This window comes from Callorhinchus milii, unplaced genomic scaffold (genome assembly GCF_018977255.1).
Source record: "Callorhinchus milii isolate IMCB2004 unplaced genomic scaffold, IMCB_Cmil_1.0 Scaffold1, whole genome shotgun sequence".
Lineage (NCBI taxonomy): Eukaryota > Metazoa > Chordata > Chondrichthyes > Chimaeriformes > Callorhinchidae > Callorhinchus > Callorhinchus milii.
In genome coordinates this window covers 64702811-64846989 of record NW_024704742.1, presented here as the reverse complement: position 1 = coordinate 64846989, position 144179 = coordinate 64702811, and the positions used below count along the sequence as shown (strand labels likewise).

The 144179-nt window shown below is 42.9% G+C and overlaps 4 protein-coding genes across 6 annotated transcripts; 2 read left to right on the top strand and 2 right to left on the bottom strand.

Moving 5' to 3' along the window:
- Nucleotides 1-2284: 2284 nt before the first annotated feature.
- mfsd10 (major facilitator superfamily domain containing 10) lies at nucleotides 2285-26266 on the bottom strand. 2 transcript variants are annotated; one of them, XM_007905257.2, is made up of 13 exons: nucleotides 26028-26266; nucleotides 23787-24045; nucleotides 21472-21568; nucleotides 20068-20171; nucleotides 17836-17994; nucleotides 16798-16986; nucleotides 14972-15083; nucleotides 13262-13373; nucleotides 12125-12233; nucleotides 10508-10598; nucleotides 7611-7658; nucleotides 5907-5996; nucleotides 2285-3698 (listed from the first exon to the last, which is right to left on the bottom strand). In XM_007905257.2, exons 2-13 carry the CDS (start codon nucleotides 23973-23975, stop codon nucleotides 3595-3597), a joined length of 1404 nt encoding a protein of 467 aa, XP_007903448.1. In that variant the 5' UTR covers nucleotides 23976-24045; nucleotides 26028-26266; the 3' UTR covers nucleotides 2285-3594. The 2 variants fall into 2 exon arrangements, with proteins under 2 accessions (XP_007903448.1, XP_007903451.1); XM_007905260.2 differs by lacking the exon at nucleotides 26028-26266 and adding an exon at nucleotides 25419-25457.
- A 5736-nt stretch (nucleotides 26267-32002) lies between these two features.
- nop14 (NOP14 nucleolar protein homolog (yeast)) lies at nucleotides 32003-54228 on the top strand. The gene is made up of 19 exons (XM_007905261.2): nucleotides 32003-32024; nucleotides 32394-32611; nucleotides 33564-33698; nucleotides 35811-35946; nucleotides 36693-36835; nucleotides 37199-37336; nucleotides 38223-38345; nucleotides 38665-38796; nucleotides 40146-40473; nucleotides 40724-40854; nucleotides 41907-41992; nucleotides 44014-44149; nucleotides 45322-45423; nucleotides 45803-45959; nucleotides 46561-46720; nucleotides 50221-50368; nucleotides 51262-51380; nucleotides 52370-52525; nucleotides 53890-54228. Exons 2-19 carry the CDS (start codon nucleotides 32441-32443, stop codon nucleotides 53987-53989), a joined length of 2601 nt encoding a protein of 866 aa, XP_007903452.2. The 5' UTR covers nucleotides 32003-32024; nucleotides 32394-32440; the 3' UTR covers nucleotides 53990-54228.
- A 3526-nt stretch (nucleotides 54229-57754) lies between these two features.
- Nucleotides 57755-63013, bottom strand: LOC103186320 (vimentin). The gene is made up of 3 exons (XM_007905262.2): nucleotides 62445-63013; nucleotides 61178-61846; nucleotides 57755-58097 (listed from the first exon to the last, which is right to left on the bottom strand). The coding sequence occupies exons 1-3, from the start codon at nucleotides 62896-62898 to the stop codon at nucleotides 58012-58014; spliced, it is 1209 nt and encodes a 402-aa protein (XP_007903453.1). The 5' UTR covers nucleotides 62899-63013; the 3' UTR covers nucleotides 57755-58011.
- Nucleotides 63014-83047: 20034 nt separating this feature from the next.
- Nucleotides 83048-143749, top strand: LOC103186330 (G protein-coupled receptor kinase 5). 2 transcript variants are annotated; one of them, XM_042342912.1, is made up of 16 exons: nucleotides 83048-83137; nucleotides 99471-99566; nucleotides 118586-118698; nucleotides 120312-120389; nucleotides 121995-122095; nucleotides 124766-124858; nucleotides 125874-125937; nucleotides 128480-128620; nucleotides 130250-130440; nucleotides 133635-133672; nucleotides 134891-134980; nucleotides 136091-136299; nucleotides 136574-136711; nucleotides 139308-139445; nucleotides 141180-141311; nucleotides 142541-143749. In XM_042342912.1, exons 1-16 carry the CDS (start codon nucleotides 83086-83088, stop codon nucleotides 142592-142594), a joined length of 1728 nt encoding a protein of 575 aa, XP_042198846.1. In that variant the 5' UTR covers nucleotides 83048-83085; the 3' UTR covers nucleotides 142595-143749. The 2 variants fall into 2 exon arrangements, with proteins under 2 accessions (XP_042198846.1, XP_042198850.1); XM_042342916.1 differs by lacking the exons at nucleotides 83048-83137; nucleotides 99471-99566; nucleotides 118586-118698; nucleotides 120312-120389 and adding an exon at nucleotides 121172-121218.
- Nucleotides 143750-144179: the final 430 nt, after the last annotated feature.

Below are 144179 nucleotides of genomic sequence, written 5' to 3'. Positions count from 1 at the left end.
GGGGGGGGAACTTATCTCCTTGATACTTTGATGGGCAAACAGTGAGATGGGTATTCTAGAATTTCTATAGTGTTATCCAATAGAAATTGCTGACAACAGCCACAGGTGTGTTGAGAGTGACACCATTTTAGCCACAAGTAAAGCAAAGATATACAATAAAACATGTTGCAAAGATACAGTGGATGATCACCATCTCACATTTCAATCCCTGGTCTGTATTAAATCAAGATTACAGTGAGCACAAAAAATTGGTCTCCAATGGGATAGGGAGGGTGGAGAAAAGGTTATTTCTCATTGCCACCAATAGAAATCTGAACCGGTATAGAAGTCAATTTCAGCCAATTTGTATTAATCCCTATATTTGCTCATCCAATGAATAATAATAATAATCCTTACATTTGATTTACTGCCTTATACGTCAATGAGACATCTCAAAGCACTTCACAGGATATACTGTAAAGTGGATTGACTATTTTGTGATGCTATCTTAATCCAAATTTACGTGACTGCATCAGTTTGGCTGAGTTAGCAGTCTTGCCTCAGTCAGATTCATAGTCTTATGTTGGGACTTTTAACTAGGCTGACATTCCAACGTAGTGAGGGGTGTGTGCTGTCCATCAGATTAAAATGTTCATCCAAGGCTGTGTCTTTTTTAATTCAATCACTAATTTTAAAAAAGTACAATTTTATAGGGAGTTCAAGGAGCAGAGAGACCTGAGGGTTCACATACACAGGTCTATGAAGGTAGCAGGTACAGGTTGATAGAGCTGTTAAAAAAGCAAATGGGATCCTTGGCTTTATAAATAGAGACATAGAGTACAAAAGCAAGGAAGTTCTGCTAAACCTTTATAAGTCATTGTGGAGTTGGGAGTATTGTGTCCAGCTCTGGGCACCACACTTTGGGAATGCAGTGGAGATTTACCAGAATGGTACCGGGGATGAGGGATTTTAGTTACGTGAAGAGACTAGCAAAGCTGAGATTGTTCTTAGAGCAAAAGGTTAAGGGAGATTTAATAGAGGTGTTCAAAATTATGAGGGATTTTGATGGAATAGATGGGGAGAAACTGTTTCCACTGGCAGGTGGGTTGGTTACCAGGGGACATAGATCTAAGATAATTGGCAAAATAACTGGAGGGGAGATGAGAATTTGTTTTACAGAGAGATGTTACACTCTTGAATGCACTGTCTGAAAGGCTGGTGGAAATAGATTCAATAACAACTTTCAAAAGGGAATCGGATAGGTACTCAAAGGAAAAATTTGCAAGGTTATGGGGAAAGAGCGGAGGAGTGGGACTGATTGGGTGGCACAGGCACGATGGTCTCCTTTGCTGTAATATTCTTTGATTCAATGAATTCTCCTGGTGTTCTGGTCAACAATCCCTCAAATTAGTCATTCACTTAATGGCTGTTTGTGGGACATAGCTGTGTACAAATTGGTTGCTGCACTTGTCTAAAAATAGTCACTGCACTTTACATTAAATTCTGTGAAGCCTTTGCAATGTTGTCCTGATGTGAAAGGCGCTATATCAAATGTAAGGATTGTTATTCAGTGCCTTTTCTCTATACCCTCTGATATTGTGCCAAAAAGTTTATTTTTAAATGCCACTACTGACTCAACTGCAACAGCCACCTCTGGCAATTCATTCCATACTCGCAATCCTCCAGCACTTTTCCCTCTACCCCTTTCATGCTCCACATTGTAATCTTAAATGCATACACTTGTCCTTAAATCACTCGCAGAAATAGTTATTTATTATAAGTCTTCATTATCTTGAATATCTTCAGTAACTCTTGATAGTTAGCTTACATGTAGGAATATTTCAGCCAGAGCCCAAGCCTCCCAGGAATCCCCCATCAGCTAACCCTGACATCTTACACAAGGAATGACTACAGTTAGTTATTTAAATAGCAATGAGTGTGGGGAGAATATAGATACAATGAATACATTAACCATGTCAATACAGTGCTGCTAAACTAACATTTTATTCATCATGGATGAGCTTTCAGCCATTCTGCATTCTGCCCCCCCACCCCCCCCTTGAAACTCCATCCTGGAGTCCCTCTCACTCACTTACTCTCCTCATTCATCGCCTGCCTCAAGCCATACCTCTTTGTGCTTTCAGTCATTTTTCCCGTCCCTACTTTCTCTGGCTGCCATCCCCAGCTTGGGTGCTCAACCAGTAGGGTTAAACCTTTGCAAATGCCCCCCACCCCACCTGTGAAAAGTCCTGTAATGTAAATTGTACTGTACAACTAAAGGCATTTTTGTAATAAAATAGTAACATAGAAAAAATGGTAAATCTTTATTTGAAAATGTATATAAAACAATGCATCTGTGGTGCCAAAATACAGTATATAGAATAGCTGCACAAAAGATGATATCCACATTCAATTACAGTACCTGCAAAATGTTCAGTTTGAAAGAAGGAGACAAAGGTGACTGATTGTTCAATTGCTCTAACCTTTATAACCTTTAACCTAGTCTGTTATTTGGTATCTAAGTAAATCACCCATTTCATAACAAACAGCCATAAAGAGCAATATGCTTCTGGTGTATTCCATATTGACAGCATCAGGAGTAAAGTTTTCTTCACACATTTGGGTTTGGCTGCAGACTCAAAATATAAAGTAAGAAATTCCTTGTGCTGGTATGTCTGATGACTGCTGATGTGTGCTTATAGTGGGATTCTCCCAAGAATTTACAGAGACAACATATCCTATATTGATTAAAATGTACAGTACACCATTAGAAAGACAGATTTACCAAGTCCACTAAGGACAGCTGAAAGAATGTGGAGCAGATTATAATATAAAATACTTTCTTGGGTGGTCAGAATAAGGTTTCAGGTAACAAAAAATAATGAAAATTACAATTCTAGTGACTAAATACTCAAAGGCACGGCTGGTGCATGGAGAGACGGCAGCAGGAAGGTGGTGGTCAAGGCTAAACAAAAATGAAGCAACACCTTAACCTCAACAGACGAGAGAATTAGTTAATAAATCAGAGACACAGAGAGAGAGATGCAACCTATACCAACCTCACACATTTTATTGGTTTGAGTGACATAGGAAGAGCCTGAAAATAGTTTGCATCCCTGCACTCCCAGTCAGGCCAGAGATACATGGCAGAGCTGAGACTCTTACAAAACAGACCAGGGGTGAGAGAAGGAAAAACATAGTGAAGCTGTAAAATAATCCTTTGCATACATTTTAAACCATTAATTTCTCTTCCCACCATCCGAATACCACACCAACAAACAAACATATTGCTATTTAAAATGTGTGTTTTTCCTGATATTCATTTACTTCATATAGTTGACAAGCAGAATGCAGTGGCTACAGTTGGGGAGTTGACTCAGCTTTCTCTGCTCAGTTACTCCAGTCCAGGAGTGAATGCATTGTGTTGCTTGTTTTTGGAGTAACAATAACAATAACAACAAAATAAAGTATATAAGTAAATTACCCATTTCATAACAAACAGCATAAGGAGCAATATGTTTCTGGTTTATTCCATATTGACAATAAGGTTGATAACAGTGGTTTCCCACTGTTGGTTCACTTAGTTTGGTCCTGGACTTTTCGCTTCTAACTTGGTTACTCCATTTTCTTTGCAATTGGAACTGTAAGGAGGCCGATTGGAATGAGAAAGAAGGCGCTGGTTGCAGTGAAGCAGACTTCCGCTCCTGCGAGCCAATAAACTGAAACACAACGTGTGCAATTCAACCTCATGCTTGCAGTACACAAACATAGCTTATCACTACTACACCACATAGAAATCAGCAGCACTCAGCGAAGGGGAAAAAAGTCTGTTAATAATTGCCAGGTTTACAGGTCGCACCTTCTAAATGAGTTAGTGATCAGGACATACACTGCAATGAAACGTGCTGATTTACTAAAACTAACAATTTCTCTGCTACTCTTATCTTTTGGATGAAACGTTAAGATTAAGTCCCTCTGCCTGTCCAGGTAGATGTTAAAGAAAAGGGAGTCTCTTTCAGTGTCCTGGCCAACAATCCCCCAAATAAAATTGGTCACTCACTCCATGGCTGTTTGTGGGACATTGCTGTGCACAAATAGCTGACGTGTACTCCCACAAAATAACTCATGACTACACATATGAAATCTGACTGGAGTAAGCTTGCTAAAAGCCAGAAGTCAGAGGGTAATCAATCACAACTCACAGAATCTTCCAGTGGTAAACAGAGAGTTTGTGTCTTATGTCTCATTCTCGTTTCCCCTGGGTGATAGAAATTCTGTTTGAAAGTGAGCTGAATGTACGCATTTTGAAGACGCTACTCAAAAACTGCACTACTGAGCACGTACACACATCATTTAGTTCAGTTGAATCACAAATCACCATTGGTGACATAGTATGCTTCTATATACATAGCATATTGTGCATTCTTTTTATATTAGTAATCTGATAGACAATGTAGGAGTTGTCACAGTAATACATAGGCTATGTAACCGCAGTATATCCAATCATATTTTATGAAATGTCTTCTTTTCTGGGTCCAGAAATAATTTGTATTTTTATAAGACATCAAAGATACATCAGCTTTTGAAGACAAAAAGCCAGTTTTCAATCATTAGAACAACAAAAAGGAAGTCTGTGTGAAAGTCTCAGGGAGGTTGATGAATATCTGAGTAAACTGCTGCATAAAACCAGTGTTAACGGAGAGCAGGAATGCACCACTACTGAGTAAGGATTGCATTAAAAGGACATGAGGGGCGCTATATAAATGCAAATTGTTGTTGTTTATTGACAATGTGGAATTGCTATGAGATGATGAGTCACTGGAGCAGAAAAGCCATGCTCAACTCACAGAGAGAAGTTTTCATTTGAAACATGAACTTGCCTTGCACCAACTGTGGATTGTGCTGGACATATAAAGTTATAATGGTAGAAGTTATCACAGTCGAGAATACCTCCCATACCTTTATCCCTGGTTGGATTGCCTGTTTGCTGGATGATGTGAAAAGCCACAGATTCTAATAATAAATCTTGCATTTGATGTGCCACCTTATCACGTCTTCGAGATGTCTCAAAGCGCTTCACAGAATATATTGAAAGTGCTTCACAGAAACTGACTGTTCTGTAGTACAGAGCCACTGTGCTGCTCATTAATTTTATAGTTGAGTAATTGATTAGAGAACAGAAGCAAACATTGGCTTAAGGACAGACTATCTACATCACCCACTACTTGCACCAGTTTTTTTCCATTTTTTTNCATTTTTTCCATTTCCCACATGTGGCCTCTCAGATTGAAATGATTCATTAGTACCAAATTAAGAGCAATTTGTGTTTGGAGACCACACCCACTAAAAACTGGGTTAAGATTGTCCAAAGTGGTTTCCTTGTATCATGCCTTACAGTCAGCACACAGAGCAGGCTGTCATCCCAGCAGTTTTGTCTGGGTTCGAACGCAGATCCCAGAAATGAAAGGTCAGTGACTAACTCCAAACAATACAATATTCTTGAGAAATCAAATACAACAACAAATTACATTTGTATAGCGTCTTTCACGTTGGGATCTCAAAATAAAAAAAATCTAAAGCATCTCAATATTATCTCTTAAAAAATAGTTATTTTGAGTTTGTGAACTCTCATAAGGTAAGAACTCTAAATAACATCACAATTTATCTTTAATAATAAAGCCTGCTTTACTTTTTAATAATAATAATCCTTGCATTTGACATAGCGTCTCAAAGTTCTTCACAGGATGTACTGTAAAGTATAGTGACTGTATTTTCCGGGCGATATGCAGCAACAAATAGCCATGGAGTGAATGACCAATTTTAAAAACCTCTGCATACAACAACCTGCATTTATACAGCGCCGTCACATGGGGTACTGGCTCAGAGCACTGATTTCAGCACAGACTTTTCCTTAACTTCATGCTTACCAGTCGCTGCGACAATTGGTCCTAGAGCTCGTGCCAGAGCTCCCAAACTGCGAAGAATTCCCATTGTGGTTCCTTTCTGATCGGCTCCACCTGAATAAAGAGCAGCCTCATGAAGTATAGCAACAACAACAAAAACATGTCATCACGTAGCTCCTTTCCTTCTGGATGAATGTCTTGAAGCAATGTGGCTTACCAAGGAGAAAGATGGGGAGAACTGACCAAAGCCAAGGTCAAAACTTTTAAAAAGTTTTTAAAAGTGTTTTGAAGGCAGGGAGAGGAGTTACAAGACAATGGGAAACTGGGAGAGAATTCCTAACAGCAGGAGCATAGTACAGTGACTGTGTATTTTGTAGACCAATGGTTTACTCCTGCTTACTACATTAATCCGCAACATTTTCAAGAACATTCAGACAGTAATCCTGTGTTGTAGGTGAATGTGTAGCACACTCCCTCATGTGAGTTTCTATGGCTATGCCAATTGGCATTTCAGAGGCAGGTGCTTTAATGCACAAACCCCTGGTTTGGTAATTATGTTTCCACCCTCCCCAACAATGCAAGTTAAATGTCAAGCTGAATGTTCATTGAACATGTACATTTTATACCATGTCAAATTACGCTGAATAAAATGAAGAAACTTTTTTTGAAAAGATCATATTGTTGACTGCGGGGTAGTACGATCACGTTTTTGGAGGGAGGATTTATACGTTTTCTCCTATTTATCTTTTAAGGTCTCCTAAGCCTTTTTCCACAGCCTTGTCTGCAGAACGAGCAGACAATCTGCTTCGGGGTTTGTGTCAATGTTGCCTGTGAAAGCATCAGAGGCTCCACCATCCTCATTAAAGAGGAAGTGCCCACCCACATTCAATAACTACCATTGACAGCGTGGTGGTGGTGATGTCATGGCCAGGGAACCTGCAAATTCATTTGAATGAAGACCGTTAGTATGTTGTCTTTGTGTTTGCAAGGTATTGTTTGAGTCATTTACACCCCACAGGTAGCAGGAAATGTTAAAGGATGTTACTGTCTGAAGGAGGCCTATTTTACACGAAAACTCATTGTCCGTAAGAATGTGTATTGTGTGAGTGTGAGAGTACCAGCTCACTCCTCTGCTCAAACCATAAGTGACAGTATTTTATGTATGACGACTCCGACTTAAGTTAAGGCTTGGGGGTGTCATCAACATATATCTGTGTGTCCATTAAATGTTTTAAAGTTATTTCGAGAAGTGCATATTTTAAATTTGTTAATATAAACAGGATACTGGTTTTGTCCTCCTGACTCGAGAAGCCCCAACTCTAATCACTGAAGCATTGTATATAAACTACCAAGCTCTGTGACAACAGCACAGTCGAGCCAGGAAAGTCAGTCCACAAGGTCTCAAATGGCAGTCACTGCTGAAGCACCACCCTGAGTCAGTGCTGAACAGTAAATACACTGAAATCATATCTCGCTCCAATCAATGCAGAGGCTCATTTACTGAGAGAATCCAACACATTATCAATCGTTAATTTTAAAGTCAGAGCAGAGGAAGAGATCTCCCAGTTTGTACTTCTCTGCAGTGGATACGAGTAGCAGGGAAGCAGGTACATCCTCGGCTGTTTACAGTTCAAACATATCTGGCAATTCTACAACATTTAGAATACAAATCAAGTGAAAATTGTACATTTTCACCTGTCAAAAGTATCCAGACATTATCAGACTTACCGAACGCTGACACGAGTGTGGACAGGCACGGGACAACTACAGCAGCAGCTACAACAAATAAAGCAGCATGTCAATACTATATATACAAAAAAAAGCTGTCAGCACGTCCCTTGATAATAATAATCCTTGCATTTGATATAGCGCCTTATCATGTCTTTGAGACGTCTCAAAGCGCTTCACAGGATATACTGTGAAGTGAATTGACTGTATATTCTGGGATGTTAATGCTGGGATGAAAGGCCTCCTGTATTGACGATGTCTGCTTCTATGAAGGCTTAATAGGCAGCAGTGGCCTTGGGACATTTCCTCCAGAAAAACGATGGATATCATGTCAATCCACGAGCCCTCAGATCTGATGGGTTAACGTACCCTCAGTCCAGGGTTCAATCCCAGATCCTTGTGGCTCCCAGAAATGAGCCTACTTACATTTGGAACTTTTTTTAAGATCGTGGATGGCTGATTCCATGCCCCCCAAACAATAAATGGAAAAAAAAAGAGGAATATTTAATAATGAACAGCTCCACTTGTCCAAATTTTAATAAATTTAAGTTTGGGTCAACTGCCTCTGGGTCAAAAGGTATTAATAATAATAATAATAATCCTTGCATTTGATATAGCGCTTTTCACGTCGGGAGGACGTCCCAAAGCGCTTCACAGAACACACTGTAAAGTGAATTGACTGTATATTTGTGGGCGAACGCGGCAGCCAATTGCGCACAGCAATGTCCCACAAACAGTCGTAGATTGAAAATGACCAATTTATTATTGTTTTTAGTTTTGGAGGGATTATTATTAGGCTCTGTGTGGAGTAAGGAAACTTGCCCAAGGTTTCGCCCTCTGCCTGGAATTGAACTCAGGTCTCTCACTTGCAAAGCGAGTGCTCTAACCACTGAGCTACAGGACTCCACATTGCGTTAGTGTTCTATACCAGAGTCCAAGCTCATCATGGTGGGTGACGAGGTGGTGCAGAGTTGAAGGCAGACTACACTGCCATCCTTGAAAATCTGTCGTGAAATCACATTTCCATCTGCTTTTTCTAGTGGATGTTAAAGGTGTATCGCATTGTTTTGATGAAGAGCAGGGAGTTCCCCAGTGTCCTAACCTCCCTCATCCAATCATCTTATTCACTGACAGACAGGGCTGTTCCTGGCTCACGCTAATGCATTTCACTAACACTTCACATCAAAGCAGTTTGAGACGTTTCAACTTGATAATGACCTACATCAAATACAAGTATTACTAACTGACTAAATTGCCCCAATATAAATCCAGAACCATTTCAGTGACTAAATTACAGATACTGTAATTGTCTAGCTATTTTCATATAAAAAAATAAAACAAATCCATGTTTTATTTGCTATTCCTCTGCACCTTTATACTAGTATTTACCCAAGGCACAGTCAGATAAGTAACAATAAATGGAGCACAATAGTAGGCTATTCAGCACACAGTTCAATATTGTGTTTCACTGGTTTCATTGTTTATAGTCTAGTTTAGGAGATAGATTATTCATTAACACAAGAGCAAACAAGACACAAGTGCTCCTACACAACACCATGTAGAGACAGGGTTCTGCTGTTGAAGCTGATTATAATCTGAGATGTCACGGGGAATGAGGAAAATGAAAACCAAGGTGAGAGGGGTTTCCATTGAGGAAGGGAATGGATTTAAGTTAAAGGACAGTATTTCTATGTTTCTGTACAAAACGTATTACTTTAAAAACACACAGGTAGATGGAGTGGGGGGGGCATAGGAGGAAAATAGCTGAGAAAAAAGATTCAGAGGTAAATGTTTCTCTGAGGAACAAAACCTGGGTTACAGCCAGGTACAACATGCGCACCAATCACTGGGTCAAGCTTGCTCACTTTAATGCCTGTTATATTACTTTGCAGTCAAGGTAAAAGCCAAGGGCTGAAGTTTTACAATGAATAAATAGAGGCAATGAGAGGCAGAGTTGAGGCGGCAGGTGGGGAAAACGGATCCAAACCTTGCCACAAAAGATTTATTGTCCCAGGTCAGTGTAAAAGATAGAGCAGTTAGGCAATGAAACAATAATAAGAATAATCCTTGCATTTGATATAGTGCCTCATCACTTTGTTGAGGCGTATCAAAGAATGGTGAAATTGATACAACAACAACATGCATTTATATAACACCCTTCATGCGGAGTAGCATCCTGGGGCGCTTCACAGTGGCGGAGTCTGACAAAGAGCCAAGGGAAGAGTCAGTGGTGGGGAATTGACAGTAAACACAATCAAAAAGGTCTTTAGGGGATATTTGAAAATGGGGTGAGAGGGAACAAGGCAAAGGAATCAAGGGGGTGGAGTTCCAGAATTTCGGAGTGTAGTAGCTGAGAGCACAGCCACCAACGGTGGAAAGGAGGGCATGAGGGACAAACAGGAGGCCGCAGCCAGCCGAGCGGAGGCAGTGGGTGGTGGAGTGGGGGGTAAGCAGTTCAGAGAGGTAGGGAGGTGCGAGGGAATGAAGTGATTTGAAAATGAGTGAGAGGATCTTGAAGTCGATCCGTTGGGTGATTGGGAGCCAGTGGAGCCTGGCATGGACTGGTGTGATGTGGGTATGGAGTTTCGTGCCGGTGACTATCCGGAGTTTTGAATTAATTGAATTTTGTGTATGATGGAGCTGGGGAGACCAGCCAGAGGGGATTGGAATAGTCCAGTCGGGACGAAGGCGTGGACAAGGATTTGAGCTGCATCGGTTGTGAGGTACCAATGGAGGCGTGCAATGTGGCGGAGGTGGAAATAAGCAGGAGACTGGTCAGGGAACGGAATGTGTGGTAGAAAGGATAGCTGGGGATCGAACCTGACAACTTAGTTAGATAAGAATCAATTTGTGTACAGTTTTACCAGAAAACACAGGATGTCTGAAAAATAACTTACCAAAGGAATAGAGGAATAGTCCGATGTAGAGGACGATCACTCTTTTGGCCCAACCAATCAGAATAAAAGCTGGAATTAGCAGGAAAAATGCCTGAGAAGAAAAGGCCACAAAATAATCAGGTCTCCTCACTGCTGCTTCACAGATTCTACAGGTCTGGATGACTTTATCAATGAGGAGTAATGGCATTCATATAAATGAACTCAAATTGAGACTCAAGTTGAATGGTTGGTGGATAAAAGCATGATCCAGGGGATATGCCTTTGCCTTATCCGGGCTGAAGCTGAGAATAAGTGCCTTAAAGGATCTTAAAGAAAGGTCTGGGTTCAAGCTCCACGACAGACTTTGAGCTCATAGCCTAGGCTAACACGTCAATGCAGTGCTCGGTGAGCACATTGTTGAAGATGCCACCCTTTGGGTGAGACATTAAAACAAGGTCTCGTCTATTTGCTTCCCTAGAAAATACACAGTTATTACTCTTTCACTACGCAGAAAAACGTAGAAGCAGAGCTGCTTCTATCAAATCCATGGATTATTATTAATATTTATTGAGAAGGGAGTGAAAAGTCAGCCACGGATCCCACTGTTATTAGCTATCTAGTGACCTCTGCTGGAAAGGAAGTGTAGGTTGATTTTGGGTGAGAGCAGGAGCAAGGTTGGGTGCTATGGTCTCTTATGGTCCAATAGTTTGCCAACACTCATTGTTTGAGCTCAGTTATGAAGAGTGCCTACAATCACCACACTTTACAGCTAATCCTCTGAAGCGCTTCGAGCTTATTTTTAATGGGGACTTGGGTGAAGTACTGGAGAATTGGAGGTCATGGAACCATAACTCAGCAAAACATCAATGCCTTCAGGAGAAAAGAGGGGAGCAAAAACTGGCAAAAGAACAAAGCGTTCAAGTAATGAAAAGTTACCCAACAATCAAAAGCTACCGGAAACATTCTGCCAGGTATTTTAATTACAGAATCCTCAAAGAAGATACACGTGTTCCACTGTGACATTAGCACAGGCTCCACAGCCAGTTGCACACCAGACATTTGAAGGAGTGGGCACTTGGGGACCATCTATTATAACAGGCTATAGAAAGGAAGGGTTGAGATATGATGCCAAATGGACTGACCCAATGGTTGAACCAGAAAAACAAGCAGTTGTGTAAAAGGAGGGATAACTTTTTCCTTTCTCAAAGTATAACATCAATGAAACAGCTTTTGATGCTGTTATGGCAAGATGGTAGGACTGGTATTGTGGAAGAGGAAATAATAATAATAATCCTTGCATTTGATAGTCTCCCGTATCACTGCACAGAATATATTGTAAAGTGGGTATATTTTGTTGTCGAAATTAAATATAAACAAAAATATGATCAAATGGGTTGAAGGGCCTTCTTCATCCAAATCTCTCTTATGAACGGTTTTAGTTTATATTCAGGAGGCAGGTGAAGTTGAAGCTCTTAATTTCCACAGGATCTTCTCTTTCAGCCCATGCAATACATCAAGATTTATCCTATTGTTTAAACCAAAACCATTGTTTTGGTTTATTTGGCTCACAGATGCACTCAATAAGAAAAATCCTTGGCGTTGTTGGTCTATGCACAGCTTTTTGAATCCTTTACTTACCCTCTTCACAACCTTAATTTCATCTCCGGGTTTGATTCTTCGAGCATATCCTCCTTGAATCATTGCCATTGTGATCCCAACAAAGAAAAACATTTTGCCCTGCTGCATGCTGTGCAAATATAAATGGTGATAAGTCTCAAAAAAGTATGTTGCACAAGGTGTTGCCTAGACAACAACAACTTACATTTATATAGCGCCCTTCACACGGCGTAGCTTCTCGGCACACTTAACAGTGGTGGAGCCTGACTCCTAAGTGAAAGGGAGGGAGGAGGTGACAGTTGAAGAGGAAGGTCTTCAGTTGTGATATAAAAGAGAGGAGTGGGCAAGGCGGAGGGATTGAAGGAGAGAGCTCCAAAGCGTCAGGCCATAATGGCTGAAAGCATGGTAGCCGATGGTGGAGCAAAGGGGACGAGGGTCAAGCAGGAGGCCAGACCAGCCGAGTGGAGGCAGCGGGTAGTGGAGTAGAGAAAAAGCAGGTTGAAAAGGTAGGAAGGTGCCAGGGCATGAAGGGATTTGTAGACGAGTGAGAGAATCTTGAAATCGATCCGTTCAATGATAGGGAGCCTGTGGAGCCTGGTTAGGTGATGGGAGTGCGGAGTTTAGTGTGGGTCAGTATACAACACAAATGTGAATAACTGAAGACTTTAGGCAATAATAATAATAATAATAATGATCCTTTCATTTGATATAGCGCTTTTCACGTCAGGAGGACGTCCCAAAGCGCTTCACAGAACACCCTGTAAAGTGAATTGACTGTATATTTGTGGGCGAACGCAGCAGCTAATTGCGCACAGCAATGTCCCACAAACAGTCGTAGATTGAAAATGACCGATTTATTATTGTTTTGGGTTTTGGAGGGATTATTATTAGGCGTGTGGAGTAAGGAAACTTGCCCAAGGTTTCGCCCTGTCTGGAATTGAACTCAGGTCTCTCACTTGCAAAGCAAGTGCTCTAACCACTGAGCTACAGGACTCCACGCAAGTTAAAAAAAATTAATGTTTTCTATTATTAAGCAATATTCTCAATGGATTTCGGTTTTACCTGTGTGTGTGTTTTTTAAACTTACTCTTTACTAAAACAATTATTCTCTGGTGACTTAAAATATCTCAATAACAGAGACCAATAGGTAGCACTTACCTGTTAAAATGAAATCGCTGATGAGTGAGAAAGCCGAGTGTGTACTCCAGGCCAGAGAAGAGAAACAGGTAAAGGAAATACACCAGTCCCAGAACTTTAAGGTTCTTTACACCTGTATGAATCCAAAAACAAGCCACAAGTGCATAAGTGCATTCAATATTTCATTGACATTATGTAATTATTACAGACAATGAACCTTTTGCAATTTTTCTTTTTAAAAAGGCGCGAACTTAATGTTTCGGGAATAAAATAGAACTTTGTGCAAGGCACTGAATATTGCTGACCCATACACAAAAGCAGCCCTTGCTAAGCAATGGAAATATAATAATGATAATTCTTGAATTTGGTTTAGAGCCTTATCACATGCTGTGAAATAGACTGTGTATTTGTAGGCAAACCCGGCAGCACAATTGCACATAGCAATGTCCCACAAACAGGTATGAAACGAGTGACCAATTTTATTTGGGGGATTGTTGGCCAAGACACTGAGAGAAACGGTCTTCTCTTTTCAAATAGTGTCATGGGATCTTTAGCATACACCTAACGTCTCATCCGAACAACGGCACCACACCCCCAGTGCTACCCTGGAGTTTCAACTTAGACTATGTGAGTTTCAGTCCCAACGTGGGATGCAAATCTACGACTTTCTGACTCAGAGGTGATAGTGAGCCAAGCTGACACATATAAATAGTTAGAGACAATGTTATGCTCAGATCAGCGTTGTACAACCAGGTATTGCAAGAACTTTATATAACTTGAGGGAATATGAAAATTGCAACCTGCATCTTAGTTCTATCTTTATCTAGAGTAAGCCACAATACTTAATAATAACATGGGTTATTTTTAAACAAGTCTTTTAAAACGGTATACACAGGAAAGGGCAAAACTGCGAGAGGTGATCTTTATTGGTGACAGCTGTATTAAGGACAGATGCATTAACAATTTGCTTTTATAGAGTCTTTCATATAAGATAATGTCTGGGAGCGCTTGACAATGGTGGTGTTGGATGTCTAGCAAGCGTGAAGAGGGAGGTGACCCTCTCAGTCAAAGAAGTAGGTTTTAAGGTGGGATTTAAAAAGAGATAGAGGGGGGCAAGGCAGAGGTATAGAGGCAGAGATGTCTGAGGTGAGGAGCATAGTAACTTGGTGACCTAAAGGGGCGGGCAGAGGAGTGAGATAGGAGCAGATCAGTGGCAATTTTCATTTGCCTTTGCATTCATTTGATTGATCAAACAGAAGTGCTCTGCAGAGCAGCTATCTTACAAGCAACAGACTCCCACCCAGTTACTATCTGCCCTGATAGTGATGTGATACTGATAACTGTCCAATCAATCAATTAATTGATTAATTAATTCCTGTCAACTGAAAGTGCTAACTTCTCATATCCTACCATGAAGGAGGGTTCTTCAATTCCACCAGCAGAATGTAAGTTGTAATCGAATTAGACAATTCTCATAATATTCTACTGCAATGGGGTGTTGACTGTTGAGCACAATAGTGACAGATCTTAAGCAAAGTTAGTACAGTATTTGGCAAGCAGTCAGTTCTTTGGATGAGTTCAAGATCGTGCGTTACTCAAGTGTCATGGAGTCAAACTTCAAACCAGATAGTGTACTGTATTATTGCTTTAAATACATCCTCAAGAAACATGGCGGAATAAAAAAAAGGCTTAAAATAGATCTTGCAGGAGAGACGCTGGATATTTACACACCTTCTAAAGAGCGAGAGTCTTTCTGTCGTCGTTGGACAGCGGAGAATTGAAAGAGTGCTACTGGACTTAGGAGGTCTATGGCTTCCTGAAATCTGGACAAGACTGAGGAGACCTGTGCAAGACATTGAAAGAGACAACAAACAACTCACATTTATATAGTGCCCTCCACGTAGGGTAGCGTCTTGGAGCACTTAACAGTGGTGGAGGTTATCACTAAGCCCACTGGAAAGACACATTTCAGACACAAATACTGAAGCTTCTTATCACAACAGTAATTCTTTGCAAACCTTCATGTTTGCTTCTTGAATCTTTAAAGAGACAGTGCCTTTGATCCAAAATATTTATGTGCACAGAATTACATAGAATGTACAGTATCGAAACAGGCCATTCAACCCAACCTAGTCTATGCCGATATTTATATTCCACATGAGCTTCAACCTTACCTATCCCCATCCCTAGCCTTCCCCCATACCTCTCTATTTGGTTCTTTCTCATGTATGCATTGGGTTTCCTTTTAAATGCATGAATGCTTTTCTGCTTCAACCATTGCTTCTGGCAGTGATTTCCATATTCCCACCACCCTCTGTGTAAAGACATTCCTCTCTTTTTGATCTGCTACTGGTTATTTTATACTTATGCCCCCTTGTTAAAGTTTTGCAAGCAAACAAATGGAAACCGTTTACCTGATTGAATCTCTTCATAATTTTCAACACTTCTATCAAGTCTTCTCTCGATCATCTCATCTCGAAAGAAAAAGCCCTAATCTTTCCTGAGAGCGTGGTCTTGCATTCCTGTAAACATCCTAGTAAACCCACACTGTATTTTCTCCATTGCTACAATATTCTTGCAAATTTTTTTGCTGTGTCCTCCAAAGTTTGAGAAGTGGAACCCTGTTATAATGCAGGAGTTGTAGTCTATAAAATCCCAACCAAGGTTATAAAGGGACACAATGACCAGTCAGCAATTCAGAATTTCCACATTATAATACTACTCAAACTTTGGAGGACACGGCAAAGGATTTACAAGGATATTGTAGCAATGGAGAACATTCAGTGTGCATGTGTATTACAAAGTGTTGGTTCTATTAGCGCTTCAACACACCAACTAGTGTGTGGGGAGCCAAAACAACCAGCTTCCAAATCATCAGGTAGCCACCAATGTCACTTCCTGTATGCTGTACAGGACAACCCAATGACCTGATAATGGGCCATTTTGGCTTCCAATGTACGGGTTGGAGTTCTGAAGCACAGGTGGAACCAGCAAACACATGTTTGAATTTTTCAGGTAAGTAAATGTCAAGAGTCCACACCCCAATAAGTGAACCTGCGTCACAACAAAGTGCATTATAAAGTGGTTCTACTGAAGTTTGAATCAGACACCAGAAGCAAGTCTGTCCAAAGAACTTATTGTGAGAGCTCTCCGTTGGTTCCTCTGTTTTTCTTCGTCTTAATTCAGTTGCTGACTCTTATGGTTTATCAAGAGAACAGAACGGTCTGGGTGACTTTTACAGTCCAAGCTCCTAGAGAGTGAGTTGGTAGCATAAAGTCTCCTCTCTGAGGAAATGAATGTTAAAGTGATTCTTTCATTGTCAACTATGTAACCCATTTGCCTGAACAACTACCCATTGACACCAACTACAATTTATACTACAATAAGTATCCTTATACTGTTAAGATGTGCTCCAGTCCTGTAATTTGCTATATTCTCCAGTTTTCACCATTAGATTCATCTATGTTAATTATTTTATTAATTTTCTCCCTACACATTACCCTGTTGGCTGCTGCTACAAAAAAGCATCTCAGTGGAACATGTCACTTGTTTCTTACCCGTTTGTGTTTGGGGAGTGTCTCAGGGAGGAAGAAGAAGATGAAGAGCAAGTCGGACACTGCAAACATCAATGCCAACTGTGCCGGCTGCAGGAAGAATGCCTCATCTTTCCCAGCGTTTGAAGCAAAGTAGGCCCCCATCATGGGCCCAATGGTGAAGCCGAGAGAGAAAGCAACGCCAATCATTGCCTGTGGGATGGCAAAACGTATGAAACATTTTGTGGTTGCCTATAAAAGCCATGTCTTGTTATACATAGAAATAAAATTGAGCATTCACTTCATGGCTGTTTGTGGGACACTGTAATGTGCAATTCGGCAGCTGTATTCGCCAATACAAAACTGCACTTTACAGTATATCCTATGAAGCGCTTTTGGATGTCTTTCGAAAGGCACTGTATAAAATGTAGAACAACAACTTCAAAGATGCTTTGTACACATCTGTGAAGCCTGGGGATTTTCTTTTAGCCAACTTCCCCCACACCGGGCTCCCTCTCAGACTTTGCAAAGTAGTTGAGACATTGTCCCAATGTGAAAGGCACTATAGAAGTGTAAATTGTCATTGTAGATCAAGAGCTCAGTTTTGGAAACTGCAGGACAGAACAACAACTTGCATTTATGTGCCCCTCACACAGGGTAGCATCTCAGAGCACTTGGCAGTTGCGGAGCATGATGCCGAGCCGGGGGAGGTGACCATAAGCACAGTCGAAACAAGTCAGCTCCCATCATGAAGGGACACAGTTTACATACTCTTAATGCATTATAAACTGTTCAATGTCTCCTAGTAAGTTCCCTCCCTCTGTAACCTCTTCCAGTTGATTCCTTCAAGTAGAAAATTCACCACAAGGTTAGAAACCACACAAGCAGCAGCTGGGAACAAGTTGATAATGTATTTCCATTGCGTTGATTAAAGTTGGAGACATTGGCCATAACCTACATGTTTCCATTTGGCACTGTTTTCAGTCATAAGTATTGCACTATGTAATTGCTAGACTGATGGACATCAATACTCTCAGGTTCAGGTTTAAGTTGGATTTTTACCATTCCTTTACTACGAGCCTGTGGTGATGGCAGGTCTGCAATGATGGCTGTGGACAGGCTGACGTTCCCTTTGCTCATTCCCCCGACAACTCGAGAGAGAAGGAAAAGGCCAAAGTTCCTGGAAATAGCCCACAGTGCATAAGAAGCAATCAATCCAGCCTAGGAGAGGATTCAACAAAGAAACAAGCACTTTACAAACAGATTCTGAAGTTCAATTTATTTTGTCACTATGGACAATTCCACAGAAAGTATTAAATTAACTCTTGTCATTAAAAATGGACATTGAACTTGCAAAGAGAACAAGTATGAAGCCCAAAGAGAAAGTCATATGACTCTTAGATTATTATGAATAAATTATATATACTGAATAACTAATAGAAACAAGGCAGAATTTTATACGTTAGTTTAATGCTGTAGCTAATGGCACCATAATATATAATTTTTACCTGTAGTTTTTAAATGCATTAATTTTAAGCAAGATCTTATAAGAGCTAATTTAACTTTTATAAATCCAATTGCAACTAGAAATATTCTTACGCACAACTAAATTGTATTATGCAGTATTGTGTCTACAATAACAACTTGTATTGATATAGTGTCCGTCACAGCAATTATATGAGATTTCGTCAAACCCACAATTTAACTGTAGGACTAGATTCATTTTACCTAAATGAGACTATATGAGTACAAATAGTAGTTGTTATTCCTTAGAGACAGAAGAGATTGAAGCAGTTATTAAGGCACATGGGACTAAGTTCATATTTCTTAACAACCACTGAAATAATTTTCCCTCAATATCCTGCAAAATCCGTTGACAATGTAAACACAAGGTGACAATGTTAAGACAAGGTGACAGTTAAGGAGTGGCCCAGTGGCCCTCCTAAATGGGTAGCCAAATTGCTTGTTGCCATGCATAATACATACAGATTGAAATGGAAGTAAACCACAGACTTATTTTTGTGTTATACAGCACTCTTCGAGGCCCATCTATATTAGATTGCTGTCTGAGTGCATTTGTTATTACACATTAATGTGAGTAGCTCGTTACAGTGTTTGCAGTTCACCATGAACTAGGATTCATTAGCAGCAACAACTAAATGTATCCCTCTCATCTTTGCCAGATTCTTCTTTGACACCTTGAACTGTACTCTGAAGTAATTCAACCATTACAATGAATGGTAATTGCATGGTAATTTGTACAGAGATCAGCCATCCAGCACAATACCCTCCTCAGCACACGTAACCTCTGAATATGAATTCTGTATCAAGAATAACTCTCCTTGGTCTATAAAGTGAAATGAACTCTTGTTCCACAATTAGCCCAGGTCACTATGTGGTGCCTCGCTGCTTCACACATAATGAGTCATTTCGCTACCGTCTATTTAGCAGTCACTTGCTTATCAGCCAAGTACAAGTTATTTATTGTTAAGGTTCTCATGGTGTCTTATCCCGATTGCACCACCTTTTGTTGGGTACTGATTTCAAAATAATCCTGCCTCTTGCATGCCTGATATTTTCTGCACTGGGAACCTAACCAATAAGAATTCCAGAATGCACTCCTGAGCGGTGCAAGTAAAAATCAATAGCATAGCTAAGCACTCTTCTGAGAATTCTTCTGAGAAATCTGTATTCAGTCTAATTTGCTTGGTTTGATGCCCAACTGAAACACATTTAGATCATTGGGTTCCTAAAATATTTAGCTTCCTTCAACAACAACTTGCATTTATGCAGCGCTCGCCAAGCAGGGTAACGTTTTGGAGTGCTCAGCAGTGGTGTAGCTTGATGCTGAGCTGGGGAGAGGAGGGAGATGACCGTAGGCACAGTCAGAGGAAGATCTTCAGGTGTGATATAAGGTTCCACTAAGGTAGATAAGGGAGAAGTGGTGGAGCAGGATGACATGATCAACTTGATCAAAGACAAGGGAGAGGTCCAGGAGGCAGAGGGAGCCCTGGTCAGAGAGAGAGAGACTTCATTCCTAACCAAAACTAAATCTAATATTATGAAGGATTGATTCCTGGGTCCAATTTGCGCTATTTCTTAGTAGGATTCCTTAATAAGGAATCCTGAGGATAACCAGAATTAAGTCATACCACCGAATGCTACTGCAACTCAAGCTACTTCCCAAAAATACTGAAAATTACATTTGAATGTTAACTTTTAATTTGGATTCCCCCCCCACCCCCCACCCCACACACACACACAGCAATAAGTTTGAACTTCGGACAAACCTACTGTAGTCAGCATCATTAACAGTCTCCGGCCAAAATAATCCGAAGCAGCACCAGTCACCGGGGACAAGAGGAACTGCAACAAGGAGAAAATGGTTCCGATCAGCCCTGGAGAGGGTATAAAAGAAAATGGAAAACAATCATGTACCATTGAATCAACAATAACAAATTACAGTTATATACTGCCTTTCACATCAGTGGGACGTCCCAAGGCACTTGACAGTTAAGGGTTTGCACCCGAGCTGGGGGATGGAGTCAAGAGAATTTCAGGGTAGGCGAAGTGGGAATGGGAGTGTGGTCAAAGAGTAAAATCTTGAGACAGACCTTGAAGGAGGCGAAGGGGAGGGATTCAGGAATGGAGTCCAGACAGAGGGGGCAGAAAAGCTGAAGACCTGCCCGCCAATGGTGAGGTGGGCAGAGCGGGGGGTCATGGAGGAGGCCAGTGCCCGCCGAATCAGTCAATCTCCTTCAACTTCCCACATCAACATACCCTCAAACCTGGAACAAGTTGCTATATCAATTTAGCAGCTTCTGCTTTCTAGCGCTGGGTCTACTTATAGAAGCCTGAAATATTTCATCATCGTAGGCTTAAAATCATGGTCTTAAAATTTAAGATTGTGCAGAAACTTTAGAAAATTCTTAAATTAGGCCTTGATGCATAAACTGGTCTTCCCCACAGAAATAGGGTTTCAAAATTAAGACTAAATGTCGCAATATAGCAAAATTCTGCACAATCTTAAAATTTTAACATAAAAGTTAAAAATCTACTGAACGGTCCTACAAATGCATGATACATATAACTTCATCTGCGGAATGAAAAATCGATGCTGTGGACTGTTCAGCTATCTATTAATGCCTTGCTTCACATGACTCAGGAAATCTCCACATTTCCAAGTCTCACTGAACCGAAGAGAATTGGTCAATATCTACAACCACTTGTGATTTCTTCTAAGCGCGTCTCTTCAATTAATTCAACCCCAGGGAAACTCCACTTCCTCCCTCCTCCAAACTGCAGATCAGTATTAATTTTTGATATGGTATTCATGTTAACCATGAAAGGAAAGGCGCTGACAGAATCAATCTGTATGGTCTTTCTTGAGGGGCCAGGGTGAAACTTAAGTTCTTCCAACTGCCTCCCAACTGTCCTTTAAAACCACTATCCGTACTCTGACTTGCTCATCTTTCTCCAATCCTGAAACATTCCCGCCTCCACCACTACCTTTTCCCTTGAGCTGCTGAGACTTTCATCCATGCATTCATCACTTTCTGTTTTGACTAGGCTAACTGTTTGCTGGACTCCCCATCTTTTCCCTACACAAGATGTATACTATCCAAAACATTATTATTTAATTTAATGCGGCAATGCAATCTTATTTAACAATTTTCTTATAAACAACGTGATACTTACCGCCAAAAAGGACACTGTTATACTTTCTTTCAGACGGAACCCCAATCACGTCAGCAAACCAGTCCACGGAGTGCTGCATAGACTGGTAAAGGCCTCCCTATTAATAAGAAAGGACATCAAGTTGAGCAAGGCTTGGGTGAGGAAGAATCACGATTAGTAACAGCAAACCGTCACTTCATTTGCAGACCATTATTAATCTGTCATTCTTCCAAAATACTACTAGCAGCGACTTGGTTGCTAGCTCCAACTTGCACAACTTGTCACTGTAATCCATTTGGTGACAATGAGGCCTGAATGTAAAATAATAAACAATAATAATAATCCTTGCATTTATTATAGCGCCTTATCACGTAATTGAGATGTCTCAAAGCGCATCGCAGAATATATTGTAAAGTGTATTTTGTGGGTGAAACGCAGCAGCCAATTGCGCACAGCAGTGCCCCACAAACAGTCACGGACTGAGTGACCAAATTATTATTATTTTTTGGGAAGGATTATTACCCTGGAAAGTGATCCACCAATCGACTAACAACTGGGTTCCTACTTACTACTAGGAAACAGAGGCGTGCGGAGTAAGAAATTTGCCTAACGTTTCGCCCCGTCTGGGAATCGAAATGTGCGTAGAAAGGACAAAAAAAAATCATTAAGGGAGGGAAAGAATCTCATGTTTCTGAGTGCAATTTGGTAAATGAACAATTCCTCTGGCATTGCTCCCAGAACTGTTTTTTTTCTGCGGTGATCGAGATTGCACCCTCTCGTCTCTTGTGCTGAATTAGCCTAATGGATGTGAGAGTGTGAGTTGCCTCAAAGGTAATCAGTGTCAAGGAATCCATGCTTCCAAATACCCAAATCTGGGTCTCAAACTTCCAAAAGGCTGGGAGACCCATTATCCACTATTCATGAATTCATGATCAATGATCAATCAACCGGATCAGCTTCTCTGATCAGGGCCCAATTTCTGATCTTAACCCAATGGCTGAGAAATTAGATCTGTATTAATCTGGTAAAAAATGTAGGGAGTCTATGATTGCTGCTGAGACTTCACGATCAGGATGCTGCAGGAGGATGGAGAAATGTTACACTTAGATTCAAGTGCAAACCTCTGCTACTCATCTTCTGCCATTTAGGAACATAAAAAATTGGGAGAAGTCCATTTAGCCCAACAACCCATTTCAAAAACTTCCAGACAGCGGACACATACAACCAAACCTTTTATCACAGGATTTCTTCCAGACATCCAATAGATTTGCACGTTCGGCTTATTTTGCAACAAGCAGCAGGAAAGCTTGCCAAACATCTATTTCAATGGCAAGCTATCCGGTTTTAGCTGGTTGGATTCCAGCAGTACCCAAATGGACACTCCGGGGTCTCCAAGCCTTGGTTTTTGCCAACCTGCGCCTAACACTTTCCGGAATTAGGTAAGCAGGATACGTCCCTCCAGGGAGAGAGTGCGCATTCCATTCCAACAGTTTATTGTATCGCTGTTTTGTAACGGGTGTAAGAGGACTTTGTGGACAACCTGTACAATGTGGAGCAAGCTGCACAGCTTATTAATTATACAGTCTTGCAAGATCGCTTTTGTCATCTCAAGAGCCCATTTCCACCCCCGTTCATTGCAAGTGTGACTCAACTCTGTTTCCAGTCAGATATTTCACAACTCAGATGCATTGATGAGTTCACCGTAGATGTCAAAACAGACCTAGTTTGGGCCTAATAGAAACAAATTCAAGTTTAATTGCCTTGCAAATGCAGATTCCTTACAGATGTGGACATGAGTGGATGCAGTTTAATTAATGTTGCCTGAAAGATTGGGTTATTGGGGGGCATATGTTATACTTCATACATACATCAGATTAATAGTTCGCTCAACAGAGTTGCAAATTTTCAATAGTTGTAATTCTACAATAGTTGCACAATTGCAATGAAATGGGGCAGCTAAACAGCAAATTTTTTTTCTCTTGTCCTCCCATTGCTTTACATTCAAATGCAAGTCTGGGAGAGGGAGGAGATGACCGTAGGCACGTTCGAAGAGGAAGATACAGATACGATCTGAAGACAGAGAAGGAGGAGGCAAGGCAGAGGGATTGAGGCACAGAGTTCCATAGTTTCGGGGCGTAGTGGGTGAAAGCACGGCCACGGATGGTCTCACACTCACTAGGAACCAGAGAGCTATTGGAGCCCGCAAAAATGGACTTTAGCAACGTCACTACCTTCAGTAGAGGAAGGAAGGAAATTAAACAACAGAAACATCAAAAAGAGGAAGAATCATACATTTGAACATTAAGATATACAGTACATTTCCTGTGTCTACTTACACGGTCAGTCTTGCCATAGTAATCCAGCATGGAGGGAAAGAGTGGCAGAATAAGAGTAAATCCAAGCAGGTCAATGAGAAGTGCCAAAAAGACAATAGTAATGACACGCGAGGAATCCTGGTTGGCCTTTGATCTGCTCTCGAGTTGGCTGCTCTCTTCAGTGTGGCTCTGCTCCTCGTTTCTCTCCATGTTTATGCAGAGAATTTACAAGGAAATAAGATTCAAGACTTTTTTTTTCCCAGCTTCACATTCTTTGAGGCTGAGGAGAGAGAAAAGACACGTATGCAATCTGCTGACTCATGTTTACTTCCTTTATCAGAATCCAGTAAGATTTTGACAGCAGTCATCACTCATTCTTCTGTGCAAAGATTTACAAGTTACAATAATCTTGGAATTGAATGAAGTGATTTCTGTGTACCACAGAAACCATACCTTTGGGACGTCCTCCCGACGTGAAAGGCGCTACACAAATGTAATCTTGTTTTTGTTGTTTAACCTATATAGTACAATAATTATCCTTGCATTTCATACAGCAGCTTATAACATCTCAAAGCGCTTCACAGGATTATTATTTTTTGGTCAGCTGAGTGTCTGACACATGTATCCAAACCAAACTGAGTTTCCATGATCCCACCTACGCATGGAAATCCCAGAGATAGATTGTTGGAATGAAATGAACACTTTCCCCCTGGAGGGACACATCCTGTTTACTTAATTCCAGGAAAGTATTAGGCGTAGGTTGGCAAGAGCCAAGGCTGGGGACCCCAGAGTGTGTGATGGGGTACTGCTGGAGTCTAACCAGCTAAATCTACGTAGCTTGTTGTTGATATTGGTGTCTGGCACGCTTTCCTTGCGCTTTCCCTTATACTGCGCATGCGTAATTCAATGCAGTGATGGGTCAAGACTCCGTTCCCATGATTCAACTTGTCATGACCCACTGCCACATGTGCACTTACCGACATGTGCACCAGGATGTAGAAGCAAAGTGTAGAACCCCCATTACACCCCCACTCGAGATGAACTAACTCAGCGCTGACCTGGGTCAAATCCTGAACCAGATTGAATAAACTCACTTATCACTGCTGTTTAGAATTTATTCCCACCTCAAACAAATCAGTGAGCTATCCCCGAACTGGAGAGCCTGGCAGCAATGTATCAGGTTCTCTAAAACAGATGAGAAGACATGTTCATGCATGTCCTCCTGAATGTTCAGTGGAGCAAAAGCCACAGGGTCCTTCTGTGCTGAAACATCAGGTTATCTGGTAGACAGTGCAATGCAATTTACAATGATATAGGATGTGAGGATGTCCCAAATGCTTGATAAAGCTGGAGGACACTGAGCTGAGGGTGGGGGGTGAGGGGAGTGGAAATACAATCAAACAGGAACATTTTGAGATGTACCTTAAACAAGGGGAGTGAGTCACCGGGACTCCGGATAGAGTACCAGAGAACAGGGGCATTTTAAAAGGGGTCTGGAGTTAAGAAGCGAATCTCTTAGCTCATGTTCATGTGAGTTTCGCCCACAAAATATACAGTCAATTCATTTTACAACATATTCTGCGAGGCACTTTGCAACGTTTCAATGATGTGATAAGGCGCTATATGAAATGCAAGGATTATTATTATCATCACCCCAGGAACCCAAAGCCCAGCCTTCAGGCTGACTTCAAGTCGGTGTCTGCACTTAGTCAAGAAGTCTACAGGCCACAATCCAGCAGTGCTGAGTCACAGGAGAGCTGCTTTCTGAGTTCTTGTCTGTGTTGCTGCTGTTTTCATCTCAGTTGCCCCTCAAGCTGGTTGCAAATAAACGGTAGCATGGCTGAAAGAGTTTGTGCAAGTGTGGTTAGTTGTCTGTACAATTTGATACTTTTTGCGGAGTGGAAAATATTAACATTGAGTTTGGGAGATCAGCCTGTTTTTCTTCTCTGCCTTTATTACTGCAGCACTAGTTTATCAGGTTAAACCGCATCTATTAGCATATCATTGATACTGTGCTTTTTTTTCCTTAAACAGAAAGTGTTATTATTACAGTTGTAGCGTTGCTTTAAATAATATTTTGCATGTAAAAATACCGCACTCCCCATGCTTTCAGCAGATTGACCCTTACTTTTTCCAATTAAAACTCGCTTCAGACAACACAGGTTTGTTTAGCTGCGTTTGAAACCAATCAGTTTGCTTGTCAATCAGCAGCGACACGGAATCAGTGGCGAGCAATGAATGGCTTTGGAAGAGGATTGGTACCTTTTTACGATCAGGACAGAGGAGGGCGAAGTCCCTGTTTTCGCACTGAAGGAGTGAACTGTTTGACTCGATTCCTGCTGCTTTGTTTGCTCCCGATTCCTGGCTGAATCGCTTCTCCGGTCTCCCTTTTCTCCTCTGAAACCAGAGAATCAGGAAGCAGTGTCACATTTCATCAAAAACAGCAGCGCATGCGTTTGAATGCAGGAGCAGCAGCAGCAGCCCTGGGAGCCCTGGGACTGAACCCAATAGGTCTTTTAACTGGATTTCCAGTAAATACATAAATCGCTTTGTGAAGGTGGGGGGTGGGGGGGCAAGTGATAAATTTGGTGCATATTTAACCGCAATTGACAGCAGCCGGAAGGAAAGATGCCTCCGATAGCATCTGACTGCAGTTTATACATTGCGCAGGCTGAGTTGTCACATTGCTCTAAACATGTATAATAAAGTAACTGGTTAAAGCAACACGGTGGAATCTCAATTTCGTCTGATGTTGTTGCGCGATTCTTTTTTCTCTGAAAAAAACCCTGAATTAATAGTAATAATCTTTGCATTTGATATAGCGCTTCATCCTGTCCTTGAGACGGCTCAAAGCGCTTCACAGAATATACTGTAAAGTGGATTGACTGTGTATTTTGTGGGTGAATCACAACAACAACATTACATTTATAGAGCGCCTTTCACGTTGGGAGGACGTCCCAAGGCGCTGACAATTGACAATCACAGCAGCCAATTGCACACAAGAGTGCCCCACAAACTTTGTATTGCACTGAAGGGGAATGAATGAGTTTAGCTCAGCGGCTTTGATTCAAAATGATGTAAAGAAATTTAAACCGGGCAGCAAAATTATCAGTTGTAATCCAAACTTTTGGAGTGTGCCTATGCAGGTTTCTTAAAAAAAAACGGGCCATAAAGTGCTTTTTAAAAATCAGGTTTAAAATTGCCAATATTCCTAAACATTGTTTGGTTTCATACTGGAGCATCCTTAAAATGTGCTTTTAAATAACACGCGCTTTGTGGATCATGGGAATGCCCGAACACACCAGAAAACCCTTTACAATGACCCTATAGGAATTCTGCAATATTGATTTTTTTGGGTGCCAGCCGGGTGCAGGAACCCATCTCCGTGCATCCCACTTACACATGGAAATCCCAGAGATAGATTTTGGAATGGAATGTGACTCTCTCCCTGGAGGGACAGATCCTGTGTACCCAGTTCTGGAAAGTATTGGTGCAGGATGGCGAGAGCCAAGGCTTTGGGACCCCAGATTATGTGTTGGGGTAACTGCTGTCGTGTAACCAGCTAAAACCGCATAGCTTGCCATTGATACTGCTGTCTGGCAAGCTTTCCCGCTGCTTGTCCAACTGTTGACCCCTGTGTATTTTTATTGTACATATTTTATGACCACACGGGGGCACTTTGACTGCTGCGGGCACTCAGCAGAGGTTGGATGCTCAGATGCAGTGCCACAGGCCTCCGGTCTCAGCTCGTGTCCTCTCTCCCTGCACCGGGCTCCGCGACCCCATCACCCCCACCCTCGCTCGGCTCCACTGGCTCCCCATCCCTCAGAGGATCGAGGTCAAAATCCACATCCTCGCCTTCAAGGCCCTCCATGTCCTTGCCCCCCCCTACATCTCTGACCTGCTGCCTCCATATCAACCCGGCCACCCCCTCTGTTCAGCAGGCTATTGCCTGCTCCACCAGCGGCGGTCAAGCCTTCAGCCCCTCTGCCCCAACCCTTTGGAACTCCATTCCCACATTCCCTTCGCCTCACTCCCTCCCTTGCCTCCTTCAAGGCACGTCTCAAGACCCTCCTCTTCAACCGCCCCTTCGGCCACCCTCCTACTCTCCCTGCCATCCACCCTCCGTTATCCTAAACCTCTGACAATCCCAGACTGTCCAGTGCCTTGGGACGTCCTCCCGACACGAAAGGAATTGTACAAATGTAATTTTGTAATTTGTAACAGATTTGTTTTTCAATATTCTTTTCTCCTGCTGTTAATTCCATGATCACAGTCAATCTCAGAGATTTCTCCCTACCCCTTTTTGATCCAATGATGCATTCACCATCGCCAGTGCTGCACTTGAGTTGTCTCTTCGGGGGTTATATAAGCCAGGGTGACTCGTGTATTTTCTTTTATCAAGTGATATGACACAATTTGGTTCATCTTCATTCACTGCTTGTACTCTTATGATACTGCCTGAAAGTCTCATGACTTCAGTCAGTGTGTTATCCACACTGATGATATTGAAGGCTTGTGAAGGCTTTACGAAGGCTTAAATAAAGCCTCAGGCCGTAACTTATTTAACCCTTTCTCTGCTGTTTGTTTAGCACTTCAGTTGTTGAGTAGCTGTTGCAATGCTTTACACATTGGTATTTGTGTGTCTAAATATACGTTTCTTCTTCAGGACAAAATCTTCAGTTGTTCAAGTCCAATATTTTGTAATGATGCTGCCTTCAATTGTGAGTTTTGTTAAATCTCTGTTATGGCCATTATATGCAACAAGTTATGTGAATGGAGGGCACTGAGGGGAACGAAGGATCTGTCTTGTGCAACTGCACTCCCTACTCGTCCATTGAAAGACAGTACTGGCAGTGACTGTAGAGATGTCCACACCCTCAGATGATTGCCCTCTGTTGGCTGAGGGAAAGAATGTGGAAATAGGTGGTGAAAATAAGATCTACATCAGGGAGATAGCCAGGAATTTCAGTACTAAAGTTACCAGAGGCTCAGAGCAGCAGCAAGTGAGTCTTTGATTCTGGCCAGAGGATTAAGTTCACTCATCATTCACTCATCACTCATCATAACCAAATAGTGTGAGGCAAACAGGATGCTGGGCTCCATCGTCAAGTCAGTTGAGTATAAATCCCCAGAGGTCATGCTCAAGCTGTATAGTTACACCTGGAATACTATGTACAGTACTATGTACAGTGCCCCCTTGTGCCTGAGGGGCGCTAGGTAAATGCAAGTTGTTTTGTTGTAAACAGCCCTTGTGAAGAGACTGTATAGCATTTTACAGATTGTAAGGAGCTATTTGGCCTATGCTGCCTGTGCCAGCTCTCTGAAAAAGATATTCATTTAGTCCCACTTTACTCACCTTTTTCTGCAACTTTTCATATTTTTCTCTTTCAAAATATTTACAAAATTTAAAATAATAATCTTAGTGGAAAAACAAAATGCATTCTAGTCTGGGTTCATATGAGGTTTTCTTTTTAAAGCTATTCCTGTAAAATGATGCAATTTACAACAACAACATGCACTTATACAGCACCCTCCATGCAGGATAGCATGGCGGAGCGTGACTCTGAGCCGGGGGAGGGGGGGGGGGGAGAGAGGTGGTGAGGTTGACCGTAAGCACAGACGAAAGGAAAAAAGTTAGATGGGACTTGAAAAAGGGGAGAAAGGCAAAAGGCGGAGGGATTGAGGGAGAGTGTTCCAGAGTTTTGGGGCATAGTGGCTGAATGCGCGACCTCCGATGGTGGGGCGGAGGGCGCGAGGGGTGAGCAGGAGGCCGGTGCCAGTTGAGTGGAGGTGCCGGGTGGTGGATTGGGGAGTGAGGAGGATGGAGAGGTAGGGAGGTGCCAGGAAGTGAATGGATTTGAACAGGAGTCTGAGGATCTTGAAGTTGATTTGCTTGGTGATGTGGAGCCAGTGAAGCCTGGCCAGAACTGGTGAGATGTGGGTACGGAGTTTGGTCCATCCGGGTCAGTATGGGGCAGCAGAGTTCTGAATGAGCTGGATCTTTTGAAAAGTGGAGCTGGGGAGACCAGCGAGGAGTACGTTTGAGTAATCCAGGAGGGAGGTGACAAATGCATGCACAAGGGTTTCAGCTGCAGTTGCGGTAAGGCACGGTCGGAGGCGGGCAATGTGGCTGAGGTGGAGGAAGGCATTCCTGGTCAGGGACTGGATGTATGAAAAGGACAGCTGGGGGTCGAACCGGACGCCTAGATTGCGCACTGGTTGAGTGAGTTAGTTAGATTACTGTTAGATTACTTTTGATTACATTGTGTGGAAAATCTAAAGGAATAATCAATTATTATATCCAAATCCAAAGTGACATTTGAAAGAAAAATAATCATTGCATTTGATACGGCGCCTTATCCCATCATCAAACCATCCCAAAGTGTTTCACAGAATTTTACTGTGAAGGATAGTTACTATATTTTGTCGATGAACCCACTAATCTGCACACAGCCATGTCACCCATGAAGTGAATGACGAATTTTATCTGGGAGATTATTGGGCAGGACAAGAATCCTTGGCCGCAGCAGCATCTCAACAGGTAAAGTGCTTAATTTTAAAAAGACAAAGAAAATATAAACGGTGCAATTTTTTTTGATCAGCATGGTTTACATCTTCCCTGTCAGACAACAGCCATTTGTAATTCTAATAATAATAATCCTTGCATTTGATATAGCGCTTTTCACGTCTTCATTGTAAGTAGTATTTTGTTGCCCATTCTGAAGAAAAATTGCTAAAATGAAAGGGCAGTCACTGGGGACAGGGAATCATCCCCACTCAGCTCTTGTTAACCCTGCAAGCCAAAGCCCTAACAGGTAGGGTGGTCCTAGCTGGACAAGCAGTGGAAAAGATTGCCAGACAGCAATATCAATGGCAAGCTATGCGGTTTAAGCTGGTTAGACTACAGCAGTTACCCCAATGCACACTCTGAGGTCCCCAAGCCTTGGCTCTTGCCATCCTGCACCTAACACTTTCCGGAATTAGGTAAACAGGATGTGTCCCTCCAGGGAGAGAGTCGTATTCCATTCCAACAATTATCTCTGGGATTTCCATGTGTAGGTGGGAGGCCTGGAAATCTGAGTTTGGTTTGTTTGTTGGTTTATAATCTTAAGCGTGGTCATGGGTTTCCTTCTGTGTCAGACACCTGGCTGACCAAAACAAATCTATACAAATCTCATGTGCCTCCTGCTGGCCGGTTACTCAACAGCGTGAGCTGGAGACTCCTGACCGCTGCACTAGGGAAATATATAAAATATAAAATAAATATACAAAAATAATATACCCTCATATCTTCCCTCTCCCTCTGCTCTGAACGCCTACTCATCCTTGGCAACTTCAACCTTCACTTCACCCCTCTTGCTCTACTTCTGTTGACTTCTCCCTAATCTACTCCCTCAATCTCTTCCTCTACATCCACTCTGCCACCCACATCTGCGGTCACCCTCTTGACCTGGTGATCACTCGGGGCCTCATCGTCTTGGACCTCACCATCATCGACAAAGCAATCTCGGACCATCACTTCATCTCCCTTAACTCCTCAAACCCTCTCCCTTCCCCTCTCTCCCCCCTCCCTCTCCCCTCTCTCCCTCTCCCCCCTCCCCTCTCCCCCCCCCCTCCCCCCCCCTCTCCCCCCTCCCTCTCTCCCTCTCCCCTCCTCTCTCCCCCTCCCTCTCTCCCTCTCCCCCCTCCCTCTCCCCCCTCTCTCTCTCCCTTCCCCTCTCTCCCCCTCCCTCTCTCCCTCTCCCCCTCCCTCTCCCCCTCCCTCTCTCCCTTCCTCTCTCCCCCCTCCCTCTTTCCTTCTCCCCCTCCTCCCTTTTTCCCCCCCCCCTCTCTCCCCGCCTCACCCCTTCCTTCCCCATCTTCACATCACACCTGAAGACCTCCCTGTTTGACTGTCCCAATGGTCCCCTCCCCCCCCGGCTCGGTGTCAGGCTGTCTGGGACGCTGCCCTGGCCGCGCGGCCGTGCAGCCCTCCTCCTCATGGAGATCCCCATGTCTGCCAGGAATGCACACTCGCCCCCAGGAGGGATGCAGTCTTTCAGCGTATCTGCCCCTGCTCTCTGGAGCTTCATCCTGGAGCCCCTACGATTTGCCCCATCCCTCGCCTCAAGACGTTCCTCCTTGAGCTCACCTTTGGTCATCTTTCCCAAACCCACTCCCCCACCCCACCTTGACTCCAACCCCCAACTCGGTTGCAAACCCTGGAGTGTCTCGCGCTGTCGGACATCCTACCGATGGGAAAGGCGCTTCATAAATGTAAATTTGTCGTTGCTTTTCCTCATTCCAAAGAGTATCAGGTGCAGGTTGGCATGAGCCCAGAGAGTGTTTTGGTGTAACTGTTGGAGTTTAATCAGCTACTCATTTGATGTTTAATTGCATTACTTGTTAAAGCTTTGGCTTGACCAAATTAACAGGAACTGAGTGGAAAGACTCCCTGCTCCCAGTGACCAAACAAGTCAACAGGAGCCACTTCAGCTCCAAGGGGACCACCTACCTCCCCTTACACTGATCCTGTGTGTGAGAAGGGTTGGTGAGTCCGAGAGAAGGAGGGAGGCGGCAGGAGACAGTGTGCTCAATTACAGGTGCCAGATTCTGAAAATAAAATTATTTTTTTCCTCCTTTCAGTGTATAGCAATTTCATGTAAAAGTATTTTTTGGAAGTATTCTGAACAATGGGGAAAAAGAAAACCTCTGATACGGTACGGAAAACAAAAGGCACACGAGACATTAAAACCAACCCGTTTGAATTAAAGATAAACAAACAGAAATTTCAGATTCTTGGACGAAAAACAAAACATGACCGTGGTTTGCCTGGAGTATCCCGATCCAAATCTATCAAAAAGGTAAAAGATTGGTACTTTTCAGTATTTATTCTCAGTTTTTTAATTGCTGTCTGTTTTTTTGCTGAGATGTGTCGGTGTCAGGTGAGGGGGGAAGTGATCAGGTTGTGCTGTGATGTTCTCCTGGGATTTTGACAAGTTGCTTACTTCCTGTCCAACCTCATGCTTAAAGAATGACCACTTGGATAAGGTACCAGACAGAGGTTGTCCATTGCTTCAGGGAACTGCAAGCCAGCATGAGCCTTCAGCAGATGGGTGGACAGGAAGACTTTGTAAACATTGCTGCACAATGTGTCCTAATTCATTCGGTCATTTAATTTTTTTTAATCAGAACAATTCCACCCTGCTAAATTAAACAAATGCATCTTAGAAAGATGCTAATATACTGTTTGCACTTAATAGACAAGTGTTTTTGAATTAAAAATGAGAACTGTACATATCATACATTCCAGTCACAGTACAGGGTATCTACAAAGTCCTTGTTACCCCCGTTACAAAACAGTGACATGAGAATCCGGAGGAGCTGAAACAAGCTGTTAAGATGGATTTCGCCTCATCAGTCCATCCATTTTCCAGAAGATGTCGCACTGAAAATGGCGACGGATAATTAACTGCCATGAAAATGATGGGCTCACACACACCGATCCTCTGGACGTCTAAATACAGTTAAACACTTGTACGGAATACAATTAAGTACTTCTTCCAAATGTTTCAGTTGTTGGTCAGTGTTGCTGTGTGTAAAAAAAAAAACAACCACAACAACAAATTGGAATAACGGACCTTTGTGAACACCCATATACTCAGTTAACTGTGACAATGAATTTTTGATAGTCATCTGTCTGATGCAAACAAATAGCCAAAATATTTGCAACTTTTGTTTTTCAAGGGCAGTGGTTTCAGCGATGCTCCATATCTTGTAGAAAAAATGAATGCACTTTATTCATTTGTCTTCTAGCGAACTGAGACCTTGCTGAAGGAGTACAGGGAGAAGGACAAAGCCAATACCTTCATTGACAAACGATTTGGTGAATATGATACTAAGTTAACTCCAGAAGAAAAGATGATGAAGAGATTCTCTTTGGAGAGACAGGTAATGGCTTACTGTGTAATACAAAACAACATTATTTAGTGCTTTTGTTGGCCAATTTCTGAGTTTGTTTTTAATTTAGAAACTCTTTTTCCTCAGTAATTAATGAGAACCTCAGAAAATCAAGATTTTTTCAAGGATCTACATGATCTTAAATTTTAAGATCGTGGTCTTTTCTACCGTGAGGAAATTGGAGCCATTGATATTCTTGTTTAGTTGGATGGTGGCATTGAATATTGTCAATTCACGGGTATTTGACAAATTAGTTAGATGCAGCACAGCCTGCAGACAAAACCTATTTGCTTGTAAAATCCACAGTCACTGCACTTTACAATATATCTTATGGAGCCCTGTAGTGATTAGAGCACTGGCTTCACAAGCGAGAGACCTGGGTTCTATTCCCGGCAGAGCAACACTTTGGGCAAGTTTCCTTACTCCATATGCCTGATAATAATCCCTCAAGAAAAAAACAAAAATAATTTGGTCACTCAATCCATGTCTGTTTGTGGGACACTGCTGTGCGCAATTGGTGCAAAAATATACAGTCAAATTCACTTTATAGTATATTCTGTGAAGCGCTTTGAGATGTCTCGAAGACGTGAAAAGCGCTATATCAAATGCAAGGATTATTATTATAAAGAGCTTTCAGACGGACAACATGAAAGGCGGCATATCAAATGTAATGATGATTATTCTCATTTTTATTCATTACTCATTACATTTGGTACAACGTCTTTCATGTCAGGAGGACATCTCAAAGCACTTCACAGGATTTACTGTAAAGGACAGTGACTGCATTTTCTAGGTGAAATTCAGCAGCTAATTTGCACACAGTAGTGTTCCACAAACAGGGCATGAAGTGAATGATTTATTTTTTTATGTAAGTGCTGTACGGAGTTTTATATAGTGTAGTGGTTAGTGCTCTCACCTCACAAGCGAGAGGACCTGGGTTTGATTCCCTTAGGCAAGTTCCCTTACTCCACAAGCTTCTGTTTACCTACCAATAAGTAGGAACCCCGTTGTTAGTCGAATAGCAGATTGCTTACTGGGGATAATAATTCCACTTTTTTAAAAAAAATTGGCCACTCAATCCATGACTGTTAGTGGAACACCTGCTGTGCTCAGTTGGCTGCCACGTTTCACCCACAAAATATACAATTAATTCAATTTACAAAATATTCTGTGAAGCGCTTTGAGACGTCTCAATGATGTGATAACAACAACAAGAACTTGCACTTATATAGTGCCCTCCACGTCGGGAGGCGTCTCAGAGTGTTTAACAATGGTGGAGCCCAAGGCTGAGCCAGGGGGAGGGGGGGAGGTGACCATAGATGCGGTCGAAAAGGAAGGTCCTCAGGCGCAACCTGAAGATGGGGAAGGAGGGGGAGAGGCGAAGGGGTTGAGGGAGAGAGTTTCAAAGTTCCGGGGGGTTATGGCTGAAGGCACGGCCGCCGATGGTGGAGTGGAGGATTCGGGGGACGCGGAGGAGGCCGGACCCAGTAGAGCGGAGGCAGTGGGTACTGCTGTGGGGAGAGAGGAGGTTAGAGAGATAGGGGGCTGCCAAGGAATGGAGGGATTTAAACACGAGAGTGAGGATCTTGAAATCGATCCGCTCTGTGACAGGGAGTCAGTGGAGTTTGGCAAGGCCTGGGGTAATCGGGGCATGAAGTCTGGTGTGGGTGAGAATGCGAGCGGCGGAGTTTTAAATGCGCTGAATTTTGTGAATAGTGGAGAAGGAGAGACCAACAAGGAGGGCTTTAGAGTAGTTCAGCCGACAGGTGACAAAGGCATGGACAAGGGTTTCGGCAGCTTTTGGGGTGAGGTATTGTCAGATCCGGGCAATGTGGTGGAGGTGGAAGAAATACAGCAGCTACATTGCGCACAGTAGTGTTCCACAAACAGGGCATGAAGTGAATGACCTATTTTCTATGCAAGTGCTGTATGGAGTCTTATATAGTGTAGTGGTTAGTGCTCTCACCTTGCAATCGAGAGGACCTGGGTTTGATTCCCTTAGGCAAGTTTCCTTACTCCACAAGCTTCTGTTAAGGCACTATTATCAAACGGAAGGATTGTTATTATTCTATGTTTGCCTAATTGTTCTGTGGCCTGTTCCAGCGCCTCCATACAAAGAAGAACGTGTACAATCTGAATGAAGATGAAGAGCTCACTCACTATGGACAGTCCCTGGCAGACATTGAGAAGCTGAATGATATGCCAGACAGTGACAGTGATACAGAGGGTAAACTTTCTGGTGAGTGATTTGACTAGTTCACGTGGAGGTCATATTTTGCCTGTACACTTTTCCAGTTGCCTTTATCCTTCCTCTGGTGATGTGACATGACTGCAGAATTTTCATTTGTACGTTGCATTCTCTTTCCCCTCTCCCCTTAGGAAATATATTTATTTTTTAAAAAGTTTACCAGCAAAAAATTATATCTCTGGCTCCAGCAATAGAGTGATGTGGAGAGGGCCACCTGATTTTAAGTATCGTATCTCATGGCATAGATTATTGAAACTAATACCCGATTTTGTGACCGCAGCTGAGCATGTGCTCGGTAGAGGTGGTAGCTTTTAACTGTATCTTGAACAACATTTAAAACTCATTCATTTGATGATTCCTTAGCAGTCCGCTCCGTACTTGAGAGCTTTGAAGTGAGAATTGGGGAGCAGAGCTTGTATACCACAGCAGTGTTACCCATCTTGTGAAAATAGTAATAATTTGTCGCTATTTTGTAGTGTAAACCCAGCGTTGAATTCCTTAATTAAATTAATAAGAATTGTTATTTTTTACTCGAGTCAAAGATGCAAGATTTTCATTAAAACAGGGTGTTTCTTAGAATTGATAGACCCTTAGAATTCCAGTAAGGTTTCTTTCTCTCCCACCCCCTCCCCTGCAAAATTATTTCATATCTGCTTTCATCTTAAGATTTGAGTAAATACCGTTGATCACTATATTAATCTATGAGCCAGCTAAGTACCCCCCTCTCTCTTTTGCAGCTGAATTTACCGCAGCTGCACATTTTGGGGGTGGAGGGTTGCTACGGAAAAAGACTTCATCTGAACAAGAGGAGGAGGAACACAAGCCGAAATCCCGGAAGGAGTTGATTGAGGATCTTATTGCAAAATCCAAGAAGGAGAAGGTATACTGTGCCCAAAGTCTTTGTTTTGGGGGTATTTATACCATAGGGACAGAAAGACTTTGGTAGCCAAGGGAAATGATAGTGCGTCAATCAACAGCACAGCTGGCAAAATAAGAGCGTAAGAATTGCTATACGAAAGACCAAGGTCCATCCAGTTCGACTTCCACCATCCTGGCAGTCACTTGCACATGTCCTGCACCAAACTTTATATTGTATCCAGATATAACGATAAGAACATAAAAGAATCGTTCACTGTATTTGAATTTTCAATTATTTTGCTTTTGTATCCAGTCTTAAGATGCAAAGCGCATTTGGTCCTAAAGCTTGTTTTTGATAATGGATTTGTTTTGATGTGGTCAACAGCACGAGCGTCAGACGCAGAGGGAGGAGGCACTGGTGCTCACTCAGAAACTGGACAAAGAGTGGAAAGAAGTACATTCTCTCCTGGCTTGCAAAACTCCCAACGCCGGACCTAAGAAAGCAGAGCCACAGCAGCCCAAGGTGAGAGATTGCAGGGATGTTGGCTTGACAGACTGATCTGTCACAATATTCTGAAACAAAATGGATCCAGTTTTGGGATTGTATGTGATGGCCATTTTCTGCTGGGACTGATCCAGATGCAAACTAAATCTTTCTGTGAGTAGTCCAGTGCAAATAATTTGAAATATATTCAACCCAACAACTCTGGAAACCTATGCCAGGTGCTTAGTTGTTTTGTTTCAAAAGATCTATTACTGAAGATTCAAGTTTTTGCCCACAAAATATACAGTCAATTCACTTTAGAGTGTATTCCGTGAAGCGCTTTGAGACATTTCAATAAGGTGATATAAGGTGCTATATCAAATGCAAGGATTATTATTATTTATTATTATAAAATGGGATGGAGCAGGGAACAGTGGGGTGGGTGTTGTGGAAGGATGAGATCGGAAGGGCCAAAGAACCTTCTACATCCAGACCAATCTTGAGATCTTGTGAACTATAATGACAATAATGCTAATTTAAGAATTATTTATCAATACTGTTAAGGTGAGGGTAAAGTGCTGTTTGTTTGGAGAGAGGGGAAATGTGGAAGTTTTTTACAGGATGTAGATGTTGCATTGGTTTGGAATTGTAGATTATTCCTTAGGTGTAAGGATGTACTACTATAGTAGTACATTTTCAATTGCAATGCAATTTGCAGTTATATAGGGCCTTTCATGTTGAACTCACAACTTTCTGACTCAGAGGAGTAAGAGCTACCAATTGAGACAGGCTGACAGGATGTGTATGTTTAGGTGCTTTTAGAAGTTGTGTTAGAGAGTGAAGTGAAATTGAAAACAAATCAATCAACAGTAAAATTGTGCTTTTCACAAACATTTTCTTGAATAAAAAAAATCTTGTCCTTTAGGTTGACGATTATGATATTCTGGTCCGAGAACTGGGCTTTGAGATGAAGGCACAGGCCTCCGATCGACTGAAGTCTACAGAAGAGCTGGCAAAGGAGGAGAGTGAGCGTCTGGAGAAACTTGAGGTACAGAATCTCACTGAATTCCTCTGGTTGTGAGTAAGAATAATTGCAGTCTTCACAATTGCCATTCGACTGAGTCTATTTGCAACAGCAGGTGTCAGACGCCATCCGTTACATTTCATTGTTGGCCTTTCGGTCACTGCCACTGATTTATGGTTGTTTCGAAGCATTACTGAAGTAAGTTCAATAAGTGTGTGTGTGTGTGTGTATATATATATATATATACACACACACACACACACACAGCAGTGGGAACTCTGAAACATGGGGATATGATTTGTCCATTAGTGGGCATTTATGATATTTTGACTTTGAATTTCAGGCAGAAAGATTGCGCCGAATGCGGGGAGAGTTTGAAAATCGGGGCAAGAAAAGGCCGAAGCACATGTCTGCGGATGATTTGCACGATGGCTTCATTCTGGACAAAGATGACAAGCTTCATCTTACTTACAAGGTATGGGTTAATGGCTGTTAAATCTGGACTATCTTCTCCAGTAGGTAAAGTGGAGACTGAGACTTTAGTACAAAAGGGTTTATATATTATTATTATATACTCTACCTGTGTTGCTTGATTATCATAAAATAAATACCTATTCCTCTCCTGATGGCCTAGTGCATAAAGGCATTACCTGCTTTGGCACGAGGACATACTGACTAGATTGTTGGAGGTTCAAATCCCAGTCTGTGTTCATATTAGCCAGGGCAACATTAAGGACATTAGTCCAGTGCCTCTGAGTTAGGGAGGGGATAATCAGACTGGCCTTCTACTTCTCATCACCATCCAGACCTCTACTGTAGTTTGCATGGATTTTGGGTGATTTAAAAGGATACAGCAATGAACTTGAACCTCTAATGCATTTTTCACTCATTCCTGTTTCAGAATCTATGTAAATAAAATGTATTTCAACGATGCCACTGTGGGCTGTAACTGCTGGGTTGCACTAGATGTGGGTGATCTCATGCTTGATACTGTACTACAATAACCTTCATAGCGCCCTTCACATGTGGCAGCGCCTTGGAGCACTTAACTATAGTGTAGGGGGGAGGTTTTTCCTACTGGCTATTGATATCGCCCGACTCCACTGGCTCCCTATCCTTCAGAGGATCCAGTTCAAGATCCTGGTCCTCGCATACAAAGCCCTCCATGGCCTCGCCCCACCCTACCTCTGTGACCTCCTAACTCTCTACCAACCCGCCCGTTCCCTCTGCTCAGCCGGCTCCGGCCTACTCCACGTCCCCCGACCCACCCGCACCACCATTGGCGGGAGAGCCTTCAGCCACTCTGCCCCCAACATCTGGAATTCCATCCCCCAGTCACTCCGCCTCGCCCCCTCCTTAGCCTCCTTCAAGTCCCGCCTCAAGACCCTCCTCTTCGACCAAGCCATCAGCCACCCCCCTTATCCTCCCTTACCCTCCCTGACCCCAGCTCAGGTCTGAAAGGCTGTACACTGTCCAGCACCTTGGGACGTCCTCCCGACATTAAAGGCGCTATACAAGTGTAATCTTGTTGTTTTTGTTGATTATACGGAGGAATCGATTAGCAGCTGAGCAATGAGAGGATGCCCTTTTTGCTGCATTGCAACACATTTCCTACTACATGTTCATAATCTGTTTTTTTCTCCAGAGATTTGTTGCAAACTGTATTGATTCAAATCTTAAAAAAAATTGTGGTAGAACCTGATGTCTTGATTATGTGATTAAATGAAAATGGATTTGTGGTTGTTACAATGGGACATTGTGTGGCCAATATTACATTTGAGCCGGTGGAAGAAGTTTTGACTTGTGCTTTTGCTTTGTTAACAGGATGAGGAAGAAGAGGAAGGGGGAGAGGAAGATGGGGAGGAGGAAGAAAGTAACAATGCGATGGATAGTGAAAATGAAGAGGAAGATGAAGATGAAGATAGTGGTGACGAAGAGGAGGAAGAGGACAGTCATTCAGATCTGGAGTCTGATAATGAAAAGGAAGAAGATGATGGGGATGATGATGATGGCGATGATGATAATGAGGGTGATTCAAATGATAAAAAGAGACCTGCTAAACCTATATCAACTAAAGAAAAAGTACAGGTTGAAGAAGAAAAGCAAGCGATGATAACAGCGGCCAAATCTGAGCTCCCTTTCACTTTTCCTGGTAAGTCGTTGACTCCTGAGGGGAGGCCAGCGTGATCTCATGCTTGATACTCTAGCCCTGGGGTCTGATAGACAAATCAAGAACCTTTTCTCATTGCGAGTGTCATTAAGTGGAAGTGCAGCTATAATACTGGTTTCAGGAAAATAGAAACGGAACACAAAGAATCCTAAGCCAATATTAAAAATTGTAATTTTATTGGCTACGTATTTAAGATGTGCCCTTTGATTTGTAACACTTTTGTTTTTTGCAGTCCCTGAATCCTTATCCCAACTGAAATCTTTGCTAACGGGGAAGGAAACAGAAAATCAGTGTTTGATAGTGGAGCGCATTCAGAAATGCAACCACCCAAGCCTTGCTGAAGGAAACAAACTCAAATTAGAGGTAAGCTTGACTTTAGGGATCTTATGTGCTTATAAAGTTGGGTGTTAATCCCAGTTTGTATACTTCTGTATTTTGGACACCCCGTGGCAAAATTGATCACCAATTCATTATAAAATATATTTTTTAAAAAGTGGCGTTTTTTTNACAGGTATGGGTATTGAAAATAAGAGCAATGAGTTAAGATTGTACAATATTTAAGACTGTGTTTTCAGTCCTAGATTTGTGAACTACAATATAGTTCGGACATCACAGCTATGTGGGGTTAGTGGTTATTACACTGCCTCGCAAACGAGAGGATCTGGGTTCGATTCCCGGATGGAGTGAAACCATAGACAAATTTCCTTACTCCATATGCCTCTGTTTACTTAACAGTAAGTAGGAACCCGATTGTTAGTTGATTGGTGGATTACTTTCTGGGGATAATAATCCCTCCAAAAAAAAAAAATAATAATAATAAAACAAATGTAATTGTAATTTGGTCACTCAATTCATGACTGTTTGTGGGACACTGTTAGCTGCCACATTCTGCCCACAAAATATACAGTCAATTCACTTTACAGTATATTCTGTGCAGGACTTTGAGACCTCTTAAAGACTTTGACATTCTGTTGCTAAAGATGTCACCTTGGAGCCAGCTCAGCTCCAAGGAGACCACACTTACCCTCCCACCATGACAACAGGGGGATAATGGACATAACACTGTAAAGACGCAGGCGTGGCAGACCAATTACCTCCTTTAAGACAAACATTTTTTGATGAGATATCTACTTCTTCAGATTATCCTCCCATTCAAAAAAAAAAGCACTTTTTAATCACCCGTGTTTCTACTTTATTATTAAGTTTGTGTGAAATGTAAACTTCCGATGATCATGGAAACGTGGTCAAATTGCCAGAATCCAGCTTTCAATGTGTAAAATTGAAAATAATAATAATCCTTGCATATAGCGTCTTATCACGTCGTCTGAAGACGTCTAAAAGCAAGAAACTAAGGCTTGAATACAAGTGAAAGATTTTCACAAAATGTTCAGTATCCTCATGTCATCTGTTATCAGAAACTCTTTGGGTTCCTGTGGGAATATGTTGGGGAGCTGGCAACCAGGAGGCCACCAGATTTGAAGACTATTGACAAGATGGTACCGTGAGTATCACAAAAACTTCAGACTCTTAATAGAAATAAGAAGGAAAAATAATATGGTAAATATTCCTTGCATTTGATTTAGCGCCTTATCATGTCGTCGAGACTTCTCGAAGTGCTTCACATGATATACCTCAAAGTGGAATGACTGTTTAGTTGTGGACGAAACGTGGCAACCAGTTGCATACAGCAATGTCCCACAAACAGCTATGGAGTGAGTGACCAATTTGGGGAATTTGTTGGGTCAGGACACTGGGAGAAACTCCCTTCTCTTTTCGACTAGTGTCATGGGATCATTAACCTGAGCACCTGAGCAGGCAACTCCGACAAAGAAACACCCCAACAATGCATTGGAATATCATCTTAGACGATGCGATTCCAAGTCCCAACTTGGGACTTGAACCCACAACCTTCTGATTCATAGGCAAGAGTGCTACCGTCGTACCTATACCATAGATTATTCCCACTGCTTGGTAAATTGGTAACGCAACAGCATCTTGCATTTATATCGCTCCCTTCATGTAGGATAATGTCTCTGAGTGCTTCACAGTGACGTGGTCAGACACTGAGCGGGGTGAGGGTGGAAGTGACAAAAGGCACAGGATAGTTATATAAAATTGAAAATACTGTAAGCCTTGTGCTTGATGTTTGTGTCAAATTCATCCACAAAATACACTCGGTCAAACTACTTTATAACACATCCTGTGAAGCGCTTTGAGACACCGCGACGAAATGAAAAGACACTATCAAACGCGAGGATGTTTTATTAAAATTGAAAAGAGTTTATCGCTCGTGAAGGATTTCCATAAATGTCCAATATCCTCAATATGTCATCTGCTGTCAAACATTTTGGCTTCTTGTAGGAATAAGTGGCTTTTTGAGACAGAGACTGTAACAACATTGAACAAGGAATTGGATAGAAATTTGAAGAGGACTAGTCAAAAAGGAAATAGAGAATTTGAGTAGTTCTAGTGGAAGAGCTATCATCAGTTTAAGCTCGATGGGTCAAAAGGTTCCCTTTTCTGCTGTAATTTATGCTGTAATCGCTGGGAGACCTTGACCCGCTTGAAGGATGCTATATAAATGCTAGTTTTTGTAATTCAGTTGATTGGAAAATATATTAAATACTGAACTTTTTTGTTTTTTCAATGAATGAATTTATTGGTTTACTTAAAAATTATTAGTTTTTTAGCAGTTCATCCACAGTAACGTTTTGTAACTTTGCACATCGCATACCTTTGGTGTCTGAAGTAATCAGAGCTGTTAAATGACAGGTCATTGTCTGCCAAATAATAAGCTCAGAATCTAAACTGATATTTCAGGACTGACCTGACCCCACCCCCCTCCCCACTCACACACAAGTATACAAATTTTAGGCAAGTTTCCTTACTCCACACGTCTTTGTTTTTCTAGCAGGAAGTAGGAACCCAAACCCGGTTGTTAGCCGATTGGCGGATCACTTTTCGGTGGTAATAATCCAAAAAATCAAACTCAATTCACGACTGTTTGTGTGGACACTGCTGTGCGCAATTGGCTGCTGAGTTTCACCTACAAAGTACAGTCAATCTGTGTTACAGTATATTCTGTGAAGTGTTTTGAGATATCTCAATGGTGTGATAAAGCGCTATATCAAATGCAGGGATTATTATTATTGAAGTTAAGTAATAGTTCAGAAATGTTGTTTTCAAAATGGTACAGATGTGACTATAATGGTAAAATGCAGCACAAGTGGTCAAGTTGCTAAAGGAGCAATTATGATTGTCTCAATTTAATAATCCTTGCATTTGATAAAGCGCCATATATCGTTATACATCTCAAAGTGCTTCACAGAATATATTGTAAAGTGGATTGACTTAAAGTATTAAAATAAAAAATAGAGTCAAAAGTTACATCTGAGTTTGCTTGACACGTGGGCTTGGGAAGAAGAGTTACCCATGAACTGATGTACTAGTAAAATTATTGAGGAGAACAATCCGTAGTGTACATTTAGTATGGTTTTGTTCCTGCCTTTTTGTTTTCCACAGACAGTTGTATGAATTGTCCCAGATGTTTCCTGAAGTTGCATGTGGTTGCGTACAATCAAGTCTTCAGCAAAGTATGCAGGAATTGGACAGTCAGCTGGAGGCCAACGGTCGTGCTCCTTTTCCTGGACTAGACAAGGTAAATCATCCATTAATCAGCAAAAGGAGGTTAGGTTTCCACAAAGGAACTGAAAGAGTTGAGTGCGGGAGTTTATCAGACAGTGTTGGTGTCGTGAGGCTGGTGTACCCAGGCTGGCTCTCACAAGACCAAATGTGCTGTCACTAGGCTATTGGCAATATAAAAAGAGAAGGATCAGAAGTGACCGATGGGCAGACTGGTAGGAAAGTGTAAATGGGGAAAGTAAGGACAGTGCCCGTGTGGAAGAGTAACAAATTAACTTTGCTGTGAGCAATTGGCTGTCGTGTTTTGCACGCAAAATACACAATCGATTCACTTTACAGTATATCCTGTGAAGCATTTTGAGACATCTCAACACATGATAAGGTGCTATATCACATGCAAAGATTATTATTACTACTAACTTGAACTGAACATTTGTGGACTTCTAGATAAAAGCTGCAGAAAACTTCATTAATGTGCTCAGCACTCATATTAATATCATTAATATTTTAGTAGTTAATTTCTCATTTGTGTGCAATAATAGATACTGGAGAGCAAAGAGATCATTTTTATGTTTTCTCTGTCCCCACCACCCAAATCCTATTTCCTAACTCAGGTCTCTGACAACAATAACTTGCATTTATATAGCGCCCCTCACGCACGGTCACGTCTCAGGGAGCTTTAACTGACAATGCTGTTTCCCACAAAAATAAAATTGAATGGCCATGATCCTCTGGTCTGCACATTGATTCAGTAATAATAATAAAATAATCATAATCCATCCTTAAAGACATGCTGTAGTATCTTTCACTTCGGGAGGATGTCTCAAAGTGCTTCACAGGATTTACTGTAAACAGTAGTGACTAATTTGTAGGTGAATGCAGCAGCCAATTTGCACACGCCAGTGTCACACTAACAGCCATGAAGTGTATGACCAACTTTATTTGGGGGATTGTTGCCCAGGAAACAGGGAGAAACTCCCTTCACTATTTGAATAGTGCCGTGGGATCTTTATTGTCCACCTGAACATGCAGGTGGGACCTCGATTTAATGTCTTATCCAAGATGACACCTCCAACAATGCATCGCTCCCCCAGCACTGACCTGGAGGAGAAGGAAGATTCTCTGCCTTGGAAATCCAGGTCTTCACTGTGACTATATTAATAATATAGAATTTGTTTCCTTTTTCAGCTAATCTACTTGAAAATTGCATCATCTTTGTTTCCGACCTCTGATTTCCGACATTCAGTGGTTACTCCAGCAATGGTCTACATGAGTCATATGGTTATCCGGGTAAGTGAAGATAGAGTTGGTATTTTTGCAGTTCCTCATTTTGGTATAAGTGCTGTTAGACCTTTGGGTGATTGCACTAAACCCACATACTGTAGCTTATATGTTGTCTTAATATCTTAATGTTTACCTTGTGAAACCACCCGGCTTACATTACACTAGGGGCAATTTGATGCCCAGAAATAATAGTTAAAAATAATAATCCTTGCATTTGATATAGCGTTTTTCACGTCAGGAGGACGTCCCAAAGCGCTTCACAGAACACACTGTAAAGTGAATTGACTGTATATTTGTGGGCGAAATTGTGTAGTTGTGTCTTTATTGGAGACCATATTAAAGCATTTATTAAAACTTGTGGGTTTTTCCCCCTCTCGGAAATCAGTGCTCTGTTACCTCGCTACGAGACATTGCTGCTGGACTGTTCACCTGCTGCGTCTTCCTCGAGTACGTTTCTCTCTCGAAACGTTTTATTCCTGAAGTCGTGAATTTCCTGCTGGGAATTCTCCACATGGCCGTTCCTAACAAAGGCGAAATTCTGGGTACGTTTTTTGCTTTCTATGAGCGGAGAGTTAACACAAAAAAGCTTGGAGTAATTTAGTTGAATCTGAATTTGCTGAATTATAATAATAATAATAATGATCCTTGTATTTTGTGTAAAGTTGGTCTCAAAGTGTTAGACACGGAATTGCTGTCGAGTATAATATGATCTTAATTTTGAATTCCACAGTTTCTGTGTAGCATGGAGAATTGGGTATATTATTGGAGTTGTATAGATGGAGAGTTACAGGTGCCTACAGTTATGTGATAAACAGCAGCTGAAAAGTCTCACTCTTGGAGGTTCCAAATTTGCAAGATCGGCTTTGATTTTTTTAAATGCTATTTTTTTTTAAAAGTACTCTCCGTTCAAACTTGAATAGCATTTAAAGAATATTGTGCAGCTTTGCCTATCACTCCTTTTAACAGAGGTTTTTATTGATACAATTCATCTCTTATTGAAAATGCCACAATGTTCGAATATATCCCTGTACACGAGGTGGCACTTTTGTATGTGCCTGTGTTTGCTTCATTGTCCCTCTGGTTGGATTTTGATAAAACACTCAAGGTCAACTATGCTCATCTGGTTAATGTGTATTTCTGTAGGATACACACTGGTACCTCCTTTTAAACCTGGTGGGAAATTCTCTGACTTACTTGTGGTGAAAGATAAAAAGGCTGCAGAATCGTGGGAAAGGAAGCCGCTGCCGATATCTATGATTCAGGGTGTGGAACTGAAAGACGAGCCACAAGTGACACATTTCAGGTCAGTAGGAAATGATCAATGCCGTGCTTACCATCGGATGGATCTGTAGAGTTTAATGGAGCTTATCTGGCAAGTTTCCACAGTCATGCAGAGGAGCAGCTGTCCTATCTCACAGAATTATGAATGGCTAGAGAAAATGATGAGAGTTCATGTCCAAATATAACATTTTGATTGTGTCGCTGCAACATAATGATAATAATAATCCTTGCATTTGATAGAGCGCTTTTTCGTGTCTTCTCGACGTCTCAAAGTGCTTCACAGAATAGACTGTAAAGTGAATTGACCGTATATTTGTGAGCGAACGCGGCAGCCAATTGCGCACAGCAATGTCCCACAAACAGTCGTGGATTGAAAGTGACCAATTTATTATTTTTGTGTTGGAGGGATTATTATTAGGCGTGTGGAGTAAGGAAACTTGCCCAAGGTTTCGCCCTGCCTGGAATTGAACCCAGGTGTTTTGCTTGCAAGGCGAGTGCTCTAACCACTGAGCTACAGGACTCTATAATCCTTGCATTTGATGTAGTGCCTTATCACGTCGTTGAGACGTCTCAAAGTGCTTCACAGAATACACTGCAAACTGAATTGACTATTTTGTGGGCAAAACAGTAGAAGAGCTAAGTCGTTTATAGCTGAACCTTGGGAATAAATTATAACCTTGTATGCAATCTAATTCGTTTTAAAAAAAAAAGTGAGATTTTCATTTAAAGACTTGTTAGGAAGCAGCACAGAAGGATTGGCTGTAGTGCTGTAATAGCAGAATATTTCAGCGCCATAGGATGTGTGTGAGCGTGTGTGGTATGTGTGACAATCTTGTGTGACAATGACCCAATCTTGGGTATAGTCTTCTTTATGATTCTGAGTCTAGAGTTCTGAGCTTTGTGTCCACCAATTCCACTGGCAGCAAGTGGCACAGATAAAGAAATGCATATTAAAATGTTTGTCTTTGATAAACACCTTCGATAAATACAATAATCCTTACATTCGATATAACGCCTTTCTCTTTGGGACAATGTCTCATTTCGCAGTATTTCACAGGATATATTAAATGGTGGTGACTGTGGACCTTCTGGACATTTTAATAAAAATTACCTTATAATAAATAGCACACAGAAGTGTTGGAATTCAGTAACCATCACACTGAAATAACCACACCATGCGGATTCTTTTTCAGTAGACGCTGATCTCTTGCTCGGTTTCATGAAGCTTATATTCTAGCTTTGCTGTTGTGGTTTGTAGAGTTATCCAAACTCTTGAATCCGTTCCAGCCTTTAAACAGACAAATGCATCTGTTCTTTATGTAACAGGGAAGTGAACAGTTTTGTCCGTTCCATCCAACTTCCTGTAAGTTACAATGCGGTTTAACCCCCAAGGGCTGCATATTTTTACACTGCCATAAAGAAATGATTTGTCATTTCTTCACTTCTTCTGGTTCACATTATTGTGCGGGCAGTGACCCGGGCTGTTGTGTTTATTTGTGAAACCAGTGTTGTGTTAGTTTGGGATTTGCGAAAGTTCTGAAACATTTCCAGACTGGTACAGTCAAAACTGAGCTTTAAGGTTGAGAATACTCAGAGGTCACAACTATTTGATTTCAGCCAATTTGCCCCCACTCTCTGGAATTCCATCCCGAGTCCCTCCGACTCACTCCCTCCATTTCTTTCAAGGTCCATCTCAAGACCTTTGTCTTTAACTGCATCTTCATTCACCTTTTCTTTCCCCAACTCCCTTGGCTCCCACCCCCAGCTCAGGTGCCAAGCCTGGACTGTCAAACACTCTAGGACGTCCTCCTGATATCAAAGGCACTATATAAATTAAAATTTGTATTGTATTATCCTGTGCCATTAATTTTCAGTCAGCAATAATGGTTGCGACTTTCTGGGTCTCAAGTAATATAAGTTGATGTGAGCAGTGAGTCATTGAGTTAATATGGCTTTTAATTTCCACAACTGATTATAAATACCGAACTGATAGATGCTGAAATTCACATGCTGTCACTAGATGAAAATAAAATCTGTTCTTGCGAGACTGTGGATTGATTGCAGGTGGGGGTCTGAGCCCACATTACAGTTCTCCACTATCATCAGAAATGACACCAGGCAGAGACCGATTTGACTCCCTACAATACGACGTTCCCAGGGCTGCATCCTGAAATATAATAGCTCAGCTAGCCTTGACTCTGTCTCTTTTCCACATACACACACATAATTGTGTGCGCAAATACACACACGCAATGCCCAGTTCCTCCATAACACAGTAAAGGCTAAATTCATATACTGTACCAGCTACCTCAGTTGGTTTGTAAAATAAGTTAAATATCCCTTGAGGGGATAGTCTTTTACAGATTAATCTTTTGGGAATTAAAGCCATACACTTTCTCCTGAAGTATCCCTTAGAACTGGTCCAGGGCTAGTACAAAGCAAATCATTTTTATAGTATTTTGGAACATTGAAATATCTGTTCCTCTTTAACAAAAAAAATAAACTAGTGGAAACTCCAGTAAAACTAAGAGTGTAACGCTAATCAAACTAGAGATATTTAAAATTGGTGACAACTAATTCAGCCCAAACGGAATAGCGTTGCATTTAAGGATGAGCTGTTCTGACAACCTTAACTTTTAACTTCTCCCAACCCCATGATCTCTGTATGAAACCGTGAAAGAGCCCTTCAAAGGGTTGAGCTCTGTTGCTTTAACCCTTTGAATGCCAAAGCATAATACAACAGCTTTCCATCATGTAACAGTATCTGAAAACACTTTCTGTGAATTTCTACACTGATTAAATGGGAGGAATTTCCAGAACTATATCACAACCTTGTCTCATCCCTACCTCTGTGACATCCTATTGCCCTACCAACCTGGCCACTCCCCTCGCTCAGTGATCACCAGGCTGCTTTATGTCCCCCACCCGATCCACCCCACATCAATGTGGGAACTTTCAGCCATCACCCTCTGAAACTCCATTCCTGAATCCCTCCAAGTCAGCCCCTCTTGTCCCACTTCTTTGATCCATCCTACCCCGCCCACACGCCTCTTCAGCTCCTCTTGGCTCAGTTGCCCAGCCAGCTGTGTAAAGCTCTTTGAGATGTCCTCCTGATGTGAAAGGTGCCAAATTAATGTAAATTTTACTGTATTTGATACTTCATTTGTGGTAAAGTAAACGTCGCATAAGTCATATCAGTTCTGACCATACATTTAATATGACTTATGCAAAGTATGAGTTATATCAAACTTGCATACATTATAAACTCTTGTTTGGCATTTGGGCAGATGTACAGCTTTATACAGATTTATACAGATCAGACTTATGTGAGTTTTATTGTATAAAGCAAACTTCAAAGTGAAAGAAATTGCCACTTGTTACAGTGATTCATTATTACAATCTCTCACTTCTTGCCTGCGGTCCACTGTCAAGCGCATTGAGATGTTATTTTGAAGAGAATGGTGCTGTCCTAACGAAAAGTAAGTTATTCTAACTGGTGATTTTCTTTGAATCCTGCCACAGGTTGTCCTTCGTAGCACAATGTTTGGATTTGTGTAAACGGTGCGCCTCCTTGTACAAATCACTGTCTACCTTCCACCAAATAATTCACCCGGTCAAAACTCTTCTGACTAAATATCTTTGTGTCAACGATTACCCAACACAGCTTCAGGTAGGAAGCTACGGCACTTTCCTTTCATTCCTCAGTGAGCTTTGCTGCCTAGGTTTCTCAAGGTTATTTGAAAAAACTATAGTTAGTTTTCTTTTTGCTCAGCCAGGTGTCTCGACACAAATGAAAACCCATCACCACGCTTAACAGTATCCAAACCAGGCTAAGTTTCACATATGCCACCTACAACTTGGAAAGTTCCCTGTGTCTGGAATGGAATGTGCACTCCCTGGAGGGATGTACCCTGCTTACCTAGATCCTGAGAGTCTTAGACCCGAGCTTGGGAAGAGTTAAGACTTTGGGACCTCAGTGTGCGTTAGGAGTACTGCTGAAGCTTGCTATTGAGAGCATTGTCTGGCCAGCTTCCCACAGCCCGTTAAGGGCTTTGGCTTGTGGGGCCCCTCCAATTCCTGCCGATTAGCCAGGCTGGCTGATCTGTCATCAGCAGTGCCCTGGAACCACCTGGTTTATGAACTGGACTACCGAGACTTCTTAAGAGAATTGACTCAATTACCAACCAAGCAATTCACTATCGAGCCAACTCAAACCCTGCTTACTTCTTGTTCCCCTCCCCAGTAGGAAAGAGTACAGTGAACTTGTTGTATTCAATGTTGATAAGATGCTTTATGAGATGATTACTATTGTGATGGGTAGCTGAGAAATTCTGACCCAAGCTGAATAATTTCTTCCCTTCATTTCATCTCTTAGTGTGAATTAACTTGGCTGGTCTGGCCCTCACTTTAGACTGTAAGGGTGGTGTGGTGGGATGATGCTTCATTTGACAAAGACCTTCAAGGATGAACAAATTCTTGATTTCTTTCCAGATGAATGAAATACTGTGCTGGGGTGCTAACACAGGCTATTAAAATCTCCTCATTTCTGATTTTTTNCTTTAGGACCTGTACCATGAAGTCCTGAAGGAAATAGAAAGTCAACCAAAATCCTATCAGCCCCTTGAGTTTGAAAGGAAGAAACTAGTGCCATTAAAACTTTTCACACCGAAAATAGTGGAAGTGTAAGTAGAGCACACTCAACGCATCACTTAATGGGTAGTCACAGGAGAATCGCACAAAAAGATCATTAAAGAATTACCCTTGTGAATAGGTAGCACTAATTGTGCACTCTGAACAGGAATGCTTAAGGTAACCAGGGATTGAAACTAAGTATTTTCTTCAGCATACGGTATTGCAATGATTCTTGTATCTAATTATGACTATCTGCAAGCATTTTGTGCTGGGGGAAAAAAAAGTAAGCTTTTTTTTACAGTTTCAACTCCCTTGTGTATACAATAAAACTCACATAAGTCATATCATTCAGGACCATAACATTGAATATGACTTGCATGGAGTCCGAGTTGCAGGCAAACTGCATAAATCATGTTAAATATGATTTAATCAATAATCTAGACTGCATGTGTAATTCAAGACTAAATTTCCTGCGATTCAATGTGTCTTGACCCGTTGTCGGATGTGTACTTACCTGAAAGTATTGGAATCGCATTGAATTTTGGGAAATGCAGTTCTTTGCATGCGGCGATGGATCAAGACAACATTTCCCACGATTTAATACAGCTGGTAAGTGTGGGAGTAATGGAGGAGAGGGAAGCAGCATCCTGAGTTAGGAGGTAATTAACACGAGTTGTGCAAAGAAATCTAAATGGTTTTAATAGGAAACTGAAAGGGACTCGGGTGAATGTACAACTTGGGCGATTATATGATTTTTGAAGGTAAGACTTGTGAGAGTTTCACTGTAGTTCCATTGTATCCATCACCTCTCCAGTACCTCAACCACATAGCCATTCTTAATGTGTGAGCTGAGGTGGTGAGAGTCAGCAGGGTGTGTGACAGAGGGGAAGGAGCTAGGAGGCTTGGAATAGATAAGAAAAATGTCTTGATGCCTCAACTGGAAAGCCTAATAAGTTGTAATGCTAACGTGGGCATTAGGAGGATGAGAAACAATTGAGAGCCTTCAAATTTCAGGTGTAATCAAAACCTGTGCTTCCAGGACAGACTATGGGCGGAAACAAGGTGGCTCCAAACTAGAGCGAGAGCGAATGAAGCTTATCCATAAACACAAGCGAGAATTCAAAGGAGCTGTTCGAGAAATCCGCAAAGACTCACAATTCCTGGCCAGACATCAACTTTCCGACATCATGGAAAGGTAAGCAGTCAGTGATGTATATGACAACACAATGTGCATACATTGAGGGTAATTAACTGATTGAACCCTTTGGGTAAAAGGTCACTTCTTCCTTCCAACCCCATTCTCCATTTAGATTCATTATTAACATTACTGTAGTTGACTGGATTTGCCTCCCATTGCAAGATGCATTACGTTATTACTATTTAAGGACTTGTTTTAAAACAAAGTTACTACTAATAATAATAATCCTGGCATTTGATGTAGCGCCTTATCATGTCTTTGAGACGTCTCAAAGAGCTTCACAGAATATACTGTAAAGTGGATTGACTGAATACTTTGTGAGTGAAACGCGGCAGCCAATTGCGCACAGGAGTATCCCACAAACAGTTGTAGATTGAAGTGACCAATTTTTTTTTGAGGGATTATTATCCCCGGAGTGTGATCTACCAATCGACTTAATAACCTGTTGCTTATGTCTCATTGTTTGTGAGATTGCATTTTACTTCCTGATCTGAACAGGATTTAGATTATATTGTAGCATAAAATTCCTGAATACCAATTGAACTACAGAATTTTTTTTAACTCAGTGCTCAGAGAATGCTATCCTGTGTTAAGGGCCCTATATAAATGCAAGTTGTTGTAATGTTGAAACAGTGATCAAACCTGTCTCACAGGATTGGAGTGTACTAAGATTTATTCGCTGGCAGGAGGATCTAAATTGCAACATAATGCTGTATGTAATTGTAACGCGAAAGATACTGGGAAGTGATTTCAAAACTAATCTAATTTTCACATGTGCTTGATGGTCTTAAATCATTTGTAATGTGTACTCAGTTGGTTTCAGATTTAATCAGAACCCTTTTTTTTAGATCATTCATTTGCAATCCCGCCTGGATATTTGTTATCCCCATTTTAATAGAAGTGACAAAGATCTGTTTTTGTGGACAACCTGATAAGTCACTCTAGAGCTCTAGACTGCCAAAATTTGAAGGCCTAAATTAATCTGAGACTTGACTCAACCATTCACACACATACAAAGACTTCCTTTAAGAGAATAAGTACATTAGTTTCACTTAACTGAGATGCAAGAGGGAAGAAATATCTAGTCGAACAATCTCTTCCCACATTTCCCAGCTGAATTTCCTTTCAGATAATTCCAGCAATACCATTGTCTCAAAGTTCATCACGCTCTCTTTACACTGTCCACCTAAAGGTTTAAGACCGCTTTGTGGCAGCTATGTTTTTAACCCTATCTCCTAATTATGGCTATGGTGCAGCTCGCCATTTTAATGAAACATTTAGCACATCAACGGTAGAGTCAAGTGGTGACTAAATGCTTTTACTGCCCTGTTTGGTCACATTCTTGGTTTACTTTGTTTCAGGGATGCGGAGAGGAAGAGGAAGGTGAAATCCTTGTTCCAAAATCTGGCCACGCAGGAGGGTGAATGGAAGGCCATGAAGAGACAGAAGCGGAAAACTTAATAACTTTGTCTTTTGATCAAAGAGAGTGGAGAAGTGCTGTCTGAGCGGGGGCCAGGGAAGCTTTTGGAAGGAGAACGCAGGACTCGAATTTTGAGCAGTGATGATGCTTTCCTGAAGTGTCTTTCCAAAGAATTGAGGAAGATTAACTTGTGGGATACATTTTCCTTATACAACTTTCTGTAATGGAATATTGTAAATGGACTCAGAAAAAGTGTTAAGTAAACAGTTTTTTAAACTACGCTGGTCCTTTCCAACCCTGATCTTAATTGGAACTTCGTTATGACAGGTTAGGTTCTAATGTTTCAGCAAATGTTGAATAGGATTCCAGTTGTTATTAGTCTTTACTCTTGACTAGTGCATAATGATGTTCTGGTAGCTATGAACCGTCCAGTATATCGCTGAGCCATAGAAATTAGAAAGTCATGGGTTGAATTCGCAAGCGAGAAACCTGAGTTCAATTCCCAACAGGGCAAAACCATGGGCAAATTTCCTTACTCTGCACACCTGATGACAATCCCTCTAGAAAGGAAAATAATAATAAATTGGTTACTTCAATCCACAACTGTTTGTGGGACACTGCTGTGTGCAATTGGCTGCCGCATTTCGCTCACAAATATACAGTAAATTCACTTTACTGTATATTGTGTGAAGCACTTTGAGACATCTAGAAGACGTGAAAAGCACTATATCAAATGCAAGGATTATTATTATTATTGAATTCCAGGTCTGTGCTAAATTAGTTGATCTTAGACATAAAGAATATTGTCCTTTGTGCCCCTAGGTTATGAAGGGTGAAAATCATAGAGCAGTGTGACTGTGGATGTCAGATGAGAACTGGGTAGTAAAGACCAGAAAGTTGCAGTTTCAAGTCTCAATCCATACTGAGTCAGCTAATGTCAACGGGGCTGGAGTTGGGAGACTATATTTGTCCCTAGGTTAAGGAGGCGAAATAGTCCATGGTTCTCAGTCTTGCTTGCTATCTGGAGATGGATTATTGCTTGAAGACCACGTGTCGACATAATATCATTTCGTTCGTCCTCACAGTACTCCTTTCGTATTGGTTGAGTGATCTCTGCCTCTGAGAGGGCAATGTGATACCGGTTGGAAACAGATGGGGGCAATTTGGCTTGGGAGGCTGTATCTGAATCTTCCCATGTAGCCCACCAGGATTGATTTGTCCATTGAGTAATGCCAATCCCCAATACTTGAGTTTATTTCCTTAAAGAGCATCTGCTAAATTTGGGATGTGGCCGTCCCAAAGTCTTTTAACTCCCACCCTCCCACCCTCGCTCGCCTCCACTGGCTCCCCATCCCCCAGAGGATTGATTTCAAGATCCTCATCCTCACCTACAAGGCCATTCACGGCCTTGCTCCCTCCTACCTCTCCAACCTACTATCCCCTACCTACCTGCCCGTACCCTCCGTTCCTCTGGCTCCGGTCTGCTCCACGTCCCCCGCCCCAACCACCCTACCATCGGTGGTCGGGCCTTCAGCCTCTCAGCCCCCAGGCTCTGGAACTCCATCCCCCAGTGCCTTCGCTTTGCTTCCTCCCTTTCCTCCTTCAAGGCCGGTCTCAAAACCTTTCTCTTTGACCGAGCCTTCAGCTCCCCTCTCGACTCTCTTCCCCCTCCTCGCTCCCTCCCTTCCCTCCCCTCACCCTGACCATTTCCCCCTCCTCGCTCCCTCCCTTCCCTCCCCTCACCCTGACCATTTCCCCCCTGCTCGGGTCATGACCCAACTGTGCAGCGCCTTGGGACGTCCTCCTGACGTGAAAGGCGCTTTATAAATGGAATCTTGTTGTTGTTGTTGTTAACTGCTTTGCTGGTCAACAGTGATGTATGCTTTAGTTGAACAGCATCTGGATTTTGCTGTGGGGCTTGAAATCCAAACCTAAAGTAAGTGGGGCCTCCCCAAGGTTTAACTGAAAAGGAAGCCACTCAGGTCTTCAGTAATTCAAGGCATTTTTGTTGGGTCTAGTTTGTCAATGAGACTATCATATATAAGTAACTTTTACACCACTGTACTAAATTTCCTGGCTGCTATTTGCATCATTATGACATATCATTGGGCATCCGTGGCTATCTTCAGTGAATACAACATTAATGTGCAATCTAATTAGCACTTTTGACTTATCACAGGGAAGAGGTTTTAAAGACCATGCAAAGTGGGTTGAAGTTTTTCCATTTAACCTCAGCATCCGATGACACTGATTGCAACCATATTGGTCTGGCTTTTTTATCAACTGCTGCATAAGTGACTTCTATCTACTGCACTGCAATGACCTCTTAGCTTCAGGCATTTCTCTCGCGTGTGCTGCTTTGAACAGCTCAGCTCTCGAGATTTGGATGTTTGTCTGAAACTGACTGATTCATTAATATTACTGTATAGAGTAGAGATACCCTGATTAGTTTACAATATTAGAATAAGAATATGTGAGTGCATGTGAAATCTAAGAAGATTTAAAATTGACAGAGAGGAGGGAAATAACTGGTGGAAGCATGGTTTACACATTAGTTTTTCCCCTTAGGGACTTGGCTTCAAATTTAGCCCAGACTGACTGGATGAAAATATCCTCAGTCTGTTGGGTTGTAATGCAAACTGGGTAGTCGGTCTCAATTCAGTTACTGTGGCTCTTCATCTTGAAAACTGATCCTGAATTAGCAATCTCATTTGAGAGAAGTAAGAAGGGCTGGGACGAAGCAATGGGAGTTTTAATTCTTCAGTCATGTGTGATAGACCTGGGTGGAGTGAGAATACTGTTGTCTGTTATTGGCTGCCCCAAATGGGAAATGTTCACTAATAATAATCCTTGCATTTGATTCAACGCCTTATAACATAATTGAAACAACTCAAAGTGCTTCACAGAATATACTGTAAAGTCGATTGACTGTATTTTGTGGGTGAAGCGTGGCAGCCAATTGAGTACAACAGGATCCCACAGACAGTCTTGGATTGAGTGACCATTTTTTTTTGAGGGATCTGTGTCTCACTTTGATGAGCCTAAAATGGAACACAGGTGGACAAAGATGACTTTTTCTATTATAATTGATCTTGGAATTAATAACCACTTGTTCTGTAGCTTGCACTGGATGTTTTATATACAAAAAAACCCACTAAAATTGTGTAATAGAAACTTCCATAATCTTATTTGCTGTTACCAAAAACAATAATAAATTGGTCATTTTCAATCTACGACTGTTTGTGGGACATTGCTGTGCGCTATTAGCTGCCCCGTTCACCCACAAATATACAGTCAATTCACTTTACAGTGTGTTCTGTGAAGCGCTTTGGGACGTCCTCCCGACGTGAAAAGCGCTATATCAAATGCAAGGATTATTATTATTATATTATTATTACCCTTTGTCCAGCTGTTATTGCTACACTCCAGCTTTAGGCAAAATGGCAGTGTGTTTTAGAGCCACCTCATAACTCAGGCATTTGAACTACTTATGGGACAATGAAAAGTGTGCCCCACTTCATAGCAAACTGTCAGGATTATGAGGAATTCATTTTCATCATTTATCTAAAATTGAAGTTATTATTTCAATCAATTTATGTTTTGTGAAGTTTTTAAAAATGTGTAGTTTTCAAAGGCTCCTTGGATGGGATATGTTGGGCTTCATACCTAAATAGTTTGCTGTTAAGAGTTGGGACTGTACCCAGTTGAGTCATGTGGTGATATCTGGTGGTCTGATTTATTTGTGGAAAAATAGATTTGCAGCGCTGCAAATTCCCAAAATAACATTACAAATGACCACTGTGCAATTGTGCTGTCATGTTAAGCTTTATTAATTCAGCCACCAGTACTCCTTACTTACTGCTGTTGCGTTCATTTTTCTGATGCTCAGGCTGATACATTTTAGAACCAGACCACAGAATTTAGCACTTGTTTGTTTACTCACTGTTAAAATGTAACTTATCTAATCAAGATCACTTCAGCTCAAGTGACAGTTAATCACTGGATGGGCTATTGCTTCATTTGACGTGTGTTCTGTGATTGATTTCCTAGTTCCTGAAACTCCTCACGCAGTCACGCTGCGAGATGTGTGGGTTTCCACTTTACGTTTGACCGATTGAGTTTTCTCTCTTGTAACAGAAGAGCCATGTTCTGAAAAATAAAAGGTACCAGTCAGTCAGGGTATCTGGGGATAATAATTGTTTGTGGGACACTACTGTGTGCAATTGACCTCCACGTTTCGCCCACAAAATATACAGTCAATTCACTTTACAGTATATTCTGTGCAGTTCTTTGAGCCGTTTCAATGACGTGATAAGGCACTATATCAAATGCAAGGATTATTATATTATCAACACCAGTGGCAGATGTACAATGGTTTGAGATAGGGCTGTAATTACAGAAATGTACTTTGTTACAAGGTTTGACCTGTAACGAAACCTATGGTATAGTGCAAGAGGATGTTTCAAAGAGCTTCATAGGGGTCAACTGTAAAGTGTAATGTCTGACTTTGAGGGTGAAAGTTCCAGTTAATTTTGAGCACAGTAATGTGCCACAGAGCATGAAATGAAAGCCAATTTTATTTGGTGGACTGTTGGCCAGGACACTTTTCGAATAGTGGTATGGGATGTTTAACATCCACTTGAACAGGTAGGCGGGACCTTGGTTAAATTTTTCGATAGCTCCAACAGCAGCACACCCCAGTACTGGGATGATTGACAGCCTAGATTTTGAGTTCTAAATCCCAACATGGGGCTTGAACCTACAACCTTCTGTCTCAGAAGCGAGAGAGCTACCAACTGAGCCAGGCTGGCAACTCCTGTGTGTATAGTTTGATGCTGTTTGTTGTTGTTTAGTTTGGAGTTCCATGAGCTGCATATGGCAATGCAAACCTATAAAATTGAAGGTATTTCTGAAAGACTAGCCTTTTTCTCATCCCTCTACACAACTGTGCCAACTGTGTTCCCTCACTTTCTCTTCTGCTTGCCTCATTCCCCATGCCTCCTGAGCCCACTTTGCTAGCCTCTCCTATCACCACAGAGCCAGCAAGTTCATGCTCTCAACTATTCCAAACTATTGAAAGGAGCACTCATTTCTCTGGTTGGCCCAAGGTGAAATAATCCATTAATCACCTGAAACACAGAGGAGGAAAGTTAGTAGCTCTATTACCAAAAGAACAGACTCAGTCCCAATGGCAAGATATTGGACACCAGAAACAGATCCTCCCTAAAACCCAAAGGTAATCAATCAAAAACATTCCCAAATCCTCATCCATCTTCATTAAACTATTGAACTCCGGCCTCCTTGCCTTCATTGAGCACATTCCCTTTCCAGCATGGAATTTGTTACTTTCTCAGTTAATTCTTTGCATTCAGTGCTTTCTTCAGCAGTAATCTCTTTCAGAAATTAGTTTTCCTTTAGATAGATTGAATGTACCAGGTACTTCCATATGTTTTATATGAAAAGGGCTGCTCAATGTCCCACAGTTAGCAAGTGGAGGAAAATTAAACTGATTGAGTCTCATTCACTGTTGCCCTCCCAACCCCCCCCTCCAGATGGGTGAAATAACAATAACTTGCATTTATATAGACAATGAACAAGGGAGGAAGGGAGGTGACTATAGCCGCAACCAAAGCGTTTTCAGATGAGATTCAAAGTTAGATAAAGAGGGTGGATGAAAATCATTAGACTTTACAGTCACCGTAATAAACAGCATTTTGTAGCCCAGAGGTGTTTTTTAGGTGGGAGAAGTCAAACTAGTATTTCATACTCTGTGTCAAAGCTTTACCCCATTATATTGCTCTATCAAAGTGAAAACCCATAACTTCATTCATACATGGTTCCAATTCACCACCAAAGGTAACAAAGAACATATACAGCACATCTATAATAATCCATGCATTTTGTATAGTAGCTTATCAAATTGCCAAGACTTCTCAAATAATAATAATAATCCTAGCATTTGATATAGTGCCTTAACATGTCTTTGAGACGCTTCAAAGCACTTCATAGAATATACTGTGAAGTGAATTGACTGAATATTTTGTGGGCAAAACCCGGCAGCCAATTGTGTACGGGGCGTCCCACAAACAGTCGTGGATTGAGGTGACTAATTTATTATTATTTCAAGGAATTATTATCCCCAGAAAATAATAATCTTTGCATTTGATATAACGTCTTTGAAATGTCTCAAAGGGCTTTACAGGATTTTACTGTAAAGTGTAGTGACTGTATTTATAGGCAAACACGGCAGCCAATTTGCGCATAGCCATGTTCCACAAACAGCCAAAAAAAGGATAATCAATTTTATTCACTTCTATTATTTTTGAATATTTTGTTAAGTGCTGGTATCATCCATTAGGTGTTGTTAAATACATGGAGCTGTGTTTCAAAGAAATGTGCATCAAAGTGGATTACATTTTAAATGATCTCCAACTAGTCCCCAAGACTTGCGTGGTCCAGATTAACTGATGAAATCTACGTAGGGGACACCTTTCTTGGGAAGTCAAACGCAAGAATTAACTGAGTAATGCACTATTCCAGGCCACTACTGATGACAGCACAGCCAGCCTGGCACATCGGCAGGGCTTGGAAGGGCAGACCAGTCACTGGGGATGGAATCATCCCACTCAGCTCCTGTTAATCCTGCAAGTCAAAGCCCTAATGGGTAGGGTGCTCCAAGCTGGAAAGCAGCAGGAAAGTTTGCAAGACAGCGATAATCAATGGCAAGCTATACTCTTTTAGCTGGTTAGATTTCAGCAGTACCCCAACACACACTCTGAGGTCCCCAAGCCTTGGCTCTTGCCAACCTGCGCCTTATACAATCTGGAATTAGGTAAACAGGATGTCTCTCTCCAGGGAGAGAGTGCGATTCCATTCCAACAATCTATCTCTGGAATCTCCACGTGTAGGTGGGATGCTTGGAAATCTCAGCTTGGTTTGGATACTCTTAAGCATGGTGATGGGTTGACCAAAAAAAATTAACTGAAATATTAATGAATTCCATGTTGTTGGGACAATGAATGTGCTCAATGAAGGGAAGGAGGCCAGGTGCAATAGTGTAACGAAGGTGGATGATGATTTCAGAATTTTTTTGATTGATTACCTTCGAGGTTCAGGGAGGATCTGTTTCTGGTGTTCAATATCTACCATGGGGATTGTGAATCCTCTGGAGAATGAGGAGCAAGTATAACCAGAAACATGTGCCTGCAAAGGGAAGACTGTGAACCTACCTGTAGTTGTCTCTGAAGACAGCCCCAGCCTCATCTCTTCTGCCTCCAGTAGCTTCCTATAGGTAGCGATCTCAGCGTCCAGCTTCAGTTTGACATTGAGCAGATCCTGATAATCCTGCAAGTACCGCAACATCTCGGCTTTGGTTTCTCGGAGTTGGCACTCCAGCTGGGTGATGATGCCCTGAAGGTTTGCCACCGCCTCCAGATGATTGCCCTCCATCTCCTCCAGTTTGTTCTCCAGGTACAGGTTACTATTCCTCAAGCGCTCAATTTCATCCTGCAGGGTTTGGATCTCCTGGATTTGGGTGTTGATGTCCTCCTTCAGGTCAACAATCTGGTTGTCATACTTGACGGCGTTGTGCTTCATGGCATCGTATTTGTTCTTGTACCACACCTCGGCGTCCTTGAGGTTCTTGGCGGAGATCTCTTCCATCTGCTGCCGGACGGAACGCAGGGCAGCGGCGAGGTCTGGGCGTTCCGAGGCCATCTCCACAGAGACCTTAGACTCTTTGATCTGCCTAAGCAGTTCAGCCACTTCCTCGTCATGCACTTTCTTCAGGAAGGCGATCTCCGCCAGCAGCTGCTCAATCTTTCTCTCCAGTTCGACTTTCTGCAGGGTGGCGTCGTCCACATCCTTCCGGAATTCCCTCAGGATCCTCTCGGCTTCATCTTTAAGGGTGAAAGAGAACGCTTTATTTCTTATTTTTGTACAATGTAGGATAATACCACCCTAGTCTAAATTTTACTTCTAATAATAACGCTTGTATTTGATATAGCGCCTTATTACGTTGTCGAGACTTCTCAAAGCGCTTCACAGAATATTCTGTAAAGTGAATTGACTGTATATTTTGATTTAGTATCTTATCATGGAGTCCTGTAGCGTATTGATTAGAGCATTTGTCTCGCGAGAGAGAGAACCCGGGTAGAGTGAAACCTTAGGCAAGTTTCCTTACTCCACACGCCTTTGTTTAACTAGCAGTAACTAAGGACCTGGTTGATTAGTCGATTGGCAGATTACTTTCCGGTGGTAAAAATCGCTTTAACAAAACATTCACTCAATCCACGACTGCTTGTGGTAATTGGCTGTGCGCAATTGACTGCCTTGCTTTGCCCACAAAATACACAGTCAATCCACTTTACAGTATATCCTGTGAAGCGCTTTAAGATGTCTCAACGTGATGAGGCACCATATCAAATGCAGGGATTACCATTAATAAGTACACACACACACACACTCTTTCTTCCCAATAAAAAGCCAACCCTTTACCTTTGAGCTCCAGCTCTTCCTGCCATTTCTGAGTCCAGAGTTCAACCTCCTCCTGGATGTTGCCCTTCTCTATCTCGGCCACTCCTTTCTCGTGGGTCAGGCGCTCGATCAGATCCTTCAGCTCTTTGAAGCGGGGTTGGAACTCATCCTCCAGATCTTGCACGCCCATGGCCTTGCCCTGTAGGGACTCCAGCTGCAGCCTCAACATCGAGTTCCGCTGCTCCAGGCTCCTCACCTTCTCAATGTAGCCGGCGAAGAAGCTGTTGAGCTGCTGCATCTCTTGCTTCTCGTTGGGTCGGGTTTGCAGGGGGCCGCTAGAGATCGCTGGCCCCTGGTAGCCAGCCCGCCCACGGGTATCCATGGAACGGGAGGGTGAGTGGCTATGCAGCCTCAGCCCACTCCTGCAAGCCGAGCTGGTGGACATGGTCTGCTTGGAGTAAGAGGTGCTCCTCATCTTTACTGTAGCTTCCTGCACAGCCTGATTCTGCCTTCAGATCTCTCTGTCATCCTTTTGCTTTTATGGAAATCTGGAGGAATGTGACAACATTTTTTTTCCCCTAACCCTCCCACCCCACAAAAACATCTTTCCAAATAGGAGGCATGACATCCCTTTGAGTTCACGAGTGCAGCCCAAGTGTGAAGGTTTTGACGATTTTTATTTTTGGGCTTCTCAACGATGTGTTAAATTTCTGAGCGGACACGAGACCTGCTAATTCTCTCACTTTTTCTCCATCACCTCCTCCCCTCCCTCCTCCCGGTCCACTCCCCCCACCCCCAACAACAAGCCTGACCAGTGGTTGGGAGACGCAATAAGGAAGCCTCGTCTGGAATGTGGCAACTCCCTTTGTGTGGGAATTATCATTCTGTGGTTGTTTGTGGCATATTGCTGTTGACAATTTGTCCACCAAATACACAGTCAATCCACTTTGAGACGTCACAATGACGTGATAACGTGCTATATCAAATGCAAGGTATTATTAGCTATTATTATCTGATGGAAATACTGATCCTTGCAAACTGATAACGCCTATAAAGCCTGGCAGGTGCAGTGTAAAATGTAGTGACTGTATTTATAGATCAACGCGACACAGCAAGGTCCCACACACATAGCCATGAAGTGAATGACCCAAGTTATCTGGAGGATTGTTGGCCGGCAAACCAGGTCAAACTTGGTTCTCTTCTATTAACGCCTTGGGATCTTTTACATTCAACTGTATAAAAAGACTGGACCTCGATTTAATAGTTCATTCAAAAAATAAAATGCTCGATTTCTGTATGTGTGTGTTTCACGTTTTCAGAACTTGAGCTTGCCAGGCTACAACTGAGTGCAGTTCTGGGAGATTGTTACTTTGTCATAGGTGGCAACCTTCTCGATGAGATGTTAAACCAAAGTCTCGCCTGCCTGTCAATGTGGATATTAAACAACTCATGAGATTATTAAAAANGAGAAGGGAGTTTCTCCCTGTATCCTGGCCAACAATCCAGATAACTTAATCATTCAATTCACTGCTGTTTATGGGGCTCCACTGGGCATAAATCAGGCACCACATTTGCCTACAAACCCTCAACTGTCCAACGCCTTGGGACATCCTCCCAAAATGAAAAGGGCTATATAAATGCAATGTGTTGTAGTATTATCAGCACTGACTGGAGACAAACTGGATGAAAATCTGAAAAGTTTTACATGAAAAAAAGGATTTAACCCTTAAGGAGCCACAGATGACCACACATCTGTGTGCAGTCAGATCAAATAGTAGGCAGCTCGGCTAGCAGATTGGACAACTTTTTGTACATCTGCAACTGGAGTCCTGTAGCTCAGTGGTTAGAGCACTCGCTTTGCAAGTGAGAGATGTGAGTTCAATTCCAGGCAGCACGAAACCTTGGGCAAGTTTCCTTACTCCACACGCCTAATAATAATCCCTCCAAAACCAAAAACAATAATAAATTGGTCATTTTCAATCTACGACTGTTTGTGGGACATTGCTGTGCGCAATTGGCTGCCGCGTTCGCCCACAAATATACAGTCAATTCACTTTACAGTGTGTTCTGTGAAGCGCTTTGGGACGTCCTCCCGATGTAAAAAGTGCTATATCAAATGCAAGTATTATTATTATTAACTGTGTCAATCATTAAAGTCTAGACTTTCAATTAGCTGGGATTCAGAGCCTGTCTTCAGCTAAAGAAACCATTTATTCCAAACCTTGCCCTTGTCTCCAAAACAGAAAGTGACAGGTGGTGGGAAGAGAAAGAAATACATACAAATCACAACAACGGACAAAATAGTCAGGGACAGGAAAAGGAAGCCTCAAATTAAATAAAATAGGACACAGGGAATAGGTAAGACAGGAGAATCGAAGGCAGAAGGGAAATAACAGGTCAAATATAAGGAAACTGTTTTACAATTTTTATTCTAAAAAATGTGACTAACATTTTTTGTTTTTTTTACAGTTACAATTGCGGTAATGGTGTTTGGGTACTTTATTACTGTAAGAGTAACTCTGTCAGCATCAGAGTGAATGGAAAGTATAGCAATCTGGTCAGACCAGGGAGGCAGGATCACATACTTTGCACTGTATATGTTGCCCACTTTAGGTGACAACAATCCTTTACATCTGATATAGCAACTTCTCACATTGTCAAGCCATCAAAAGCGCTTCATATGATTTTACCATGAAGTCTAGAGAGGGCAAGTGTAGCGACAATTTGCACAGCAAACATACCACAAACAGCCATGAGGTGAATCATCATTTTTTATCTAGGAGAATGTTTAGGTGGGAAACTTTTTGAATACTGCAATGAGATCCTTAACGTCCACCTGAACAGGCAGATGGAATCTTGATAATATGTCTTTTCCGAAGAACAGCACCTCCATGAAATCACATTGTGGACACATCTCAAAGCACTACATAGTGCTTTGTCAATCCTACTACAGTAGAGATGATTGACTATGTGTTTTGTGGGTGAATGTGGCAGCAGGTGGTACAAACAGCCATGGAGTGAGTGAGCAATTTTATTTGGGAGATTGTTGGCCAGGACACTGGGAGAAACTCACTTCTCTTTTCGAATCATATCATGGGATATTTAACATCTACCTGAACTGGCAGACAGGACTTTGGTTTAATGTCTCATCTGAAGGACAGGACCTTATAGCATGGAATCAGGCATTTTGGGACCTTTTGTGTATATATATTACATATTTTATGTTATTGTACAGATATATTTGTAAATATGTGGCTTGGCATTAAGCTCTGTCACTGTTAAATGCTCCGAGACTCTATCCATGTGAAGGGCGCTATATAAACATTAGCTATTGTTGTTATCCATTTAGTCCCATTCTCCTACATTTCCACCCAAGACATTTTACATTTTTCATTTTGAAAAATACATATAATTTGGGTTTAAAAGTAATCATGGATTCTACTTCAAGCAAAATAGAGCATTCCATCCAAATAACCATCTGTGTGGAAAATTGGTACTGGTATTAAATGATGCCCTTTAGTTATCTGCTCAGTGATCCATGAAAATTGTTTTTCCCCAATTTACCTTATCAAAACCCCTCCTCATTTTGAACACGTCTATCAGGTGTTTAAACGTTCAACCTTCTCAAACCTCAACTGCACAGAAAGGGTTGTTACAATCTGGTGACAACATGGTCACTGTGCAAGAACAAATAGAAAATCCACACACATTGAAATCCGCTTTGACTGGTGCATCAGGGCTGGGAGTTTTGTCCGATTTACCTGGCGTCCGGTAACCAAAATTCTTTCCTTTCTCTTCTATTCCTGCCATCTTCTCCACTGAGCACCTCTTTCCTCCCATTGCCATTCCCACTGGATGGGAAGAGGACCAATTAGAGGTGGGTCCAGGATGTGTCAATCACCTCGCAGTCGCCGTTAACTGGTCACCTCCCCATCCACCGGATGCAGTCACTGCCCTCTCCACCCCCTCCCCCACCACCCCACTCCCCCAGAGCCGCTTGTGAATGGTTGGAGTCCGCTGTCAATCAATCATGAATTAACTCTTCCCATCACCAGCACGGAGTCGCTCGAGTGCTGAGCGGAGCTGCTCAAGACACAGAGTGAGCAGACGCAGATTAACCGGATTTTCATCCAAGTTAACAGGCATATCTAGAACAATAAATATGTAGGAATGCAAGTAAGAATACAAATGAATCGGGGTCGGGCGTTTCATTCGACTTATCTGGCATCCGGGGTTAACCAGCATCCGGCAAAAGCAGCTTCCACTGCACTTTGTGTAGAGTGTGTTGGTCAACAAGAAATAGGCAGAGACTCGTGTGGGGTATAAACACCGGCATAGACTGGTTGGGCCAACTGTTTCTGTGCTGCATCGTCTATGTAAATCTACATTTATTTCATTTTTCTTTTGATTAACTGCCTTTCTTACCATCCGTTTTCAACTTCCTTTTACCCCCATGCCCCCCTCTCCCCGTCCACCCCCTCCTCCCCCCAAGCCTCCTAGCTTCCGCTTGTTCCACAGTCCATTCCCTAGTGCAGCGGTCAGGAGTCTCCAGCTCACGCTGTTGAGTAACCGGCCAGCAGGAGGCACATGAGATTTGTATAGATTTGTTTTGGTCAGCCAGGTGTCTGACACAGAAGGAAACCCATGACCACGCTTAAGATTATAAACCAACAAACAAACCAAACTCAGATTTCCAGGCCTCCCACCTACACATGGAAATCCCAGAGATAGATTGTTGGAATGGAATACGACTCTCTCCCTGGAGGGACACATCCTGTTTACCTAATTCCGGAAAGTGTTAGGTGCAGGATGGCGAGAGCCAAGGCTTGGGGACCTCAGAGTGTGCATTGGGGTAACTGCTGAAAAGTTATATAAATTTACATTGTACAGCGTGGAAACAGGCCATTGTGGCCAGCTAGTCTGTGCCAGAGTTTATACTTTATACTTTACATGAGTTTCCACCCACTCCTCCCACTCCTTCCTCCTATACCTTTCTGTTCAAAAAATCTTCCACAAAATCTAGTTAAATGGATCTATACATGGTCTGATTCAACCACTGCTTCGGCAGCGAGTTCAACAATCTCACTGCCCTCTGCCTGAAGTAATTCCTCCTAATCTTTTTAACCCCACTAGTCGCCATCTTATATTTCTGTCCCTTATCTTGGTTACAAGTAGGAACAGCCCAATTTTGCTAACCTTATCAAACCCTTTTATTTTGAACTCATTTATTATTATGATTCAATCCATGACTGTTTGTGGGACACTGCTGTGAACAATTGACTGTTTTGCCCACAAAAAATACACATTCAATCCACTTTAATAATAATAATCCTTGCATTTGAGCTTGTGTCTTCTAGATGTCTCAAAGTGCTTCACAGAATAGACTGTAAAGTGAATTGACTGTATATTTGTGGGTGAAACACGGCAGCCAATTGCGCACAGCAGTGTCCCACAAACAGTCGTGGTTTGAAGTGACCAATTTATTATTGTTTTTTTTTCTTGAGGGATTATTATTAGGCGTGTAGAGTAAGGAAACTTGCCCAAGGTTTCACCCTGCCATGAATTGAACTCAGATCTCTCACTTTACAGTATACTCTGTGAAGCGCTTTGAGACGTCTCAATGACATCATAAGGTGCTATATCAAATGCAAGGATTATTATCATTAGGTCCTTCCCTAAATATCCCTACTGGAGCGAAAAAAGGCCTAACCTATGCAGTCTATGAACAACAACAAATTGCATTTTTACAGCCCCTTTCACGTCTGGAGGATGTCCTAAGGCTCTGGACAGTCAACGGTTTATAACTGAGCTCGGGGTTGGAATCAGGAGCGTTGGAGCTTCAGGGGGTATGGGGGAAAGATGGCCGAAGTCTTGATCAAAGAGGAACGTCTTGAACATAAGAACATAAGTATTTGCTGGGGGAAACAAGACCAAGGTCCATCCAGTTTACCTTTCACCATCTTAGCAGTCACTAACAGAAATTATCTAATTTTTTCTTGGAAGTATCAACACTTTCTGCTTCCACCATCTCCCTAGGGAGCCTATTTACTATTCATATTTATATTTATATACAATTTATCGTTTATAGTTATATTTCATATTTCTTTAGATATATTTGAGATAGACCTTGAAGAAGGCGAGGGAATGGGCAAGGTTAAAAGCTCGACTGCCAATGGTGGGGAGAGCAGGGCAGGAGATGTGAGGCAGGTTAGTGCCTGCCAAGTGGAGGGAGCGAACGGGCTGGGACGATGAGAGAGGGGTGGTTACTGTAGGTATGGTTCAAGAGAAAGGTCTTCAGGTGTGATCTGAAGACGGACAAGGAGGAAGGAAGGCAGAAAGGTTGAGGCGGAGGGTTCCAGAGATTCGGGGCGTAATGGCTGAAAGCACGGCCGCTGAAGGTGGAGTGGAGGGGACGAGGGATGTGCAGGACACCAGAACCAGCTGAGCAAAGCAACCGGGTAGAGCAGATGGGACGCATTTATTATTTCTAATAAATATAAAATGAGGGAGAAAGCAAGCAACAATTGTGTGACTTATCAAATTAGTGCTTGATTTAGTCATTTTCCCGGGTGCATATAGAACTTATTTAAAAATAACAAGAACAGCAACTTGCATTTATATAGCACACTTCCCGCTGGGCGGTGTCTCGGAGCACAAAGTGGGACAAACGACTCAATAATAGGGCCTTAAAGATGTTCAAAAGATCTAATTAATTTTTACTTATTCACATCACATCTGGGCTGAGAAGAGAACAACTGTACACCAAGGAAGTCGAGGGCAGAAATTGCAAGTCAGTCAGTAATTTATAAAAGAGAAGTCCTATTACTGTCTCAGGTCTGGCAGTTCCACTCTGTGACAATAGGTGGCGATTCATTGCATCATGTAGCACCAGACACACACCAAATGAATGTTCCAACAACAACGAATGACATTTGTATTGTGCCTTTCATGTCAGGAGGACGTTTCAAAGCGTTTCATCATAATGATAGACAGCAGGAGGTCGGTAGGCCCTTCGTGTCTGTCGTGGTGCTAAATCTCCCAAAGGAGAAGTCTACTCTAATCCCATTCCTCTGCTCTTCCACCGTGCCCTTTAGTTCCCCTACACAGACACACAGTCAGTCCACTTCACAGTAAGTCCTGTGAAGCGCTTTGGGACGTCCTCCTGAAAGGCGCTGTACCAAATGCAAGGATTACTTGTTTTCAGGTATTTATTCAATTCCCTTTCGAATACTGTAGAGGGACTTGACTGCAACAGCCATTTGTGTTAAAACCTTCCTTATTTTACTATGTTTTGTTCCTTATTCTATGTTTTATAAATCCTTCTAAACTCCTCGTTTTTCTGCTGGTGATAAATCTCGATTTTCACTGGGCAGCAATGAATTAAAGCAGCGCACAGTGGAACTTGATACCAACTACTGAAAGTATGTCTAACCCCATTGGTACTCTGCTACAAAACTGAACTTGTTAATAATAATTCTTGCATTTAATATAGTGCGTAATCATGTCATTTTGACATCTCAAAGTGTTTCACAGAATATACTGTAAAATTAAATCACTGTTTTTCATTTTTGTGGGGGAAACTCGGTGAGGCAAGTGCGCTAACCACTACACTACTGGACTCCACGACCTATTGTTGTTGTTGTGAGCAGAATTTCATTTTAATTACCCACATACATGAGCCCTTACTGCATACACAATACAATATACCTGAGCAGGACTGTGAACCAGTACCACAAGGCAGAGGGATTTGATCCAATGAATGCAGGATTTGAGGCAGACACACACAAAGCCAGAGACAGACACACACACAAAATTATTTTTGGTCAGCCATCTGTCAGACTCAATACGTTAAGATCCTGGAGTCCCCATAGTGTATAGAGCAATGCCATTGACTGCACTGTCTGGTAAGCTTCCCGCTGCCTATTAGCTGGAAACTATCAGGAATTTGGCTCACAGGATTAACAGGAACTGAGAGGGAAGAATCTCTGCTCTGAATGACCAGTCTGCCGATGAGCCAGGCTGGCTGTGCTGTCATCAGCAGTGTCCGGGAACACAGCAGACCCGGCCTGGCTCAGGAACCAGACTACCAAGACAGCCACAGAAGTCTGACTCAGTTCCAGCATTCTGTTGGCAAGCACATTACTTTAGAGTAAGTTCAGCCTTTAGGAGACCCGGTTTACCTACTCCCGAAGGAGGATAATAAGCGCACACACAAACACACAGAGAACTCATATCCACAATGGGGCTGGTCCCAAATAGTGCAGATATCAGGTTCTCCACTTTAATAGCGTTATGAATGTGATTGTGGTTAGTAGTACTAATGCAATGCTCTTTGGAAATGGACAAGCTGGTTTAAAATAACTCAGAATTAATTAATTCACCAATAATACTGGATTTGTAATCCTTGAAACAGAAAGCTGGTTGATAATGACTTCAACTAGTTAACATGCTATTTAACAAAAAACTTACTTTTCAATACACCTTGACATAACACACGCACACGCACCTTAAAACACGCTGCAAACATGCAGTATATAGTATCTGCAAAACATTGACATTATGTTTCCCTTTGAATAACAGTGGCAATTCCCCTTTCCATTCTCTTAAAAGTTGAACTTGAAGCTGCTCACAAAGCAGATTTATTGAGGCATTGGGGCGGGCATGTTAAGAAGTGTGAGGATCATAATCGAACAAGGACAACTGGTCTGCCTGGCGTAGAGAATTACAATGCACCCAGCTCCCCCATCCGTCTATAAAAGAGTTCTTCCAAGGTTAGAAATTACCGCACTCTAATTCCATCCTCAATAATATGGTTGCATGTTTTTTTGGGACTGTGACTTTATTAGGACAGTATTGATGGGGTCAAAAAAGCAGTGGTTTATAACAGGATTTACTGCAACTCAGTTTCTAACTGGGAACCTCGCTGGTGACTGGGAGTGAGTCTGTCCCTAGCACCAGAAATAGATCCTGAGTTCCCATAAGCCAACCTTCACCCATTGCCTGTTATCCACAGAATTCCCTATTGGTGATCTAAACAAGTGTTTAACTGTATTTAGACATCCAGACGATCGGTGAATGCCATCACTTTCATGGCAGATAATGATCCGTCGCCATGTTCCGTAACATGATGGAATGATGAGGAGAAATGTAGCTCTGACGTTTGTTTCAGCTCCTCTGGAGTCTCATATCATTGTTTTGTAACAGGGGATATCAGGACTTTGTGGACACCCTGCAGAGTATTAATATTAATAATACGAAGATATAAGCCCCAACATTACACCCTTTCATCTTAAAATTTAAGATTCTGCAGAACTGTGAAAAATTATTAAACTCAGTCTTTGTAATTTGTAACAAAAACAGAAGTCACTGGGAACACTTTGTAAGTTGATTCCTTTGGAAAACCGGCCTCTAAATTGTGACTGAATTCTACAAGTTCTGTGCAATTAAATCTTGAGGCCAAATGGTTTTTACAGGCTAACACTGGGTGGAATTTCAAGCCTGTAGTTTTTTTCTTTTCAAGCACCAGATCTGATTTTCCTACAAAAAGCCATTTGTTTTAAAAACAGCTGCTAATGAGGATTAGGGATGAAGTACTTCTTTAAAATGTTTCTTTGTAAATAGCTGACACTTTGCAATACATTCGGGAGAAGGGAATGGAACGGTAGGGAGGAATGTTAGAGGGAGGGATTAGGTCAGTCGGAGGCGCATGTAGAATATAAACACTGGCATGAATGAGTTGGGCCGAATGGCCTGTTTGGATGTTATCGACCAGTGTTGTTAAACTCAGATTTGTGTGTGGTTCATGATTCATGATTGATAAACGGAAGAAATTCTGCGATTTGTTTCATTCTATATTTGAGGTGGCTCACACTATTTTTCATGAAACAACCCCCTTTATCTGGTGTATAAATTTATCCCCAAATAAATAAATATTTTTTTTAAGAAGATAATAATTGTAATTTAAAATAACAATGGTCACTCAATCAACGACTGTTTGTGGGATATTGCTGTGTGCAATTGGCTTCACCTTTTTGCCCACAAAATGTAGTCAATTCGCTTTACGATATGTTTTGTGAAACGCTTTGAGACGTCTCAACAATGTGATAAGGCACTTTATCAAAATGTAAGGATTATTATTAGGGTGTGGGTAGACCATATAAAGATTATAATGCCTAGTTTCGTAACGTATGTGCCAAAAACATTGTGGCTAAAATCGATCTTATCTTACACATGATGTACCTTCAATATGCATGGAAAACGGTGAGTGAGCCAACAGCAAAAAATAATCCCTAGTCTGCAGATGTTTTTATGCTTCTTTTAACTGTTACACCAGAGACGCATGTGTGAGTATCCAAGCACACCTTGAATCTATATCACTCCCTTCACAAAGTAACATCTTTGAGTGCTTCACAATGACAGGATTGGATAATGAGCAAAGGAGAAGCGGCAGATTGTGTCACCAAAACAACTTGCATTTATATAGTGCTCCTCATGCAGGGTAGTGTCCCAGAGCACCAGACGGTGTCAGAGCACGAGGCCGAGCCAAGGGAGAGGGGAGGTGACCGTAAGCACAGTCGAAGAGGAAGGTCTTCAGATGTGATCTGAAGATGGGGAAGGAAGGGGCAAGTAGGAACGATAGAGGAAGACTGTTCCAGAGTTTTAGGCGTAGTGGCTGCCAATGGTGGAACGGAGGACACGAGGGACATGTGGAGTTTTGGATCAGTATTTGAACGAGTGTTTTGGCTGCATATGGGATGATGTACAGTCGGAGGCGGGCAATGTGGCGGAGGTGGAGGAAGGTGGTCCTGATCAAGAACCGGATGTGGGGAAGGAAGGAAAGCTAGGAGTTGAACTGGATGGCTAGGTTATGCACCGATTCGGTGAGTCTGAAGGAGGTTGAGGATCACAGCCGCAGGACAGAAATCGTTGATGGGAGCCAAGGAATATGGCTCTTGTCTTGGTTGACTTTTGGTTGCAAGAAGTTTGCGCTCATCCAGGCCTTGATGTCTACCAGACAAGCCAACAGAACATCAGCGGACCTTGAGTGGCAACTGGAGGTCTGGAACGTGTTGTCCCCCTTCTCACTTGCTTACTATCTGGAAAGAGATAAAGAGCAAGGGAGAAGGGGGAGAATGTGTCAACCTGGCTTTGTGGTACTGCTATCACCTCTGAGTCAGAAGGTTGTGGTTTCAAGCCCCACGACGGGACATAGTCTAAGTTGAAACTTTAACATAGTGCTGAGGATGTGTTACTTTGTCAGAGATGCCATACTTTGGATGAGATGTGAAACCGAGATCCCATCTGCCTGTTCAGGTGGATGGTAAAGATTCCATGACACTATTCGAAAAGAGAAGGGAGTTTCTCCCGGTGTCTTGGCCAACAATCCCCCAAACAAAATTGGTTATTCACTCCATGACTGTTTATCAGACATTTCTGTGCACAACTGGCTGCTGTATTTCCTGTGAAGCGCTTTGAGATGTTTCAACAACGTGATAAGATGCTATATCAAGGCAAGGATTATTACTATAATATTATAATTAGAAATAGGTTATTATTATTGTTATTATTGAGGCTGATGGCAGCACTCCATCTGCTGCCCCTGTGGAGATCAGCTAACTCAATAAAAGTCTGAGATTCGAACCTTTGGGTCAGTATGGCCTTGTGCCTTACTGGCAAGAATCTTTATTAATAACAACAAAAACAATAATAATAAGCCTTACATTTGCTATAACTCCTTTCACATGGAGAGTATGTCCCAAAGCTGTAATCCCATACTGTAATATACCGTAGAGGGCAATGAGTGGGTATTTTGTGGGTAAATGCGGCAGCCAATTAGTGCACAGCAATGTCCCACAAACAGCTGTGAAGTGAATGACCATATTTATTTGTGGGATTGTTTATCCAGCAGTGGAGCTATCCCATTTTTAGGAGTCCTATAGTGGTTAGTGTGCTCGCCTTGCAATTAGAGGACCTGGGTTCAAGTCCCAGGTAGGGCGAAACCTTCCGGGTTCTGACTTTCCGAGGGTAATAATCCCACCGTCCCCAACACAAAAAAATTTGATAACTGGACCGACGACTGTTTGTGGGACACTGTTATGCGCAATTGGCTGCCACATTTCGCCCACAAAATACACAGTCAATACACCTTGCAGTATATTCTGTGAAGCAGTTTGAGACGTCTCAAGGACATAATAAGGAGCTATATCAAATGCAAGGATTATTATTATTTTGTAAATTATAAAAACAGAACCCAAAAATGAAAATCCCAAATGAAACAGTTGAACGCTCTGTTAACCTAATGGCACAGCGGGTTGATGGCCTGGTGAGGAATGAGGCTGTGCCTGTCACTCCTCACACACCGTTGATCTTGCCCACGTCATCAGTGCAAGAAGCCAAGTAGAGGTCAGCATGAGGCCAGAGAGGGGAAGTCAGTACATGAGTCACCTTGGACTGCCCGAGTGTACCTCTGGTGCTTCACTGTGGGAGAGGCATTTAGAAGCAGAAGCCTTCACTGAGTGTAACAGCCTTCACTGAATGGTTCAACGATCGACCGCCGAGATGCGAGAAAGATCACTGTTTTTTAACAACAGTGTCTGCGAATTTAATTAAATAATATAATGGAATATTCTGTCAAATTATTTAGCCTCAACTATCAAGGATTATTATTATTATTATCAAGCGATTTAATTAGTCTCCAAAGGAGGGTGACATAGGATAGAGGTTTTTACTTAGCTCTTGTTCACCCTCAAAACACACAGTCACCCCACTTCACAGTGAATCCTGCAAGCGCATTGAGATGCCCTCCTAATGTGGAAGAAATTATATCAAATGTAAGGATTATTATTATTATTGGAAAATTAAGGGCACTATTGTCTGCCTTGCAGGATATAATAATAATATAATAATCTTTGCATTTGATATAGCTCCTTATCACGTCTTCAAGACGTCTCAAAGACCTTTACAGAATATCATTAATAACATTAATAACACAATTGGGTAGAAATTCCACCTGGGTTTAGATTTACTCTATAAACATACCAATTAGATGGTACAGAATTTGTCAATTTTTAAAAAAATACAGTGTTTAATTTTGAAGCTGTTTTTCTTGTAAAGTTTTTTAAAAACTACAGAAAATGGGATTCAAAGATAAAACTGTCCAGCTAGGACCACCTTACCCATTAGGGCTTTGGCTTGCAGGGCTAACAAGAACTGTGTGGGAAGCATCTGTGTCCCAGGTGACTGGTCTGCCTTTCCAAGTCCTATTTCCAAGTCATCGATGAGCCAGGCTGTCTGTGCTGTCATCCAGCAGTGCTCTGGAATACTGTGGACCTGTCTGGCTCAGGAACTGGACTACCGAGACCACCACAGAGGGCTGCCTCGATTCCAACAATTCATTGCCAGGCATGTCACCTTGGAGTTAGTTCAGCTCCAAGGAGACCCCACTTACTTCCCCCAAGTGAAGTTTGGGATGATAGATAGCCATTCGGTACAATATTACTTCCACAATGGGATGTTAAAAATGTTTGTGATTTTGTTCCATTCCGTGAGTCGCACAAAATCACAAACCAGCTTTATAATCATTCATTGCATTGCACAATCCCGCATACAACAACAATTTGCATTCAAATAGTGCCCTTCTTATAAAATAACATCTCAGAGTGCTTCACAATGGAGGCTCGGACACCAAGTAGTGGGGAGGGTAGAGGGGGTAGAAGGTGACCATTGGCAGATCCAAACTCAAGGGATGGAGTTCCAGAGGTTAAGCACATAGAATTGGAAACTTTGGCTACTGATGGTGGATGGGTAGGGTGGGGATGTGCAGCAAGCCCAATTTAGCTGATCAGAAGGAGAGATTATAGGAATGGGGTAGGAGGAGATCTGGGAGATAGCAAATTGCTAGAATGCATAGGTAAGGGTAAGGATCTTGAAATTGATCTACTGATTGATCTCCTTCAGGTGAGATGTTAAACCTAGGTCCCGTTTGCCTGTTCAGGAGAATGTTAAAGATCCCATGGTACTGTTTGAAAACAGAAGTGAGTTTCTCCTGGTGTTCTGGCCAACAATCCCCAAAATAAAATCGGCCACTCAATCCATGGGTGTTTGTGGGATGCTTGTTGTGCGCAATTATGTTGCTGCATTTGCCTCAAGTACAGTCAATCCACTTTACAGTAAATCCTGTGAAGCACTTTGAGCTGTCCTTTTGACCTGATCAGGCGCAATACCAAATGCAAGGATTATTATTACTGAGAGACAGGGAGCCAGTGGATCTTGGTGATGGTTGGGGTGATGCACATATGGAGTTTGGTGCGAGTGAGGATGAGGACTGTAGAGTTTTGGATGAGTTGAAATTCTGGCTGTGGAGTTAGGGAGAACGGCGAGGAGCTTATTAGAAAAATACAACCAGGAAGTGGCGAAGGCGTGGACAAGGGTCTGTTTCACACCTTGAGGATACACTCCAGGTCCTGAACAACTATTTGAAGAAGAAATTGATTGAGGGGAACAAAAAGCTGAACATGGGTTGCAGAGACCAGATGAACCACAATAGTCTTCTCCAGTCCCTGTACATTCTTATCTTCTTATGCCTATATTTCTTAAAAGGCCGAACAAGAAATTAATCATTGCAAGCTCAAATACCTACTTTTTGGGGATAAAAAACACTTTATCAAATGCCTGATGCTGTATTGAATGCCTTGTGTATTCATTACTTTTTTTATATTTCTATAATCTGCTTTGCAGACATGACAGTGAGACATCCTGTATACAATATCCTGTTGGGAAACAGTCAATACCTTAGGTTGTGCCAAACATAAATTAATGAAAAGTGCGCAATTTGTATGAGCTATGTCCATAATGTATTTAACAACAACAACAAAATTACACTTGTAAAGTGCCTTTCATGTTGGGAGGGAATCCCAAGGCGCTGAACAGTCTGGGATCAGGACTGTGGGTTCCCTGATTTAAATCTGCTGGGTGCAATTGGCTGCCGCGTTTTGCTCACAAAATATACAGTCTAATCACTTTACAGTATATTCTGTGAAGCGCTTTGGGACGTCTCAATAACGTGATAAGCCGCTATATCAAATTCAAGGACTATTATTAATAAATTGTTGTTTCTGCTGGAATCATCATCACCTTCCAATTCTTTGCTCATTTTCCACCTTGGCCTCAAACTACCTTCAATACAAATAACATGGAGACAATATGTACAGTGGGTCTACAAATATATTCAACTGGTATAAATTGAAAGCAAAGATAAGAGGTGCTTCTCCTGAGATTATATAGAGGATAACAAATAGCTGACTGTGTTACAATCAACCAGTTCATGTTATGCCATAGAGCATGAGTATGAATCCTTAAGGGGAAGTAAATATTGGCAGAACCCCAAGATTCAATTATAGCCTCAAAAAGTCCACCAGTTTTCAACTTTTTATTCCATTAAGCAAAAGCCATGATGGATATTGAAACTGGCCATAGCACACAACCCAAGGCTGTTTGGAATCATAAGAACATAAGAACGTTTAAGGACAAAAGCACATTAAAGCCTAACAAACGTGTCACCTTCTCACCATAACCCTCAATTCCTTTTCTCAACAGAAATACATGGCGATGTTGCCTGCTAGGTGCATTTATAATGCGTGCTTCAGCAGCCAAAAGATTGGATTACCGTCTAAACTGTTAGTTTATTCCGGAAATCTATTACGCTTTGGGTAAAAATATGCTACTTGGTGGGATTGGGTTCTGCAAAGGGTTAGTAACTGGCCTTTCACCTCCATTATGGATTCATTATCCAGCCTAAACTGATGGGATATAAGTCTCCTCTGTCTGTTGGTGCAGTGAGTTTGGACAGTTCCTAGTGAGGACAAAGCTGCCTTTAACTCAATTCTATATTGACAATCTCACTCAGAGGAGGTTAACTTAAGCTGATCGCTAAAAATAGCGATGTTTTTGCTATGCCTTTATTTTTAGTGATCGGCATAAAATAGACCCCAGAGAGGCCACAGGATGGCAGGTGTGGGAAATGGAAAATGTGTACACTGGTGCAGGAGGGAGTGTGCGTGTGATGTTTAAGTCTGAGGCACATTGTTGGAGCAGAGTAGAAAGAGCGTTGCTTTGCATGTCACTATCATATATTTCTGACTGTGGAATGCTTGATGCTCAAACGGGTTGCCTATAAATATGAAAGCATTCCACTTTTCAGCCCTAATCTCCTTCTCCTTGCTTGATAAGGAAAAATAAGGTTTCCTCTTGACTTTCATACTTGCTTCTAATATCCTTGGGGAGTAATTGTTAAATTCAGTCTTAACTTTAGTGAAGGTTTTCTTAAGAATTAACACTGATGTTGGTTAATTGTGAGACATTGCAACATTCAGGGTGCTCTGAATGTTATATCAATAGAGTAAATCTAGAACTAGGTGGAATTTGATAAAGCACCTTATCAAATTATCAAAGCACTTCACAGGATTTTATTGTAGTAATGACTTTTCACAGCGATGTCTTACAAACAGCCATGAAGTGAATGATCAAATTTTACCTTGAGGATTTTTGGCAAGGATGCTGGGAGAAAGACCTTTCTCTTTTCAAATAGTAACAAGGGAACTTTAATGTACATCAGAACAGGCAGACAGGACCTCGGTTTAATGTCTCATCTGAAGAATAACACTTGTCTCAACGCAGCTCTCTGATTCCCCCACCTCCCACTCCTCACCCCCCCGGAGTATCAGCATAGACTATATGGGTACCAAGTCCCAACTCGTGGCTTGCACCCACAACCTTGTGACTCAGAGGAGAGTGTTATCAACTGAGCCAAGCTGACATATTTATTGTTGGAAAGTAGCACAGTACATAAAGGAGTGTGGTCACTGTACTAGGAAATATTAGGCAGGCTAGATTTCCGAAAGGGAGTTTTTATAAACGCCATTCAAATGTTGCTATGTTGGTTACTGCAGTGTGTTTACGTTGCTGTGAAAACACACAGAATTTCCCCCCCCCAGAACATCATTTGGAATGCACCATGACAACAGAACAAGAGAACACAGGTTTAAGGATGCAAGGGCAATTTCAGGATAGACATCAGGAAGTATTTCTTTATCCAGAGGATAATTAATCAATGGTTATTAAGACAGATTATTAGGAAGGCTGGTTGAGGCCAGGACAAGAGATTCATCTAACAAAAAAGCTTGATGCAGTGATGGGAGGATATGAAGGGTGATATGAGAGGAAAATGGACTAAATAGCTTCTTGGTTGAACTTCTCGTATAATTCTCATGTCCTTACAACCAGTCTGGACTAGATCAATTAAACCACAATGTCGGGGTGGAACCTAACACTTTCCTGTGCAGGGCAGTAACCAACACTCAATGGGGTTACTTAAACTCATGTCAGGTTTTTTTTTCAGTTTTCAAACAAACCAAAAGCAACACTTCTATTTCAAAATAAATAAAGAGGCAAACATGACACGTGATATACTGATGTCTTTGCGGAACGGAAACTAAAAGAGGAAGAGACGAGGGAGAGAAAAAGCGTAAAAAGCTAATGCAAATGGGCCATAATCCTTCATTATTGGGTGTTTCAATGAGTGCGGTTGCTGATGGAGTTTTTTTGTAGCATTTTCTGAATGTAACAACAACAAATTACATTTGTGTCTTTAGTGTCTTTCACATCGGGAGGACAAGGATAAATAAACGGGCAGGAAGCCACAAGACAACACAGGAGAGAGTGTTACTGTCATGGCGGTTTGGAATAAAACAAATTATTGGGCCAATAAGCAATATACTTAAAGCAACACTCCACCAGATAACGCTGATAAAGTTAGTTTGGAGCTTTTTTTGTGAATGCAGGACAGAAAGCCACGGGTGCCCTGTTATCGGTGGTGGTGGTGGGGTGGGTGGTATGAAAAATAAACAAAATACATTTGACTGATGAGTTCACTCACACACACACCTCCCAGGAAAAATATGATACAGTCTGTTTATTTGTTTCAGGAGAGTTTGTAACTATTTTGTGAATACAGTGAAACGAGGAAAGGGGAACCGCAAAATAACACAGTGGTAAAATACAAATTAGTGTCTCGGTGGAGATGCAAAATAAAGCAAATTGATGGTTCCCCTTATACAGTCAATCTGTTAAAGTAACAACCTCTTCTCAGCAATTACCTGCTGTCAACTACAGTCCAGACTGATTTTAACATAATAAACCACCTCTATTCAGCAACTACCTGTCCATCGCAAACTGTGGCCACGTTTCTTTAGTCCTGTCACTAGACTGATACTCTTTTTAACAGCCAGATATGGTCCTCAGGCCAGTGTTGGTGTACGCTAGGAGTCTAGCCGGAGTCTACACATGGGCCCGAGGAAATGTTTGACTCAGTGACAATTTGTATTTTGTAATTGATTTTTTACTTTATTAAAATTAGTGTGATTTATGGGTTCATATGCACACTGTATTTTTCTAATTTTTCTTTACACTTAGAAATTCTACACACACTGACAAACCCTATATAAAGGCCACTTTGGTCCAGTCCCCTGAGTGGTTGCTGAAAACAGGTTTGACTGTACAACAACTCTTAAACAATCCCAGTGTTTTGTGAACGTCACAATGAATAAAATCGGGTTGGGAGCCACAATGTAACCTAGAGAGAGAGCAGGCCAGGGCTGAGCTGCAGGTTATTATCATAACAGGGGATGTAAAATTAAAACAAATCAATGGGTCAAAATGCAAAGCATTGTGATCTCTTCTCCCCCCCACAAAATAAATCTCTTTAAAGACATCTTATTGTGTGTGAATATAACCCAAAATGAAACCAGACTGAGAGCCACAGTGTAAACCAGTGTTGAGCTGAGCTGCATGTTGAGGTCACAGCGAGAATATGCAAACTGTTGTAAACCCCCCACCCCACCAAAAAAAGGAAACTATTTAAGAAGTTTTAGAGTTTTCTCCCTTGCCTGCTTCAAGGCCCACGGAGCTAGACTCCAAGCGATCTTAACAAACCCTAAACTGTCCAGCACCTTGGAATGTCCTTCCGACGTGAAAGGCGCGATATAAATGTAATTCTGTTGTTCTTGTTTTGTGGATAAATAAAGCAAATAAGAAACACAATGTAACCCAGAGAGCTACATAAAGCAAAATGCAAAGTATTGTAAACCCCCGCCAAAAAAAATTTAAGAAGTGTTTTGTTTCAGATTTCCAGCATCTGCAGTATTTTGCATTTTGTTTACGAAGTCTTGATGTTTTGTAAATATAACTTTAAATGAAGCTGAGAGCCCATTGTGACCTGAAGAGGAGCTGAACTACACGTTATTATCTGGGTGATGAAGAAGTCTTTTAAAGTTTTCCGAATTTACAATCAATCCAATTTACAATATATCCCATGAAGCGCTTTTGAGACATCTTGAGGCAGCTCCTCCGCTCTCCGGGTTGGGTTTGGGGGGAGGGAGCAGTAACACGGTTAAAATGAAGTAAATGTAGAAAACCCTCCCTGTAACCCCAGCCGCAGCAGCTCCAGCACTATATCAAATGCAAGGATTATTATTATTGTTATTATTATTAGAATATAACCTTAAATTAAACTAGACTGGGAGCTCAGTGTGTCCCTGGGGAGAGCTGAGCTGCAGGTTATTGCCAAAACAGAGTGGAAAGTATTGTACTCCTCAAAAGAATGATTTGAAGGAGTCTTTATTACGCAGCCAAAATGTGACCTGGACAGAGCTGTGACACAAAATAAAACTAAATGCAAAGTACAGGAGTGCAAACCCTCCCTCTCAGATTTCTTTTAATAAAAAGGAGCCTTAACATAGCATAGCCCCAGAGAGAGAGAGAGAGAAAGAGAGAGACAGAGAAGTGAGTTGCAGGTTATTGTCAGGGAGAAGGACAAAGTGAAGCAAAGCTTCCCAGAGGGGAGGAGAGAGGAGGGAGGGAGGGAGAGAGAGGAGGAGGAGGGAGAGAGGAGGGAGGGAGAGAGAGAAGAGGAGGAGGGAGAGAGGAAGGAGGGGAGAGAGAAGAGGAGAGAGAGAGGAGGGAGGGGGAGAGAGAGAGAGAGAGGAAGAGGGGAGAGAGAAGAGGGAGAGAGAGAGAGAGGAGGAGGGAGAGGGAGAGAGAAGGAGGAGAGAGAAGAGGGAGGGGGAGACAGAGAGAGGAGGGAGAGAGAGAAGAGGGAGAGAGAGAGAGAGGAGGAGGGAGGGGGAGAGAGAGAGGGAGGGGGAGAGAGAGAGGGAGAGAGAAGAGGGAGGGGGAGACAGAGAGAGGAGGGAGAGAGAGAAGAGGGAGAGAGAGAGAGAGGGAGGAGGAGGGAGAGAGGAAGGAGGGGGAGAGAGAGAGAGGGAGGAGGAGGGAGGGAGAGAGAGAGAGAGAGGGAGGGAGGGAGGGAGGAGGCTGCTGTGGCCACCAATGAGGGGAGATACTGATTGCAGAGCACTTCCCAGCTGGAGCTGTGAGCACAGCCCATCCCAGGCCAACACACCGAGCCCGGGTCACACACAGCCCCGAGCCCGGGTCAGACCCAGCGCCGAGCCCGGGTCAGACCCAGCCCCGAGCCCGGGTCAGACCCAGCGCCGAGCCCGGGTCAGACCCAGCGCCGAGCCCGGGTCAGACCCAGCGCCGAGCCCGGGTCAGACCCAGCGCCGAGCCCGGGTCAGACCCACTCCGGGTCCCACACAGCGCCGATAGGATGGAGCTGGAAAACATCGTCGCCAACACAGTGCTACTGAAAGCCAGAGAGGGTAAGGCGGGCAGCGGGGGGGCAACTCACACACAGGGCACACAGGGCAGCGGGGGGGCAACTCACACACAGGGCACACAGGGCAGCGGGGGGGCAACTCACACACAGGGCACACAGGGCAGGCGGGGGCAACTCACACACAGGGCACACAGGGCACACAGGGCAGCGGGGGGGCAACTCACACACAGGGCACACAGGGCAGCGGGGGGGCAACTCACACACAGGGCACACAGGGCACACAGGGCAGCGGGGGGGCAACTCACACACAGGGCACACAGGGAGCAACACTCCCTGTAACCCCGGCACCAGCCCCCACCTCCCCTCTCCCCCCACCCCTTCCTCTCCTCCCTCTCCCACTTCTACCCCCACTCCCCTCCCCTCTCCCCCCCCCCCGGCAGCCGGAGCCCGGGGCAGTGGTGTGGGTTGTGGAGGGCAGTGGTGCGGTGCAGTGCTGTTTGTGGGGCCTCACAGTGGAGGGGCACTGATACATGTGCACATACACACACAGTGTGTGACTGTAGGTACAATAGCACTTACAGGCTGTGGGGGGGCTGTGTGCGGGGGGGGGCTGTGTGGGGAGGGGGGGGGCTGTGTGCGGGGGGGGGGGGGCTGTGTGCGGGGTGGGGGGGCTGTGTGCGGGGGGGGGGCTGTGTGCGGGGTGGGGGGGGCTGTGCGGGGTGGGAGGGGCTGTGTGCGGGGGGGGGCTGTGCGCGGGGGGGGGGGGGGCTGTGCGCGGGGGGGGGGGGGGCTGTGCGCGGGGTGGGGGGGCTGTGTGCGGGGGGGGGGCTGTGTGCGGGGTGGGGGGGCTGTGTGCGGGGTGGGGGGGCTGTGTGCGGGGTGGGGGGGCTGTGTGCGGGGTGGGGCTGTGTGCGGGGTGGGGGGGGCTGTGTGCGGGGTGGGGGGGCTGAGTGCGGGGGGGGGCTGTGTGCGGGGGGGGCTGTGTGCGGGGGGTGGGGCTGTGTGCGGGGTGGGGGGCTGTGTGCGGGGTGGGGGGGGCTGTGTGCGGGGTGGGGGGGGCTGTGTGCGGGGTGGGGGGGCTGTGTGCGGGGGGGGGGGCTGAGTGCGGGGGGGGGCTGTGTGCGGGGGGGGGCTGTGTGCGGGGGGGGGGGCTGTGGCGGGGGGGCTGTGCGCACATGTGCGGGCTGTACGCGCATGTGCCGGGGGGGCTGTGCGTGCGTGTGTGTGGGGGGGCTTTGTGTGGGGGGGCTGTGTGTGGGGGGGCTGTGGGCGTGGGGGGGGGCTGTGCGGGGGGCGTGGGGCTGTGCGCGGGGGGGCTGTGTGCGGGGGGGCTGTGTGCGGGCTGTGCGCGCGTGTGCGGGCTGTGCGCGCATGTGCAGGGGGGGCTGTGCGTGCGTGTGCGGGGGGCTGTGCGGGTGCGTGGGGGCGCTGTGTGTGTGTGGGGGGGGGGGGCTATAACCAAGGTCGTGCTGATTTTCCTCTCTCTGTATCTGAGCTCTCAGGGGAAGCCATGTGGTTCCAGCTCAGTCGTACCCCCCTCCCTCACTCTCCCCCCTCCCCCTTTTAGCGGGTGCTCTCCCTTCTCTTTGGCCGAGTGCCCCCCCCCCTTGGCGAGTGCCCCCCCCCCTTGGCCGAGTGCCCCCACCCCTTGGCCGAGTGCCCCCACCCCTTGGCCGAGTGCCCCCACCCCTTGGCCGAGTGCCCCCACCCCTTGGCCGAGTGCCCCCACCCCTTGGCCGAGTGCTTACCCAGAAACACAAACCTCTCCCATTAGCAGAGCAAGTGATTCCGATGTAGTGGGCCACAATTTCTGCCCGATCAATAAGTTCGCCGTCCCTGATTCTCCTGAGACGTGTCAGAGTCCACACGTACGATGCGTGTGTTTAAATATTTAATAACTATTATACTTGGAGTATAGTGAGTGCTGTGGTGACTCATTGATTTACACTGAAACAGTCATCCTAGTGTTAACTTTATTAGGACCTTTAATACAGCTCTGTATTTTGGGGAATCCCACAGGTTGGCTTACGTGACTGATTTTGCATATGTATCTATAATGTGAATAAGATCAGCTACACAGTCACTACTATTATTGCAATAATTTGCCAGATGATGCTGGTTTGGGGTATTAGCCGAGCGAACAGTTGTTCTTGCAGAATATGTGGGGACGTTGATTGAAGCTGCGCTTTGCTGAAATAATCTGTTTCTTTGTAGGAGTTGCGTAATCGAATATGACACGGTGGAAAGTTAGGAGAGGGTGGTTGGTGTTGTGTTTCATAGTGAAAGCACTCCTCCAACTGTAACTTCTCGCTTTTATACAGAGAGGCCAAAGATTGCCTATCCATCAAATACCATAAATCTGCAACGTGTGAACCCTATAACCCATGAACCAAGTGGTGTTGCATTTATGTTGACCTGTTGCTCAGCATTGTGAAGGCAAAGTCTCTTTGTGCATTTTGTACTGATCGCTGTGTAGCTCACAAACAATAATTATCAGAATAATTTGTTCACTCAATCCACGATTGTTTGTGAGAAACTGTTTACCCGTGTCCTCTCCCGAACCAAACTCCGTGACCCCATCTCCCCCACTCTCGCCCGACTATTGGCTCCCTGTCCTTCAGAGGATCCAGTTCAAGATCCTGGTCCTCACCTACAAAGCTCTCCATGGCCTCGCCCCACCCTACCTCTGTGACCTCCTAACTCCCTACCAACTCGCCCGTTCCCTCCGCTCAGCCGACTCTGACCTGCTCCATGTCCCCCGACACCACGTGCCCTCCATTGGCGGAGAGCCTTCAGCCACTCTGCCCCCAACCTCTGGAATTCCATCCCCCAGTCACTCCGCCTCACCCCCTCCTTAGCCTCCTTCAAGTCCCACCTCAAGACCCTCCTCTTCGACCATGCCATCGGCCACTCCCCTTTGCCTTCCCTCCCTTTCCCCCCCAACCCCAGCTTGGGTCTGAAATGCTATAGTCTGTCCAGTGCCTGGACATCCTCCCGACATGAAAGGCGCTATACAAATGTAATCTTGTTGCGCAATTGGCTGCTGCGTTTTGCTCACAAAATACAGTCAATTTACAGTATATTCTGTGAAGCGGTTTGAGGTGTCTCACCAACGTGATAAGGCACCTTATTAAATGCAAGGGTTATTATTATAATGAGTTCCTGGTATTATAAGAAAATAGAATTATCATTTGGTCACTCAATCCATAACTTTGTGAGACATTGCTGTGAACAATTGGCTGCCACATTTTGCCTACAAAATAGTCAATTCATTTTGCAGTATATTCTGTGAAGCACTTTGAGACATCTTGACACGTGATAAATGCAAGGATTATTATTATAAGGAGTTCCTGGTGTCTGATTTGCACCTAGCAATGGCTCAAACCTGGGCATGTCAGATGTCTAATAACCAACTAGTGACTATTCTCTGGGGAAAGGGGGAAGGTAAGCTAAACAGGATCTCTTTGGGCGCTGTGTCGGCTTTCAAAACTAGTTAGGTATCTAAAAAAGAAGAAATTACAGAGGTTCAGGGAAGGCCAGGTAAGTGGAACAGGAAGGATTGCTCTTTAAAAGAACCAGCACAGACACGGCAGGCCGGATGGCCTTCTTCTTTGCTGTAAATGTCTATGGTTCAATAGCTCCAAAGTGACGTGCTTGACAATGGAATAGTGCAATTGAGTCAGTCTTCTGTGGTGGTCTCGGTAGTCTTAATTCCTGAACCAAACAGATCCCCTGTACTTTTAAGGCACTTTTGATGATGGGCCAGCCCGCCAGGCTTATCAGCAGAACCTGGCAGAGCAGACCAGTCTCTGGGAGCTCGGATTCATTTTTTTCAGTTCCTGTTAACCCTAGGGTGAACACACACTGGGCACTCACTCCACGACTGTTTGTGGGACACTGCTGCGCGCAAACTGGCTGCCGCGTTTTGCTCACAAAATATAAAGTCAATCCATTTTACACTATATCCCGTGAAGCTCCTTGAGACGTCCTCCCAACGTGAAAGACACTTATACAAATGTAATTTTGCTGTTGTTGGATATCAAATGCAAGTATTATTCAAAAACAACTTGTATTTATATAGCGCCCTCCATGCTGGACGGCATCTCAGAGCGCTTCACAGTAACGAATCCTGGGGCCGAGCCAGGGGGAGGGGAGGAAGGTGACCAAAGGCACGGTCGAAAAGATGGGCGATGCGTCGGAGGTGGAAGAAGGTGGTGCTGGTGAGGGACCGGATGTGGGGGAGGAAGGACAATTGGGGGTCGAACCTGACGCCAAGGTTGCATATGGGATTCTTATTATTAGAGTGTTAGGTGGTCCTAGCTGGACAAGCATCTGGAATCATGCCAGTGTTTGCAATGACAGGCTATGTGGCTTTAACTTGTAAACATGAGCATTACCCCAACAGACACTGTGGTCCCCAAGCCATTGCTCTTCCCAATCTGTGCCTAAATCCTCTGGAATTAAATATGGTTCAGGGCAGCGCTCCGGGGAGAGAGAGTTGAACGCTTCACAGCAGACAAATGGAAATTTACTTTCAGTACATATGCGGAACTCTTCCTTTTGTACGTTGAGTGGGTTTCCGCATGTCAGTAATGCCGAAGACCAAAATAAAAAATTGCAGAAACCATTTCCTGAAGTGGTTGTGCAATACTGCCTGGCCTTCCCTGTGCTCTTTGTTGCGGGGTGGTTTCTACAGCAGCTGGATTCACTTTAGTACAACTCTTGGCATGCCCCCAGCTGCTTAACTGACTTGACTGATGGCCCCTTGACACCCATCTCCCCTCCCTCCCTAAAGTAGACTGGATTCCAACTGTGTTAGAATGGACAGGCTGGTGTCTGACACATGCGGAAACCCATCACCGTACTTAAGAGTATCCAAACCAAGCTAAGCATTTCGTGCATCCCAAATATACATGGAAATTCCAGGTTCATGTCTGCCTGTTATTCAGGGAGTGGACCACAGACACCTAGTTTGATGATGCCCGCTGCTTACGGCCCAGCCCTGCCTAGTTTTTTTTAAAATCTGGTAAAAAATAATCTGTAGCGTTTTTCCCACAAAACAGTCACTCCACTTTACAAGTGTCTCCCATGAAGTACTTTGGGACGTCCTCATGATGTGAAAGGCTCTGTACCAAGTGGAAGTATTATTATAAATGGTAGCAATCAAACCAATAAAATGAACAGACCAAAAAGAACAAAACTAATAATGGGCAACTGCAATACCAACGAGGTTGATGTGACAAAAATGCACAGTACTTTGACATTATCAATCATATTATCAGTTATCGTTTAACAACTACGATACTGTATATGCAATGTAAGGTATAATTAAGATGTGTTATGATTGGATGAGTGTTAGATGTGCCTCTGTTTGCTTTGCTCATGGGGGCATGGATTGATTCAGGGGCAATATGGTGAGCCAGGATGGGGGAGGAAAACTAGGGCACTTAGCTAGTAAATTAGTTTGGCTTGAGAGGGCTGTAGTTTGTGAATAAAGTACCTCTCTTGGGGTATATGTTCTGCCAGATACCTGTAAGGCTGAGATCACTGCTCCATCCATTAAATATTGTAGCTGCCTTGCCAGTTCATGTTCTCTACCTCTGATGGTTTATAGCCCAGATCAGTCTCTCAGTCCACTTCCCCTCATGTCCTGCAAATCCATCTCGCAATCGATGATCCAGCCTCTAGCTTTATTTCCTGAGTTTCGTAAGGACCGGCGGAACTCTGCAGCCCGTGTCCTCTCCCGCACCAAAATCCGTGACCCCATCTCCCCCACTCTCGCCCGACTCCACTAGCTTCCTATCCTTCAGTAGATCCAGTTCAAGATGCTGGTCCTCACCTACAAAGCCCTCCATGACTTCACCCCACCCTACCTCTGCGACCTCCTAACCTCCTACCAACCCGCCCGCTCCCTCCGCTCAGCCGGCTCTGGCCTGCTCCACGTTCCCCGACCCACCCAGCCCACCTTTGGCGGGAGAGCCTTCAGCCACTCTACCCCCAACCTCTGGAATTCCATCTCCCAGTCACTCCGCCTCGCCCCCTCCTTAGCCTCCTTCAAGTCCCGCCTCAAGACCCTCCTCTTCGACCATCCCACCAGCCACCCCTCTTCCCCTCCCCTCCCTTCCCCCCCAACCCCAGCTTGGGTCTGAAATGCTGTACTCTGTCCAGCGCCTTGGGACATCCTCCCAACATGAAAGGCGCGATACAAATGTAATCTTGTTGTTGTCGTGCTAATGTAAATGCGCTCTCAGTTGGATTGCGATAGCTATATTTATGATATCCATCAGTACATGATGATTTGTCCCAACCAGTAAAGTTTGGAGTTACAAGATTAATGTCTCCTAACTCAAGATTTACATGCGGAATCTGTAAATTCTGACTGTTTTATTTTTTGTTTAAAAAAGGGGAAGACTTTTTTAGTTCGTCTTGTGCCGCCTTCTCTTTTTTTGCCACATCTGACACAGTGAAGCTGAGCAGCCATTTTCCGGTTCACTGAAGCTGACTACTAAGAGGCAGAAGGGAGCAGCAACAGCAGTCTGTTTTCGGGGTTAAGTCCAAAACTTTCTCAACCAGAGGCAGGCGACAGTGATGCTAAGTGACCCATACTGACGCACAGTTATAAATCGGTTGCATTATTAATCACCTGGCTTTATGATTGTACCATTTTGATGATGCTATGTGTTCCGGATGCTAGTTCGACATCCGACAAGTGTGGGTTTGAGCCCTCACTAGGTGGATTGATGGTACAAGGAAGTCCCTGCGAGCTTCCCGATGAGCAACACATCTCAGCATGAAAGGCGTGAGAGCATTGCCACCATCTTCCTGTCCGCAGCTCGGGCACATGTCCCTTCCCACTGAGTGATGGTTCCACCAGTTGGAGGTGTGGAGTTTAAGCAGTAGCTTCTTGCCTCTGCAGGCCAAGCAACGTGGATTTCAGGCGCTGGACATACAAATGTGTGTTCACGAAGTCAGACTCCAGGTAACGCCTTCCAGTAGCGGTCACTCCATGCCTCAGTTTCCTCATCAGCTATCTGGCGGGCAAAGTTGCCCGTGTCTTGTTTGTATTATTGGGATAATATTTCCCGAGGTTGGTATAAAATTTGCAATTTTAAATTGGGGATCATGTTGGAAACTTAAGCAGTGTAACAATTTGTGTGGATTTTACTTCCTTTCGGCCTTTCCCCAGTTTTCCCTCCTCCCTGACTTGTGCCAGGCAATGTAGTCCCGTAGGGCAGTGGTTAGGGTGTTCACCTCCCAAGTGACGGGACCTGGATTTGATTCCCAGGCTGGGCAAAATCTGCAAGGATTATTATTATTATTTGTCGTCTCAGGCTGCCCTGCCCAAGTGGCAGTATGTTGTGCGTGATTGTATTTGAGCCCAGCCCACTGTTACTCAGCTCTTTGTCGAAGGCCACAATCTCAACTTAGTGTTGTGCCTGAGGGCCACACTGAGGAATGCAACTGAGTGATGGGAGGTCAGTGTGCCCCTGCAATTCTATACACTTTGAGCTCTGTAAATCACGCCACCCTGGAGGCCAGGCAGGCAGGCAATTAATCCACAGGAACATGGAAGGAAAAGAAAGATATGGCTTATCTTATTATTGGTTCTCTTTTTATTAGGATTGGGTTTGTTTTTGCAGACTTGCTTTTCAGAAGCTGGGATAGTATTGCAGACTTTTGCTGGACCGGAAGGGAAGGGAAGGAAACAGGCCTGAATTTCAGCTTAGTCAATGGCCCACACCCTGGCCGGGGGGTGAATGGAGGCCCAGAGGCACGTGAAACAGAAGATCTGACGAATGCTGTAGCTAAAGGAAGAGAGACTGTATAAACTAGCTTAGATAGTCAAAAATAGAGTCCTGTGTGAAGTCCTGTAGCTCAGTGTTAAAACACTCGCCTCACAAACAAGAGGATCTGGGTTGGATTCCTGAGCAGAGTGAAACTTTAGGCAAGTTTCTTTACTCCACACATCTCTGTTTACCTAGCAGTAAGTGGGAACCCGGTTGTTAGTCGATTTGGTGAAACGCTTTTCGGAGATAATAATCCCTCTACTCCCCCTAAAAAAAATTGGTTCACTCAATCTAAGGCTGTTTGTGGGACACTGCTGTGTGCAATTGGCTGCTGCGTTTCGCCCACAAAATATACAATCAATTCACTTTACAGTATATTCTGTGAAGCGCTTTGAGATGTCTCGATATGATAAGGCACTATCAAATGCAAGGATTATTATTATAGTTCAACTGTGTGAAAGCATTGTACTGTGTAACATTTGGAATGTGAACCCACATTTGTCTTCTCATTCCCATCCTCTTCCCTTAAGCACCTCCTCTACCCCACTCCGCTCCGGCTCGTATTTCCCAGTTCGGGGGATTGAGTCTGACCACACAGTTTTGTTTGTTAATACGGGCATTACAAACATGGCACAATTTCCACAACTACATTCCAGGACAATATTAGAACGGGTCTGATTAACCTCGTAAAACAACCCAACTGTTAAGTTCCTTTTCGTTCGCCAAACCTCTTTTATTGACGCTTTTTTGTGTCTTAAGATAATTAACTTGTTACCTTGGTTACATGAAGCCAAGATCGTACTGCTGTAAATACCAATAGGTTTAATCCGTTTATAGCTGTCATATAATGCAATGGTCACCAGCACATGGGAGTATTTATTGTTTTCAACTCCTTAAATGCTGAATCTAACCTTGCACTGTTATCTGTTGTGCATTTTTAAACCACAGCTTTTAGCATCCATATTTCGTAATGGACATCGTAACTTCTTCCGTAGCTCATTCTTTCCAACACAAGGTTCTGCACACCTACTACCCCTCCCGCTCTGTCTTGCTACCAATTCCTGCCTTCAAAAAACCTCCCAAAATAGCTTGGTTTGTATGATGTAACTGTAGGCTGCAGCTCCTATAGGTTGCATATATACAGTGCTATATAACTGCATGAAGTTGTTACAAAGAAGGTTCATTCAGGCCAAGCCTGTACGTTTTGGACCAGGTGAGAAAGTCAGTGTCCCTGTTAAGTGATGCTATTCCTGCTGGAACCCAATCTACTGACCTTCAGAGTTATGAAAAATCCGAATGCAATAAGTTGTATTTTGTTATAGTAAGACGTATCCTAGAATGCTGTGACGTATCCTGTGATCTGGGAGACCTGTTGATCTGACTCTCTTGAGGGTCAATTTTCTAAACTTCACTGAGTTTTCTACTCTTGGTCTCCTCATTCTTCATCCAGAGGAATGCCGGTCAGGTCTAACAAGCACCAATAATGCAGGAGTAGGTCTTCAATTCCAGGCAGGGCGAAACCTTGGGCAAGTTTCCTTACTCCACACGCCTAATAATAATCCCTCCAAAAACCAAAAACAATAATAATTTGGTCATTTTCAATCTCCGACGGTTTATGGGACATTGCTGTGCGCAATTGGCTGCCGCGTTCGCCCACAAATATACAGTCAATTCACTTTACAGTGTGTTCTATGAAACGCTTTGGGACGTCCTCCTGACGTGAAAAGCGCGATATCAAATGCAAGGATTATTATTATTATTTGGACCCGTCTAGCCTGCTCCACCATTAACTCTATCGTCATTCCATTTAGCTGCCTTTTCTCCATAATGCCTCACTATCCTTACTTACCAAGTATCCATCTGACCGCCACAATCCGTTGTGTATCTATGACCTTCTCAGGCATTTTGACCCATATTCAAAAGAAATGCTTTCAGGTTGGATTGACCTACTCTCATGACCTGGGCCAACAGAAAAGTGCGGCCTCCCCCCGGCACAAACCAGCCCCTCTCCGCTACAAGCAACCCTCCGCTACAAATGCCCCCCTTAACGTTTGTGGCGGATTCCGCGGAAAACGTGCCACCGCACTTTTCTATTGGCCCGCTACAAACCTGTACACACACAGTGAGGTAGGTCCTGGGCCTCTGTGTGCTGTTTGCTCAACGCTGCTACAGTGTTGGGATTGTGGAAGCGGTGCGAGAAAGAAATTGTCTTTGCCCGCTATTGAGTGACTCACGATAGAAATACCAGCTGCATGACCACTGCCGTCTGTTTGCTCGTCACCCGGCCTAACCTGAGCTCCTGCAATGAGTTCTTGGTGAGTGCTGTATTATTCAAATTAAGTTTAACCACATGTTCAGAAAATGTATGCCTATAGTTTTAATCTGGGTTGTTTTACAATATGCATCTCTCAAAAGCACCAATCAGCCACCTGCATTCTCCGCAAAATTTAATCAAACACTGCACAATTTTGGGCAAACATTTCTGCAATTTTCTATTAGCCCAGCTCATGACCCATTATGATATGGATAAGGAGTAGGATTGTCCAAGGCAGTATTGTAGAGAGAGTGGGGCAGGGTGGCTGAAAATTCGCCCGCCGATGATCAGGTGGATAGGATGTGGAACAAACAATGTAAATTTTACAGATACTGTCCACTTGAAAACAAGTAGATGAGTCGTCGGTTTAATGTCTCACCTTTCAGATTCCTACTTCCAGAAATGTAGTGTTCATCCCAAGATTGGAGTGTCCATACTGGAATATGAGCTCAAGTCCCAACTTGAGCCTTAGAACTCGCAGTCTTCTAACTTCGAGGCGAGTACAACCAACTGAGCCAAGCTGACACATGGTTCATGTCTAAACCTGAAGCTTATTGGAACAAGCTTGTGAAACTACTGAAACTGGGCAAAGTTATCTTTTTAAACTATTTGTCAAGATGCATCTTAATATTGTGAGGTCTGAGAACCAGGGTTCTGCAACTTGGTGAACAAGCTTTGGCAGGAATAATGGCATGCTCAGAATGGAAGAATGTGGCAATATCTCTTGGATTCAAGTGTCTTAGGTTTGCTACATGAGGCAGATTGCAGAAGACCAGATGCAGTGTGTCTTAACACTAATGTGAATTACGTGGTTAAGACATCTTAATGACTGTGGATGCTTGAGGTTGCTCTTGAGCATGGTGAGACTGTTTCCTGAGTGTAAAGAGGTAGTAGCTGTGCAGATTAAGTCCATTGCAGCAGGTTGGGCAGTACGGTATATTGTGGCAGATCCATAAACATGAGGTTGGATCTCGGAAATGTTGCATGGATAATATAAAACTCCTGAGTTATTGTGGGGAGGTGAACAGATTCTTACTGTAAATCTCTTTGAGACGCCTCATCATGTAAGGTATTATGAATTTGCAAGTTCTTAAGGTTCTTTAAAGGTAGTTTGGACTGTCAGTGTCACGGCTATTGATTGCAAGAATTGAGTTACAATTATCAGATGCAAGATTTCAATTCTGTCTGCTGTCCGTTGCGATACTTTTATGTTTTGTTCAAGGTTTTGACATGACCGTGAAATTCTTCTCTTGCGGTGTCATTTAAAAAGATGTTTTCAATTAGTCAAATATTTCATTGCTAAATCAGTACCATCTCTGCTTTAGGAATTCACATTTCTTTCTAAGTGCACAAATAAAGGCTAGTAATAATAATAACAATCCTTACATTTGATACACCATCCTTCACATCAGGAGGCACTCTCAAAGTGTTACACAGGATATACTGAAAATGATGGTGCAAGTGTGGGCGAACATCACAGCTAATTTGTACACAGCAATGCCCTACAAACAGCCATGAAGCGAATGAACAATTTTATTTGGTGGATTGTTGAGCAGGACACTGGAAGAAACTCCCTTCTCTTTTTGAATAGTGCCTTGCGATCTTTAAAGTCCATCTAAACAGGTGCCTTATCTTCTGACTCAGTGGTGAGGTGCTACCACCTGAGCCAAACTGATACTTATGACCAGGGCCAATAGAAAATTGCGAAAATATTTGCCCAAATTGTGGGGAAATTTGGTTAGCTTTGCGGAAAATTGTGGGAATTGATTGGTGCTATTGAGAGGAACGTTTTACTGCCAACCTACATTTTTTCAATTAAAAAAAAATACTAAAAACGAGAAAATAACACATTAGGGGGTGAGAAACACCAGAGCAACTGCGGGGCTCCAGGAGTCATCACCTCCTGCCTCTCGAGGTCTGCCACCCACATAGAGAGTGGGACACACTCACAGACACAGAGAGAGAGAGATGGACATATACGCACATCAAGACACACTCACAGAGACTGAGATACGATTTTTCCACGGAATCCGTTACAAGCATCCTCCTCTGCTATAAACCCGTAAAGACAAAGAGAGACACACACGCAGAGAGACACTCACAGAGACAGAGACACTCAGACAGAGAGAGACACACACTCACAGACACAGAGAGAGAGACATACACACTCTTAGTCACACTCAGACACAGGGATACTCAGACAGACACACACTCAGACACTCACAGACAGAGAGAGACTTACACTCACAGACAGACACAGACACTCACACACACACATACAGAGGAGTTAGAGACACATAAACAATCTCAACAACGGGGCCTCGGGGTGAGCAAAGCTTATTTCTTGCTCGCGCTGGACTGTGCATGTACATCCGGAGCCGCTCAGCCCACCGTAGCGTCAAATAAATAGTCAGCAGCAGCGCACAGAGTCCCGGGGCTGAGCTCACTGTGTCTTTACGGGTTTATAGCAGAGGAGGATGTTTGTAACGGATTCCGTGGAAAAATTGTGGCTGCACTTTTCTATTGGCCCAGCTTATGACTCAAGTGCACTCAGCATTATCCCATAGAGTTCTTGCACTTTGGACACGCTTAGAATGCCTGTTGGTTGCTCACATTAACAATTGCCTGATTCACTTCAGGTTTGTATCCATATCATATCCTCTGCGGGAGAAATGCCCTTTTTGTTTTGAATAAAGTCATGGGATCCGTTAATGTCCAACTGAACATGCAGACAGCACCTCATTTTAACGTCTCATCCAAAGGACATTCGCTCCAATGATAAAGTGCTTCTTCCGCCCCACCCACACACAACATAATGCTGCTTTGGTGTTTCGGGCTGAGCTGTGAGCTCAAAGTTTGACACCAGTGAGGGGGTGCACAATGTCTGGATGACTTTGTGGAACACTCACTTGGGGTAGGCTCTGTGCCATTGCTGCAGATGGCATCTTGAGTACATGTTCATTGCACCCATTTAAAATTAGCCGTGGGAAGTGTCTGCAATTTTTTTTTAGACGTATAAGCTTGAAAGGGAAATTAAGCAGTTGTATGTTTAGTAATGGTGTGAAAAACATGCAAAACTCTGCAGGGACTTTTTTTAATACAAAATATTCTGATTGTATGTCAATGTGACCTGTGTCCACCTCAGTTCTGTCTTTGTTGGGACTCTCCCTACATATATGTGCATGTGCACTCGTCCATGCTTTAACACGTTAAGACAACTACAGTTTCTCACATGCTCTTATTTTTTTACTATACATTCCTATTTTGATTCACTACCATAGTGTAAGAGATGGAAGCTGGAAAATTATCACAACTATCTTAGGACAACAACAACTTGCATTTATATAGCACCCCTCACACAGGGTATTGTCCCAGAGAGCTTGACAGTGGCTGAGCACGGCGCCAAGCCAGGGGGAGGGCTGAAAAGCTGACATTATCATGCTATAAAATAATATAATTAAAGATAATTTTTCGAGGCTTGTTATTGGATTCAGATGGTTACATTGTCACCTCTCATAGATAAGCCCAACACTCCAAAATCCACTGTCCTGGGTGAGCGCAAACTTAAAGTGCAACTAAACGTCGACGAGAGACACACACTTTTTCTTTTTCTCGTGGCTCTGACCTCCTCAACCTCCCCGGCCTATCCCTCAGTCTCACCGAACCAGCGTGCAACCTAAGTGTTAGGTTTGACTCACAGCTGTACTTCCTCTCCCACATCTGGTCCCTGACCAGGACCGCCTTCCTCCATCTCCACCACATTACCTGCCTCCGACCATACACTGGACTCGGCCGAAACACTCGCCCATGCGTTCATCACCTCCTAACTTGACTTTTTAAATGCCCTCTTTGCCCCAGCTGCACCATACGCAGCATCCAGCTGATCCAAAACTCTGATGCCCGAATACTCACCTGCATTAAACTCCATAACCCCATAACACCAGTTCTAGCCAGGCTCCACTGGCTCCCTATTGCTGAATGGATCGATTTCAAGATCCTCACACTCATTTTCAAATCCCTTTATGCCCTGGCACCTCTCTACCTCTCCAACCTGCTTATTCCATAACCCACTGCCTCCGCTCGACTGGCTCTGACCTTCTGTATGTCCTTCGTGGCCTCCATTCCACCATTGGTTTGCCGCGCTTTCAGCCACTGCGGCCTGAAACTTCATCCACATGTATGTTGATGACACCCAACTCTACCTCTCTGCCTCCACCCTCGACTCCAGGACCACTGGACCAGAGCTAACTTTCTGCAGCTGCACATCAACAAGATCGAGGCTCTCCTGATCGGCTCCAGTCAGCGCCTCTAGCATCACCATCCATGGTTGACACTCCACCTTACTAAGCCAGTCTGGAACCTTGGCATCTTGTTTTAGCCTCAACTATCCTTTCTATCCCACATCCGTGCCTTAACCCGCTCTGTCTTCCCCCACCTCTGCAACTTCGGCCGGCTCTCCCACTGTCTCACACCACAGGCCTCCGAAACCCTCATAAACACATTTGTAATATCCAGGCTTGACTACGCAAACTCCCTGCTTGTCGGCCTCCCCAACTCCTCCCTCCATAGGCTGCAGATCATCCAGAACTCTGCAGTCCGTGCCCTCTCCCGCACCAGGCTCCGTGACCCTGTCACCCCCATCCTCTCCAGACTCCACTGTCTTCCCATCACACAGAGGATACAGTTCAAGATCCTGGTTCTGATTTTCAAAGCCCTCCATGGCCTTGCTCCCCCCTACCTCTGCGACCTCCTAACCCCGTACCGACCTGCCCTCCCTCTGCTCAAAAGGCTGTGGCCTGCTTCATGTTCACTGCCTCACCCACCCCACCATTGGCGGGTGGGCCTTCAGTCACTCTGCTTCCATCCTCTACAACTCCATCCCGCAGTCCCTCCGCCTCGCCCCCTCCCTTGCCTCCTTCAAGAACCATCTCAAGAGCCTCCTCTTCGACTGTTCCTTCGGTCACCCTGCATCCCCCCCGCCCTCCACACTCTCCGATCCTGATCCTCAGCTCAGGTCCAAAATACTGATTGTCCAGCGCCTTGGGATGGCTTCCCGACGTGAAAGGCGCTACACAAATGTAATTTTGTTGTTGCTGTACATTTCCAGCATATCTTTTGTGACAGATTGTATGCTTTGGCTGTAGTTAGAACACACCGGCTCTTGGCTTGTATCGCCCACAAAATATACAGTCACTCCATGAAGTCTGGAGCATGAATTTATTCATAGAAATATGAATTTCCTTAGAATAGCCATATAATTTCCTTTGAGCTTCATTTTTGTTGCAAACCTCATTTTACAAAAAAGTGTTTTAGTTAAATATAAAACCATAATTTTATCAGAACGCCCCCTCGATACGGTATGCCATTGTATATTGTAAAGTTGCTGTTCTAACCTGTCCTCTTGCTCTGCTTTCTTGGTATTACTGTATTTGAAACAATTGTTAGATCTGCTTTCCGTATCGTGTTGAAGATCTAGTGTATGGTCTGAGATGCAACCTTGGAGAGCTTGGTTGAACTAGAGGTTATGGATTGATTTGTCAGACTGACACTCCAATGGCAGCGGTGCTTGGGACGTGTTGCATTGTCAGAAGTGCTGTCCTTCAGATACGCGTCAAACCAAGGTCTCTTGTAACTGTTCAGTTCCTCCCGGTAGCCGGGCCAACAATCTTCCTCCACATAAAATTGGTGATTCACTTCATGGCTGTTTGTGGGACATTGCTGTGTGCAAAATACACAGTAAATATTATGAAGTGCTTTGAGATGTTTTGCCAACATAAGGCACTATATCAAATGCAAAAAAAACTTTTTGTTCTGATCTTGGGCCTCTTAGGCTGTTAACTTCCTCTGTGTTATAATTTTGGAAGAATTTGTGGTAAAAAACTATATTCCAAGGCAAGTAAGAAACATCATTTCATCTTGTGACCGGCAACCTTAGTAAATATGTTTATGTGTGCTGATCGAAACATTGGTGGTGAAGAGGTATGGTTTGTTCTACGGAGAATACAATATGCAGGAAGTGACCTGGACAGTGACCTGATGTCCCGGAAGTGTTGACCGACAGACATTTTGTTTAGTGTGCCTCGTACCTTGGGGTCTGAGTTTTTGGAACCAAGTCAGTGTGCTATATCGGGGTCGGCCTGTAATTCAGGATCTCAGAATCGGGTCTTTTGGGCATGAAAGCGGAAAATTTTAAAACGAGAATCAAGAAAAAGATTGCAGGCCACTCCTTATTTTGAAGTTGCTTTTTTATTCATCAGTGGTTTGGTTTTGTGCAGGTGGTGGAGGGAAGAGGAAAGGTCGCAGTAAAAAATGGAAAGAGATGCTGGAACTACCTCATGTCAGCCATTGTGAAGAGCTGCGACGGACATTAGGTAAGCAGAGTGCAACGGTAGAAACCCGGCTGGATCCTATACTGCTCTTAACAAGCAGCTCCTATTATATATGTTCCAGTCCTTCCTAGGCTTCACTTTCTCCCTGGCACCCAACAGATCGATTTCAAGATGCTCACTCTCATCTACAAATCCAGTCGAACGCCTTATTTCTGATCTTTTCCCACCCTACCGCTCTCTCTGTACTCCCATTGGTGGTCGAGCTTTCAGTTTATATGCCCAGAACTCCCTCCCTCTACCACTCCATCTCAAATCCTCTCTTTCTGTCTTTTTGTCCCTCCTTAAATCCTACCTGTTTGAATGTATGTTTGTTTGGTCTTCTTCTCCCCCCCCCCCCCCCGGCTTGGCATCCAAACATATCCTATTAAAAAGCTCTGAGCCACTATCCTACGTGAAGGACGCTATATAAATACAAGCTGTTATTGGTAAATTGGGCCTTGTTCATGTGAACTAAGATTTTATGACTGAACATAAGGAGCAGGAGATTGGTGTGAGGGTAGATGGCTTCTTGGAGGAACAAGTATGTTTTGGGTTCTATGTATCTTGAGTTCAATATTCAAAATAGTGAAAATCGATCCAGGTCAAGTCCTCATGAAATGAATTAAATTCTGTTTTTATCAATTTTGTAAAGTACTCACACTTTTAAAGTACTGCAGCTATTAAAAACAATAAATAATAATCACTTACAAGCCTATTGATGCACGATTTACAAGGACTAACGCCTTTGCATTTATTCTAGTCCTATCGTTGCAACTCGTTGGCTCCTTGTTCAGATATTATCCAGATCCTGTGGCACTGTTCCAAAAAAGAAGGGAGTTTCTCCCAGAGTCATGGCCAAAAATCCTCTGGATAAAATTGGTTATTTTACTTCATTGCTATCTGTGAGACATTGCTATTCACAAATTGGCTGCCACAATTACCTACAAATACTCATTTGCCGCTACAATTTACAGCACCTTTGTGTGAAGGAAATTTTGACTCTCACAAGGAGTTGTGATGCATCACAATGGAAAAGTACAACCAGTAGAAGCCCTATTTATTTGGAGATCAAAACTGCTAAGTACTTATGGGTAAAGGACAGAGAAAAATGTAAACTTGCCTTTCTTGTCATCAACAACAATGACTTGCATTTATACAGCAGCAGCAGCATTCATGCGGGGGTAGCATCTCGAAGTGCTTGGTTGAAGCAGTTGATAGCAGATGCACGGGAGGAGTGTGGAGGAGAACACTTGTGGTTTTCCTCTGTTCTCTTTCTTTTTCCTTTCTTCCACACACACACACACCCACTCCTCTTCATCGTATTCCCCTGTATGCAGGCTGCAATTCGTATTTGGTAATCCTAGTTGTGAGCCCAACACTACCAACACTACAGCTATGTGATAGTCCAGGACCTGTCAATGCTTTCAGTGGTTCATCAAATATATGAAAGTTTATCTGTCACTGAATTTCCTTCTCTCTGGTCAAATGCTTGTTTTTTCCCGTTGATCCAACTGCCCAATGTGAGGGACCACTTGCAAATTCAGAAGCTTCCTAGTTCTGCTCCCGCTGCTCTCTACTTCCTGTGGAGTCCTGTAGCTCAGTGGTTAGAGCACTCGCCTCGCAAGCGAGAGATCTGGGTTCAATTCCCGGCAAGGCAAAACCTTGGGCAAGTTTTCTTAATCCACACGCATAATAATAATCCCTCAAGAAAAAAACACAATAATAAATTGGTCATTTCAATCTACAACTGTTTGTGGGACACTGCTGTGTGCAATTGGCTGCCGCATTTCGCCCACAAATTTGTGTCTATTCACTTTACAGTATATTCTGTGAAGCGCTTTGAGACGTCTAGAAGACGTGAAAAGCACTATATCAAATACAAGGATTAATATTCTCAAATCCTGAGATTACTGATGTGACCCTCTGCCCTGTGGTGTTGCATTTTGTCAGCAGCGCACAAGCTTTTTTATGGCATCTTATAAACCTTTTTTTTCTTTTCCGCCTATAATCAACCATCTTGCTATCTATGAGCCAAGGTCAGAGAGCAGACGCAAAACCAAAGTCACCTGACTGCAGCTACCGCTCTTGGCCATAGCTATTATTCCTGCAGGTATGCCAGAATGACAGTTTTTTTTAAAAAAATGCTTGCATTTGTTGTAGTGGCTTTCACATTATGAAGATTTCACAGGATACACTGTAAAGTTCAGTGACTTGTTGTGGGTGATGGTGACAACCAATTTGCACACTGCAACTCCCCACAAATATGCATGAAGTGTATAATGCGTTTTTATTTTGGGGGATTGTTGATCAGGACACTGAGAGAAACTCGCTTCCGTCTTCAAATAAGGTGGGATGGGATCTTTAACATCTACTTGAACAGGCAGACGTCTCATCCAAAAGCCGTCCCTTTGAGACATATTGAGCAACTAGTCAGCCATGTCCCCGCCCTTCCTGCTTCACTATCGGCGGTCGGGCCTTCAGCCTTTCTGCCCTCACCTGATTGAACTCAATCCCTGAGGCTTTCTGCCTCGCCCCATCCCTTGCCTCCTTCAAAGCCTACCTCAAGACCTTGCTTTTCGACTATACCTTTGGTCATCTTTCCTCCACCCCTCTCTAATCTCAACCTCCAGCTCGGGTGCAAACCCCTCATTGTACAGCGGCTTGGTACATCCTCCGATGTAAACGGCGCTACATAAATGCAAGAAGTTGTTGTTGTCAACACCATTAGATCTCTTTCAGCTTCCCCATTGGCATATTTAATCCCATCCTTGGCCTACTTGTGTTTCCTATTGGATCCTATATGTAATACCTTGCATTTATCAGTATTAAACTTCACCCAGTATCTTAGTAGTTAGCCAGTTACCGGAGATCTGGATGCAGATCCTTTGCACTGTCCTCTTGACCACAGTATGTGGGAGATATCAAGATGTTTTGTTTAGCAGGTGATTGAGTCTTTTATAAGTCACATTGACTCGTGCTCAAAAGTTTTCGTAGTGCAAAAGTCTTAGTTTCCAAATGGGAGGAGGCGACTCGTGGATAGTGGGAGGAAAGTGGTTTGCAAAGTGAATCGTTGATATTGAAAAAAGGCTGTTTGTGGGAGGGTGGTTATTGCACCACAGAGCGGAGGTTGTGAACTCTATATCTTCCCACTCACTTGCTGAGTTTCTGCTCTTGACTGCACTGCTGTAGAGCTTCATTGCTGTAGAAATGTGATGAACTGGGTGGAGGCTGGATGTCTTGATGAGTTCAGTGAATGCAAAGGCTCACTGGACAGTCTTGTGGCTTACAGTGGCTACTTTAGAAGCGCCATTAATATACAGTAAAACTCGCTTAAGTCTTATCTATATAAATCGTGTAATGCACCCGAGTTCCTACCAAAGTTTCCTACCAAAAAACTCTTGGATTTCTTTGCACTAGTCATTGGATACATCGGATAAATGGCTAAATCCTAGGCAAATTAGCTCCTAACTTGTAACACTGCTACCACGCTTACCGGCTTAATTGAATCGCAGGAAACAAAGTCTTGATCCGTTGCCGTGTGCGTACTTACCAACTGCATTGAAGTATGCATGCACAGTGAGGTGCACTCCGTTGAAACAAGTGTGGAAAACTACAATAACGACAACAAATTATACTTGTATAGTGCCCTTCACATCGGAAAGACATCCCAGGACACTGGACAATCGGGTTTTGGATAAACAAACTAGATCATTATTTATTGTTATGTTTGTCATATCAAATCTGACTTGTTCAGGTTTGCCTGTAACTTGTGCTTCACGTAAATCATATTAAATTTAATAACTGATAAGACTTATGCGAGTTTTACTGTCCTGGGAGTCTGCAACCATAGTACGCGAGCAGATGACGGGAAGAAAAATAAAGGGATTTCATGATAAATGAACCTCAATTAATATTAATTTTTAAAAATTCCTAGGACGGTGTGGTTAAGATCATGATGAATATTTCTGTAGCTACACTGAAAGTATTGAGTGTCATTGTGGGTTCACTTTCAAGTTCTGCAACATGCAAGAACTTTTCTAAATTTTGCAAAACATTTCCCCAAGGCAGATCGTAACATTCACATTCGCGGTCTTGATTTTGTTCGCTTTCTTTATGTGTGCGTGAGTGTGTGGACACACTCTCACACACGCTTGGCCGAATGCGAAAGACCAGGTTAAGCAAAGAGTCAGACAGTCTTAAATGGCAAGGCCACAATTTTTATAATGTGATGTTAGGCCGCAACTCAATCGGGCAGAGTTGCACGGAGCAAAGTTACACTGAGCCTGCTCTCCCACCCCACTAAATCTTCTCTAGTCCTCCCTCATCTTCCTGTAGTGAAGAGAGAAGCCTTAAAACTAAGCAAATGGCAAATGGGGAAACGTGGAATGTTTTCATACCAGAGGGTGCGGACACTGGATCTGTTTTGAATTACTCCCTTAGATGGAACAGTTCTGACTTCGCATCCAAAAGATTGCACATGACAATGCAATGCTACCCCCTCCCCCCAGGATTTACAGTAAGATGTTTATGTCAAGCTGACACTGGAATGTCAGCCTTGACTGTGAGCTCAAAGTTCTAACATGGGGCTTAAACCCATAACCTTTTAACTTTGAGGTAAAAGTGTTACCACCTGAGCCCAGGCTGAGGATATCATCAAAGGGCCCAGACCAGGTACAGCGTCACCATTGAAGTGGAGTGACTATATTATGTAGGCGAAGCCTGCAGCTAGTTTGCACGCAGCAATGTACCCCAAACAGCCCATTTTAATAGGGGGATTGTTGGCCAGGACACTGAGAGAAACCTTCTGACTCTTCCTTACTCATGGTCAAAGAGGAAGGCCCACCAAATATACAGTCAATTCACTTTATAGTATACCCTGTGAAGCACTTTGAGATGTTTCGAACACGTGATAAGGCGCTATATCAAATGCAAGGATTATTATCATTAACCTGTAATGTTAACATTTGCACACATTGGCTAAATTGTCAACAGTTGGTGCTCTGGTGTTGACTATTAGTCATTCATTTAGTTTCCTTCTCCCTTTCCCACCCCTTGCTTTATTGATCATTATGACTTCTTACCTGGACTGTTGTGTGTTTGTTAATTGCCACGGTTGATGATTTCTGTTCTATCTAACAGTCCTGCCAATTCCTGAGCAGCAAAATGCAGAAAGGAATAATTGATTGAACACCTAAATCTTTGGGAAAGAGATTATGGCTTTACATACCATGTGGACAGAGACAATCAAATTGGAGGGAATTGAAGTTTTTAATGCTGAGAAAAAAAAGCTTTAGAAAAAGTCTGCAACATTATCATATATTGAAAAGAAAGAGCCCAATGCCTGGAAGGCAGAATGTGCAAATTGGTGCTATAGAAATGAAGGCTTTCTAAAATGTTCTAGAGTTTGTTTGCTCCATATGCAGAGTTGGAAGAGGCTGTTTGAGGTATTCAGAGAGAAGTGTGCAAGAGAATCTCTGCTCAACCCTAGAAACATGGAATGTTGCAGTGTGGAAACTGAGCATTCAACAAATCAGCAACAACAAATTACATTTGTATAGTTACTTTCATGTCGAGAGGACATCCCAAGGTGCTGGACTATCAGGGATTTGGACCCCAGCTAGGGGTTGGGATTAGGAGGATTGGAGGGCAGGGAGGGTGAGGGTAGGAGGGTAACCTCCTCCGTATTCATTCTTTTTTTCCACTTGAGACACCTGATCTTATCGCACTTCCCAAGCTCGCTTCACTTGAATATCTTTCCTCTTCATATTTTGTAGGTGTAAGTTTGTCTCAGAAAATAACAAGTGTAATGGAATCAATAGCACGCATCTATAGTCTGAAGACGAGGCATTTTGATGCGCTGAATAATGCTTTTCTTGTTTATGCTTTAGTTTTTGAACATTGTGTACCTCTTCTGAAATGTTCTGCTTGATTGAACATTCCTTTCAATTAATTTTCTTTTACAAAAAAGGCTTTCATTTTTCTTTGGGTTGTGAGTGGTGCGTGTGTGTATATGGTGTGTCTATTACTCATAACTACGTCAAAGCTTGTATGTTTGTCTCAAATCATTCAAAAACTCAAGGTAAAGAAAAATAATCCATCTGTTTTGGATGGTTTAATTTTAACCCTAACTGCCTGAGTAAACAGTACACAGAGGAAGTTGGTGGAGGGGAGAGGGAAGAGAGCAGGATCAGGTTTACCAAAAATAAACCGCTCGTGTTACTGCTGACGTAACTCATGCCTACAGTGTCAGTGAATTACATGGTCAACACCACTCAGTCCCTTATTTTCTGTCGATCACTAGTTGCAGATGTTTACTGGTTCTCTTTATGCACATTTTTACCAAAGTAAACCAACAAAACCTTTTTCAATCGGAGGAGGGGCTAATAAAACACTAATTGTTTTCCTTTTTTAGGAGCGCTTAACATTCATGTATATTGTGGGTTCCATAATGTTGTCTCATAAACACATATTTCTAAAGGACTCTTTTGGTCAGTCCGGTGTCTTGACACATGCAGAAACCCATTACCAGGTTTAAGAGTATCGAAAACAGGCCAAGAGTACCACATGGGTTTGCCACCTACACGTGGGAATTTCCTGGTCCTGGAATAGAATGCGTACTCTCTCCCTGGAGGAACGCATCCTGCTTAACTAATGCCAGAGAGTATTCAGCACAGGTTGGCGACAGCCAAGGCCTGGGGACCCCAGATGCGCATTGGATGAACTGCTAGTGTTGAATCAGCAGAACTTGCATAACTTGTCATTCAGAGCACTGTCTGGCATGCTCTCCTGCTGCTATTACCTGTTTAGGGCTTTGGTTTGCAGAGTCAGTAGCAGATTTGGACTTAATGTTGCCAATTGAGCTCCAAGGAGTTTTTGCTTATCTTCCATAAGGTAATATAGGAAGGAAGTCCCTGCGAGCTTCCTGGCGGAAACAACAACAACTTGCATTTATATAGCGCCCCTCATGCAGGGTAGTGTCCCAGAGGATTTGGAAAGCACAGCTCAGCATGAAACGTAAGAGAGCATTGCCACAACTCTCGCCTCTGAGTCGGAAGATTATGGGTTCAAGTTCTATGTCTGGAGTTGGAACCATTGAATCTAAGATGACACTCATTGCCAGATGTGTCAGTCTTCAGATGAGATATTAAAACTCAGGTTCTGTCTGTCTGTTCAGGTGGAAGTTAAAGAATCCATGGCACTATTTGAAAAGAGAAGGGAGTTTCTCCTGGTGTCTTGGCCTCCAAACCTCCAAAATAAAATTAGTTGGGAGCTTAATGGCTGTTTATGGGGCATTGCTGTACGCAAATTGTCTGGTATGTTCACCCACAAAAACACACAGTCACAGTATATCCTGTAAAATGTTTTGAGATGTCTGCAAAGCCTTTCAGCTAAACTGTCTCCATGGGCCAAATACCGACTCCTGATCCCATGTTCGTCAGGGATGCAAGAACTGGCAGAATACAATACAGCCCTCCTGAAGTGAAACGTGCTCTACCAAAAGTAAGGATTATTATTATTATCGTCCTACCCACTTTGGCCAAATACCATCCATCAGTTATATTGCCAGCAATTTTATATCAAATGAAGTAATTCACATGCCCCAAACACAGGGCTGTATTGTATTCTGCCAGTTCTTGCATCCCTGAGGAACATGGGATCAGGAGTCGGCAGTTGGCCCGTGGAGACAGTTTAGCTGAAAGGCTTTGCAGAACAGTGTGTTAAAGATCACGAGCGAGGTGCGAAATTTCATTTTGAGTTTCTCATTGATACTCAGCGCCAGGAATTGGATTGTGGTTTCCCCACTGGCACACTTGAAGTTGGACTGTTAGATACAGACACCCAAAACCAGCCACCCGTGACTCCTGACTGCTTGGAGCAAGCCAGCAATAGCTTTCCTTACGAATAGGAATGCTTAACAAATGTACAGCTTTGTTTACTATTGTGGATCTCACTTCCTTTTGTCTTATTGCTTTCTCCCCTAATCCTGTATTTGATCAAATATTAAGTTTAAAGTAGAAATTCTTTTCGTCAAAAGAAAAGGAAGTGGTTTGCAATGGTTTGTGATGAGATCTTAGTAGTAGGGCTCATGTTTCATTTCTTCGTGTGACAGGATGTATTGGTTTGAAAATGTCTCAACGATAGTCTAATTTGGACTTAAGTTTCAAAGCGTTGGGTGTTTCTGTTCTGGTACTACATCCTCAATGCTAATAACTGTAAGCAACAGTTTATCTGATTTTCCGTTTCTCGTAACAATTCATACAAGGTGTCTGTCTGAGGTGTCCCAAGACAGCTCTATTTGTTGTATCGTTAAATTCACTCGCTGAGCTGTTAAATGTAACCTTATTGAGAACTGTTCTCTTCATGCCCTTCCAGAGCACAATAATATCTATATTTGATATAACGTCTCACACTTCAGGATGAAGTCTCAAACTGTTTCACAGAATATAGTATAAATTCTAGTGACTTGTGTATTCTGTAGGCGAACGCAACAGCAAATTTGCGCACAGCAAAGACCCACAAACAGACCCAGGGAGCGAATGATCAGTATTATCTGGGGGATCATTGACCAGCATACTGGGAGAAACTTGTTTTTTCAAATAATGCCATCTTTAATGTCCACCTGAACAGACAGGCAGTATAACATCTCATCTGAAGGACAGTACCTTCAACAATACAGCACACAACAAATTGCATTTGTATAGTGCCTTTCACATTGGGAGGACGTCCCAAGACACTGAACAGTCAGGGATTTGGACCAGAGCAGGGAGTTGGGATGGGTGGGGGGGTGGAGGACAAGGATGGTAGGGGTAGAAGAGTGGCCGAAGGCATGGTCGAAGAGGAGGGTCTTGAGAACCTCAAACACACCTCCAGCACTGCATTGGAGCATCGGCCTATGAGCTCAAAAGTCCCGACGAGTCATTCCTTCCGATCCCTTGCCTAAATTTTCTCAACGTTTCTGCAAATCATCTCCACTTTGGCCACTCTTCCTCTGTTGCATTCGTCCAATAGCCAGCTATCTGAAGAGCACATTTCTTCTCCCCAGTCTTCTTGACCCTGGCAAAGAATCTCTTTCCAATGGCTTCATTCTGCCTTACTACTTTAACTAACAAGTCATGGTCATGTTTGTTTGCCACCCATAATAATATGATGCAAAAGTCTGTGCAATTAATCTAGATTATGGTAAATAATGAAGGTGCTCTGGGAAGCAACCCTGCATGAGAGGCTATATATAAATGCAAGTTTAACACAAAATACTGCAGATGCTGGAAATCTGAAACAAAAACAGAAGTTGCTGGGAACACTCAGCAGGTCAGGCAGCATCTATGGAGAAAGGAAAGTGAGTCAACATTTCGTGTTTCACTGAAACTTTCTGTCCGCTTTTCCAGTTTGACCTGTCAGACTCTTTGTTGTGACGCATTATCAGATGCATTATTGTCCTCCATGTGATTTGCAAAAAGAATCATTGGGTTGTAAATGTAAACCACTGTTGTTATTACATTTCAATTTATTAAATGCCTTTCGTGTCAGGGAGATGTCTCAAGGTGCTTCACAGAGCTGACTGGGAGTGTGGGGAGCTGTGGAAGCTGGGGTTGGGGGTGTGAAAGGTGTCCAAAAGCACAGTTGAAAAGACAAGTCTGATAATAATAATAATAATCCTTGCATTTGATATAGCGCTTTTTACGTCGGGAGGACGTCCCAAAGCGCTTCACAGAACACACTGTAAAGTGAATTGACTGTATATTTGTGGGTGAACGCGGCAGCCAATTGCGCACAGCAATGTCCCACAAACAGTCGTAGATTGAAAATGACTAATTTATTATTGGTTTTGGTTTTGGAGGGATTATTATTAGGTGTGTGGAGTAAGGAAACTTGCCCAAGGTTTCGCCCTCTTCCTGGAATTGAACTTAGGTCTCTCGCTTGCAAAGCGAGTGCTCTAACCACTGAGCTACAGGACTCCATGGTGGGCCTTAAAGATGAGGAGGAAGGGGCAGGACAGAGGGACTCTGGGATGGAGTCTTAAAGCAGCATGGCTGAAAGCTCGACCACTGATGATGGAGCAGATCAGGTGCAGGACATGCGGCGAGCTGGTGCGCGCTGAGCAGGGGGGAGAGCTCTGAGCATAAGGTTGCTAGAGCTTGCAGAGGTAAGGTAAGAGTTAAATGAAAACTTTTTATGTTACCTACCAGGCTGCATCTGGTATGCTGATTGTTAGCGGAAAGCGCACATTCAAAAGAATGTTTAATCTTTAAATGAAAAAAATACATTTATGCGGTTTATTTAAAGAAATCTATATTCGCATGTCTGATTTCTTTTTACACCTGTTGATCAGTGTTGTGAATGATATCTGTACTCACCGTTTCTCTTTACGTGAAGGATTTTTTTGCAAGCTTTCTGGTTTTGCATAAATCTGAAGCTTTAGGAGTCACTGCACTGGGGTAAAGAAAGGATAGATTACAGTGCCTGTTAATTGTTCTCTGGAAGTCAATTTACACAACTACCAGCCTTGAACCTTTTTCCCAATTTTATTATTTCCTTGATTTTCCTTGTTTCTTTCGGTCAGCCGGGTGTCTGACACATGTGGAAACCCATCACCATGATTAAAGGAATCCAAACAAAGCTGAGAATTACACCTACACATGGAAATCCCAGAGATAGATTGTTGGAATGGAAAGCACACTCTCCCCCAGGGCTGTATCCTGCTTACCTAGTTCCGGATAGGATTAGACGCAGGTTGGCAAGAGCCAAAACTTAGCGATCCCAGAGTGTTCGTTGGGCTACTGCTGGAATGTAACCAGCTAAATCTGCGTAACTTACCATTGTCTGGCAAGTTTTCCCACACTTTGTTTACACACTTCGTTATTGGAAAAGGTATTTTGGCGGCAGCTTTCTGACATTTTTCATTTTTTACTCCCGAGACTTTTTAGACTTGAAGCTAAACCGAAATGACCTTTTGCTATAAGGGTGAAAAATACTAAGCACTTCTTTTATTGTAGTTCAGACTTTCCTAGGTTACACATAACTCAGAAAACATTTCCTTTACACTAGATTGTTTGTCAGATACTCTGTGATTGTCGTATTTTCGAACCTTTTTTGGAAGAGGGGACTTTTCAGACAAACGTGTGATTTAGCGGTACACACAGGAGGTGGTCCCCAGTATCCATGTTCTGAGTGCAGTTCCCAGCCCAAGTGACCATTGTTCGTGTGTGAGCTTTGGCACTGAGTTCACACTGAACCATAGAAATTTACAACATAGAAGACCATTCAACCCACCCTGTCTGTGCCGGTCAGCTCTCACTGCAATCCTTTCAGTCCCACGTACCTACCCTTTCCCCATATGCTTTTAGATATTTATCTAGTTCCCTTTTGAAAGCAAATGTGAATATTGCCTCAACCACCACTTTCAGCAGGGTGTTTCATATCCTAACTACTCTGTGCATGAAAAAAATTCTCCTAACGTCTCCATTTGCTCTTTTGCCACTATCTTATATTGTTGCCCTCTAGTCACTGACTCGATTGTTATGAGGCCACTTGAGGGAATTGATTTGATTTGGCAACAAAATACATATTCACTACACTTTGCAATATATTCTACGAAGCACTTTGAGACATCTCAACGATGTGATAAGGTGCTATATCAAATGCAAGGATTATTAATATTGCAGCCAAGCTTCCAATTTACCAAAGTTTCAGACGTTTTAAGGATTTAAGTTTTACTAGATTTAGAGATAAAGGCACTGAAGGAATCTTTTGGAAAATATGATGGCTAGGCTGGATGGATCGATATTGTAGCCCCATCAGTGCAGTCTCGTAGCATAGTGATTAGCAAGCTGCCCTTACAAGCTAGAGGACCCAGGTTAGATTCCTGGGTGAACCCTTAGACAAATTTCCTTACTCCGCATGCCTCTGTTTACTAGCAGTAAGTAGGAATCCGCTGTTAGTCGATTGGCGGATCACTTTCCTTGGGTAATAATCCCTCCCCCTACCCCTGCAAAAAAAATCAATCCACGACTATTTGGATCCTGTTGTACCCAATTGGCTGCCACATTTCGGCCACAAAAATACCCAGCCAATCCACTTTACAATATATTCTGCCTTGAGATGTCTCAAAGACGTGATAAAGTGCTATATCAAATGCAAGTATTATTATTATTATCTGAAACTGTTTCAGTGGTCCGAGATGCTACCCCATTTGAAGGGCGCTATATAAATGCTAGTTGTTGTTGATGATTTGTTACTAAATATGGTCTGTATTTTCATTAAATGTTCACATTTTACTTCAGAAAATTCTGCACGATTGGAAACTAAAAATTGTTGTTGGAATTTTGTAGTCCTCTGCAAAATGGGTTAAGTGCTGTTTTTGTAGGACTGCATCTCCTCCCAATTTGTTCAACTTGTAGGACAGCAATGGGTTCAGGTCACTGTGTTGACAGTTCAACAAAGCAGGCATTCTGTTCTATTCAGTCTTAAGTAATCTAATAATGTTGGTCAGAGTTTTGGTTTGGGATTTGATTTATTAGGAGCATTGGCAAGTCCACGACTAACCATGCCAACAATTCCCTTAGTTTTTTTAAAATTTGTTTCATTTTATAGTTTTCAGGGAGATAAGACAGCGTAGAGGGGTACAAAAAGAAACCCAGGTAACCAGAGTGGTGGTAAAAGGTGTGCAGCAAATTACAACAGCTCTATTTGTCCAAAGTACAGAGGCAAATAATAATAATAATTCTTGCATTTGTTGGCAGTCACCATCCCTTCAGATTATTAAAGGGATCTTGATCTGACAGAGTTTACAGGCAGACATCACTGAAGTGTCCCAAGAATAGCCTACTCTAAACATTCAGCCGAAGGCCACCGTGTTGGTGTTCTTGTCTAAGAGCTCTTTTGTGTGGTCCATGTGTCTGTCCAATTTACTGTCATACAACTTGTAAATTATATTGATTTAGGCCCTTGATGTCTGCCCATTCCCCAATATTTCTCCTGACTTGGTACATTTCCTGCCACCTTCATCTTGCCGAGTGACCATTCCCCAGGATTGAGCCAAGACCGTGATTGCTGGTTGAATATTTGGCCATCATAATCTGGCCTAATTCTGTCCTCGCCCAACTTCCACACCCGCACACTTTCTAATGCAGCACAAACCAGGGTCGTTATTGATGCACACCATCTGTTTTATTCTTATGGCCTTACAAGTGAGACTGTCTTATTTTCTTTTCCTAAGTAAAAGATATCGTAATATGTGTTGCTGATGCCAACTGTGGGAGCAGCTCTGTTGGAACGCTCTCTGTTGAGCATGGGTTCTCTTACACCGACCAGGGGTTTCCAACCAGTTGATCGCCACGAGGTGGCATCTCGCACATGCTCGATTAAAAATGAAAAGAAGGAACAATTTTTTCTTCAGTTTAAACAAAAAAAATTATATTTTATTTTGGGATGCATTAAATACTTTGTATTCTGGTTTCATTTTCAGTTGGTCTAAATATTTATGCAATTCTATCGCTCCTTGTCTTTTTGATCACACGGGAGAGTGCTACCTAGCAGTGAATGAACTGTTTGGAGACTCCTGTCTAAGAGCAAGGGTCTACTGTGGATCCACGCTGCACCAGAAAGCGCAATGCACCTGGCTTCTAGTGCTAAGAAATGACAGACATCTGGGTTAAGGGTCACCAGTGATGGCACTTCCTGCTGCTGTGCATGTATGCTATGCTACAAAAGTGTCATTGGAGGCATTGCTTGCACACAGCACACATGGACAGGGTGCATCAGTGAGGTCTGATGACCTGTAAAGCAGCCGTTTGCAAACCAGTCATCGCAAACCTCCACTGGCTCCCTGAACTTCTTTCCCCAACTTTCTAATGTACTCCTTCCTCAAAAGTCCAAATCCTCCATCTGCTCAGCTGACTCGGGTTTCCAGATCTTCCTCTGATCGCTCTGGCAACATTGAGGGCTGAGCTTTCAGTTGTTCCGCCCCTGATCTTTGAACTCCCTCCCTCTTTCCACCCGTCTTGTCTCCTCTACCCGGCTTTAAATCCCACATTAAAACCTAACTATTTGATAGCACCAAGGGTCACCTCAACTTCTCCCTTGACTGTGTCTGACCATCACTATAAAATGTTCTGAGATATTATCCTACATGAAGGGTACTACGTAAACACAAGTTGTTGTTGGTTTAAGGGAAGCTTGGACAATGAATACTCACCAGAAACGGATCTTAGTGGTGAAAGTGCAGTGTAATAAACTAGACCAGTGTTTCTTTTTAACTCCTGCCAATTTTCTTCAAGCAACAGGGAAATGAGGAATTCTCTAAATAAGCTCTATTTTAGTAGTTTGATGGATCTGCCGAGATTTGTGTCAAAATGCCAGAAATGTACTTTAAGATGACCAAACTAGGGCAATAGAGTAGATATTTGCAAAAAAAACGACTGGTTGTTGGGCGTCTGCAGTCAACGAAGTTTGTTGTGTCGCAATTTTAAACTGGCCGTTATTGACATGGTTGGAGCTCAACTGAAATTTGGCAGCTCAGCATCAGTGGATGTTGACATTGATGCAATCGCAATATCATTTAAAAGTTTTGTGTGACATCCGGTGTATGTGTGTGTGTCGAGCCCGTGCGTGTGGCATGCACGCAACGAGGGGTGTGCGCGTGCGTGGCGGGGGGCGTGTGTGTGCGTGCTTGGGTGGGTGCGTGGGGGGGGCTATGCGTGGGGGTGTGAGCGTACGGCGGGGGTGGGTGCACGCGCGGTGGGAGTTTGCGTGCGTGGGGGGGCTATGCGTGTGGTGGGGGGGGTGAGTGCGTGGCAGAGGGGGGTGCGTGGGGGGGGCTGTGCATGCGGTGGGGGGGTGTACGTGTGGCAGGAAGGGCGTGCGTGCGCGGCGAGGTGTCCTGGTTGGGTAAAATTGGGTGGAAAAATATACCTCCAGTGTGGTGCCGCTTTTGGAATGTGTAGGGCCGCAACTGGCAGAAGGAAGCTTGTGGTTCAGTTGTCCATAGCTGCCTGGAACGTGCATATAAGAATCTACATAACTGGAAAAGACAAATTACATTTTCGTTGCTCGATCCTATTTTCTGAATACAGTTATCATTTGTTTCTGTCTTCTGTTTCTCTTTCTCTCCCCCCACCCCCCGGGATTATAATTGACCCTTGTAACTGCTGGAAGAAATCTACCTGCGGATTCTAATGAGTAATTTGCAGATTTCAGGAAGCTTAATGTATCTCTCCTTGTAAAGAGACTGATTACCATCCCAACATTATGATGGTGTAACTGCAATTATGTCTGTAAACTTCCGTTAATTCAGCTGATAAGTGTAAGGGTTGTTGTTGAGCTTGTTGCATACATCTGTGGGTCTGAAATACCAAGGATGTCACAATGTTATGATGAGCTGAACTAATCTATTGCAAACTTTAGGAGTAAAATTGATAAAATCTCATTATTCAGCAAATGTGTTTTATGTGTATGATTCGCTGTGTTAAATAACCAGTTTTATGTTTTTATTCAGAGAAAAATCCTTGTCCCAATTCTCTTGCTTCTTTCCTCATGGCACCAACTTTTGCTGGGGTTTTCTAAGGTTCCTGGTGGCTGTCTGAACATCAGTACCTTGCCCAAGTATCTGTGTATTGTGTGGGCGAGAGGGTCTGTATAAGCAAGACTGGGTTGAATTTGTCGACAGCAACAATTTACATTTATATAGCAGCTTTCTCGGCAGACATCTCAATGAGCTTCACGGAATCAATTCAAATTTTCAAGCCTGAGGTGGATACATTTTTGTAAGGTAAAGGTATCAAGCGATATGGAATAAAATGGGTATTTGGAGTTGAGGTAGAGATCAGCCATGATGGCAGAACAGGTTTGAGGGTTGAATGGCCTACTTCTGTTCCTATGTTCAAACAGCTGACTGGGCACTCGAGCTGGGATGGAGTAGCTGAGTATTGGGTTGTTGGGCTGGGGAGGGGGGTGAATATGACCGAAAGTGAGGTTAAAAAGATAGTTCTGTAGGTGAACTTTAGAAGTGGGCAAGTTGGAGGGACTCTAGAGTTATAGAGTGGAGGCAGAATGCTGAAAGCTTGCGCACCAACACATAGGTGGATCAGGCGGAGGACATGAAGCCGGCAGAGGGAGTGACTGATCACGCTAGATCTGTACTTGCCTGATCTCTGGACTTGGGCAGTTTGCTTTGGCACTCGTTGGTTCAGGATTATGAGCAAGAACTGTAGCAAATTTTATTTTTCCTTTCCTAGCCTGAAGTGCTGAGGCCAATTGTGCTGAGATTTAAGTAGCACAGAGTGGGATTGAACCTGGCATCTTCCAGGTTTGCGTGGCCTAGAGAGTAGGTTTAAAATCTGAGCATTGGGTTGGTTATCCACAATTTGCTCTTATTTTGCAATGTAGCGTATTGGTTAGAGCATTCGCCTTGCAAGCGAGAGGATCCGGGTTTGATTCCCGGGCGGGTCAAAATGTTAGTAAGTCTCCTCACTCCACATGCCTCTGTTTACCGAGCAGTAAGTAAGAACCCAGTTGGCGGATCACTTTTCCAGGGTAATAATACTGTTTAAAAAAAAACTAAACAAATAATAATAATTTGGTTACTTAATCCACGACTGCTTGTGGGACACTGCTGTGCGCAATTTACTGCCACCTTTCGCCCACAACATATACAGTCAATTCACCTTACAGTATATTCTGCGAAGCACTTTGAGGTGTCTTGAATACGTGATAAGGTGCTATATCAAATGCAAGGATTATTATTATTGCTTTGCAAGCAGCTATGTGAGCAGTAAATCATAGTTGTGGCAGCAGAGATTGGGTGTATATTATATACATATATTTGAAGAGATTATTACCCCTGGAAAAGCAATGTACCGATCGACGAACAACTGGGTTCCTACTTACTGCTAAATAAACAGAGGCATGTGGAGTAAGGAAACTTGTCTACCGTTTTCCACTGCCCTGGAATCGAAGCTTCAGGACTTCACATATCCAAGCCTGCCGAAGGTCTTAGTATCTCTCCATTTTTCATGACTGAATTGGACTGTATGTGGGGTCCTGTAGAGTAATGGTTAGAGCACTAGCCTTGCAAGCGAGAGGACCCAGGTTTGATTCTGGGCAAAACCGTATGCACATTTCCTTACTCCATACGCCTCTGTTTACCTAGCATTAAGTAGGAATCTGGTTGTTAGTCGATTGGTGGATTGCTCTCTGAGGCTAATAGTCTCTAAAAAAAATATAGATTTGGTCACTTAATCCACGACTGTTTCTGGGACACTGTTGTGTGCAATTGGCTGCCGCGTTTCGCACGCAAAATACACAGCCAATTTACTTTACGGCACTTTGCCTATTATAGAGAGGCTATTGCTGCCTTGGCCAACAATTCACAAAATAAAATTGATCATTCACTTAATGGCTGTTTGTGGAACACCGCTGTGCGCAATTTGGCTGCTGCATTTGCCTACAAATACACTAACTGTTTGGGACATCACCATTATGTAATAAGATACTATTGTCAAACACAGGCACGTATTAATTGGAAATATTATTATTTATTATTAGGCTTTCAGGTCTACTGTATCTGCTTGTTTCCTACTTAATCTTAGCCACAGCGCTCACTTCCCCCCCTTCCTGACCACTGCATTTCAAAAGCTGATTTGGAAATTAAGAGGAACTGATCAGTTGGTAGAAGTGGAAGGGGAACACGTACAATAATATCTGATCCGAGAATGATTGCATATCACCAGCATGAACTGAGAAGTTTTATCTGTTTCACATGTGATGCGCAAACTTTTTAACCAGTGGAATAAAAAAAAGTATAGAATTGATTGGAAAGATGTGAGACTTGTTGGGAATGTGGATTAGAAATAATAAGGTGGACATCGGTAATTGTGAAGGCAGCGGGTGTTGCAAAAATCAGCCAAGTGTTTGACACAAGGAAACCTATCACCACGCTTAAGAGTATGCTGCTTTAGTGGTTAAAGTCCAGCAATGTGGACTCTGATCTCTCCAAGGAGGGGAAGGTGACCATAGGCCTGGTCGAAGAAGTAAATCTTGTCAACCTACATCTGGGATAAGGTAAGAAAGGTGATTCCCTCCTGGGAGAGAGTGCGCATTCCAATCAAGTCATAGGAATTCCATGTGTAGGTGGCATACATGGAACTCTTAGTCTGGTTTGGATACTCTTCAGCATCATGGTAGGTTTCTTCATGTATCAGACACCTGGCTGAGCAAAAAAAAATACTCTAATACTGTACCATTAGATACCTGAGTAAATTGAACTCTGGATAATAATTAAAAGCTAACAGCATCAATTTAATCAGTTAAGAAGTACAATACTTGAGTCAGTAGCATTGTGTAGTTTGAAAGTTGGATGTTGAATATGGTGACGTGATCTTAACCATCCACTGAAGAGGCAGACCAGCATCTTTTAATTTATTATTATAATATGTGACAGATATGGAAACTAATGCTAAATTACTGCATTTTTAAAAAGAATCTGTAATTTATTAAATGGTCAAGAAAGCCTTTGCCTTGCATTGCCTTTACAAGGTGCATATTTACAACCTGCATATTAATGCTACTGGAGCACTAGAGTTTATAGAAAATGGTGCAACAATTTGCATTTACACATATATATTATACAGCAATTGACATAGGATAACATCTTGAAGCACTTCACAGTGGTAAGGTTGGACCCAAGGAAGGGAGGAAGGGGAAGATAACTGTTGGTCAAAGAGGAAGGTTTTTTNAAGATGGGATTTAAAGAGGGGGCGAGGCAGAGGGATTGGGGTGTGGGACATAGTGACTGAAGGCTCAGCCACTGATGGTGGTGCAGAGGGAGTGGATGACAACAATGAGCAACTGAGTGGAAGAGGCGAGCAGAAGAGTGGGGTATTGGCAGATCAGAGAGCTAGGATGGTCTGAGGGTATAAGGGATTTTATATATAAGAGTGAGGATCTTGAAATCAATCCGAGTGGAGTCAGTGGAGCTTTAACCAGACATGCACTGTTTAATGGGATTTCTTGTTCTTGTTTTGCAGCCAGGGATTACAGCTCCTTCTGTGACAAGCAGCCAATTGGAAGGCAATTCTTCAGGCAATTCTGTGAGACTCGATTAGAATCGAAAAGATGTATTGAATTCCTAGATGCAGTGGTAAGTCCTCCAGATAAAGAAGTTGGGGGTGGTGGGGGAGAATGGGTTCATCCCAATTGGGATCTATTAAAATCCCAAATCCCCTTAGTGAGACGCAATAGAGGGTCACTTGTGTGCATTCAGCTGACTGGCTTCCAGCGTGCCGACTGACTCTCACCTCAAGGGCAGAAGATTGTAGGTTCAAGTCCAGCGTCACAGACTGTCAGGTTTTGGGCCAGCGCTGTGCCGGGACATCGCTCCATTGTTGGAGGTGAGCTTTGTGAGCCGATCAACCCCCATCTGCCGATCAACTACCTCTGTGACATATTTAAACTTCAGCAGTTTGCCCGCTCCCTCTGCTCTGCAGGCACTGGCCTATTCCGCATCCCTTGCCTACTCCACTATCAGTGGTTGGGCCGTCAGTCTTCTTGCCTCCTCCCTCTAGAACTCCATCCCGGAGACCCTCAGCCTTGTCCTCTCTTCCCTCCTTCATGACTCGTCTCAAGAATTTCCTTTTCGACTGTACCTTCGGTCATCTTCCCTTCTCCATCCCCCCCCCACCCATTAGCCTCACCCCCTCTCTGATCCCAACTCGCAGCTCAGGGACAAAACCCACATCATCCAGTGCCTTAGGAAGTCCTCCCGACGCGAAATACACTGTAGAAATGAAATTTGTTGTTGTCGGATGTACCATCCTTCAGATGGCACATTAAACCAAGGTATAGTCAGCTTGTTCAGTTTGAACATTACAGATCCAGTTGCAGGCTGTAAAACCGTCGGGAATAGTTAAAGTACAATTAGATGCAATAATAAATGAGGTAATGGAATAGAGGATTGGAAAAAAAACAAGAGACCATTAACCAAGGCTAGTCTCATTTCTCATTCAGATCCTGTAGTTAATACAAGAGCATCTCTGCCTGGATAGACAGGAGTTCTGCTTTGTCTTTATATGACGGTGGGTGGGAGGAAGGAAGTTAACAAGAGAATAAAAGTGTTACAGATATTAAAAAGCGTTTGAGTGCATCAGGCAGGTTTAATCATCCGTAAATGATGTGCTGGCTCCCAGAATGGGCATCTACAGCAAGGAATTCCACTTTCAAAGCCTCTTTTTCCTCCCACAATCTTCAGCACTCATCTTCATCCTCCCCCCATCTCCAACCCCAATTTGGGTGGCCAGTTAGCAGTATAACAACTTGCATTTATATAGCACCCTTTATGTGAGGGGCAGAATCTCAGAGGGCTTAACAAAGGCGGAATCTGACACCGACCTGGGGGGAGGGAAGAGGTGACCTTAAGCACGGTCGAAGAGGAAGGTCTTATCATTATCTAAAAGAAGGGAAGGAGGGGGCAAGGCGGAGGGATTGAGGGACAGAGTTCCAAAGCTTTGGTAAATAGTGGTGGAAAGCAGAGCTACCGATGATAGAGCGGAGAGGACGAGGATCGAGCAGGAGGCTGGAACCAGCCAAGGGGAGGCAGTGGCTGGTGAAGTGCGGAGTGCGCTTGACCTGGAAGGCATTACATAAATGTGTATTGTGAGAGCTGCACGTCCAAATGGATGCATTCTATCACCCTGTACAAATACTGCTGCAGTGTCGTAATAACTGGTTTGATTCTGACTTGTTGTTGTTGTGCAGACCGAGTACGAGGTGGCTCCAGATGAGAAGAGACGGGATTATGGACTCCAGCTTTTAGAGACTTACTTCAACAATGGGGTACGTTTCTTAACTTTCTGATGCAAACTTTTCTCCGTTGGTAACCTGACTGGCTCACACCCTTTGCTCAGAGGCAGTGCAGTCAACTGGATCATCTGGGTCAAGTGCTTTGATGCTGGGTCGGATAGTTAGTCACAATTTAACTGTTTGCTCGGTGCAAAAATGTTAAAATAAGCTTTTATTTTAGTTTCAGCTGAGTTAAGGTTACGTCCGGACTTTTGGGTTTAAATCCAGGTGGGTTCACTTGGCCCTTTACACTTTTGAGGTCAATAAAATAATCACCGTTCAGTTTTATTTAAAAAGCATTCTCCCTTTGAGCAAAGAATGGTGAAAATATTCTTTTCTGTGCTGGAGGGTGGAGGGGCTGAGTAAAACCCAGTTAAAGGGTCAGTCCCCTTGAAGACAGGTGAGCCGTTGGCTTGACTGATCGATCCATTGGCCAGCCAGAGGTGAGGTCGCCCTAATGGGCAGCTCGTTGGGCTATAAGTGGGCGGTTGCCGTCGATGAGCTGGGGGAGGAGCAAGAGGGGCCCGAGGCGGCTGTGGGTTGGGGCTGCGACTGCTCGGAGAACTGGCTATGGTCCTCCTCAGGGCTTTCCCCTTCTAGCTCCTCTTAAAGAGATGAACCGCAGACAGGTTGGGGGTGACTGAGCCTGCCCTAGCCTGTGCTTTCAGGGAGTGATGAGCGAGGTCTCCCTAGGACTGAACTGAGAGGACACGACTGAGCAAGAGAGGGAATAATCCAGAGAAGACTTGGCAATGATAGACACGCCTTCTATCCAGGAAACCACACAGGTGGGGAGGTCCTAGCTAGCTGGGTGCCATCCTCAGTGAGTTGCTATTTATTTATTTACTTACTTACTTACTTACTTATTTATTAATTAAATAGCTGGCTGCTATTTTGCTGAAGTGGCCGTGAGTAGTGTTTGAGCGAGCGGATGTTGGCAATTCTGTGAAAAATTACCATTTTGTTCTGTGGTTTGTTTGAAGGGCTTTTATTAATGAAACTCATGTGTCAGTTGCTATATAATCTTCTGATTGTTTGAACCCTTCATCTACACCATCTACTTAGAATGCCAGTGTGTACTTTTTATATCCATCCGGTTGGAGCGTTTGTTTAGAATTTGCGTGAATTTTCTAACATTGCTGATGAAAATTCATGAATGTTTGCTGATAAGCAAACTACGTCTGCTACACCCTTCTCGTGTTCATATTTGTTTTCTCCCCCCCCATCTTATTCTCTGTCCACTTCCCCCCTCCCCCTATGTTAAGCTTCCAGCATTTGCATGTTGAGAGCCCCCACCTGTGTCTCACAAAAGGGGGGACTTGCATTACTGAGAACCCTCCTGTGACTGAGCCGGGACGGAAGACCCACTTTGGTTGAGAGAGGAGGGTTTTATGGAGTCAATAATTTTCAATAATTTTGTCAAACTATTAAGATTTTTTTTAGTTGGGCAGTGAAGCCAGAACAAATGACGATTCTCCCCTCGCCATCAGGGCTGGGTTTTTAAATGTAATGCTGGAAGATGGGAAGGGGTGGGAGAGAGAGAGAAAATTGGACCACTGTAATAATTATTCCATGCCTCTCTAATGTTGTTCATTTCAGTCGGCAGCTCATTTGCCCGAAGTGCCCGCCGACACAGTGAGACAGTGTAAGGAAAGGCTGGAACAGAGCCCTTGCAAGGAACTATTTAACGAGTGCACAAAGTAAGTCCGAATTCTTCACTGTATTAGCAATCTCACGTACGTTGTTTAAAACAACAACAAAAATGCAAAAGTAATGGCAAATGAAAGTTCATTTCAAAAAGTTTTTTTGCATACTAGCAATTGGAAAGAAAGAAACGAGTTAGTGAGTTTTAGAGCTAACTCCCAGTAGAGATAATAATCCTTGCCTTTGATATGGTACTGCTATCACGTCACTGAGGCATCTCAAAGTGCTTCACAGGATATACTGTAAAGTAGATTGACTGTTTGTTTTGTTACATAGAGTTATTACCGCATGTTAATGGACCGTTCACCCCAACTATTCGATGCCACTGTTTTTACTCCACAAGAGCCTCCATCACTCCTATTACCTTCACCTAAATCCCTCTATTCCCTTTACCTACACCTCTTTATTTCTTTTTCCCTCATCTAATTCTATTGCATTTTCGGGACAGAAAAATATTCACTGCCAACAAAAGTGATGGTGGATCTGTTTCTGGAAGATCTGGGTGGGGGGATGCAGTGGGAAAAGAGGGGGATTATACTCCTTAGTCTTAGTTTTTGACTGAATTCACAGGAACATAGGAATTGCTTGATTTTAAAAAAAGACTACGGCCCATCTAGGTCAACTTCTACCATCCTGGTAGTTGCATGCAACAATAATGGAGATGTTGACAGCAATCGATTCCGTGTGGAATAGTCTACAATAGAGCTTTGGGAACCTTAGATCCAAAGTATTGTTCTGTTAGTAACCGGTGTGTGGTAACCACCACTGGCACTGTTGATAATTGTTCCCCTTTGTGGTTTATTTTCTTCCTGCAGTTGGTGGAAAATAACAAAATAACAAACAGCTTTCCTGCTCGTGTGTACAGTACGTGTTGTTGTAAGCTGTCACAAGCTCGATAGAACCAGGCCAGTTAGAACATGCACTGTCCCTACCTCAATAGGTATTTGTTATTCCTCAAGCAGGCCTCTGTTCACACACAGCCAGAGAGAGCCCTTTACTCTGTGTCTCTGGTTTCGGGCAAGATCCTCATCCTCACCTACAAGGCCATTCACGGCCTTGCTCCCTCCTACCTCTCCGACCTACTATCCCCCTACTTACCTGCCCGTACCCTCCATTCCTCTGGCTCCGGTCTGCTCCACATCCCCGCCCTAATGGTGGTCGGGCTTTCAGCCTCTCAGCCCCTAGGCTCTGGAACTCCATCCCCCAGTGCTTTTGCCTTGCTTCCTCCCTTTCCTCCTTCAAGGCCGGTCTCAAGACTTTTCTCTTCAACCGTGACTTCACCTCCCCTTTGACTCTTGTCAACATCTAAAATCGCTCCTCAAAACAGTACCCGTTGCCTTCGTTCCTCCGGGTCTGACCTCCTCCTCGTCCCCCAAGTCCTCCGCTCCACCCTCTGCGAACGTGCCTTCAGCCACTATGCCCAGAGGCTCTGGAACGCCCTTCCTCACTCCCATCGCCTCGCCCCCTCTCTTCCTATTTTCAGGTCCCTGCTGAAGACCTTTTTGACTGCGCCTTTGGTCACCTTCCTCCCCCTCCCCTTGGCTCGGTCCCGGAATCCGTTACTGTGAAGCGCTCTGAGACGCCATCTGGCATGGAGAGCGCTATATAAATCCAAGTTGTTGTTGATGTTGTTGTAGATTTGTCTCATTCCGTCAAATGTTCTGGAAAACTCCCTGGTTGTTTAGAAATGTTTGGGTTCCTCAAAATGCAACGAGCCATGGAGCAAAATATGCAATTTTTTTTTAAAAAAGAAAATGTGTCCTCCTAACCAAACTAGCTCAGTATCTTCACGGTGGCTGTTTGATTTATAAATCCGCTTTACAATATATTCTATGAAATGCTTTGAGACATCTCAGCCACTTGATGAGTTGCTGTATCAAATGCAAGGATTATTATTATTGATTTTTTCTGACGTTGTCTTTTGTTGGTGAATCTTATTTCTATAACCCTTGCATTTGATATAGCGCATTTCACGTCTTGTAGATATCTTCTTTCACGTGGGAGGAAATCCCAAAGAGCTTCACAGGATATACTGTAAAGTGTGGTGACTATGTTTGGTGGATGAATGTGGCAGTCAATATGTGGACAGCAATTTCCCACAAACAGCTAGGAAGTGAATGACCAATTTTATTTGGGGGATTTTTGGTCAGGACACTGATAGAAACTCCATTCCTTTTTTGATAGCCATGGGGTCGTTAGGCAGACAGACAGACAGATGGAACCTCGATTTACAACAACTACTTGTGTTTATATAGTGCCTTTCATGTGGCGTAATGTCTTGTTTCGGTACAACATCTCATCCAAATGACAGCACCTCCACCAATGGAGTTAACGCCCAAAAGATTGCATATTTTGCATTAGATTATATGAGTTCCAAGTACCAAAGTCCCACAACTTTCGGACTTGGAGGCTACCAATTTAGCCAGGCTGACGCACTAAAGTTTGAGCATATTATCAAGGTGACGGATATTATTTCTGGAAAGCGATCACTTGAGTGCGGTACCATCTGGCCCAAGTGGAACTGATTCTTGACCTGAGTTCAGCACATTCAGCAGACAAAAAGAATTGGCAGAAAACTTTTCTCACAATCATTCCCTTTTTTTATATATGTGTATGTTAAAATAGTTGATGCTTTTAACACCAATTACACCACCTTTTAATTGCAGAGTTGTCCATGAGTATCTAAGTGGAGGTCCATTTACAGATTATCAAGGAAGCATGTACTTTTCACGCTTCTTGCAGTGGAAATGGTTAGAAAGGTATGTTGTGTAAAGCCTATCTTGTTTTCTTCTTGAACACCAACAGCTGTGTCCCAATTGATGTGTCCTTCCTGATGTGGCATAGAGTTATGTAGAGCAATACAGCATGGAAACAGGCAATTAGGCACAACTAGTCCATACTGGTGCCCATACTCCACACAAGCCTCCACCCCTCCTATTCCATTCACCTATACCCTCTATTCCCTTCTCCCTCATAATAATAATAATAATTCTTGCATTTGATATCGTGCTTTTCACGTCGGGAGGACGTCCCAAAGCGCTTCACAGAACACACTGTAAAGTGAATTGACTGTATATTTGTGGGCGAACGCGGCAGCCAATTGCGCACAGCAATGTCTCACAAACCGTCGTAGATTGAAAATGACCAATTTATTATTGTTTTTGTTTTTTTGGAGGGATTATTATTAGGCGTGTGGAGTAAGGAAACTTGCCCAAGGTTTGCCCTGTCTGGAATTGAACTCGGGTCTCTCACTTGCAAAGCGAGTGCTCTAACCACTGAGCTACAGGATTCCACAATATCATGTATGATGTCTAAAGTCTATGTGGGAGTCTGTTTAGTTGCATTTAACCTCCAGGCATCTCCAGAAACTCCCTGGTTAGACAATTAGCACTTCTTGGAGTTACTGTGTATGTGTGTGTGGGGGGGTGGGGGGGAGAATAGAGAGTAAAAGAGGTGGGGCTTGTAATTGTTGCCCTCTATCCTCTCAACTCCTCTTTCATAGTAATGGGCTATTTTGACTTCCGTGTTGGGTCCAGCTCTCTATTCCTCACCTCCACCCTGATTTGCTGATGTGCAAACCAAACAGACTGCCCCAGCTATGACTCCTTCTCACATTCCTCTCTCCCCCACCATCCCACACACACGCACACACTCACTCCTTCAACATGTGTCAACTCACTTGTTTTCAGTTGAGTATGTAACTTGATTCATTTTAGAATTCACCTTGCTTACTGGATGAATATTGTGACCCGGCTTATTTTCTTTCATCCTTAGGCAACCTGTAACCAAATATACTTTTAGGCATTATAGAGTACTAGGAAAAGGAGGATTTGGCGAGGTAAGTGCATTTCATTTTCTTTTCATACGATGCGTTGTTGAAGATTATTGTTGCATCTCTCTCTATGCCGTCTCCATGTTGAAGCCTGGGAAGGGTACGTGGCTGGTAGTGGTACTGGAGGGGAAAGAGGAGACGAGCATTTTTCACGTTCTCAACCATTGGATGACAATCTGACTGTTTTCTCAAGAGATGCCATTTCCAATGCAACAACAAGATTACATTTGTATAGCGCCTTTCACGTTGGGAAGACGTCCCAAGGCGCTGGACAGTGTACAGCATTTCAGACCCGAGCTGGGGTCGGGGGGGTGGGGGGGAGAAGGGAGGGGAGGGAAAGGAGGGTGGGTGATGGCATGGTCGAAGAGGATGGTCTTGAGGTGGAAGCCAATGGAGTCAGGCGAGAGTGGGGGAGATGGGGTCACAGAGTTTGGTGCTGGAGAGGACATGGGCTGCAGAGTTCTGAATTATCTGCAGCCTGTGGAGGGAGGAGTTGGGAAGGCCGACAAGCAGAGCGTTTGCATAGTCGAGCCTGGAGGTGATGAAGGCATGAACAAGAGTTTCAGCGGCCTGAGGGGTGAGGTAGTGGAGGAGTCAGGCGATGTTACGGAGGTGAGGGAAGGCAGAGTGGGTCATGGCTTGGATGTGCGGAAGAAAAGACAGTTAAGGGTCGAACAGGATGCCTAGGTTCCTGACTGGCTTGTTGAGTTGTAGTGAGCAACCATGGAGGTTGATGCTGCCAGATTCTGAGGTGCAGAGGCGCTGGCGCGAGCCAATGTAGGCCCCGTTCCCCTATTGCAAACCCGTTGATTAAGGATGAGTGTTCATCCCATGCCTCACATTAGTCTTAGTGCAGCTCTGTGTTTGACTCCTGGTGTAAGGAAAATTAGAGGCTGCTTTAACTCTGTTTTAGTGAGTGCCAAAACAACTTTGTGTTCAATAAAGGATTCCTTGAATTCTGGGATTTGTAGGTAGGGCAAAACCTGAGCCAACTTTCCTTATTGCACACGCCTCTGCAGTAAGGAGGAACCTGGTTGTTGGTTGATTGGTGGATCTCTTTCCGGGGTTAATAATCCCTCAAAAAAATTGGTTACTCAACACGCGACTTTTTGTGGGAAACTGCTGTGTGCAATTGGTTGCCACATTTCGCCCCAAAAATACAGTCAATTGACTTTGTATTACATTCTATGAAGCACTTTGAGGCGTCTCAACATTGTGATAAAATGCAAGGATTATTACTATATTATTATGATTTTTGCATGTATATTTCTCCCACTGGTAAAGGAACCGACTTTCTCACAAGAATGAAAGCCTTTGTTGTAGGGTAAACCAAAACACTCAATCCAACTGACTGGTTCACAGGGCCACAGGTTGATCAGTTGCTCTCACTAGCCTGTACTTGATCCTCTCCAGAATTAACTAACTAGGAGGCGTCTCTCCAGGGAGAGGGTGCACATTCCATTTCCAGCCGCAGGGAAATTTCCATGTGTAGGTGGCGTATGCATGTGGAGCTGTCCATCTGGTTTGGATACTCTTAACCACAGTGAAGCGTTTGTGCATGTGTCAGACACCCAGCTGATCAAAACCACAATCAGTTGCCCATCCCAGTCAAGCTATGATTTGTGGAATGGGTGATTTGGGGAGAGATAAGCCAATAAAACCTTGGCGTATCTCATCACATGGCTTATAGCATCGTGCTGTCAATATCCCAGCTGTTCCAATGCAAAATGTGAATAAGGGATGTACCCCCTTTATCTCATCACTCACTTATAATGTATAAAGTCTCATCCATACAACCCAGTAAGTAAAATATCAGATATACCATTGGAAAACACTTAGCTCAGCTAACCGTGTCACGTGCTGGGGACGCTCAGTGAACTCTCGTGACGAGCAGCCTGCACTGCAGGTAAAGCTCACCCTCAACCATCTGCTGTTGTGACTGTTGTAGTAAAGATCTCTCTGAGTAGAAATGTCAGATCTTGCCTTCTGTGAGGTTCTGCCTGATTGCTAAAGTCTGAGTGAGGTTGTTAAAATGAGCAAAAACATTTTTGTAGACACATATGTCTATACAGACCCTTATACTGTACTTAACTTAAACATGTTTTAATAAATAAATGTAGCTGTTCTATTATACTGACAGCTGCTCACTGGATGCAGGAGCGATGTGTTGGCGTAGGTCCTCCTGACCACAGCGCTCTAACCTGCCACGGAGAACTCGTGCCCATGTTGTCATCCCGGATATTGTCACTGAGCTCTTTTCTCCTGGGGTGATGATGTATTAGGAGTTTACTGTATTTTCAAATAAATGAATAATAATTTGGTCATTTCAATCCACGACTGTTCGTGGGACACTGCTGTGCGCAATTGGCTGCCGTGTTTCGCCCACAAAATATACAGTCAATTCACTTTACAGTTTATTCTGTGAAGCGCTTTGAGACATCTCAACGACGTGATAAGGCGCTGTATCAAATGCAAGTATTATTTTAAATAACTACCTTTTTGTTCCCTTTTCTGTCCCACCCACACCCCCACCACCATCATAAACCAGGTGTGCGCTTGCCAAGTCCGTGCGACGGGGAAGATGTATGCTTGTAAAAAGCTGGAGAAGAAAAGGATAAAGAAACGGAAAGGAGAAGCTATGGCGTTAAACGAGAAGCAGATTTTAGAGAAGGTTAACAGTAGATTTGTTGTAAGTTCAGCAAGTTTTTGTAACTTGTCACATAAGTGTTGCTTATTATCCATGCCTCTTACAGTCAAAACATTCTGTGTATGTTTTATACATATGGCGATAATCGTGTTACAACAAGGTTCCCAGAATTATATAAGAACATATTATCATTATGTAAGAACATAAGAATTGCTAGACGAAAGAAAACCAAGATCCATCCAGTTCGCCTTCCACCATCCTGGCAGTCGCATGTCATGTCCCAAACTATATACTGTATCCCACACTATTCAATAGTTTTCGGGTTGTCACGATGAACAGGAAGCACCACTGACGTCCCATCCTGTGCACCGTTTGTGAGCTACCCGCAGGAAACGTTGCTGATTTCGCTTCCTTATGCTGTTAGCCAACGGTGCTCACTGTGAACAGAGGCATGCACAACACATAAGAAATAACAGCAGTGACTGACAGACCTAAAGGTCAGTTATTTGTTGGTGCAGGACCTGAAGCCAAGTGTATTTACTCTATACTTGCAGTCCAGTGCTGTAAGTGAGCACTAATACTGGGGGAGGGGGAGGGGGGTGTTATAAACTGATTCCCTTATAACACCTTACTTTTTCATTAAGAAAATAATGTGACACATCTCTAAAGTTGTGTTGAGAAAAAAATTACCTTTGTTACGTTTAGTTCATCTTGGAACATTCAAAAATGAATCCAGCAAATGATTTTTAAACGAAGAATTGTTCTATCTATATTTCCTTACCTCATAATTATGCAGCGGACTTGCTCTCCTGCTTAATTGTTCCACTTGACAAGCTGGCTATTGAGTATTCCTTCACCCCTCCACCCCTCTGCCTCACTATTGGTGTCAGAGCCTTTAGCCACTATGCCCCTAACCTCTGGAACTCCCTCCCTAAATCCCTCCACTTCATCCCCTCTGTATCTCTCTTCAAAAGACTCTTGGAAGCCTAATGTTAGACTGTGCCTGCAGTCACATGTCTTCTCTCACACACTACCTATTCATTGTCTGGCACTGTCTTTGTAAAGGGGCTTTAAGACGTTGCCCTATTTGAAAGCCACCCTACAAATGCAAATTATTGTGTCCTTTCATCACACCTGAGTTAACTCAGCACAGGCTAGAGATGAAATCGTTGACATTGCTGGTCTGTCTGCCTCTGTGCCACTGAAGCCATTGGATGTGACCTTAATGTATTAATTGCTTAATTCAATAGGCGAATTAACTGGCCACTTTAGATAAACTCAAATATTGAAATCAAACAAAAAGAAATCTACAAATCGTGTGTCCGCAAATCGATAAATTCCAATGTATTATACATATTGATTAGCTAAAGCACTCTGAGAGGCTACCCTGTGTGAAGGGTGCTATGGCGCTATACAAATGTAATCTTGTATATAAATGCAAGTTGCTGTTGTAATTGTTTGAACAGGTCCACAGTAAAACTGTTTACTCAAGGTTATCAGATTTAGAGATATATACATCGAAGGAATGGACAGAAATTGTTACCAATTATCTCGACAAGAATCACCAGTGAATAGAAAATTGTGAAAAACTGTACATATGTATATTTATCTTGTGTGAGCAGCTATTTTGATTCTTAATCAGAACTGTCTCTGTTTTGTTTGGATTTCTAGGTTAGCTTAGCATATGCCTATGAAACAAAAGATGCACTGTGTTTGGTACTGACCTTAATGAACGGTGGTGACTTGAAGTTTCACATCTACAATATGGGGAATCCAGGCTTTGATGAAGAGAGAGCGGTCTTCTATGCTGCTGAAATCTGTTGTGGCCTGGAGGACTTGCATAGAGAGAGAATTGTGTATAGGTAACAACTATTTCCCTTAATTTGTTCCAGGAGAGCATCATAAGTCCTATTAAATTGAACTATTGTTATACAGATGCTGTTATAATGACCAATATACTACAATCTTACTTTGAAACCTGAAATCCTAAAGTGAGATGGGAGTAACGAAAACATAATTGACCTAGTGTATGCAATGTACCTGTGCACCAGACAAATCAGCAACCCAGTGGAAGGCCACTTGACCATTGTATTGTGTTGGTGTCACCTCAATTTTTCTGATGTCCTCCATGCCAATGTCCTCAGCTCCACCATCCGTAAAATCACTTAATGCCCAAAATCTCCCTACCTCGCTGACATGCTTACACCCCACTCCGGCCTTCTACATGTCTCTTATCCCCTCGGTTGGCTGTGCTTTAAACCACTAAGTCCTCAAAAGCCGTGAACTCTGCCTCAATCCCACCTAAAGACTTTTCTCTCTGACTATGCTTACGGTCACCTCCACCCTCCCCCCACCTCGGTGTTAAGCTACACCACTATTAAGAGCTCCGAGATGCTGCCCGCGTAAAGGACACGGTATAGATGCTTGCTGGTACATTGCTGTGTGCAAAATTGACTGGCGTGTTCACCCATGCATGCTACTGACCCATGGAAATTTCCTTGTCTCTGAAATAGAACTTTAGAGGTTCGCAGGTGTATTACCAAGTCTATTGGGTGACCCCAGGATGTGTGTAAAAAAATATACAGTCGCTATACTTTCCAGAAAATCTTGTGAAACATGTTGAGACACCTTCCTGCGAGCTCTGACACCAGAATGGTGGATCAGGCCCGAGAGGCTGAATGGCCTATACTTCTGTTTCTATGTTTCTAAACCACATTTCCGCCACGGAGGATTGACATGATTCCAGCATTTGATTGCTGAGCGTGCCAGCCCCAAGGAGACTTTGCTCACTCTCCACCCACCCCAAGGTGGATAGTCGCTGGTTGTTCATTTAGCCTGGTCACCAGTCAGAGCTGTCACAAATTTATTGAAATGAAATGTTTGTTATATATAGAAGTGAATGTGCGCCTGCAGTGGCATAATGGCATTTTAGAAAATTATTGCTTTGGGTGGAGTGGGAAGCTATCCAGGTAAAGCACACCAGCATCCTCTTGTGGTGAAAGTAAACACTGCAGAGAAGGACCTGTTTTCAGTTTCAAGAAACAGACTGAAGTAACACATAATGTCCTGAAGCTTTTAAAAATTCTTATGGTTTTGTTACCTCCTCATGTATCAGAGTGCATCCATTATCAAATAGGAAAATTAGTGCCTTTTTAAGAGCCTTTATTTGCTTTCAAACTGGCTCTTACCAGTTTGTGCATAATACTCTCCGGAATTAGGTAAACAGAGTCCAAAATGTTATCCTGGTGTTTGTATAATCCTGGTTACAGAGAAGTGCTTTGTGTTTTTCTTTTATATCAGAATAGTGTCCTGGTCCAGCCCCCAGCAGTTGGCTGGGGGCTGGGCCTGTTCTACGTGTTGTGTAAAAGCATGTGCACATAGTGAGTTATGGGTGGTTATAATTATGCAATTAACCATAAGCTGTTTTATCTGGACAGCAGAACCAGAGTACACGACCTGCGTTTGAAGGGGGAGGTAAATCTGTGGAAACACTGCTTCAATGAGCGAGTAGTAAACTTATGGAATAAGCTCTCTAGGGAGACAGACAGTGGAAGCAGAAAATGTTGTTTGTTTCAAGAACAAATTAAATAGATTTCTGCTAGAAATTAATATCTCGGGATACAGTGTATAGTTTGGGACATGACATGTCAAGCGACAGCCAGGATGGTGGAAGGCAAACTAGATGGACCTTAGTCTTCTTTTGCCAGCAAATGCTTATGTTCGTATACCTAAGGAGAAGTCTTTACTGAGTCAGTCTTGAGTGTCTCACTGAAGTCCAGTTGGAGGTCTTTTTTTTTGCCTCCGTCTGGGATATTTGTTCTGTCCTCAATGTTCATATCTCAATCTCTTTACATAAGTGAGTTTTATTTTGAGCATGCATAGTAAGCGAGGGTATGGCTGTTTTCCTGTTTTTTTGACACATGCGGAAACCCATCCCCATGCTTAAGAGTATCCAAACCAAGCTGAGATTTCCAGGCATCCCACCTACACATGGAATTCCCAGAGACAGATTGCTGGAATGGAATGTGACTCTCTCCCTGGAGGGACACATCCTGCTTTCCTAATTCGGGGAAATATTAGGCACAGGTTGACAAGAGCCAAGGCTTGGGGACCCCAGAGTGTGTGTTGGGGTAACTGCTGGCGTCTAACCAACTACTTTCCTTTACAATATTGTTGACCAGGACACTGGAAGAAACACCTGAACAGGCTGATGGGGCCTCAATTTAATGTCTCACCTGAAGGAGGTTATCTCGCTCACTTTTTTTCACATCCCCCACGAAGGACAATCGCAGTACGCCTACTGGTGGCCAGGCTAAATCAGCTAGCTCAGCATAGAACAGCATTAGACCTACAACGTTTCTACGCTGTATGGCTTGTTTGCAACACTTAGATATAATCGCCCAATACTTGTTCACGATCACAGCGACTGCACTTAGACATGTGCTAGGGAATGGACGAAAAGGTTCAAAAGGGGAATACAGTCAGAACCAAGGACTGAACTGTTGGTGGCTAGATGAGACTGTTAGATTATCAGAAGATAGATAGTGCCACGGCAACAATTTTAGGCAGCTTTGAACATTGATTAATCTGTTCTACCCATCCATTTTGCCATTCCTTTCGATGTATCTCTAAATCTAATAATAGTCATTTCAGGCTGGTGCAGATCAGCAGTTAATCTGGCCGGCAATTTGTTTTCCATCAAAATTTGCAAGACTATGGGGAACGAGCGGGGGAGTGGGATAGGCATCATGGGCAGAATGGCTCCCTTCTATACTGTAAGATATGATACCCACAACTAAATGCCTACCTCTATTTTACAACCAGCAGTCTGTCTGCCCTAGCTGTATTTGTAAGCCAGGTGGAGATGATAATAATCCTTGCATTTGGCATGGTCAGGAAGGAGGTGTTTTACATGTAATGAAATACTAAGATTTTATTTTCATTCAACTTTCTGCAAAAGTTTCCTAAATGCGAAAGACTGATGCTGTTAATAGTTCAATGCAGATTTTCATTTCCTTGCCAGACGTTTATTGGATGTTTTTCTTTCCTTCCCTAGAGATTTAAAGCCAGAAAATATTCTTTTGGATGATCACGGTAAGACTCTTTAACTTGTAATAAATTGTCTTAGGTGACTTGACTGTAGGAGATTGGGAGAAAGGAGGTAATTCAGTGGAGAGCTTGACCCTGACCCTGTTCTTGACCGACATCCACACTTGCAAACCTTTCAGCAAGAATCGCTGTGCAGTGATCAGGGGAGGCAACCCACGTTAACTTTTCTGTCTCTCACATGAGAGCTGAGACCTTTACTGCTGTCCCAACTCAGATCAGCTAATTCTGCCCGTGCTGGAGATTCAACACAGGAACATTTTCCTACTGTCAAACATCTGAGAGAACCTCTGCTGTGTATTTGGTTACCTCAAAAAGAAAATCTCCCACTTGCTCTGTGTCCACTGCTCCCACACTCGAAAATTGAGATAGCCTTTTAAGTGACTGACAAAGTCTTGCTTGGCTCAGCTACTGAGTGGATCTACTTGCTGAGCATTTTGGATTACAGCCGTTGTTCTTTATGAAGAAAACTTCTTTAGTTGGGGCACGGGGGGGGGGGGGGGGGGGGGGGGGGTAAGGGTAAGGTGGATGTTCTAGGGGCTGAACTACAGTAATCCAGGAATTTTTGGTTGAGCAGACATGTCTCTTCACTGAGACATCATGATGTGGCTACATCCTCATCACTGTGAGCCACAGCCCTAACTGGTAGGATGAGCTAAGCTGGACAAGTAATGTGCTGTGGTTACATTCCAAAACAATGATTTGCTCTTGTACTTATAGCTCCTTTGATGGAGGAGGAATGTCTCAAATGCTCTACAGAGATAACAGGGAAGATTGAGAGAGCAGAATTGAAGGGTGTTCATCAAATGCCTGGTCAAACAGAGGGGTTCTATAAATGTTTTTTGAAGTTAGGGAGAGAATAAGCAATTAGAAGGGATTTGGGGAGGGAGTGGGTTCCATAGAGCAGGATCATGCTGTAATTTTCTTTTTCTTTCCGACTCCTTCAAAATCCTGTTGCATCCTTATTCAACCTACTGTATAGAGTGATTCAGAGTGGATCAGTTCAGAATGGGCCACACCAAATAATATAATAATAATCCTTGTACCACTTACATCTCAAAACACTTAACAAGAATTATTGCATTGTGAAGTGAATGTAAATTTGTAGACAAACGGGGCAGCCTATTTGTGCATGTTAATGCACCCCAAACAGCCATGAAATGAGTGACCTCATTTCTTTTGATTAACAGTCAATTTTGTTCACAGGTCATATCCGGATTTCTGACCTCGGTTTAGCTGTACAAATCCCAGAAGGGGAATCGATCCGGGGAAGGGTGGGAACTGTAGGATATATGGGTAAGTACAGGAGTTAAACAGAAGACTTCTTACTTGCAGTTACTTGGGTGAATCTACATCAATTAAAGAATCAAATTATCTTTGTCCAATTTCAATGGATTTTTTTTCTTAGAAACTGTGTTCTCTGCTCACCGAGCTATTAAACCTGACTTGTGATTACTTTTTCCTCTCTCTGCCTTTGTTTCTATGGATGTTTCTGCTTTTTGGACATATCTGCTACAATCAAGAGATTCAAGTACATGCACTGTCAGCCTTTGGGGTCAGTGACAAGTGATCAGCAGTGGAGGGTCCCATTTATTTATATTTTCCACGTTCTTATCCCAGGGACAACAAGGCCAATTGTAATGTTCCCAACACTGCTCTGGTTCAGATGAGGTTATTCAACATGCATTAGATATTGAATCTGGGGCCATTTTGACCTGTATGCTCAGTACTGGAATGTAGTACATTTAACTACAAAGCAATTAGTGGGATGGTGCTAATGTGTTTATTGATTGGGAGATTGTTGCTTTACTGGCATTGTTTGCAGGCAAAATGAGCTGATCTGCAGTAAAACAATGTGACTTTGTCATGGTAGAATTATAAAAATTGACAGCAAACTTAATAAATCTGTCCAATGATAACATACAAAATGTGCTTTTTGCTCGTTGATCACAAGACTGGTTTGCATGAGAAAGACTCTTTGGCCTATTTGATCCAAACCTTTCAGAATATACGTGCTAGCATCATCCCAACATTTTAAATGAAAAAAATGGCCTCAACCACCCTTCCTGGTAACCTGTTCCAGTAGGTAATTACCCCTGGGAATACTTCCTAGTATCTGTCCTGAAATTACCCTTTGCAACTCTAAGCCTGTGTCCATCCATTTGTTCTAATGCCTTGGTGCATCTGAAAGTATTATTCTAAGTTTACATTTTGCATCCAATTTAACATCTCCTTTCAAGACTGAAGAACCCTATCTTGTTTAATCTTTAAACTGCTTAAGAACATTACTTTTATTTTTCATTAATTGTGTTTTGTAAAAAGCTTCAAAGCACTTATTTACGTGAAAGGCAAGATATTATTTTTGAAAGCAGCTGATGGTTGAGGCAATCTTACCTTTTTTTGTAGCTCCAGAGATTATCAATAATGAAAGCTATTCCTTCAGCCCTGACTGGTGGGCTCTTGGTTGCCTAGTTTATGAGATGATCCAGGGTCAGTCACCTTTTCGGAAGAGGAAAGAGAAGGTGAAGCGGGAGGAAGTTGATCGACGTGTCCGAGACGATGTTGAAAACTACTCTGAAAAGTTCTCTGAAGATGCTAGCTCGATCTGCAAGATGGTAAGTAACAGGCAGGTGTCCTCGGTTTAATGTGTCACACGAAGGAAGGCAGCAATGCAATGCTCTCCCAGCACTTCATGTCAAATGCAAGGGTCACCATTATTATTTAAATGAAATGTCAACTTAGACGAAAAGCTGAAAGTCCTGACATGGGGCTTGAACCCAAAACATTCTGACCCAAATCTGAGTGTGCTATCAGCTGAGCCAGTCTGACATCCAGAAAGGACTTTGTGACTATCCAATGTAAGTGCTGTGTGTCTCTTGGTCTTTGCAGTTACTGACCAAAAATCCAAAGGAGAGGTTGGGCTGCAAGGGGGAAGGAGCTTCGGAGATAAAGCAACATCGTATATTTAGAACCATCAACTTCAAGAGGCTGGAGGCAAACATGCTGGATCCTTCTTTTGTTCCAGATGTAAGTACATAAACTGGCCCCAATTGTGGGACTGGTGGTGTTGAGAGGATCATCTTCCCTTTATTTTCCTATCTTCGTTCGGTTTCAGTAATTGAGAGTTGAGCCGGGTCCGGTTTCTCTTGTGGTGGCTTTCCTTTCCTGCCTCAGGATGCACGTGACAGTCTTGCTAACAGGTGGTTAAACCAGGGCAGAGAGCATGAGTGACGTGAGAACCTGTGTGAGTCTGATCGAGAGGCATCAAGTTCAGCGACTGTGGGACTAGCAACTTCAATTATAAATATTTGATGCTTAATAGGTACTGTACAAATGTGTAATTCTCCACGATTTGCAACCTTTAAAATATAAATTGATTCAAAACTTCTGCAGTTTTAAAATTTTAAGAGCATAAAAAATTAGTAAACACAACATTTGATGAAGCGCTTTTCACGTCAGGAGGATATTTCAAAGCGCTTTACAGAATTCACTGTAAATTTAGTGACTTTTTATTCAAACAATGCAGCAAATATGTCCACACCAATATCCCATAAATAGCTTTGACGTGAATGACTGGTTTTATTTGAGGAGATTGTTGGCCAGGATAACAGAAGAAGCTCCCTTCTCTTTTTGAATAGGGCCACACGATTTTTAACATCTGAAGGATGGAATTTTAGCATGTGTACCCTTATAGCATCCTCTTTCAGACCCATATTTTATCCTTTAGGGATAAAGGAAAATAATAAACCTTGGTTATCTCGGAATGTGAACCTGCCACCCTGTTGAAATGTTAGATAACCTTAACCTGAACTGTTTTTTCTCCCCTGTATTTAGTTGGCTTTGACGATCCAAAACTGAAGTTACAAAAATTCAACCCAATTATTGTTCTAAGATTAAGAAAAATGATCATCCTGATTTGATTTTTTTNACACTCCAGAATTTAACCTTAGGTCATACCCATACAATTGCAATTTACAATCCGCCATGTCTACAGCATAAGTATGAACCTGGCGTGTCTACTTCTACGGAGTCTTGTTGCATAGTGGTTAATACGATCGCCTCGCAAGCGAGAGGACACAAGTTTGATTCCTGGACGGGGAAAATCCTTTGCCAAGTTTCCTTACTCTGTTCACTTAGCTGTAAGTAGGAACCTGGTTGTTAGTTGATTGGTGGATCACTTTCCAGGGGTAATAATCCCTCCTCCTCCCCCCCCAAAAAAACCTTGGTCACTCAATCCACTACTGTGTGGGACACTGCTGTGCGCAATCAGCTACTGTGTTTCACCCACAAAATATCGAGTCAATTCACTTTACAGCATACTCTGTGAAAGCTTTGAGATATCTCAACAATGTGATAAGGAGCTATATCAAAATGCAAGTATTATTATTATGGCACGATCTGTGAAAATCTCTAGCGTTTGAGACTCCGACTGACTGACAAACAATCCCTCGGAAGCCATTTTTTAGCCCCGCTAATTTTTTGTAAGTTTGCACCCCCCATCTCCAAAATGGATAGTGAGAGCAAAAAGGAAGGTGGTGAATGACAAGGAGATTTCTTTAAGAACGAGGTACAGAAGAGAGAATTTAGGTTACGTTAAAGAAAAGAAAATAAGTTGCAGAAATAGGGAAGAGGAAGCTAGGACAAGTAAAACTGTTTAAATGTGTAAGTACGTAGCTAATAGGTATTGTAAAACTGCCTGACATTTTAGCATAGACTTGTTAGTGTAATATTGTTCATATCAGCATCCCAGTGCAGGAGCTGAACATGTGCAATGGCTGAGGAAGTTAGACATTTCCCTGCCAATAGCAGTCTTGAGTTGTGTAACGCTCCCCAGATTAATGTTTAGTTTGTAACCTTGTTGGATCCTCTGTATTAAATTACAGTTGAGTAGCTTACTGCTGTATAGTGTTGCATAATTGTGTGTGTGTGTGTGTGTGGGGTTGCATATATAGAGTGAAGAGCTTTTTTCTAAAAACATAACTAAAATGCAATCAATATCTTCCTTTGATTTAGACCAGTTGTCAACAATAGTAGGTGTACTGATTGATCGAGTGAAATAGTAGGTGTACTGATTGATCGAGTGAAATAGTAGGTGTACTGATTGATCGAGTGAAATAGTAGGTGTACTGATTGATCGATTGAAACATGTTTTTTGCATTACGATGTTGTGTTAAAGGGAAATGTGTTTTTAATATGGACCCAAGGTAAACTCAAGACATTTCACATTCAAAAAGGCATTGGATTTATTCTTTTGGCTGAAAATGGGTTGCTAATTTTCCTGAATGCTCACATCCCCAAATTTCTCAACATCTTAACCTAAGATCCCTTGCCTTAAAAACAAAGTACCCAAAAGGAGCTGAGGAAAAAACAATTTCAAAATTAAAACTAAATGTAAGAATCTTTTTCCCAAAATTCTGCATCAAGGTCCACTTCAAGATGCAACTCCATGCCTCTGATTTTGGTCATCTTTCCCCTCCACACACCGCACCTCCCTAGTCTCCCTCCCCTTCACTGACAAACCAAAAGATAAGGCTTGTTGCCTCCCTCATTTTGATGCCACTTACACTCTCAAATGCTATGGATTATTATAATAAAATTGGAAAACTGCTCAATCTTCTTGCAGCCCAGAGCAGTTTACTGCAAAGACGTCTTGGATATAGAGCAGTTCTCAACAGTCAAAGGGGTAAACCTGGATCCTACAGACGACGATTTCTACTCGAAGTTCGTCACGGGTAGTGTCACCATTCCTTGGCAAAATGAGGTAAAAGCAACTTGCTCACAAGTTTTTTTTTCCCCTTTTTTAAACCTTTTTTNCTCAACTTTTGCTGAATCCAGAATGTTATCAGTGTTCCCTATTGTCTCTTGGTTCAATAGAAAGTGAGTAAAATTAGGTGAGTAATGATGATCAACCGAAGTCTATAATAATAATAAAGGTAAAACGGTAGTCCTTTGGAACCACCTTCATTCTGAAGCCCTTCCCATCTCAAGTCAATTATAAAATATTAAAGGGGAACAAGCCGGAGAATGGGAATAGACTAGTTGGCTCTTGTGGAGAAAAACTAAGGAGCTATACCAAATGGAAGGATTAAAATTACAAACAGAACTAATGGGCTGTAGGCACTGTAACTCAACTGATTCGTTGAGTGATGAGCTGGTGGCCCATGTACCTTTTCTGTGTGAGTTGTGCAGCCATTCTTTTCCAATAAGTGACTCTGGTATAAGTGTCTGCATATCCTTGTCACAGTGATTGGGTTATATTCTACAAGTCTTGGCTCAGGTTCCCGTTGATGTGAGCAGGGAATCAGAATGCTGCTTACAAGTGGCTGCGTTAAACAGCAGAAACAATGTGAGTCAAACTTCAAAAATGTGAAGCAAAAGGTGAGAAGGAAGCATGGCTGTGAGGAAATTAAAACCAAGGAGAAGGCCAAGATGTTAGAAATCCTGTGAAATAAGATATTTAAGATTTGCTGCATTTATAGCAGACTAATTTCCTCTAGGCTTCATTCTGTGATACACCACTGTATCCGCTAGCTTTGGCAAGCAAGCAGAGAGAGACAGCTTTTCAGCTGATCAGTATAATTTTCTGAGGTGATTTGGAGATTATTCACTCTCCAAATTTCTGATTCTCAAGTCAGTCTCTCTCTCATTACCTACCTTCCTCTCTCTGCCTCGGACACGCTTTTTCTGTGCCTCAGCCAGGTATTTTTCATGAATCAAATTGGTGACATTAAATTACAATATACAATTTAAGCATGACCTTGGACACTTAGCTAATTCTCTCCACCCAGTAAAGATTTTCAACCCAGAGGACTTTCAAGCTGTAGCAATCACACTTTCCGATAAGTTGAGTCTATCATTGCTTTCCCTGCAGGAACTTGGCTTATTTGCCCAGGAATCCCTGTTTTCAGACATCAAAGTAGGATAAGAGTTCATTGAGATTACTTCTACTACCATGGACTGTTATACTGCTGGCAATATACCAGAAGCAGCTCAGCTCACAAAACAGCTTTAGGAGTATTTGCTCAACATGGTCATGCCAAGCACCGATGTCACTGTAAGTGGCATCTCCAATACCTATTGAACTGCGGAAGGAAGCATTGTTCCCATGTTCTGCAGAATTTTCTGTAGAAAAAGTGATTTCTCTTTGAACCTTTGAAGGTGACCATTGTTTGATGTGTGTACTAAGTGTGTCGCTTGCTGAGCAAAATTGCTGCCATCAGCACTCGCTGGATGCAAGCGGAAATACACAATATCATCTTTTTTACTATTGTTATAGCAGAGTTTGGTTGATTGTCAAAATACTTGCCTAATTTTACTTAGTTTCTAAATTATCCAGAGATAACTGAGAGCACCAATAACATTCTGGATTCAGTGTTTTTAAAAAAAGGCTTAAAAAAGTATGAGGAAAAACAAAATGCCACTTGCTGATGAACGCCAGTTTGGTCTTGGTTTGGTTTTAGTTCTGTAAATTTAATGGATGTTTTTTGTATCGCAGATGATTGAAACAGAATGTTTCAAAGAAGTAAATGTATATGGAACTGGTGGAACATTATCACCAGACATGGATGCCAAGAAGCCTAATCCACCTCCGAAACGAGGTTTATTTCACAGGCTTTTCAGGCGAGAGGTAAGACAACTCTTACATACACGTCTTTTGTGAAAGACTCAGTGAGAGGCCATTCGGCCCATGATTTCGAGTCGGTGTCTGGTCCTCCTAGAAGACATCCACCTGTTAATCCTGCAAGCCAAAGCCTAATGGGTAGGGTGCTCTTAGCTGGCAAGCAGCGGGGAAACTTGTCTGACAGCGATATCAATGGCAAGCTATGTAGTTTTAGCTGGTTAGACTCCAGTAGTTACCCCAACACATACTCTGAGGTCCCCAAGCCTTGGCTCTTGCCAACCTGCGCCTAATACTTTTTGGAATTGGTTAAGCAGGATGTGCCCTTCCAGGGAGAGAGTGTGGATTCCATTCCAACAATGTGTCTCTGGGATTTCCATGTGTAGGTGGGAGGCATGGAAATCTCAGTTTGGTTTGGATGCTCTTAAGCGTGGTGATGTGTCAGATACCCGTCTGACCAAAACAAAAATAAGGCATCAATGTTAAACCCGTTTCCCAGCACATTTAAGAATGTACCCTCCAATAATGCCTTACTACCTGAAAAGAATTTGGTTTTATTTTATTCAGTTCATTTCTAATCCATTATATTTTGCAAAGTGCTTTGGGATGCTTATTTCCATGTGAAAGGCACACATAAAAGCAAGGTATTCCTGTATTTGTTGCATGGATTGCATGTAATAAATGAAACCAAAGTAATTCTGTGTTTGTGAAAAAGTTCTGATTCACAAATTAATCCAAATACACGGAGATATTAACGAAAATGCATTTAAGCACTCTTGGGAGCTGTAATTTCAGAGAAGTTTAGAAATCAAGGCCATGTTATAAAATGAATGGATCGGTGGTGTGCATCAATTTTGACAGTTAAAATAATTTTATGTGCTTTGGGACATCCTCTCGAAGTGAAGGGCATTATATAAATATACAATATATTGTATTACAAGTTAAATGCTTTAAGATGTTTCAAGTTCATGGGCACTATGGAAAATGTTAGTATTACTATTATTTTGACTTCATGGCTGTGTGTGGAACACTGCCATGTGCAATTTGGCTGTCATGTTCACCTACAAATATTCACTTTGCAGTAAATCCTGTGAAGTGCTTTTGAGAGTCCTCCTGCCTTGAAATTCACTACATCAAGTACAAGGATTAAGCATTATTTACTATTATTAATTATTATTATTCATTATTATTGTAACTGAAAGTGTCTCTTTGTTCCTTTTTTCCTTTTTTTCGTTCAGTTCTGTTTTAAAAGTGGTTACAGTGATGATGAAGAGGGCCCTTCAAGAATTTGAGTCCTTTTGGATGTCAACCATTTATTGAAAGTAAAAAACAAAGAGAAACTGAAATATTTCAGTTTAACTGGGAATGTGTATTAAAATGTATTATATTTCAAAAACTGCTGTATGAGTTTACATATTTTGTACATTTGTACTTGACTTATGTCTAGATGTATATTTTCACTAAAAGTTGTACAAAAAGCCATATATTAAGTACCACTTGAATGCATACATAATTTTAGCAGGAATGACTTTGGAAATATCTATTTAAAAGTTTTTATTTTTTTGTTAAAAAGCACAGTAATGTAAATGTGGTGTGTTAGGTACACCTCATAATTCAAGAGTAACTTGACTGAATTTTACTTCAGTACAGGATGGGCCCATATACACAAGCAATGTTGTCTTGGTGCTCCATAATATATGTATCATAAAACGTGTGTAACTTGTCTGCGTGCATGTTCTTTTTTTTCCTGTGTATAACTTGGAATCGATCCCATTTTGGTCCATTAAATTCCATTTCAAGAGTAACTGTAAATCCTAAATGTTTTGTTTGTTTAGCCAGTCGCCATAGTCAGAAATCAGACCATTGTTGCTGTGTTTACAGGCCCACTATATCATGGAAAAGGATCATTTAAGCTTTGTTCGTTTGAATCTCAAATCTGCGGAAACATTCCCAAATCTTATCAGTCTACATTCTGACAATGTCAGAATACATCTGTACCAAACTTTTTTTGTAACTTAGCATCAGGTATTTTGCCTATAACTCATTTCTTAAAGCTCTGAAGAACATAAGTAGACAATCTCTGTGTTCTGTATTATTATTGACTTTTTTGTGGTTTGAATGTCTGCACTAAGTGCCATTTTAAAAAAAATGTTGCCTGTTCTCAAAACAGATTTTGCAGTTATATTTAATAAAGCATGTAACTATTGTATCTGCAGGATTGTTATTGGTGTCGAGGCCCCTCTGTGCCCACAAATCAGAATCTCATGTTGAATGCAACTGTTTTATTGCAACTGGTGACCAGTTTTGTGTTACACAAACATCATGTTTTTTTAACCCGCTGTGTAATCCTTCCTAAATTCAGGATGTATCAGGATCTTACCTAATGTCACTGGGTTTATTTTTATGTTGAACATTTTAAATTGAATAAACACTGCCATTTGTATACAGTTTTGTTGTCTTGGGTTGACGACTGAAAAATGGCCCTCATAATTGCTCAGGACTCGAGAATTTACTATAGTAAATGTTTTTTTTCTGTATAGTAGTGTATTTACCAGTAGTTAAGAGAATGAACTCCTCTAGCCCCCCACCCCGTCTCTCTCACACACACACAAAGGATAATGGTTTTGTGTAATGTAGCACATGTATATGATTCAGGGAAGCTCATTGAAGCGAATTGTTTAAACCGATAGATGGATTCAAGAAGCAATCACATGCATTTCTGGAAAGAAGGGATTAAACAACAACAACTTCCATTTATATAGTGCTATCCATGCAGAGTAGCGTCTCAGAGCACTTAACAGTGGCGGAGCCTGACTCCGAGCCGGGTGGGGGTGGGGAGGTGACTGTAAACACGGTCGAAAAGGAAGGTTTTCAGGT

Bases quoted from the DNA above. Each gene is read 5' to 3' on its own strand.
- LOC103186320 (XM_007905262.2), bottom strand. From the start codon at position 62,898: ATGAGGAGCACCTCTTACTCCAAGCAGACCATGTCCACCAGCTCGGCT. The intron at 61,847-62,444 runs GTAAAGGGTTGG...TCACCCTTAAAG, and splicing joins GGAAGAGCTGGAGCTCAAAG to ATGAAGCCGAGAGGATCCTG. The intron at 58,098-61,177 runs GTAGGTTCACAG...TTTATTTTTCAG, and splicing joins GTCTTCAGAGACAACTACAG to AACATGGCTCTTCTGTTACA.
- LOC103186330 (XM_042342912.1), top strand. From the start codon at position 83,086: ATGGAGCTGGAAAACATCGTCGCCAACACAGTGCTACTGAAAGCCAGA. The intron at 99,567-118,585 runs GTAAGCAGAGTG...CTTGTTTTGCAG, and splicing joins AGAGCTGCGACGGACATTAG to CCAGGGATTACAGCTCCTTC. The intron at 118,699-120,311 runs GTAAGTCCTCCA...GTTGTTGTGCAG, and splicing joins TTGAATTCCTAGATGCAGTG to ACCGAGTACGAGGTGGCTCC.
- nop14 (XM_007905261.2), top strand. From the start codon at position 32,441: ATGGGGAAAAAGAAAACCTCTGATACGGTACGGAAAACAAAAGGCACA. The intron at 45,960-46,560 runs GTACGTTTTTTG...GTATTTCTGTAG, and splicing joins TAACAAAGGCGAAATTCTGG to GATACACACTGGTACCTCCT. The intron at 52,526-53,889 runs GTAAGCAGTCAG...ACTTTGTTTCAG, and splicing joins CTTTCCGACATCATGGAAAG to GGATGCGGAGAGGAAGAGGA.
- mfsd10 (XM_007905257.2), bottom strand. From the start codon at position 23,975: ATGGAGAGAAACGAGGAGCAGAGCCACACTGAAGAGAGCAGCCAACTC. The intron at 16,987-17,835 runs GTAAAAATCCAA...GCCATCCCACAG, and splicing joins AGGCTCGTAGTAAAGGAATG to GCAATGATTGGCGTTGCTTT. The intron at 12,234-13,261 runs GTAAGTGCTACC...ATATTTGCACAG, and splicing joins CAGCGATTTCATTTTAACAG to CATGCAGCAGGGCAAAATGT.